The sequence below is a fragment of the Lepidochelys olivacea genome (genome assembly GCF_965140295.1).
Source record: "Lepidochelys olivacea isolate rLepOli2 genome assembly, chromosome: 14".
NCBI classification, from domain to species: domain Eukaryota; kingdom Metazoa; phylum Chordata; order Testudines; family Cheloniidae; genus Lepidochelys; species Lepidochelys olivacea.
The window spans coordinates 38,065,528-38,183,821 of NC_140424.1; the positions used below are offsets into that span (position 1 = coordinate 38,065,528).

The following is a 118,294-nucleotide window of genomic DNA, read 5'->3' on the forward strand; positions in this document are numbered from 1 at the left end:
ACTCTGTGTCAGGGGTGGCCAAACGTACTGAGCCTCTGAGCCACATACGATAATCTTCAGAAGGTCAAGGACTGGGCGCATAAGCGCTGACTCCGTGGGTGCTTCAGGACTGGACCACCCATGGAAAAAAATTAGTGGGTGCTTAGCACCCACCGGCAGCCAGCTCCCCCGTTCCTCTCCCTGCTGATCAACTCCTCCCCCTCCCTCCCAGTGCCTCCCGCCTGCCGCGATCAGCTGTTCCGCAGCATACAGGAGGCGCTGGGGGGTGGGGAGGAGCGGGGACAGGGTGTGCTCAGGGGAGGGGGCAGAACTGGGAGGGACGTGGCAGGGCGGGGTGAGGGTTTGAGAGAAGAGGTGGGATTAGGGTGGGGCCCAGGGCAGAGTGGGGGCAGGGGTGGGGCGTTGGCGGAAGGGGTCGGGTGGGGGTGGGGCCTGGAATGGAACGGGGGTTTGAACACCCCCGGGGCCCGGAAGAAGCCAGTACCTGTGGCTGGGTGTGCCTGCCAAGGCTTGGGACTTCAGCCCTGCAGGGCTTACCTGCCGTGGCTCCTGCCCTGTGGAGGGGTGGTGGGGTTAGGGGCTTCTGCCCTGTGAGAAGTGCCTGCTGGGGCTTGGGGCTGAAGCACCGACAATGCCCACCATGGGGCAGAAGCCACAAGGCCCCCCTCCCTGTTGTACAGAAGCCCCTAGCCCCACCACCCTGCCGCAGGGCAGAAACCCCGAGCTCCGCTCCCAGCCTGATAGACGGAGAAGGGGTGGGTGTGGCGGGCTCCACGAGCCACACTTTAACTGTAAAAGAGCCATATGGGGCTTGTGAACCACGGTTTGGCCACCCCTGCTGTATGTGAAAGAGAACTCCTACAAATTCTGTATATTACAAACTACAGTACAATTAAGACAAGTTAAAATACAATACAATGAAGAAATGTTATGCAATTCTCTGAGTCAGAAGAAGACTTGAGAAAAAATAATTTCATCTTAAAAGTTTCATTATGAAATGGAAATTGTACAGAAATCATTTTTATACTATTAGAATGTCTTCTTTTTTTGGCATAGTAATGAGGAAATGCAAGATACAAATGAAAGATATAATTCTGCTTCTTTTGTCTATAGTGAATTGCACATAGTGAAACAAAGCTGAATGCGGTTTCTTGGTATGGAAAACAATCCAAACGTACATCTAGGGATTAAAAAAACCCAAAACTATTTTAACCTTTTTTTGGTTTTTGATTAACTGTAAATTACCTTCCACATCATGTACACCGGTTTCTGTTTGTTTTTCAGTTATCTCTGTTTCTATCACAATTGTAGCAAAATGACAATAAATATTAGTTGAAATGTCACCATAAATTGATAGGATGACATCTAACATATCTGATCTTTTCCTTCCAATAGATTCTCTGCGCTGTAAATTGAAAGACTTTGAAGGTAAGTTTATGGGTTATATGGGGCAAGTGAACTATCTGATATAAATAGTCCATGCAATAAGGTAAGTCAAGAAAACAACATTTATTATCATGTATATGTAGTCCCCTCGCCTCCGAGGTGTGGCTTACGTCTCTTCCCTTTTTTCTCTCTCTGGTGCTTGCAATGGCCAATATTAAGAGTTTACATATACACAGGCATAGGTTCTGACTTTAATTTTTCCCCAGGGGTGCTCCCACCACCTCCCCCCGGTTCCGGTCCAAGGCCCCACCCCCACTCTGCCTCTTCCCCTGAGGCCTTGCCCTCGCTCTGTCTCTTCCCTCCTCTCTGCCCCCTCCGCCGAGGCCCCCGCCCTCGCTCCATCTCTTCCCTCATCCCCATTCCCTCTGTTGAGGCCCCCCCTCGCTCTGCCTCTTCCTGCCCCCGCTCCAATCCAGGCCCCTGCCGCTCACTGCTCTCCCCCCTCCCCCACGTGCATCCTCCAGCCACCAAACAGCTGTGGCAGGTGGGTGCTGAGCACCCATTGAGTCAGCACCTATGTACGCAGGGGTACTGTCCCCTGAGAAAATTAGTACAATTACTGCGAGCTGGCAAGGAATGTAAAGCCTAGTACACAGGGGACAACAAGGCAAACAAAACAAACTTAGCAACGTCATAATACACCCAAAATAAGAGCATAACTGAGGTAGGGACATTATTGGGAACAGGAAAATTAGGATGTGGAGAAGGAAGGGGTTAAGTTTAACTAATACTTAATAAACATTGATAAACAACCCTTTTCCTTGCCTCTGAGCACTCACAAAGTCCTCCAAACCCCAACTCCCACCCTGGCACCTTCCCAACACTGCAGGCTGAGGTCGGGTGTCCCAAGATGGAGTGTTGCAGCACTGTAGTATCGGCCAGCTTAAATAAAAGTTCCCTTAGTTTATCTTCACCCCTGGGTGGGGCAGGGTCCTCTCCGGATGCCAACCAGGCTCAGGTATTCTCTCAGTCTGGAATTCTCCCGGAGTCTCAGCTGTCTCTCTGGAACTGACGCTGGGTCAGATCTCTCTCTGCTGGATGCCGGTCACTGCAGTGCTGGAAATGCCTGGTCCATGCAGCTAGATCTCACAGAGAACCAAGGACTCCATCGGGGGGACTGGGAGTTTAGCAGGGGCTCTCTGAGCTGCGCTGTCTCTCCCCCAGCTTCCTTCCGAACTCAAAGCCGAAATGGTCCTAAACTCTGTGTGTAAACTTAAATCAGGCTGTCCTCGGGATGGGGGCTGTGCGGCACTGGTGACACTGGGCCAGCAGACTGCATGTCCAGATCAGCCCCTGCAGATGGGGACCATATTTCCCAAAGATGCTCATCCAAGGCCCCCTCCCCACGCAGGGCTGGCCTGAACCACTCACCCAAACCCTGCCCCCCACCCCCAGACAGGGCTAGAGTCGCTGCTCGCCCGAAGCCTGCCTGCCCCCCACCCCAGCCCTGCATGGGGCTGGCATCACCACTCCCCCCTTGTTCCTTCACACCCCACCTTTTTGACAAAACAGAGCGTTTGTCCTGTTTGCTCTTGCCAACTGAGCAAATGGGACAAGTTCACACTCCTGTCAAAAAAGTTGGGACGGCCAGGACAGGGCTTAAAAAAGGGACTGTCCTGGCCAAAACAGGACATATGGTCACCCCATGCAGATGCCTTGCTACTGGCCTCAACATGGGTTTCAGTCCCTATTGCCCACACTTCTGACTCCACGAATGCTGGGAAGTGTGGTCAGAGGGATTTGGCAGCCATTACATTTGCAAACCTTTCAGTAAAGCCCCCTAGAAGCTCAGTCTGTAGCCCCAGGAGTGGTTTATCTGAACGATCAGATAGAAGAGACTTTACCCAGGATAGATAAGGAGGGTCCTCACACTCTGATTGGAAAGAATGGCACATAGGCCACAGATTTATTGACTGTATCAATGCTAATAAATGCAGTGAAATCAAAGAATAATTCTTATAGCAAGGAGTTGACAGTGGCCAATTTTCCAACCATAGACTGCTTCTTGCTCCAGCTGATAAGCAGCAAATTCTAAATTCTTCTGACAGTGGCCAGTGCCAGGTGCCCCAGAGGGAATGAACAGAACAGGTGATCATCAAGTGATCCATCCCCTGTCGCTCATTCCCAGCTTCTGGTCACCTCTGATTCTCCAGAAACTCACTTGGCCACACAGCCTACCATAGTTTGAGCTGCAGGCAAAGGTCATAAACCAGAAAACACTCCCAGGGAGGCCAAAAGTAGCACCGGCTAGATTCCATCAATCTCTGCTGTGGGGTTTCACTGTCCTAATACACCACAATTACCAAACTAGGAGACAAAGACCACCACTCTCCCTCTGAGGCCCTCTATCACCCATTTAATTGCCAATTGGCTATCAAATTTTCACTAAAAGAACATCCTCTGAACAGTAGAAGTTGAAGGCTTCAGTAAATAGTATAACAAAACCTATTTATATAGAAAAAACACCCCAAACTTGTGGGGTTGGTCCATGTCTGTGATGACACGGTGGGTGAAGTAATATCTTTTATTGGACCAACCCATCTTGTGAGAGCAACGCTGCAACCCGTTATTAGAATGAGACTTTGTACAAGTGGTCTTTATGGTCTTGATTTCAGGGAAAAGATCAAAAAAGTCTATTTTAGTATGTTTTTAATTTTAATAAATTGTAATTGGGCTTCCACAGAAAGATCAACTTGTGTCTGTCCTTATTTCATAGGAACAACATGCAACAGGAATGGACATACTGGATTAGATGTGTGCCCATCTAGTTCAATATCTTGTCTTTAATAGGAGAAAGATTTTCAATCTTTCTGTCTCACATTGTTTTTAATAATTTTAGCATAATTATATGAAATAACAGTAGGAATATCACCAAAAATACGACAATATGGAATCTCGTATTTCATTCTCTTCTTCCTCTAGATAAACTACGATTTCAAGTGGAGAAAGAGAAAGGTAAATTTCATTTACCTAAATGTGTCTCTAAAATGAAGAAAAAATAATAAAAGCTTATCTTTGTATCTCTGGTAGAAGAGGTGTTTTTAAGTAAACCAAAAGTGAATGTTTTCCTCATAGAGAGGAAACATTACAGAGAAAAATTAGAGATATCAAACATTCTGATTGCAGCTGGTTAAATCAATCAAATAAGCACAACTTGCAAACCCTTCTCAAGATATTTTACTGTATTAGTCAAAATTTGAGTTTTTGATGAAAAAACATCACTATAAAATCAAAAGCTGAAAAATTTCAAAGAGTTTTACATCGGACGGTATATTTAGGCTGCTGCTGCTCGGATGCGCTTTCGGAAACTGCTTATTACACGTTTGCTAACAGAGCTTTCTTTCCATAGCTGTGTACCTAAGGAAAGACAGGCTGTAACTTTAGGTTTCATTGAAGAGCCTTTTTGTTTATAAGCCAGGACATCACTGGAGTGAATATGATATAAACGTTTATAACTTTAAAATTACCAGAGCAACTTTCCTCAAACTCAACTCAGGGCTGAGAATTCCTGAAGGCATCAGGGCACCTAGAGGTTAAGCATTGCAATGAATCTGGCCATTACCTGTGTCAGTGGTAACCCCCATTTTCAGCATAGGGAATATCATTGGAACCAGTAATACCTGTAAAACCTGAATGCACTTTTTAAATGTGCGCACTGTATCTTGGCAACTGGAAATCTTAGAAGGTGAAATTGATCTCTGTGGAGAGGGGTCACCTCACAGACCCACGCACTGCTTGAAGCATGCTTAAACCTTCGTTTGATTTAAGCGATGCATAATATTGATGGCCCACTGCAAAAGAGTGAATGTATCTTTTAACCACTTATCAAGTAAATCAGAGGTTAGGTAATGTAACTAATTAAAAATGGCAGGAGACACAGTGCTAGAAGAAAGGGAGTACTTGTGGCACCTTAGAGACTAACAACTTGAAGTGAGCTGTAGCTCACGAAAGCTTATGCTCAAATAAATCTAGTCTCTAAGGTGCCACAAGTACTCCTTTTCTTTTTGCGAATACAGACTAGCACAGCTACTACAGTGCTAGAGTGTCTTTCTTTCCAGCATTATTCATTTCAGGTCTTGTTTTCTGTTTGTTTCAGAAAAATATCTTGCAGGATTTGGTAAGTTCCATTTTCCTCTATTACTATGAAAAAGCAGCCACTCCATAGTTAAGACTGAATATTCCTGACCATTGTAAGCCCTTTTCTAATATACCAAGTGAAGGGTATTTTAGCTTTATCTCTTAGGATACGTAATCTTTGGGCAGAGGAAATATGAGTGTATTTGAGGTTATTGAGAGAAGGCATTTTTGAGATAAAGTACTCAGAAAAACAGGTAGTCACCATAGTCACCATTTACCACTTCCCTGGTGGTCTAGTGGTTAGGATTCGATTCCCGGTCAGGGAAACAAGCTTTTCATCAACATATATTGAACAAAGGGAAACTGGTCTAGAGCCTCAGAGCAGAGGTAAGGCATGTTCCCACAGTGGACAGTTTATACAAATAGAGCTGTGCAAATCCATTGTTGTTGTTAAAGGGGAGGGATAGCTCAGTGGTTTGAGCATTGGCCTGCTAAACCCAGCGTTGTGAGTTCAATCCTTGGGGGGCCATTTAGGGATCTGGGGGCAAAAATTGGGGATTGGTCCTGCTTTGAGCAGCAGGTTGGTCGAGATGACCTCCTGAGGTCCCTTCCAACCCTGATGTTCTATGATTCTAGAGTTCAAAACCACAGTATTCTTGTAAGGCTTGTAGCATTCTGATTTGGGTTTAACAAATATTTTTTCCTGGCCATAAAAGTGGTACCAAGTTGTATTATATTAAGACTGCATGTATTTGGACAAGTCTTCAGCTGTTTTTGTACCTTTGTTTCAGTGCTCAGAAAAGCCAGAAGATTTGCAGGTAACTGAAATTGACATGTTACCAATGTCAAAATACCTTTCTTTCAAAGACCTGTGCTCCCTTTTCTTCTCAAAATTAACAGGATAAAAAAGTATTGGCTCTCAAGAGAGATGTAAGAGGTGATCATATAAAAATGCAAGTAACCGTTTACCCCTTTTAGACCTGAGCGGTCAGCCGCATTTGGGGTCCTGCAGGTTGTTTGTTAGGAGGAAAAATTGATGTTGGAGTCAGCTATGTCTTTGGTGCAATCCTGTTTATTTACAAAGACTGTAGAAAGCCATGAATCCCTGAATACAGGAAGAATCAAAGAAGAGGAAATAGTTTCGTTTTGCACAGTCCCAAGCCTCTTTCAGCTAACATTCAGTCCACAAAAGTTTTGCTCTAGGCTTTTTCCCTGGGCCAAACTCCCAATGTCTATTCAGGATGTGTCCCTCACTTTCTGCTTCTTATTTGTGTCTGTTTCTGCTTTGTTCTTCCTGCCTTTCTCTCACACATACACCTCCACTGAAACAATACCCACTGAAACCCCTCTGCCCACATACGCCTCACATGTGCCTTTCTCTTGGGCCATATTATTTGCTTGTGTTATTGGTGGAAAACACTATTGTTTCAGCTACGTGGTTACATAAAGGAGCTCAATTCCTTTCCCCATTGATACTGAATGAAAGGCAGCTGTTAGACCCACCAATTTTTATGGGTTTAGCCCAACCCATAACATTATAAACAGGACAAAGAGCTCAGAGGAACGGAAATATGAGTCAGCAGTGTAGCACTTTTGCAAAACAACCAAACATCATGCTGGGATGTATTAGCAGGAGTGTTGTAAGCAAGGCACGAGAAGTCATTCTTCCGCTCTACTCCACGCTGATTAGGCCTCAACTGAAGTATTGTGTACAGTTTTAGGTGCCACATTTCAGGAAAGAGGTGGACAAATTGGAGTAAGTCCAGAGAAGAGCAACAAAAATGATTAAGGGTCTAGAAAACATGACCTATGAGGGAAGATGGAAAAAATTGGATTTGTTTAGTCTGGAGAAGAGGAGACTGAGGTGGGACATAACAGTTTTCAAGTACATAAAAGGTTGTTACAAAGGGGAAGGAGGTAAATTGTTCTCGTTAACATCTGAAGATGGGACAAGAAGCAATGGGCTTAAATTGCAGCAAGGGAGGTTAAGCTGGACGTTAGGAAAAACTTCCTAACTGTCAGGGTGGTTAAGCACTGGAATAAATTGCCTAGGAAGGCTGTGGAATCTCCATTATTGGAGGCTTTTAAAAGCAGGTTAGACAAACATCTGCCAGAGGTGGTCTAGATAATATTCTTCTTAGCCTTCCCATTAGTGCAGGGGACTGGATTAGATGACCTATTGAGTTCCCTTCCAGTCCTACTCTTCTATGATTCTATGAAATCTGATGCATTGAGAGATCTGTGCTGTAGCCCCTAATTTATTCCATTGGAGTAGAGTGAGGCCTCAGAAGGGAACATGTATCTAAGTGCCTTGCTTCCATGTGGAGAATCATGCTTAAATCCATGACTTGTTAGACATAATTATTATCCGCACACATTCACTCCCAAAACACAAGCCAATCCAAATTTGGATGGGAGATCTCCTGTATCTGAAGTGTCCTGCCCCTGTGGTTCAAATATTGTCCCACCTCAGAACAAGACCATCTTGAAAGAATTGTTTTCTTATTTGGCTATGAATGTTTAGCCATCTTAACATGTAGCTTAGCACTCAAACAGTAGTTCATCTAGCCAGGATGGGCAGGGATGGTGTCCCTAGCCTCTGTTTGCCAGAAGGTGGAAATGGGCAACAGGGGATGGATCACTTGATGATTACCTGTTCTGTTCATTCCCTGGCCTTGGCCACTGTCGGAAGACAGGATACTGGGCTAGATGGGCCTTTGGTCTGACCCAATATGGCCGTTCTTATGTTCTTAGTGTCAGTGCAACTAAAACACCCATGATTTAGGTGCTTTACTAAATGCTCCTCTAAGAGCTACTGCAAATATCTACAACCACCGTTCTCAACGTCTTTGATGTAAATAACATACAAAATGAGACAACTCCATATTTTATATGGGATGGAGGTAAATCTGGGCCTTAAATGTTATCTGTAAGTTATTTTCTTCCTATCATAGCTGGAGATAACTTTATTAGTCTGGAAAAGGGAAGGGTGAGGGAAGAATAGGCTTTTCGAGGAGATGGTTATTACACCCCGTTTTGTAGGTCCTGATATGGATAACTGAGACGTTTGAGCAATGCTGCTGTGAGCCAAGGACAGAGAGATCTGATTGCAGGGATTCTGTACGATTGCTTGGATTCTCTGAATTTCCTTTAGTGATGGTCACAGAGAAACAAGGCAGGTGATTTCTGGCTTTTAGGGCTAGATTTTCAAGAGTTCATCACATTGGCTCTGGAGCTCCTTTAAAAATTTGGCCAGCTCATTCTAGCAGGTTTCTCATCCACACCTAGGACAGGAGGGTCATTATATCCTCCTATTCCCTCTTCCACTTAACACCAGGGATATCACTTTCACCTCTCTCGTTACCCTCAACCCTCTCTACGTGCACAGTATTAGCCATCCAAAAGAGGTAGGTCTGTCACCCCAGCTGAATGTACCCAAATACCCCTCTTTCTCCAACTACCAGTTCTACCACAATCCCTGTAATAGAAATCTAAAGATAAAACAAAACACAACATAACCAATTCCCTCCACACTGAACGAGTAGCCCCCCTTCCATCAAAGGAGCAAATAACATTCCAAATGCTCACTCCATAAATGAATAAATGCCAAACACTCCTGTCTTCTCACCATGCCCGCACCAAATACCCCACCCGCAAATAACTCCCTCCCAGAAATAGCTAATGAAAATATGCCTGATCATGTTTCCACTCGCTGTCTTTAGGAGGTGGCTGGAGGAGATGGAGGAGAAGATAGCCCATCCTGTAGGGGATAAATGGATTTAAAGACCTCTTTCTCTAGATCCAGGACAATGAAACATTATTTATGAACTTCTGGTGCACAGATGCCAACTTTCAGCTTTCCCCAGGGGTGCTCCACACTGCTTGGCCCCACCCCTTCCCCCAAGGCCCCACCCTCGCTCTGCCTCTTCCCACCCCTGCTCCACCCCACCCCACCTCTTCCCAGCCCCACTCCACCCCCTCTCCCGAGCATGCCCTGCCCTCGCTCCACTTCTTCCTGTTCCCGTGGCTGCTCTTCTTCCTCCCCCCAGCGCCTCCTGCATGCCACCACACAGCTGATTGGTGGTGGGCAGGAGGTTCTGGAGGGGATGGGGGAAGAGCTGATTGATGGGGCCTGCCAAACAGCTGATCGGCAGGTGGCCAATGGGTGCCGAGCACCCACTATTTTTTCCCAGGGGTGCTCAAGCCCCGGAGCACCCATAGAGTCGGCACCTTTGGGCTAGTGGAAGGAATCATGATGACATTCAAACCAATAACAATATGCTTATAAACCTGATCATTTAACTTGTAATTTTTCTACACAAAGATACTGAAACTCTACTACTTTTATGGTAAAATGAACATGGGCTCGATAGACTGCGATGGCTTCCCAGATGTTATTAACTTAAAGGAATAACAGATTTAAAATGACTAGGTGTGAATATGTAAATATTATTAAATATGTTTTTGGATTATCTCCACCAAAAGGAAAACTCTCTCTTTCTTCCTTCCAGTGAATGTGACTCTGGATCAAGAAACAGCACATCCTGAACTCTGGGTGTCAAAGAACCTCAAAAGTGTGAAATGTGCAGACATAACGGGGGAACAACCTAAAGATCTGGACATTGCTGATTCTTATCGCTGTGTCCTGGGCTCTGAGAGATTTAACTCTGGGAGACATTATTGGGAAGTGGAGCTTAAGAACAAGACTATGTGGCACTTGGGGGTTTCTTCTGAATCAGAAAACAGGGAGAGGTACAAAAGTATAGCACCTGAAGATGGATACTGGGCCATAAGGTTGTGGAATGGAGAATACAAAGCCCTCTCCACTCCTCAGACAACAATCACCGTGGAAACAAAACCCACGAGGGTTGGGATTTTTCTGGACTATGAGGCAGGAGAGCTCTCATTTTACAATTTATCTGATGACTCCCATATCTACACTTTCAGATATAGCTTCCCTGGGACACTCCGGCCTTTCTTCAGTCCAGGTATACATGGATCTAAAGAGGATGCTCCCCTGACCATCTGCCCAGTTATAGACTGGCAATGAAGGACACATTGTCATTCACAACTACCATTACAATTTTCTAGCTATGTTAGATGCACACAGGAAACATTTTTGGTAAAATGTCTGATGATGGGGAAACATCTAGTCGAGCTGGTTGAAAATTGAGAGACAAAATGTTTTTTCTTTGGAAAATACCATGTCATCGATATCTGAACTTTCCATGGGAGTGTGTCGATTTCAACAAAACTTAGTTTAGAAAAAAAATTAAACACAGCATTTCATTAATGTTAAAATGCCCCTTTTGATACTTACAGAACAAAACATTTTGATTTTTTTTTCAAAATGACCTTTGTTTAACATTTTATTGTATATAATACGATAAAAGGAATAAAGGCAATATTGAAACAAAATCTTTTATTTCAATAGATTTCTACTAATCTTGCCAGGTCCCAGTCAACCCAGAGATTCTCTTTCTGGATCAGGGCTCTGCACACGGGACAGCACAAAGGGTCATAGTCCCCTTTTGTCCATGTGTCACAGTGCTGAGAGATGCAGCCACGGCAGAAGCTGCGCCCAAAGTCTACGCTCACTAACTCCGTGAAATAGTTTCTGCAGATGGGACATTTGGTTTCCTCTTGGAGTCCCTGTTCAGAAGCCCCTGAAGCCATGGCAGTGAGGAGCTGGGCTTCCATTCTCTCTGCCTTCTGCTCCAAATCAGAAGTGATTTTGCTGATAATGAAAGGTCCCTGCCTGATCTGCTATCAGCTGCTCTCCAGCACAGGAGCAGAAGGTGCAGAAAAAGGAGGGGGTGGGAGAAGGAATAGAGGAAAGATAAGAAAATAAGGAAGTTTGACCTACATGGGGCGAGGGGGAGAAGGAATGCGAGGGGAAGGGGGTAGAGAAATAAAAAGGGAATGGAAAGAAAAGGCGGGGGGAGGATAAAGTGGGCGATGAATATGAAAAGAAACAAATTTAGGCTGCTCTTCATCTGAAACGAGTGTGTCTCAGACACATACAGATTTGCACTGAAATAACCAACGGGGGGAATTAAACCCATATAGTTGTGTCAGTGACAGTCGTGTGCGTCGATCCGGCCTGGCTGTGCTGCGTTAGATGCTGAACAGTCTAACATCCCCATCCCAGGGACTGCCAGACTTACAATCACTTCCTGGCTTAATATCAGAGGCATCCTGTGACCTGGGAACAAGTTGTGTCCTACTTGCTGTGGGCTGATTCTGTCAGTATTTTCTCTCGTCTTCACACGGAACATGAAGATTTCTGTACAGGGCAACCCTTGAACCGAAGAGTGATTTTTTTGTGTAAGTTTTATGACTTCTCTGAGTCAACAGTTCACATCCACGCCCGTTTCCAGACTCCAGTAAAGCTTCAGAAAAATGGATTTCAGTTTTAAATTGTTCAAAACGACAAGCAGAAAGGGCAAAAGCACGATTTGTGGCCCACACAGAGAAAATGTAACTAACACCACACACAGCTGTTTCAAGGGAGTCAGTGTGTTTTGCCATGACTAAGATGGAGCAGAGATGGTGACACAGCAGAGAGGAGAATGTGTTTGTTTTGGGGATGATTATTCATCTACTAATCTGACCCCATGGCTGCCCCGGGAACAAGCTTGAATTCCACAGAGATGGGCAAATCTTCCCAGTTTTAAGTGCTGACAGGGACATGTTTGCTCCAGGAGAGATGTCCTGTGCTAATAAGCGCAGTAGCATGTGATCTTATCATGAGAGATTATATCCTAATGCCAAGACACAAGGGAAAAGAAATAACTTTGCCCACACATCCTTGATTCTGGCACTGCCTAACTGAAACTGCTTGACTTTTCAGCCTTAAGAACTACCTTTTAATGTAACAGGTCGAGGGTAATGTTAATATAAAGCCCTCCTGTTTTTTCTGTTCTTCTATATAATTAGCTAATCTGTAGCTATAATCCCCTCTGTTCTTGGCTTTTTTCTCTCCAGTATTCAAATATGGCTGCACAATCTCTCGCTATTCTCCCTTTTAGTCACATACTGAATTTTAATATAAAACCCCTACAGCTGTTGATAAAGTTTTCTGTTTAGGGATTACTAATATATTGTGTGCACAAATATCGCTTATTTTTCCTCTAAATGCCCACTATCAATATCAAACCTTTCAGATTTTGCTTTTTCCCCTGTCTCAAGATAGCCAATTTGTGTAATCTTCTCAGAGTTTTCCTCATATTCTCTTAATTATCAAATGCTGATATAAACTTGCCTCAACAGTCACTGGCCCTATAGCCCCTCTCCCCCGAGTCACTGCAGCCCCAAACCCCTCTCCCACCCATCACCTCTGTCCCCAAATTCCCTTTCGCTCTCAACAAGCAATCGTGTGTCTAATTTATTTTATTTCTAAAAAGTAGCTTGATGACACTTCCCCAAAATAACTCCCCCAATAACAACTAGGTGGGTGAAACAAGACAATCACTACGCTCTCGAACGAACTCACACAAGAAAATGCAAAAAGACAAAAGAGGTGAACACTTTTCACAAGGTGATCACTCCATATCTGACCTCTCAGTCCTCATCCTCAAAGCAAACCTGCCCAACACTTTCAAAAGACAAGCCTGGGAGCTTAAATTCATAACTGCTAGACACCTAAAATCAAGGACTGAACAGACACACTGGATTTATGGCTTATTAGGCCAACCTGTAACCCGCTACCCCTCTCTTTTTGTCCTATGCCTGCAGAGGTGGTAATGGTCTGCCTTGAATGGTCACTTACAATATGTGCTAACTGCTTTTGCTAAACAACCTGCTCCACCTTGCACTGTGCTGCGATGCTCGGAGTACCTTTCCCAGCCCTGCAGAAGAGCTCTGTGTGGCTCGAAAGCTTGTCTCTTTCATCAAGGGAAGTCGGTCCAATAAAACGTATTATCTCCCCTGCCTTGTCCCCCAAGAGAGACAGAGTTTAGTCCTCGATTGGATACAAGCTACCACTGGCTGAAGGTTGGGTTGAACAGTGACAACTGCACGTGCCCTTGAGCTATTCAACTTCATGAGAAATGGTACACTCAAAAGCCTGTTGGCTGCCTTTTCTGGGCATGCTCAGTGGAATCCGTTTAACTCATGAGTGTTAGGTCAGTGACTAACTTGAGACCTAGCTCTCTTGTCAACATCAGTTTTAAAGGGACAGTAGATGCCACCCATTAGCTGTGATACATGTGCAGTGCTAGCATGGGTGCTGACTTTCATTTTTCTGATTGGGTGCTTCCACCCTCACTCTGCCCCAAGGCCCCGCCCCCAACACCCCACCCTCACTCCGCCTCTTCCCACCCCGCTGCGCCCCAGCTCTGCCCCCTCCCTGAGCATCTCCTCCCCGCCGCTAAATACACCCACTGTTTTTTCCTCCTGGGTGCTCCAGCCCCGGAGATCCCTGTGCCCAGATCAGAGCCATGGTTTGACCCTGTGACCCACAACATCCAGGTACACACACCCCGCCACACTATTGCAACGATCTTTGCACAAAACAGCCCTTGTGAGGTATCATTTAAAAACAAAGCACTAGCTGCTCAACCATACCATGGTGAAATGTACGTAGCAACACTATATGTAAACTTACAAGTTCCCCCATATGATGTTACTAGAACATGTTCAAGACCAGACAGCCTTGCCTTGGTAAAGGTGTGACATAGGTTTGTCCTAAACAAAGGAATGTGTGTTTACCTCAATTTACCTATAAACGGGACTATCCAGACATCTGAGGAAAGAGATTGCAGGGAACAGAACAATTTGAATTTTAGCTAATACCAGCAGGGGGAAAACCCAGCATGGAGCTTCCATCATCACACGACCCCATGTTGCCTTCCTCACATAAACTTTACTTGGAGGAGTAACATTCAGGAGAATATATTGCAAACGTTTACTGGTGTATAAAGACGGAGGAGCTGAACCTCAAGTGATAAGCGACTGAATCAACTGATTGGATATAATATTACTGTACTTATAGAAGTATATAGAGTGAGGTCTTTTCTGAAAGCTAATGACACACTGGTGATTAATAGCATTATGAATGGTCCTTATTAACACTATATGAGGAAATATGGACACCTAATGATATTATGCTTTAAAGTCTGTGGCCAGACAGGGAGAAACATGTAGGAGAGAAGGCAACTATCTACCTGGCTGCAATGAAAGGTGAAATGCAAGTAGGGTGACCAGACAGCAAGTGTGAAAAATCAGGACGGGGTGGGGGGTAATAGGTGCCTATATAAGACAAAGCCCCAAATATCAGGACTGTCCCTATAAAATCAGGACATCTGGTCACCCTAAACGCAAGGTTTAACCAAAAACAATGGAAGCCCCATTTACACAGAAATCAGTAGGGGGTTGGGAAGTCCACAGAAAGGGAAGTAGAGCATGAGGTCATCCTGCCTCTTGAAGCAAGGTCATTGAAATTTGGAAAACATAAGCAAGGACAGAAGCCGTCTTTGGGATCCCTCATTAGATAGACACAAAGGAACAGCACTCTTGCGAGCTGAGAAAGTTGGGCCCTTCAACCAAAGGGGCGGGGGTTGAAGTCTCTGGGAACTGAATATAGGTAAGAAATCAAAAGGCAAAGGTCTTTCACCCAGAAGGACAAGGGAAGCCAGCCCCTTGGGCTTCTGCGGAAGATCCTGATGGAGAGAAAGTCAGCTCTGGCTAGCAAGAAGGAAGATTGCTGAGAGAAACCATCTTTAATAAAGCCTGTACCTCACTAGATTCAGTTTTCAACTTTTAGATGCAAATTTTCACTTTCATTTGCTTGTAACCATCTCTATTTTTATTCCTTTTAGTCAGCATCACTTAACCTATGACCTTTTGTTAATAAATCTGTTTGACATTGGGCATTGCAGAGCACACAGTTTGGGGAAAATTTGGGACTGGGAGTGTGTTGGGGTCACGCTGCTGGTGGTAACCCAGGCTAGTAGAGAGCAGGGAGTGTGACTGCTGTGTTGCTGGGGTCAGAGTGGCTGGACCAGGGTGGGAGTTATACACAGACACTCAAACTGTGACCTGCATGCTTGTTGCTGACTGTGACCATCCCAGGCAGGGAGTTACAGTAGCAAAGCATTGTGAGGCTCTCAGAGTTACAGGGTTAGAAGTGATGCAGCCTCGAACCCTGTAACAGATCCCCAAATCTGGGCAAAAAAACATTGGTGGAACCGCTCAACTTTGCAAAAAGAAGCTGTGGTCAGGGGGCTGTATCTCAGGAACCCCATATTCAAGTGACCCCAATTTTATTTCACTAACCCTACCCCATGATCCCATGAGGTACACCAAATATCAGAGCAATCCGAGTAACCATGCAAGTTTTAGAGCACTTAGAAGAGACAAGCATTAAACAGAAAGCTACAGAGTTAAACAACAACAGAGGCTGGCAGCCCGCTACAATTTCTCTGCTGTGTGGAGTCTCTCATGTCCAATATGATGTGAACTCTGCTTGAAACATTTGCCACACAGAGGATGTTTAGGAGGTCTCTATCTTGTATGGATTTGCAGAAGCCTGTTATGATCATAGCCCCAAGTGAAGAGTCACCCACATTCAGGTCCTCTTTGCTGTGTGGGTTTTCTGATGTTTAATAAGATGTGAGCTCCGCTGGAAACTTTTCCCACAGTCCAGACACTTATAGGGCCTCTCTCCTGTGTGGGTCCTCTGATGCGTAATAAGGTTTGAGTTGACACTAAAACTTTTGCCACAGTCAAAGCATTTATACGGCTTCTCTCCTGTGTGGGTTCTCTGATGTACAATAAGGTGGGAACTCCGACTGAAGGTTTTCCCACAGTCCAAGCATTTAAAAGGTTTCTCTCCCGTATGGATTCTCTGATGCACAATAAGCTGTGAGCTCTGAACGAATGTTTCCCCACAGTCAGGGCACTTACAGGGCTCCTCTCCTGTGTGAATTCCCTGGTGTCTAATAAGGTGTGACTTCTGAGTGAAATTTTTCCCACAGATGAGGCACTTATGGGGTTTCTCTCCTAAATGGAGACTCTGATGTCTAATAAGGTGCGAGCTCTGAATAAAACTTTTCCCGCAGACAAGGCATTTATAGGGTCTCTCTCCCGTGTGGAGTCTTTGATGTGAAATAAGATCGGAGCTCTGAACGAAACTTTTCCCGCAGTCCAAGCATTTATAGGGTCTCTCTCCCGTGTGGTGTCGCCGGTGTGTAAGAAGGTTTGAGCTCAGGCTGAAACTTTTTCCACAGTCCAAGCATTTATAGGGTCGCTCTCCCGTGTGGGTTCTCTGGTGGGTAAGAAGGTTTGAGCTCAGACTGAAGCTTTTCCCACAGTCCGAGCACTTGAAGGGTCTTTCCCCCATGAGCGTTCTCTGATGTCTAGGAAGATGTGAGCTGTCATTAAAACTTTTCCCAAACTCAGTGGATGTGTTTTTTCTCTCTCCCATTTGGATTCCTTGCTGGGCTGTAGTCTCCTTGAGATTCCCACAGCCACTCCCACAATAAATAGATTTATCCACCTTTTTCCTAGCTGCCTCTCTTACGACTCTGGAAGAAATTTCCCTTCAGTTCTTCTTGATAACGTCCCGCGCAGTTACACTTGCTGAGGATTTTCTACTGAGGATTCTCGACCTTCATTTTCACTCACTGTCCCATCACCTTCTGGGAGAGAGAGAGAGAAAGAGAGAGAGAGAAATAGAATCCAGAGAGCAGTCATTCCCTGGGCTGGAAAGAAAAGAGTATAGCAAAGAGCGGAAACACAATATAATAACTGTTTAGGAGACTGAGGAATTAGATTCTGCCTCCCCATCCCATCCAAACACTCAAGGGGAAACAAAGTCAGGGCGGGAACTCCTGCCAGCTGTCAGTTAGGACAGGTGAGAAGCTAGGAGTATATGATGTATGCAGTGCAGTGTAGCCGTGTCGGTCCCAGGGTATTAGAGAAACAAGGTGGGTGAGGTAACATCTTTTATTGGACCAACTTCCGCTGGGGAGAGAGACAAGTTCATGAGTGCATGATGACACCTTCTGGTTCAACCCTGGTTGGATGGAGGTGAAGCAGAACTGCGGGAGTCTGTTCACAAATAGAGCTGGGTTGAATTTTTTGGCCAGAGTTTATTTGCTGAAGAACATAGTTTCAGTCGACCTGAAACTATTTGTGAATTTGATTGAACTCCCCAAATAGTTTGTCCCCCCCGCACCTCTCAAAAGTGTGGAGGGGCCAAGGCACTTTTCACAAAATGGCCAGAAGAGAAGAGAGTGATGCCTCCTTTATAACCTTTACCCCGGCGGCTAAGGCACTTGCTTGGGATGTGGAGAAGGGATTTGAATGTGGGTCTCCCAACATTGCAGGAGTACTAAAATCTTTGGCTAATAATGTTAAAAATTCGGGCCTTATTTCTAATCAGAATTTGTCTGGCTTTAATTTCCAGCCATTAGTTCTTGTTATGCCTTTCTCTGCTAGATGAAAGAAATTTTAAGTACCTGATATTTTCTCCCTGTAATCAAGTCAATAATTCATGGCAATAGTTCTGCAAAACGGAGGGAATCATCTATAATTCAATAATTAGAGGTGGCAAAACATCAGTGAATACTGAGATTTTTTTTATCAGGATTGATAAGTGAGTGAGAAAATTAGGGAAATCTATGAAAATGTGTATATCTTCACTAATTAAACAAAAAAGCCAGCAAAATCTGATAGGTTTTTATATTAATAATGCATATGTAGATGAAAACAATAAGCAATATTTACACAGAGATTAATAATGTATAAATACAGAGAAACGGATCAAAATCAGATAGGATTTTATATCCAAATTCAAGAAGAGCAAAAAGCTGAAGGATGGTCCAGCAATGTTTGATTATTGGAGAGAAAAGTGGCCAGAGAAGATAATTATAAAGAGAAGCATCAGAATTGGAGGGTTTTTTTTCTATATTACCCTCAAAAACTACATTAGGAAAATGTTATTAAGGTTGCAAAGTCCAACACTCACAGCTAGGCTGTACCAGAATCAAGGGTATCTGGGGAATATCAATTTTGTCCAGCGCATTATACTGTAATACAATCTCTAATGCTAGAATCACATACTGCACTATTCGTTAACACAGGACCCTGCCTCCTTGTAGCTGGGATGTATTTGCTGCAGGAAACATCCCTGTCAGCAGCTGAATAGTGAAGAGATTTCTGTGGAATTCAAATGGGGGGGGGGACCCCAGGGCTGGGAGGGCAGATGGGTGGGAAGTAATGGGTTTGGTTTTTAAAGGAAGAATAACCACCCTTCCACAAACACACCCTCCCCATTCCCCTCACTGCTTTTCCTTCATTTCTGCCTCCTTATTCACCCCCTTCCCTTTCTGACAATCCAGAAACACAAAGGGGAAAACCCAGTGGGTGGGGCCCGTTCCTGGTCTCCCCTTCCCTGTTTCCCCTCCTGAATCCCCCAGTTTGCCCCCCTGCCCCCGGAGCAGATTCCCCAGAAAGGGGTGCTGCAAAGGAGAGATCAACTCCCAGGCAACTTCACACAGCTGCCAGATCCGAGTCTCCTGGGGCCCTTTGTGCCGTCACTTTCCTGCCCATCCCTCCATCACCTGGAGTCTCCGGCTCAGGAGCTGGTGTTGGCAGAGCCTGGGGATGCCCCCGGGGCCCAGGGGATAGTTCCAAAAAAATCCCCACCTGGGCTGGGCACAGAAGGAGCTTTAATGAAGGTCTCTCCCCTGCACAGACCCGGCTGGGGAGCAGCAGATGCTGGTTCCTCCCCAGATGACAAGGGAGGAGACAGCAGCTCCTGACCCAGGAAGATAAACAGAGCCAGAGCAAACACAGCTTCCCCCTCCCGGCCCCAGCGAGAACCAGAGCCCTCTGGATACAGCAGCTAATGAAACTCTCTGCCCCCCTCACCTAGCACAGCCCTGGCCCAGGAAAGATCTGGGGCCAGAGCCCTTCTCTCTCTGCCCTTGAACTCTAGAAACCTGCAGAGGAAATAGCAGACAGATCAGTGCCACTGAGAAACGCCTCGGGGCTACGGGCAGCCTCCCTAGGGCCAGGATCCAGGGCTTAATTTGTAATTGTAACCCTTCTGCCCGTCAGAGTTGGCAGCAACAAGGGCCGGGTTCAATATCTAGGGGTTCCATTCCAATAACACAATGCAAACCGGCTCGAGCCCCCACCCAGTGACCTGGGACAAATATATACCACCCCCGCTGGGCGCCTCCAAGAGGCGCCCAGCGGGGGTGGTATATATTTGTCCCAGGTCACTGGGTGGGGGCTCGAGCCGGTTTGCATTGTGTTATTGGAATGGAACCCCTAGATATTGAACCCGGCCCTTGTTGCTGCCAACTCTGACGGGCAGAAGGGTTACATTTTTGGGGGCTCGTCCGGGATGAGAGATGTGAAAGGGCTTTTCAAGAAATCATTACTTGCCTAACTCATGCTCCAGTCCTAGTTTTTGCTGACCCAAGCAAACCATTTATCCTGCATACTGATGCCAGTTTGGAGGGTCTGGGAGCAGTCCTGTACCAGGAAGTGGAAGGCAAATGTAAACCGGTAGCCTTTGCCAGCCGAGGATTGTCTGATAGTGAAACTCGCTATCCCACCCACAAGCTGGAGTTTTTGGCCTTGAAATGGGCCATCACTGAGAAATTTCGAGACTACTTGTATGGTGCTCAGTTCCAGGTGTGGACAGACAACAATCCACTGACTTATGTGTTAACAAGTGCTAAGCTGGATGCTACAGGGCAGAGATGGGTGGCCGCCTTGGCTAGCTATGAGTTCAGCATTCAGTACCGATCAGGGAGAAGCAATGTAGATGCAGATGCATTGTCCAGGCGTCCGCAGGCTCCAGAAGTTGCTGTGATACCCACAGATGGAGTGAGAGCTATTTGCAGTGTGAGTCGCCGAGAGCCAGAGGCCCGTGAAGACTTTCAGGGATGTGTTGCAGAAGCTTTGGGCCTGCCCCCTGAATGCATGCCTTCTGCTTCGGTGAACTATATTGCATTAGACCAATCTCCTTTGCCCATGCTCAATGCGGCTGACTGGCAAGAAGCCCAGCGGCAAGATATTGACATTCGTGATACACTACTTGCCAAAAGGGAGGGGCGAAGCCCAACTGCGGTTGTCCCACCTAACCCGGAGGGTAAACTACTATTGAGAGAATGGACCAAACTAAAACTGATTCAGGGAGTGCTACACCGAATGACCACTGACCCTTTACAAAAACAACGAGCACAACTAGTACTGCCAAAAAAGTACAGAGCCCTGGCCATGAGGGCCCTGCATGATGACTTTGGGCATTTAGGGATGGAGAGGACCCTGGAACTTATTCGTAGTAGGTTCTATTGGCCCCGAATGGCTGAAGATGTTCGCAGGAAATGTGAGACTTGCGCTCGATGTGTTCAAAGGAAAACTCTGCCCACGAGGGCTGCATATCTCAAGAACATCACCAGCAACAAACCTTTGGAGTTGGTATGCATTGATTTCTTGTCTGTAGAGGTAGACAAGAGGAATGTTGGAAACATTCTAGTAGTGACTGACCATTTTACACGGTATGCACAAGCATATCCCACACGTGATCAGAGGGCCACCACCGTTGCTCGAGTATTGTGGGACAAATATTTCTCAGTCTATGGATTCCCGGCTCGGATACACTCTGATCAGGGGCGGGATTTTGAGAGTCACCTTCTGAAGGAGGTGCTGAAGATAGCAGGAATTAAAAAGTCTAGGACAACGCCTTATCACCCCCAAGGTGATCCTCAGCCAGAGAGGTTCAATCGAACCCTATTAGATATGTTGGGAACTTTGCGACCAGAGCAGAAGGCAACCTGGAGCCAGCATGTCGCATTTCTGGTGCATGCCTACAATGCCACAAAGAACGATGCTACGGGAGTCACCCCATATCTCTTGATGTTTGGGCGAGAACCAAGATTACCCATAGACTTGTGCTTTGGTGTATCAGAGGATGGAGATAGCTATGAAACTCATCAGCAATATGTATCCCGACTAAGAGAAAAGCTGCGGGATGCTTATCGCTTAGCTACCGCTGCGGCTCGGAAGAACGCAGACCGCAACAAACATCGATATGATGCTAGAGTGCGTTCGCAGGAGCTCCAGCCGGGGGACAGAGTCTTGCTGCGAAATTTGGGTATTGCTGGCAAACACAAGATAGCTGACAGATGGAAGGCAATACCTTACCTGGTGATGGAAAAGCTGGGAGATCTGCCGGTCTACAAGATCAAACCTGAAGACGGTCCAGGGCAAATAAAGACGGTGCATAGAAACCTTTTGCTCCCTGTGGGGGAATTGGTAAGCACCCCTTGTGAGATGGGCCACGGCAGGGCCGCCGGGCAGAACAGAGGTGCTAGACCAAAGCCGCCATCCAACACAGACAGTGGGCCCCCTGCAGCTAACTTACCCCTATTCTGCACATCTGAGAGTGAGTCTGAGGAGGAAGACACAACCCTGGTGTATCCTGGGATGGAGACAAGATTTCAGTCTCGATCAGCTGAACCAAACGAGAGTTTTCCCTCTTCCGCCCTAAACCCAATGGCGGAACTATTCAGGCCCCTTTCTGATACCCCGGTGCTGCTGATGAGACCCCCCTGTGATGACACACACAGGTTATTGGACAATGGGGACAGACAGGTAGAGGATGTCCTGGGCACCTTGGACCCTCCAGCGTTAGAACTAGGAGTGCAGGGGCCTACGCCAGTAGCCGAGGGACCCTCCAGGGAAGCCTCTCCATCCGTCACTCAAGAGGATGTTCCCCTTACTTCGGCAACAGAGAGTCTCAATAGACGAGACAGGGTGATAAGACCAGTGAAACGGTTAACTTATGATGCACCTGGGGTGACTAGTGAGGAGCCAATACATTTAGCACACAGGCTTGTGGAAGCTAAAGTGGGCTTCCTGAGGCCCTTTGGAGGAAACCAATGAGTTGGTATAAAGGGAGTGTGATTTGTCGGGACGACAAAGTCTTGGCTCGGGGGAGGATGTAAGCAGTGTCAGGATGAGCTCCACCCTGACATCTGGTGGTGAGGTGTGGCAAGTTGTGGAAAAGAACTTCAGGGGCAGATCTCATTTGCATAGGCACACCCACCACGCCTAGAATGAGACCATAGCTGCCCAAATGGTCACTTTGGCCGCTGTGGGATCCCCAGTGTCTCTGTTATTGGGGCAGGAAGAATAAATTGTTATTACCCTGATTATGGGAACTGTGCTTGGAACTGTACATGGCCTTTTGTTACGATGGAGGGATTCACCATCATCTAAGTAGCACTCGCTAGGCAAGGGTCATGGGTTCCAAAACTGTGTGAATGGAGAGAGGCTGGGGACAAGTATTAATACTTGGTGGCATGGGCCCCTTGGTGAGGGCCTTACATGCTGATTGTACTTCCTCCTCTCTCCACTCACACAGTTTTGGAACCCATGACCCTTGCCTAGCGAGTGCTACTTAGATGATGGTGAATCCCTCCATCGTAACAAAAGGCCATGTACAGTTCCAAGCACAGTTCCCATAATCAGGGTAATAACAATTTATTCTTCCTGCCCCAATAACAGAGACACTGGGGATCCCACAGCGGCCAAAGTGACCATTTGGGCAGCTATGGTCTCATTCTAGGCGTGGTGGGTGTGCCTATGCAAATGAGATCTGCCCCTGAAGTTCTTTTCCACAACTTGCCACACCTCACCACCAGATGTCAGGGTGGAGCTCATCCTGACACTGCTTACATAATGAAAGAGGGACTGGGGGACTCAAGCAATTTTTTTACATTCATAACTGATGCAACAAGCATAGAGGTGCCGGGGCTCAGCCCTGGTACAAATTAAGCACTGCCTGGGCCAGGCCCCCATTGCCCTGTGTTCCCTTTGATTTTGGAGACCCTCAGGAACAATCCTCAGTCCCCATAGAAATCCCCCTTGTCCGCTCTCCCTGGGATATTGAAGTCATCCCCTTTCAATCCCACATTGAGGTGGATGCTTCAATGCATAATGCGGCTGCACCCAGGGCTGTGCACAAGGGGGGGCAAGCAGGGACATGGGATCCCCCAATCTGTGGGGGCACAGAACTCCTCTGGGGCCGGCGTAGGGAGATCCAGCTCCTCTGGCTGCTGCGGGGAGCGAACTCCACCGGCCCCAGGGCTGCGTGCATCAGGGAGAACCAGCCCCTCCGGCTGCAGGGGGTGGGTGTGGAGAGCCCGCTCCCCCGGTCACAGGGGACACAGAAAGTGCCCCTCCTGAGGGTGCAACCCCCCCCACACCTAAACAGACATCTGCTGCTCAGTGACCATGTTCCCCTCTGTTCAGACGCATTCAGATTCCATGTCTCTCTCCCAGCACAGTGCAGGGCCAAGGCACAATCAAGGAATGTTCCTCTGACAAACTAATCAAACATGATGCATCCTGATTTCACCCCCATTCCCGAACCTGACCTGATCTCCCAGCTAGAACAAGGGGAAGAGCTGATGGTCCCCGATCTCCAGCGCGCTGAGGAAAGCTAGGAAAGGCACTCGCACAGGCGAAGTACCAATGAAATTGGTAGAGAAACCCTCTGATTAGTGCCAGATGCCTCCAGAAATGTTATGAGAGGGATTCCCCAGTTCCACCTCATCTCTCCAGGTCAGGGTTGTAACTAGCAGGTGTCATATCTTCATGGCAGATGTCACACACAGTTTCACACCCATCCTGGCCAACAGCTGGTATGAACTCCCTCCCTGCCTTTGCTTCCCCTCTGCTGTCTGGATGGGACATGAAGACAGACTCCAATTTCTCCACCCAACAGTTCTGGTGTTTTTCTCTCTTTTCTGTTCCTCTCTTTGTCCTCTCTCCCCAGCACAGACAATGAGTCCTGTCTGGATTCTCACTCCCTATCCCAACAGGTGATGAGACAGGCAGTGAGAACAAAGAAGAGATTCCCCAGCAGAATTTTAAAATATTGTGTGCAGAATTTGTAATTTTTTGGCGCAGAATTCTCTCCGGAGTACCTCACATTTGTTTCTATTTGAATCTCTATCCTTAAGAAGCTTTTTTTTAAAAAAACTATCAGACTCCAGTGCTGCATGCGACATTGGGATGGTGGTGTATGGTGCAACTGGTAAACCAGCGTACGCTGTTCCCCTGGGAACAATAGAACTGGGACGCCTGTGGATATCCAGTGATTAAGGGCTGGATACCACTGGGGGGCACTTTGAAGGGAAGCAGGAGCTGGGGTACATCTATTGTCACCTGGAGGGCAAAGGCAGGCCTGGTGTAGCCCAGGGGAGAGAGGTATGGTGGCTGAGAGGCTGGTTGTGTTAAGGTGCTAACTCCCAACTGGCAAAGGCAAGACTCCCTAATGCTGGTGACAGCAAGGTAACACCCGGCCCTGAGTAGCATCACAGCACCTATGTCTGATTGTGAATGCACAGCTGGGAAGGAAGGCAAGTTCCTAAGCTCTTTCCTTATGGGAGCAAGTGAGTTAGACAGGTGCCTTGCTCCACCTAGCCAGAAGAGAGGAGTGTGTGGCGGGGATTCCTCCTTTAAACATTCAGCCCAGGAGTGCAAGCAGTCACCCTGCTGTGGGAAGCCCAGCTTCAATTCCTGCACTGCAGAAAGGATTTGATCAGGATCCCCCACAGCTCTTAGGAAAGTGCTCTCACCACTAGGCCATGGGATCTTTTGGTTGGGACTCCCTCCATGTGTCCTCCCGTGGCACTTTGGATGAGTCTTTAAAGAAGGAGACAGGGACCCTCCCAGCCAGGTGCCCTCTGGACTACAAAGTTATTCTCTCTCTCTGGCCCAGTGAAAGGCCCCGCCTGGGCTGGGCACAGCTAATGAGTCAATTCCCCTCCTCTCCAAAACCCCAACCCTGAAGGGATCAAGTGAGGTCAAACCCAGATTAAGGCACTGGCAATCTAGGCATGAGTCTAGGGCCCAATCTGTGTGTGTATGTGGAGAGGGGTGGGGTCAGGAGGCTGTCCCACAGTGCAGCGGTGAGGAGGAGCGGTGCTGGCTGCCCCACTGCTCACTCAGGTGTGACCTAGGCACTCCCCCCATGAAACAGGTGGGGCACCAGGGTGACACTGGGTGAATGGCACCGAGACCCCACCACGCACCAGGAGTCTCCCCACATATGCCCCATCTCCCCCTCCCTGGAATCCTCTCCTGTCTGTCCTCTCATGAGTCTATTGGCTTCTTTGCATGATGCCCCCTTAATGCTGAGAGAAGCTGCCTCTGTATGGAGCCCCTGATGACAAGTGCCTGGGGCAGGGGGGGCTGCAGGGTGGTGGGTTTATCGCTAGGACCCAGGAGCAGCTGGGAGGCGGCTCTGGGGGGAGCGATCACTGGGATCAGTCCAGGTGTAGTGTAGGATTCTGCTCTGCATAGGAATGTGCTACTTATGGTGTACTGAGCATGCTCAGTTATCAGAGCAGACTCCTACACTACAGGCCTAGTGCCCCCCTTCCTCTACTGCCAGGGCAGACTGACTCTGAGCCTGCCCTTCCCCCTCAGATCCTTCCCTTTTTCGGTGGGACCCTCCACCAGCCCAGGCCCCCTCCACCTCCCGCCCGCAGTCACCGCTGCTGCCCCACGCTAAAATCTAAAGGTTCATTCATAAAGGGAAAAACATATAGATGAGAGCTAGAACTGGTTAAATGAAATACATACAGTGATGGCAAAGTTCTTGGTTCAGGCTTGTAGCATAGAATAAACTGCAGGTTCAAATCAAGTCTCTGGAGGACATCCACAGCTGGGATGGGTCATTCAGTCCTTTGTATAGAGCTTCAGTTTGTAGCAAAGTCCCTCCAGAGGTTATGAAGCAGGATTGAAGACAAGATGGAGGCGAGGCATCAGCCTTTTATAGTCTCTTGCCATGTGGTCTTTGCTTTCTTTGTCCCAAGGACACTCTATCCAGCCCGTGGCATAGCCCGTGGCATGAGTTCTGTCCATAGGCAGGTCCCTGCATACCTTGCTGAGTCACAAGATGTATCTGCCTTCTCTCAATGGGTCGATTGTATAGCTGATGGTCCTTAATGGGCCATCAAGCAGGCTAGGCAGAGTTGACACCAACTGGTTTGGGGTGTTTCCCGGAAGCATAGCACAAGTTTGAAATACAGACAGTATAGAGTCAGTATTCATAACTTTAACTACAAAAATGATACACATATACAGATAGCATAATGAAAATCCGCCAATCATAACCTCTCCATAGACCCCTTACGTGACAACCTTTATACAATAGTGGCTGCAAATATATAACAGTGGTTGCAACAGTGATCTATCCAGTTACAGATTATGTCAGTAACATCACAGGAGGGGACACGGCATCAGTGAGGCTGATATTGGAATACTGCATCTGGTTTTGGTGTCCTCATTTGAAAAAGATGTTGTGAAATTGGAGATGGGACAGCAAAGAGCCACCAAATGTTCTGAGGGCTGGAGAAAACATGCCTTCTAGTGAGCTATTGAAAGAGCTCAACCTGTTTAGCTTATCAAAAGAAGATTGAAAGGTGACTTCATTGAAGTGTTGAAGTGCCTTAATGGAGAGAAAATATCGGGTATTAAAGGGATCATTAATCTAGCAGAGAAAGGCATAACAAGACCCAATGGCTGGAAGGTGAAAAGAGACAAATTCATATTACAAATAAGGCACAAATATTCAACAGCAAGGATGATTCACCACAGGAACAAGCTACCAAGGAAAGTGGTGGATTCTCCATCGCTTGATGTCATTTATTGAAGACTAGATGCCTTTCTGGAATGTGTTTGCCCAAAAAGTAGCTATTGTGTCATACTGGAGGCCTGTGATACGCAGGGGGTCAGATTAGATGCTCTAATGTTCTCTTCTGGCCATAAAGTCTGCTCATTTCTGAAAAACTGAGTGTAGCATGGGGAGCAGCGTGTGATGTTTTACTGTCTAGCCGGCTTGCTTCCTAGAACGAACACTCATTGGCTGGGGTGATCCACAGGGAGCAGCTCAAACCTCCAAAGTGTCTGTCCAGCGGCAGGACATTAGCACAGCAAGGGAGGGGAGTGGCAGTGAGATCACAAAGGCCTTTTGCAGGACCTCAGACTATTGATCAAAGGTGGTGGGGAGGTGGTGACCTCACAGAGAGATGCTGACATCAGCCAGGCAGGACAGGGGCGAGGGGCCAGGGAAACCTCAGAGACCCCTGTGGCTTTGCTTCAGCAAGTCTCCTTCTCCAGGTCTCTCTTTGAGGACTGAGAGAGTATTAGGGTTCACGTACGTGAGCACCAGGAGGAACCTCTTTCGAGTTTTCTCCTTTCCTTTTACTGATTTTACTAGAAAACAGACGTCCCTGTTTAGAAGGTAAGAGCCTCCTCGAGGTTTGAAACCTGTTCAGTCTGATCCATCTGGTGACAGTTAAATTCTAGGCGTGGAAAACACGAGCTTAAGGAGGCAGAATTTAATTCCGCACCTAGAATTTTGTCCCTTAGAATCACTGGGGACATTAGGGTTTGTCCTTTTTGTTTCACCTTTTGCTCCCTCCCTCCCTCCTTTCTCTTCTTCTCTTGCTTCTTTTGTCCTTTCTCCTGTTCCCCTCCCAACACCAGGAGGTGTGTATGTGTGTGTGGATAGGAGTAGTGCATAATATGAGGTGTCCTACCACGTTTACTCAGATCAGATTATGACATAATAGAATAGCTGAAATATTCTATTTTATCTGGTTTCAGAGGAGCAGCCGTGTTAGTCTGTATTTGCAAAAACAAAAGGAGTACTTGTGGCACCTTGTGGTGTTCTGTTATTTTCTTTGTTGGGCCTGTCCTGTAGTAGCCACTAGCCGTCACCTTCAGCCCCCAACTAAAACCTCTCCAACGCATCATCAAGGATCTACAACCTATCCTGAAGGACGACCCATCATTCTCACAGATCTTGGGAGACAGGTCAGTCCTTGCTTACAGACAGCCCCCCAACCTGAAGCAAATATTCACCAGCAACCACACACCACACAACAGAACCACTAACCCAGGAACCTATCCTTGCAACAAAGCCCGTTGCCAACTGTGTCCACATATCTATTCAGGGAACAACATCATAGGGCCTAATCACATCAGCCACACTATCAGAGGCTCGTTCACCTGCACATCCACCAATGTGATATATGCCATCATGTGCCAGCAATGCCCCTCTGCCATGTACATTGGTCAAACTGGACAGTCTCTACGTAAAAGAATACATGGACACAAATGAGATGTTAAGAATTATAACATTCATAAACCCGTTGGAGAACACTTCAATCTCTTTGGTCACTCGATTACAGACCTAAAAGTTGCAACCAGAATGACAAATGTGTGTGTTTCTTTCCCACGCCTGATCATCCATGAGGCCAAAGTCTTGTGGATCTGGGACTGGCACCAGGACAGCAGGCTCCTGGGCTACAAGAACACAGCCAAGGTGGGGGAGGTAAGGACACTCTGCCAGGGCATGACACAGCTCTGGAAGTGCAGGTGGCTGCCTCCTGGAGCCACTAGATGGAGATGCCATTCTAGTCTAGGATTTGGAGCCTGATTCTGGGCAATCTGCTGAAGCCTCACATCTAGTTGGCTTTAGGTCTTTGGAAAATTCTTCTTGGAGGGGCAGAGAAGATTCTTCCTCCGGATGGCAGTGCTGGCCATCCACGACCCCCTGCTGCGTGTCAGCCAGGCTGGGCTGCTCCTCACCTACTCCCTCCTGAGGGAAGCCCAGCAGCTGATGGTGGACAAGGTAAGCAGCTGCATTAGACTCAGGAGATTGGGGTGGGGCCCAGGCCTCATTCCCATCCTATGGCCATTCACTGGCCTGGCAGCAAGGAGACTGGTGGGGAATGAGAGTGAGAGCAGGTGCTACTGGGTAGGGAGATGAATTCACCTCCATGACCAGGAGGGAACCAGCTTGTCCCCTGAGCAGCTCCAACCCAGCTCTTTAGCGAGGCTAATTAATGATAAGCTTTGCCTCATCACGGACTTATGTTCTTGGGAAGGGCAGCAGAGTCCTCTAAGTGCCCTCTGCGAGCCTCTCCTGTCACCCGAGCCACCACCCAGAGTTGCTCCCATCACTGGCAATCTGGGAGGCCAAGGACTGACGGGTGATGGCGACTGACCAGGAAGGGCTGAGGCACATGGGCGGGGGAAGCTTGTCCTGCTGCTGGCAGGGCTGGACCCGCTCTAGAGAGAATGGGAGGATTCAGTCAGCAGGGGCTGCTGACTTGCCCTGTTCACCAGGGCTGCCATCCTGCGGCTTCAGCAAGGCTAATTAATGACAAGCTTTGCCTCATCACGGACTTATGTTCTTGGGAAGGGCAGCAGAGTCCTCTAAGTGCCCTTTGCGAGCCTCTCCTGTCACCCGAGCCACCACCCAGAGTTGCTCCCATCACTGGCAGCCTGGGAGGCCAAGGACTGACGGGTGATGGCGACTGACCAGGAAGGGCTGAGGCACATGGGCGGGGGAAGCTTGTCCTGCTGCTGGCAGGGCTGGACCCGCTCTAGAGAGAATGGGAGGATTCAGTCAGCAGGGGCTGCTGACCTGCCCTGTTCACCAGGGCTGCCATCCTGCGGCTTCAGCATTAGTGGCTGGGATGACTTGGGGAAAGGTCTCAACCGCCCCACATCCCACTTCACTGCTGCCAGAATCCCTCCTGCCCCCCCTTCTAGAGCCCCCTCCCTGCCCAACCTGGGTGGGGGCGGAGCAGTGGGGCCTGAGAACTTGAGCTGTGGATTGGAGGGGGAACAGCTGTCGGGGGCACTGAGGGGGAGGTGGCAGGAGCTCACCCTGCAAGGAGGGGGGTTGGCACTGGAGGTCACTAGAAAGGATAACAAGACTCCATTCTGGGGGCCAGGAGGGGGAATCCATCCCTCAGAGGTGGGTGGGTGCTGGGTGGAAATGCTGCTGGTTCCAGGTGCCCTGATTCCGCAGGGGCGTCTGAGTCTCTGACAGGTCCTCGTTCCCTTGCAGCAGGAGGACGTCACAGCCAATGTGATGCACCAGCTCCTCATCATCCGGCACTTGCGCCAGATGCCCAAGGCACTGCAGGGGCTCTGCCTCTGAGGCCACCAGCAACTCCCACTCCCTGCTGCTCTGGCTCCCTGTAAATGGGGAGCTAATGGAAGGGGAAATGGAGGCCCCTGGTACTCAGAGAAACTCTCTCCCCTCTCTGTAGAGCTGGGTCCTTCCCTCTGTCCCCCAGGTTTCCTTCTTCTGGGGCAGGAGCTCTTTCCCTCACACCCATTCCCCTCCCCCCCTTTCCTTGGTCTGACCGCATCCCATTCCCCTGTGCCCAGGCAGAGCTCTCCCTGCCCCATATGATGCAGAAAGGCCATTGTGTTAGGGCCACTGCCCCAGCCACACTGAAGCTCGGAAAGCTCCACTTTTGAGGAAGTGGGAGTGGGACAGAGGCTCAGGGCTAGCTTCACCTCCTGCCCTTTATTCTCCCCTTGGCCCTTCTATGGGGTCTCTGGGTGTGAAATGAAGAGGAGCCTCCTTCCCAGCTCTCTTCCAGGCCCTGGGATCTGGCACAGCCTCCCAGAGGGGTGCATCCTGTAGCTGAGCCACATCAGGGAGCAGTGGGGACAGGGCACCTCGTCCCATCCAAGCAAGCAACGCTGGCTCTCAAAGAGGCTTAGATGGAAGACCCCGCTCCCTCATGGAGAAAAGAGCCATTTACTCCTTGGGGCTGTGGGTCTCTTGGGGGAGAAATGGCATCCCTGATGCATAGCCTGGCTGGGAGCTTCCCCCGTCCCTGGCTCCCAGCTCTGGGACAGAGATGTCTCCATCACCGTACCACCCTGGTTTTGTTCCTAGGAAGGGGCTCCCCAGAGACGTCCTCAAACCTGGGCTCCTGAGAGCATTTCTGGCAGGAGGCTCCAGCCCCTCGGGCATGAAGCGAGCATCAGGTCATCTCATTCACATGGCATCTCCGGTCTCCAGCTCCACTTCCCACAGCAGGGCAAACGAACCCATCATCTCCCAGAATCCCAACTCTTTGACTTCCTTCCACTCAGCAGTAGGGTTTCTCCAGCCCCCTCACCACACCTGTCAGCCTCTGAATGATGAAGGGCCTGAATGTCAAAGTCACCAGAACAAGCAAACTCCAGTTCCAGGCAGTGGGGCCTCTGTGTACTCAGCCCCTCTGGAAACCAGGTCTGAAATGGGGAGCAAGGACCCCAGCCGAGTAACAGTAGGAGTGGGCAGAGCAGGCCTGTAACAGGGTACTTTCCCCTGGGCTGCACAGCCTGGGGCCTAGCCAAGCTGATTACAGAATGAGCCCTAACTGAGAGGCACCATGTACCTCCCCGTAAAGAGCCAGACTTCAGTGGTGACACAGCCCAGCTGGGGTATCTACAGGAATGAGAACGAGGTAGTTCAGAGCAGCAAGGAAACTAGAGAAAAGAGGCAGGAAGTGCCCAGGGAAACCTGCAGCAAAGAGAAAGGAGCAGACCTAGCTGTTGGGTACAGGGCCCTGGGCTGCTACTAATGTCAGGGTGAGACTGGGTTCCCCTACTGGCCCCAAAGTAGGGGGTGTACACACACCCGGAGAGGTTACCAAGCCTTGCAAGGAGGCTGCAGGCTGAGCAAGAGCCCCAGCGATAGACTTCTAGTGATGGACTTCTAGCCCCAGTGATGGACTTCTTTCTGTGGAAAGACCTCTTTGGACTTCTAGTGTGAGACAAGCTGGGCCCCAGACGGGTGGACAAAAGGTGGTGACCTGGCTGGAGGGCTGAGTTACCAGGCAGAGAAACTGCCATGGTGCTGGAGCGACCATGGACGGGGGACGCTAGCCCAGCGAGAGGGCTGTGATGCCATGCCTGGCCGCCGGGGGGGCACGTAATGGTGAGTAGATTTATTTATGATTGGCATAGTCAGGAGGATTGAATTCTGCCTGTGATCCATGAGGACTGATGGAAGGAAGTCTTTGTTGCTGAAGGAAGGTCTGTCCTCCCAAGCGGGTGTATTGAGGGACCGAGCCGGTCACTGGATTTCCCTTTTGAGTTCCAGGGACTGGTTAAGCAGCCAAAGCAGCTCTAGGGGTTTCTCCAGCAGCTCCTAGAAACCCAACAGGAGCAGAAGGAAGTGCAGGCGGAGCTATAGACGCAGCAGCAGCAATGCCTGTGAGAGATCTTGCAAAGGGAACGCCCATGGACAAAAAGAGCAGACCCGGAGAGCATGCCTGGGCTGTGCGGAGAAGGTTAGCCCAGGAGAGCAGGGCATGAGCAAGTGTACACGCGTGGCCTAATGCCAAGATGGGGACAAGAGTTCTTTGTTTTGGGTGCAGAGAAGCAGGCCATATCAAAAGACCCGGCCTGCTTAGGAAATTGCTGAGTGGCAAAAGGAGGGGCCAGGGCCCCAAGAAGTTAGAAAGAAAGGAGAAGGTTCCTCTGATAGAAACCCACATGAGGCAGGCAACGTGGAAGTGGCAGGGATGGCCATGGACTTTGCAGACCCTCCACCAATACACCTTGTCGGGTGCTGCAGGTTGGTGAAGGACGAAATGCTTGGCCCAGAGATGAAGCAGACTGAAGGAGGGACAAACACAAGGGTGGAGCAGTTCATGGTGGGCGCTCCGACCCTGATGGAAAAGGTTTTGGTGTGTGCAGTGGCATAGCAAAAAGGCTGCAGAAGAAGCTAAAGGCTTCAGAAGAGGCTCTGCAAGCAGCTGTTAATGGGAATGAGTGGCTGCAGGAAGAGCATTGGGATACTGCAAAAGAGAAGGATGGCCTCTGAGTTCTGGTGAGCGAACTGGCAGTGGAGTGGGAGACACTGTGGGTGCAGGCTGTACAAGCGCGCAGCTGGTGACAGCAACGAGATGACGAGGGATGAAGCTTGGACAAGAATAGAACTTGCCCCTCGTGTGGGCCAGTTTCTAAGGAGGAGCGTATATGACAGGGGGGCTTGGCCTGTGGGCAATAAAGCCTGGAGCTAGGCCAAATGGATTACAGAGTGAGCTCCACCTGAGAGGAAAGACAGGGAAAACCACAGCAAAGGTACAGGAGCAGGCCTAACTGTTCGGTACAGGGCCTTGGGGCGGGACCTAGAATCCAGGGTAGGACTGGTTCTCCCATGGTCTCTAAGGAAGGGGACGTACAAGGCCATAGAAAGGGCTACCAAGGCCAGCAAGGGCAGGCTGAGCCAAAGTCAGGCTGAGGAAGAGCCCCCAAAGGGACGGAGGACCTTGTTTTGGTTAAAGACATTTTTGGACTTTTCGTTTGGGATGAGGGCGACCCAGGAAGGAGTGAACTAAAAGATAGTCACCTGGCTGAAGGGCTGAGTTCCCAGGCAAAATACTGCCAGAGTGCCCTAGCGACTCTCGGCAGGGGTGCAAGCCCCACAAGAAAGCTGTGACACCAGGCCTTGCCAGGAAGGGGTACCTATCAGTGAGTGAACTCTGTTACAAGCCTGCTTCCGTTATGGAAACAGTGTGATATTGGAGAGTGGTGGGGATGGCCTATGGGAGGGGATGGCTGGAGTGGTCATACAGAAGGGGCAGCAGGGTCCAGTGATGAGAGCAAGGAACAGGTTATACTGCAGCCCTGCCACTGAGTGGTAACGTGATCCTGGCCAGGTCACTCTCCCACCTGGTACCTCACTTTCCCTGTCTTTGAAATGGGGATCATCCTGTCCCACATTAAGAAAATGTTTGATCCTCTGCTCTTGCTTCCCAAATCCCTGCCCCCCTTGCCCCTCACAGGCCTCTTCCCTGTTCCTCAAACTTCCATGCCCATGTTAGTGCCTGGGTCACCCTGCAACTGCAAGGTCTCATGTACAGTCTCCCACTAGCAAACTGAACCCCCACCCCCCGCCCCGATCCAGAATAGGAATCGCAGTTCCTATGCGCTGCCCTGAATGAAGTGTAGCCCATGGGCATGGGGAAGGCCAACACTCACATCCAGGTAGATTGTCAACCTACTCCTCTGTCCCAGGAGCAGGAAGGCCTCTGGTTCTTGCTCTCTTGGTAGCTGGAGCTGCTAAGTTGGGGGTGTGGTGGGCCATTGGGCCACATGTGGTCAGGGCAGTCAGTGCAGAGCAGTGTTTAACCGGTTACCAATCCATGATAGGACCTTATGATGTACCTGTATGGCACAATAATTCTTCATTGAATCAGCTGATTCAATTGCTTAGTCTTTGGGGTTCAGACCCCCTGTTCTCCCCCTGAGGTGACAGAACCCTGATTGTCACATCTGCCTTTCAGGCTCTGTCCCAGCCTCTCACACAGATATATCCTGCAGCCAGCCCAGCTCAGGGAGCAGTGGGGACAGGTCATATCATCCTGCGAAACTAAGCAACATGGGTCCCGTTGAGGCTCAGATGGAAGATCCAATGCACCTCCTGGAGGTAAGAACTGTTCACTCGTCCTGCCATTTGGGGCTCTTGCAACAAACAGGGGCCTCCTGAAACATATCCTGGTTGGGAGCTTTCCCAGATCCCAGCCTTAGTAGAGAGACCTATTTCTCATCATGATATCCTCATTTTATTCTCAAAGGATGTGTCCAAGATCCTGGAGCCTGTTTCCTGCTGCAAGAGATTTGAGTGGGGAAAGACCACTCACTGTCACGACCCACGGGTCTTCAACCTGGGTCTGCAGGGTTCATGGGAGCAGCCACCCTCCAACCCTCCACCTGGAAGCCTGCTGAAAATTGCTTACCTAGGACCCATGAAGTTCAGCCCCAGTTTGAGGACCGTGTGCTACCTGTTTCTGCTGCCACTCCCCTGGCTTGGTTTCCTGGCATCTGATTTGTGGTTGTGATCGCAAGTTTGCCTTTTGCTGCTGATCTTCCAGTATCCTGACCCAGCTGACTCTCAACTCCTGTCATGTGAGTGTGAACTCTGGCTCTGACCAGTAGACCTGGCTGCCCTTGACCCAGCCGTGACATTGACTTTTGTACAATTTCTCCAATGCTCTTTTCTGCTCTCCAGCAAGATACACCAGTCCCTTGGCTCCCAAAGTCCTAGTTGCCTGCTATTCAAGGGCTGAGGGGTGGTGCTTGTATTACCCCCACCCCCACCTCAGCTACTTTTCCGATGGGAATCTCCCTAGAGCAGAGGAGAAATCTGCCCTTCTCCTAGGATCAGTCCTAGCTGTAATTCCACCCACCCTGGCCGCAGCTCAACTACTTTGTTTACCTGGGGTCAGGGACCACTTTTGAAGCCCTTAGCATGGGGGTGGAGGTGGGAGCAGAGTCTGAAGCTCCAGCAGTTTCCACCAGAGAACACCACCCTCTCTTTCTATGGTCTGGCTAGGCTCACCATCCATCTTGGAGCTGAACACCAGATGGGAGCTGAGAGATTGTCCTTGATGGGCCATGTTCTTGTGTGTGATGGAGCTGTGGGCCAGAGAGGGCCAGGAGAAGATGCACCACGCCTGGCCAGGACCGGGCTAAACAGCCTGTAATGCTAGGTGAGTCAAACCACGGCCACAATAGAGACACCCTGGGCATCCATGGGGACTGAATCTGGGCCCTTCACTACCAAGAGCACAACTCATTCCAACTTGAGTCATGACCAAGGTGACCCCTGCCAGTCCCTCTGAGGTGGGTCAGTATTATCCCTGTTAGCTGGGGCATAGGGATAGAAAGCAACTGGCTACAAGGTCACACACAACGTCACTGACAGAGGCAGGAAGGAAGTGTGGTACTGATACCAGTCCAGCTCCAACCACTAGACTCCACCCACTTCCAAAGTCAGAGAACCCAGGAACCCTGACTCTGACAGCTAGGCCTTAAATGACAAGACCAACCTCCCTCCCACTCAGGAAGCCATAGACGGGACCATCTGCTGAGCTCCCCTGTGCAATGCCACTGCCAGAGACCATTGCGAGTGGGTGTCAAGTGACTGAGAAGGGAACTTCTTGAGAGCCTCCTAGAGACTCGCAGGTGTTTCACTGTGACCCTCTGGGAGCCGTGGAAAGAGTGCTGCATTGAAGAGACTCTCCTGCTCTAACAAAGGATTTCTGTTCTCCTAGACAGTCAGCCGGTGAGGCCAGTTTGTAGAATGTGGAAGAGCCCTTTGGCAATGGGTTGGAGGATTCACAATGTAGGTGGCAGCAGCTGCAGTGCCTGGGGTCCCCATGGGCCAAGCCTCCACTCCTGACACTCCAGGCTAATCTCCCACTGCTCTCAGTGGGGCTTGGCTTTAGCTACTGGGCCTGCGTGCCTAGACAGAGGACTCAGGTACTTCCATCCGGCTGCTCAATGGCAGATGCAGCCACCCAAAGAAGTGAAAAGAAAAGGAGGACTTGTGGCACCTTAGAAACTAACCAATTTATTTGAGCATAAGCTTTCATGAGCTACAGCTCACTTCATTGGATGCAAGCTGTAGCTCACAAAAGCTTGTGCTCAAATAAATTGGTTAGTCTCTAAGGTGCTACAAGTCCTCCTTTTCTTTTTGCGAATACAGACTAACACGGCTGTTACTCGGAAACCAAAGAAGTGAAGAAGAATGGAAGTGAAAGAGCAAAGCTGGACCATCTGCTGAGCTCCTTTCTGTCCCCGCATTGATCCTGGGGCTTCTAGGCAGGATCCCTACATAGCGCTGGGAGAAGCTGCCCCAGCCCAGGGCTCTGGGGCAGGGGTGCTGCAGATCGGTGGGTTGATCGCTAGGACCCAGGAGCGGCTGGGGGGCGGCTCTGGGGGGAGGATCGCGGGGCTCAGCCCGGCCCAGGAAGTGACTCGCAGCCGCTGCGGGGACTCTGGCTCCCGGCGAGATCCCCGCGCCCCGGCGGCTGGTGCTGGGAGCCCGGAGCCCGGGCTGCAGCCGGGAGAGGGGAACCTCCAGCCGGGCCCTGCCCGCTGCTCCCCGGGAGCCTCTCCCAGGGCAGAGCCCCCAGCCCGGCCAGGGCCCCTTCCCGGCCCGGCCCCTGCCCCGGGGGGCCCCGCTCGGAGGGAAGGTAAGAGAGACCCGCCCCCCCCGGCACCCCCGGGCTGCAGGGGGCGGGTTTGGCCCCGGGCTGCTCCCCGCGGAGCCGGCTGCGATTCCCTGCCCCGGGCCCGGGAAAGCCGCCGCCAGCCCCCGGTGTGCGCGGGGCGGGGGCTGGGACAGTGACGGGGGGCAGACGGGGAGCTGAAGGGGGGCGGGGGTGTAGCTAAGGGGGGATTACAGTGGCAGCACACCAGCAATCTTCACCCTCTTCTGGAATTATACTGCTTCTTTTCAAATACCGGGGGGGACAGGGATGTGGGGGGGGGGGCAGGAGGGGATGGGGGCGGGGGTGCGCTGAAGGGAGGATGGGTCCATGTCGGGCAATCAGGGGAAATTTATGGGGCGGATGGGAACAGGGCTGCAATAGAGGGAAACTGAGTGGGGGGCACTGCGAAGGAAAAGGGGGATGTGGGGAGGGGGAGAGATACAAGGGCAACTCCCCCACCCCAATGGGGCAAGAGAGGGGGAGGGCCTGCCCCACCCAGCAGCCTGGGGTAAATCTTTTACCACAAATAGTCAATGATGCTTTGGTGGTAGGTGGAGGCTTCTGCCCGAGGGTTCAGAAGCTACTAACCAAATATCCAGACGCCCCCTGCCCCCCCCCCACACCCTGTGCTCCCAATTTATTTTATTTTATTATTTTCAGACACAGTCATGATTTGGGGGTCCGTCTCCTGAGTGCATGGATTAAATGAGGTTCGGGGCTGCCCGGGGCCCTGGTCTGATTTCCAGGCAGAATTCAGATCTCAGCCACACCGGAGTCAGACCGGAGTCACTGCTGGCTCTGGCAGGGGGTGAGTGCGGATGGGCCGATGGGATCAGCCTCTGCCTGCCTGTCCCTGGGGGCTGCAGGGGCAGGACAGGGAGGCTCAGTCATTAGCTGCTGCCACCAGAGGGCTCCGATTATTGATTGATCAGGGAGAGGAGGCAGCTGGTGTGTGTCTCTCTCTGCTCCTGGTATTAGAGCCCTTGAATTGAGGTCCCTGGGTCAGACACTGCTGCCTCCTCTACCTGAGAGCCCAGAGTGTGAAACTGCTGCTCCCCAGCTGGTCTGTGCCAGGGAGAGGCCTTCCTTAACCCCCACTCCTCCCTCTGTGCCCCGCCTGGGTGGGCACTTTCTCCAGTGGCTGGAACCAGCCCCTGGGGCAGCCCCGGGCTCTGCCCACGCCAGCCCCTGAGCGGGAGCCTGCAGGTGATGGAGAGACCTGCGGGAAAGGTCTGGGGCCCGGGCAGGAAGGTGACTCTGCACAAAGGGCCCAGAGCTGCTGCCGTCAGTGACACAGACCTAGCTGTTGTAGTAGCAGATCTGTCTACTGGAGAGCAAACACCCATGAAAGTGGGGCAGAAACCAGTTCTCCCAGGCAGCGGGAAAGGGAGAGTGGAGAGACTGTAAGGGGCAGCAGGAGCAAGAAGAGAGGTTCCAAGCCTCATTCTCTGCATCACCCCTGGGCAGACTGACTTGGCTGGGAAGAAGAGTAGGAACTGACAGAGGAAAAGCCAGGTCCTCCCCCGGCCAAATCCTTGTGGCCAGTGTCGGGGGGGATCCCCCCAAATGGTTCCTTTGATTCTGCTCTTTTTCAGAATTTGTGTTAGAGACTCTGTCTGGGGGGGTTGGGTTAAAAGTGTCTCGGGAGGCTCAGTGCTGCGAGGAGGGGCTGGGGCTGTGTTGTAATAAAGTGCCTGAGGTTTTTCCCCGTGTGGCAGAGCCCAGAGCTTGTCTCTGCAGGGAGGGAGCCTGGGGGGAGTCAGGGTGTGAAATGGACTCAAGCCCCTTCTGAAACTTCCCCCCATCACCCCTCTCACCCTGACAGGCTGAGGAATCACATCCACGTTTCGCTCCAAATTGTCCCGTCTTCCAGGGGACAGGGAAGGGAAATGGCTGTGATGGAGCCAGCTCAGGTAGGGGATTTTCAGGGAGCTGCAGGGGGGGGTTGCTGTAGAGGGGGAGGGGCAGGAAACACGCAGGGGGAGACAGGGCGGGGACAGGGTGTGATAAACCTGCTGGGGTTCAACTTGGAGCCTGATTTTCTGAACAGCCCATTGGCCGGGTGGGGGAAGAAGAAACATTCCCCCCATTTCTGAACCAGGAAACACCCTCCTGGGCAGGGCTGGGAAAACTGACCAGACTCCCAGTGCTGGAGCCTGACCCCACTGGCCAGAGGCTGCTGTGAAATACGAAGGGAAGCTGTTGGGATTCCTGTCCCTGTCCCCGGCTCAGAGCTCTGCTTCCCATATCAGCCTGTGGCTGGCAGACATGTGGGAAATGAGAAGACCCTGCCCTGCTCCATCTGCTGGGGGGGACAAGGAGCTCTCACCTTCTTCCCATGCCTTAACGCCTCCTGGCTGCTCTGAGCAGGGTGGGGGTGGGATTCTGCTACTCTGTCACCCCCAGAGCTTCTGTTTGTTTATCCTTCCTCCCCTGTGACTAGTGGGATTGTGGCTGGGGCAGCAGGCACTGAATGGGGGAGACTTGTTGTTTCAGATGTTGGTGGCCTTCGAGGAGGTGGCTATGTATTTCACCGAGGGGCAGGCGGCTCTGCTGGACCCCAGTCAGAGAGCCCTCTACAGAGAAGTCATGCAGGAGAATTATGAGACGGTGACCTCACTGGGTAAGGGATTCCTGTGCCCTCGGTTATTGGAAGCCGTGGGGTCTGCGTGTCTGAATCTGGTCAGGTTCTTCCTTCCTCAGCTGGATTAGGGGGGACTAGGTCCTAGAGTCCACAGCTGCAGCATGAGAGAGACTCATCTCCATATCCCCGCCGGTGGGATTGGGGAATCAGAAACGTAAGAACATAACAGTTCTCATACTGGGTCAGACTACAGTCCTGTCTCTGACAATGGCTGGTACCAGAGGTTCATAGGGAGTGTTCAGAACAGGGCAATTATGGAGTGACCTGCACCTGTCTTCCACTCCTGGCTTCTGTTAGCTACATGTTTGCCATCACTCCAAGCATGGGGTTACATCCCTGACCATCTTGGCTAATAACTCTAGCTGGACCTATTCTCCGTGAAGTTTTCCAGTTCTTTTTTGAACCCAGTTATACTTCTGGCCATCACAACATCCATCGACAATGAGTTCCACAGGTTAACTGTGCATTGTGTGGAAAAAAAAAGCTTCCTCTTGTGTGTATTTTAATCAGGTGGCCCCTTGTTTTGTATTGTATGAAAGGATAAATAACACTTCTCTATTCTGTTTTTGCACACTGCTCATGATTATATAGACTTCTGTCAGATCCCCCCTTAGTCATCTTTTTTTGAAACTAAAGAGCCCTAATCTGTTTAGTCTCCCCTCATATGGAAGACATTCCATACCCTTGATTATCTTTGTTGCCCTTCTCTGAACCTTTTCCAGTTCCACTATACCTTTTTTCAGGTGGGGCGACCAGAACTGGGCACAACATTCCAGGTGTGGGTGCAGTATGGATTTATATAGGAGCATTATGATATTTTCTATCCCTTTTCTAATAGTTCCTAACATACTGTTAACTGTTGCTGCACATTGAGCAGAAGTTTTCAGAGAACTATCCACAGTGACCCCAAGATTTCTTTCTTGATTGGTAACAGCTAATTTAGAACATACCACTGGAAAAAATAATCCTAACTATTCATATTCAATGTGCACTACTTGGCACTTATGAACCTTGAATTTCATCAGCCATTTTGGTGCCCAATCTCCTGGTTCAGTGAGATCCTTCTGTAACTCCTCACAGTCTGCTTTAGACTCATCTGTCTTGAACAATTTTGTATCGTTTGCAAATTTTGCCACTTCAATGTTCATCCCTTTCCCCAGATCATTAATGAATATGTTGAATAACAGAGGTCCCAGTACAGATTCTTTGGGGGCTCCGCTATTCACCTCGCTCCATTGTGAAAACTGACCATTTATTCGCAAAAAGAAAAGGAGTACTTGTGGCACCTTAGAGACTAACCAATTTATTTGAGCATAAGCTTTTGTGAGCTACAGCTCACTTAGAATCATAGAGTATCAGGGTTGGAAGGGACCTCAGGACGTCATCTAGTCCAACCCCCTGCTCAAAGCAGGACCAATCCCCAATTAAATCATCCCAGCCAGGGCTTTGTCAAGCCTGACCTTAAAAACTTCTAAGGAAGGAGATTCTACCACCTCCCTAGGTAACGCATTCCAGTGTTTCACCACCCTCCTAGTGAAAAAGTTTTTCCTAATATCCAACCTAAACCTCCCCCACTGCAACTTGAGACCATTACTCCTTGTCCTGTCCTCTTCTACCACTGGGAATAGTCTAGAACCATCCTCTCTGGAATCACCTCTCAGGTAGTTGAAAGCAGCTATCAAATCCCCCCTCATTCTTCTCTTCTGCAGACTAAACAATCCCAGTTCCCTCAGCCTCTCCTCATAAGTCATGTGTTCCAGACCCCTCATCATTTTTGTTGCCCTTCGTTGGACTCTTTCCAATTTATCCACATCCTTCTTGTAGTGTGGGGCCCAAAACTGGACACAGTACTCCAGATGAGGCCTCACCAATGTCGAATAGAGGGGGACGATCATGTCCCTCGAGCTGCTCGCTATGCCCCTACTTATACATCCCAAAATGCCATTGGCCTTCTTGGCAACAAGGGCACACTGCTGACTCATATCCAGCTTCTCGTCCACTGTCACCCCTAGGTCCTTTTCCGCAGAACTGCTGCCTAGCCATTTGGTCCCTAGTCTGTAGCTGTGCATTGGGTTCTTCCGTCCTAAGTGCAGAACCCTGCACTTATCCTTATTGAACCTCATCAGATTTCTTTTGGCCCAACCCTCCAATTTGTCTAGGTCCCTCTGTATCCTATCCCTGCCCTCCAGCGTATCTACCACTCCTCCCAGTTTAGTATCATCTGCAAATTTGCTGAGAGTGCAATCCACACCATCCTCCAGATCATTTATGAAGATATTGAACAAAACCGGCCCCAGGACCGACCCCTGGGGCACTCCACTTGACACCGGCTGCCAACTAGACATGGAGCCATTGATCACTACCCGTTAAGCCCGACAATCTAGCCAACTTTCTACCCACCTTATAGTGCATTCATCCAGCCCATACTTCTTTGTAGTTTCCTCAGGAAGTCAGTGGTGTCTCGAAGGTAGCTGGGAGTGCTGGTAGCGTAGGGCCTGAGGAGAGAGTCTACATAGCCAGACAATCCTGCTGTCAGGGTGCCAATGCCTGAGATGATGGGGCGCCCAGGATTTCCAGGTTTATGGATCTTGGGTAGTAGATAGAATATCCCAGGTCGGGGTTCCAGGGGTGTGTCTGTGCGGATTTGATCTTGAGCTTTTTCAGGAAGTTTCTTGAGCAAATGCTGTAGTTGCTTTTGGTAACTCTCAGTGGGATCATAGGGTAATGGCTTGTAGAAAGTGGTGTTGGAGAGCTGCCAAGCAGCCTCTTGTTCATATTCCGACCTATTCATGATGACAACAGCACCTCCTTTGTCAGCCTTTTTGATTATGATGTCAGAGTTGTTTCTGAGGCTGTGGATGGCATTGTGTTCTGTATGGCTGAGGTTATGGGGCAAGTGATGCTGCTTTTCCACAATTTCAGCCCGTGCACGTCGGGCTGAGACAAATTTATCTGAGCATAAGCTTTCGTGGGCTACAGCCCACTTCATTGGATGCATGCAGTGGAACAAAATTGCTGTTAATTTTTGCGGCTTTAGCAAGTTGTTTCTCAAATTCTTACTTGGCCTGCCTTATTTTACTTTTAGAATTAACTTGCCAGAGTTTGCGCTCCTTCCTATTATCCTTACCAGGAGTCCCAAAGTTTAAAGGATGCTTTTTTGCCTCCAATGGCCTCTGTTACTCTGCTGTTTAGCCATGGCAGCATTCTTTTGGTCCTCCCACTGTCTTTTTTGATTTGGGGTAGACACTTAGTCTGAGCCTCTATTATGGTAATTTTAAGTAGTCTCCATGTTGGTTGCAGGCATTTTACCCTGGTGACTGCTCTTTTTAATTTCTGTCTAACTAGCATCCTCATTCTTGTGTAATTTCCCTTGTTAAAGTTGAATGTCACTATGGGGGGTCTGCATGCTTGTTGACTCTCAAAGAATTCTAATAGATTGGTAAGGCATGATTTCCCTTCACAAAAGTTGTATTGATTCTTCCCCAATATATTGTGTTCATCTGTGGGTCTGATAATTCTGTTCTTTATTATAGTTTCGATCAGTTTGCCCAGAACTGAAGTTAGACTTTTCGGTGTTTTCCGCCCTACAAGGATATCAAATTTAATACATTACAGGTCATTTTTACTGAATGGTTCAGCTATAGTTACCTCTTCGACCAGTCCTGTCCTCCACTTAGGATTAAATCAAGAATTGCCTTTCCACTGCTGGTTTCAAGGATTAGCTTCTCCAAGAAGCAGTAATTTATGGTGTCTAGAAATTTTATCTCTGAATCATGCCCTGCGGTGACATTTACCCCATCGATATGAGGGTAAATGACATCACCCGTTATTTTTGCATTTTCTACTGCTGTAGCCACTCTGACCTTCCTTAGCATATCACAGTCACTGTCACTATCCTGGTCATGTGGTCAGTAGCATATTCCTACTGCTATACTCTTAATATTCAAGCATGGAATTTCTATCCATAATTTACAGTTTGATTCATTTTAGATTTTCACCCAATTTGACTCTGTTTTTTTTATTTATCATATAATAGCACCACTGCCCCACCAGCGTGACCTACTCTATCATGGCTATATATTCTGTACCTTGGTATTACTGTGTCCCATTGATTATCCTCATTCCACCGAGTTTCTGCAACGCCTGTTATATCAATTACCTCATTTAATCCATGCACTCAAGTTCAGCCATCTTAGTATTTGTCGACTTCTAGCATTTGTATATAAGCACTTGTACATTTTCTCAATATGCTTGCCTTCATGTGTTACGTTTCAATGGGACACTGTTCCTCTCTAGCTCCTACCTGTACTTTACCAACTCCTTCCCTAGCCTCGAAACGAGGATATAGAGCTACCTCTTTAATAAATTCATCCCTAAGGGATGTCTTCACCTGATCCAAGGCTCTCCCCCTGCCCTTAGTTTAAAAACCACTCTACAAACTTTTTAATTTTACATGCCAGCAGTCTGGTTTCATTTTGGTTTAGTGGGAGCCCATCCCTCCTATAGAGTTGCTTCCTTCCCCCAAAAGTTCTCCAGTTCCTAATAAACCTAAATATCTCCTTCCTACGCCATCATCTCGTCCATGCATTGAGACCCTACAGTTCTGCCTGTCTTCCAGGCCTTGTGCGTGTAACTGGAAGCATTTCAGAGAATGCTTCTATGGAGGTCCTGGACTTCAATCTCTTACCTAGCAGACTAACTTTGGCCTCCAGGAATGCTGTCCTACCTTTCTATGTGTCATTAATACCTGCATGTACCATGACCATCAGTTCCTCCCCAGCATTACTTGTAAGGCTATCTAGATATCTTGTGAGAGCTACTACCTTTGCATCCAGTGGGCAATGCACCATGTGGTTCTCCTGGTTGTCACAAACACAACTATCTATATTTCTAATATTCAAATCCCCCATTACTATTACCTGTCTCTTCCTAATAACTGGGGTCACCCATCAAGCGGTATCCTCAGTGGCAGAGGACATCATGACATCATCTGGAAGGTAGGTCCCAACTATGGTCCCCTCTGTTCCAGTGTGATGCTTTCGAGCCCCAAGACTTTCATCTGCCTCAACAGCACAGGGACTGTTGGACAGGAGGTGGGACCACTCTACTATGGCACTAAAAGTCTCCTCTTTGTACCTCTCTGTCTCCCTTTGCTCCTCCAGTTAAGGCGTTCTGGCCTCCACACCCTGTACTTTGTCTCTAAGGGCAGTGAGTTGCTTGCATCGCGCACACACATATGCCATATGCGCCAGCTGCCCGTGAGGCAGGTGAATAACATGTTGCACGCTAATGACTGTGCTAATTCATCCCATCTCTCCAGCTTTCAAGGGGGCGGAAGCTGTGTATTGTCCTGCCTGTATTATTGCTCACTCAACACAGAATCCTTGTTCTCCTCCCTTCCTGGGACTAGCTCCATCCATGGGGAGGGCTCTGGGCTCTGCAGATTTGGAAATAGGCAGCGGTTTAACTCCAGAGCTGTGTGTGCATCAGCAAGTCCCCCCAGAGCGTACAGATCCTGGGAACTCCTAGTGGGAGTCAATTCCCCCCACCTCCCCACATGTCTGCCTCTCCCAAGGTGGCTCAATGACTATGTCCCTGTCTGTTCAGATTCCACATCCCCCCCTCCAGCACAGCACAGGGCCAGGTTACAATCAGGGAATGCCCTTTGAGACAGATACTCTACCAATGCTCCATGCATCCTGATCTGGTCTGATTTCACCCCCTGAGCAGGATTCCCCATTCCCAAACCTGACCTGATCGCCCGGCTGGAACGAGGGGAAGAGCCGTGGGTCCCGGATCTCCAGGCCGACAAGGAAAGGGAGAGCCCGAGAGGCACCCGCACAGGTGAGGAGTCAGGGAAACTGAGACAGAAACATCTGGCAAGTGAAGGAAAAAGCTGGGACTCCCAAAATGTGCTGTGAGCGAGAGCCCCCAGTTCTGCCCCGTCTCACCCAGGTCAGGGCTGCAGTCAGCAGGTGTTGTAGCATCAAGGCAGATATCAGTCACGGCTTCCCAGCCATCCTGTTAGCTCTTGGGAATTTCCTCCCTGACTTTATTTACCTGGGAGTGTTTGGTTGGGATGTGGAGGCAGAATCCAACGTCTCCAGCTCCCCAACAGTCACTGTGTTGTGTTTTCCCTCTTTGCTATTCCCCTTTTCGGTCCTTTCTCCCCGGCACAGGCAGTGACTCCTGTCTGGGTTCTCTCTCTCCCAGCAGGTGAGAGGACAGTGAGTGAGAACAAGGAGGAGAATCAGCAGCAGGAAGATCCTGAGCAAATGGAACCCCAGGAGAGGTTTTTGAGAAGAGCTGAAGGGAATTTTTCCCAGGGCTTGGAACAGGGAAAAGCCTGGGGAAATTGGTGCAGGTCAGAGAGGCAGCTGAGAAACTGCTTCATTTCTTGGGCTGATGAATCCATTCAGTATGGGGGAGGATGCAAAGATCCCAAGGAAACCACAGCCCCACAGACATATCACCAGGAAGAAAAACCCTATAAACAACTAAAGAGTAGGAAAAGGTTCAATGTGAGTAGAAAGCTTGTTAAATGTCGGAGAAACCACTCAGGCGAGAAACCCTATAAATGCTTGGACTGTGGGAAAACCTTCAGTAAGAGCTCAGACCTTATTAAGCATGGCAGAATGCACACAGGGGAGCGACCTTATAAATGCCTGGACTGTGGGAAAACCTTCACTCAGAGCTCACACCTTATTACACACCAGAGGCTGCACACAGGAGAGAGACCGTATAAATGCCTGGAGTGCGGGAAAGAATTCAACGTGAGATCAAACCTTATTAAACATCAGCAAAACCACAAGGGAGGGAAACCCCATATTTGTTTGGATTGCGGGAAATGTTTCAATCACAGCTCCTACCTTATTACGCATCAGAGACTGCACACGGGAGAGAGACCCTATAAGTGTCTTGAGTGTGGGAAAAGTTTCAATCAGAGCTCTAGTCTTATCACGCATCTGAGAACCCACACGGGAGATAAACCCTATCAGTGCCTCGACTGTGGGAAAAGCTTCAATGTGAGATCACAACTTATTATTCATCAGAGAATTCACACGGGAGAGCGACCTCATAAATGCTTGGACTGTGGCAAAAGCTTCAGTCACAGCTCACACCTTACTAAACATCGGCGAATTCACACAGGAGAGAGACCCTATAAATGTCTTGAGTGTGGGAAAACTTTCAATCAGAGCTCACACCTTATTATGCATCAGAGAACCCACACGGGAGAGAGACATTATAAGTGCATTGAATGTGGGAAAAGTTTTGTTCGGCGATCAGCCCTTATTACGCATCAGAGAATCCATACGGGAGAGAAACCCCATACATGTTTGGTCTGTGGGAAAAGTTTTAGTCAGAGATCAGCCCTTATTAGACATCAGAGAATCCATACGGGAGAGAAACCTCACACGTGCCTCAACTGTGGGAAAAGATTCATTCAGAGATCACACCTTATCACACATCAGACAATCCACATGGGAGAGAAAACCCATAAATGTTTGGACTGTGGGAAAAGCTTCAATAACAGCTCCTACCTCACCAAACATCGGAGAATCCACAAGGGTGAGATACCCTAGAAACACTTCAATGGTGGGGAAAAATTCAGTGGGAGCTCTTACATTTTTATACATTGGAGAATTCCTACGAGAGCAATTTTTGACTTTTAAAAATACTTTTAATAAAATCGGTACATAAAACGCAGTGAAAACAAGAAATGACAGATTTGAGCCTGTAGAAGAGTTGAAAGTCACTGAGCAGACAGTGGATGCGGTTCCAGAGTTCTTAGCCAATTGCTCATTAGGAGCACAATTAAAATTGCCGCCCCCTCCCCCCCCCAACATTAAAATCTCACTTTTCCAACAATGTGCTAAAAGAGCACCCAAGCTCTGAGAAAACCCACACACCTGGTCTTTCTCTACAGTACCAGCACAGACTGTCCGGGATCTTGCTGCAGCAGGGTCCACTCACTGGGCACAGCTAACCTGGCAGAGTGTGACTGATTGATTGCACTTCCTGACGGGTAAAGGGGTGGAGCTAGCTACTACATCACCCAGCAGCAGCCAGAGCTCGTTGGAAGCTCAATACGTTCCACTCCTGCAGCTGCATTTGGTCCTGCTTCTTGCTTTCTGCTTCTCACCAGTCTGCTCTTGGGCCCAGCTGCCTGCTTCAGTTCCTTTTCTTCTCCATCTTTGCAACCCCTGGCTCAGCTTCCTGACCATACTTCCGGCGTACCCACTCTGGCTTTCAGCTTTTTATCCCTGGTTTCACCCTTGGCTCTGAGAAATGTATGGAACAGATATGTGTTTGAATGATTAATAGCTACTTGTTCCTTCTGGCCCTCAGAAAAATAGAAAAGTCCGCCTCTGTTTATCGCAAAATAGGATCCACCTAAGAAGTAAAGACCGCAAGAAAATGGTTCATATTATATGACACATCTTGTCTAAGAACCCATAGATCAGCCAAGGTTGGGATTTCCTCTCCCCAAGAATAGAAACTAAAATGTCTAAATGAGAGTACTGTTAATCAGCTAGGCAAGAATATCTCATAATTTGCTCATGTATAAACCTCTTTCTCCCTCCCAGCCTAGCTAAAAAGAACTCCAAGTTACCAAGCAAGGGTCACACCCTGCTTGCCTATGCAAAATGTTTTCACCCCAAAGAATAAACTATACATTGTTTTCCTTGTAAATCAAATATGCTGTGAATCATCTCTTTCCCCCCCAAATTAAAATTTGCACCTTTGTCAGCGTTGTGATTCTGAATCAGATCTACATCCTTCCGTATGTGGAAAATGTCTCTTGTTCTGTTGTACGTCCTAAATAAGGTGAAATGCTTATGTACAATCAAAGAATGTATGGAGTATGTCCTCTAAATTTAGAAGAGTATAAAGGTTTTGTTGGTTTTCATTGTAAATGTTGCTCTCTAAGAATTGTCTGGCACAAGGAAGAAGAAATATAAAAAGATATAAACCATGGTATAACTTTGGGATATTAAGAGAAATTGCTTAGAAGGGGCTGTCCCAATCCATAGGAGGGGTTAATGATGAAATACAATCCTTGAAATGAATCAAATGTATAAAGCCTCTGATTAAAAAAAAGTATTGAAGTAAATTGTGATATACTGACGCCACCAACTGGATACCAATGGAGGCAGCAAAGAAAAACCCTAAGCACTCATTTGACCTGAGTCCAGTAGGAATGTGTGTGTGGCCCTTTCCTATGAGCCCTGAAACTAGGCTATATAAACTGAAGTCACCATGTGCTAAAGAGAGTTGGCTGAACCCAACAAGAAAGTGAAAAATTCCTAAGTATGACTCACTCCCGGACAAGACGTGTGGAAAGAACTCTTCCCCCAGCCCAGGGTTATATGGATAAGAAGTGGTGAGATTGAATTTCAAGGATTGCATTTCCCCTTCTGTTCTTTCATATAAATTACTGAGAGTTATCCTGCTGAGCCTGTGCTCTCTAGTGAGATGTCAAGTAATCATATTTTAACTTCTTTGTTAAGCCCAAGCAAATTGGCCTAAACGATTGAAAAGAATTGTGTTTAGCAATTGTTTTTAATACTCTAAACTTGTCTCTTTCGGACTAGTCCAGTCAAACTGTACTAACCACACTCTTCAAAGTGCCTTGCAGACAAGTGCACCCTGGGAAGTGTGATAAATGTGTTAGGAATTTAGAATTGACGGTCACAAGTCAATGTAATCAGAAATCTTGGTACTTTGTTACTTGATATAACTGCTGAGCCTCAATGCTAGCAAGACTGTTGTGTGTGTTGTATACACCTAGCACTTTGGTTGTTTCTGCACTTTGGTGGTGAACTGCTGATTGTATATTGATGTGACTCTGGGTGAATTAATAAATGGTTGTTTGGTTGAGGATAAGCATGTGTCCTGATGTGAGAAACACAGTTCAACTTAAAAATGGACCTGAAAAGAACCCATCATTAAAACTAGTAAGCTAATGTTCCCTGGACTGAATACAAGGGATTCTGTTGGATTCTATTATATATAGGCCGAGTTTGTTAGGTTTCAGCTTTGAAATCTATCCGGCACCCTGGCAAATTCATACATTGACTCCTTTTCATGCTTACAGCTCTGCTCTTGACTATGACCCCACGTGCCCTGTGGTCCTGATTCTTGTCTCCAGCTTGATTCCACTCTCCCCTCCAGGTGCCTGGTCATCCTCATGGTTCTGACCTTTAGACACAACCACCCACAACCTGATTGTGATCCTGCCAGTTTGAGCCACCCAAGAGAGAAAACCGGAGACCTGATTGGCTGAGAAATTGGCCTCCAGCAAGGCCTTCCTCTTCTTCTCAGAGGTAATGGATACCTTTCAGAGGCTGCCACCCCAGACTGAGGCCTCACTACCCAGAGCCCAGGTCACTCGGGAACTAAAGATTCTGCTGCTGGCCAAGTTAGACAGCGACCACAGGGAATTTCACGGCTTCCTGAATCAGGGCGGGCTCCTGTTCATGCTACGACCCTGTTCATTTCCCAGTGACTAGGCCCAAGTGGGGTTCATAATCAGCCTATTAGTGAGGGAAGCCCTAGTCTGGGTGTTTCCACCCACTAGAACTTCCAGCTCCTTGCCGGGGCATCTTGAGGAATTCAGCTGAGACGTGGTGGCTGTCTTCAATGACCCAAATTGCACCCATTCTGCTGAGAACACACTTCAGGACTTATGCCAGGGGAATAGCCCAGTTACCAGGTTCGCTGCAGAATTCCAACCCTTAGCAGCTGGCACTAGATGGAACGAAGCAGCAGAACATTCCTATTTCCCATGCCAGATAGAGCCCCCAATCAACCCAGAGGCTGTGGCCAAGCTGTGCATCATTGTCGATCACCTGGCTGAATGCCGACTAGGAAATCCAGTTTTCAACCCGCACTGGCTGACCAGCTTCAACCCTGTTATACTGCCACAGTAAGGAACCAGTAGACCTATGCCTACACTGCGGGGAACTTGGGCACTTCATCCCGAGGTATCCCAATATGATTAATGTTCTGCCCTGATCAAGAAAGCCCCCTTCTGTCAACCAGTACCCTAGCCATGATCAGTCAGCAAGCCACCGCTGTCCAACTTCCTTTTACTTACAACATCCTGCCATGTCTGAGCCGAGGATTCCAGGAAACTCAGGGGCCTCTGACGTATTTTTGGACATAAATTTTGCTTGAACGAACAACATTCCCACACCCAGAGAGTGTCCAAGCATCAGTCCTGGGGGGCCAGCCTCAGGGACTGCCCGAGAAGCAGTGGTCCCGGGAGCGGCCGGAGCAGTGGCCCAGGGGCAGCCCCAGAAGCCAGCGGGAGAATGGTCGCTGGGGGCTTTAGAGCAGTGGGCCACTCAGGCCCATCAGCCCCCACCACTGGAGCACCCCCCCCCCAGAGTAGCGGGGCCCCAGAAGCAGAGATTTAGTCATCATGGGTATTTATAGTAAAAGTCACGGACAGGTCACAGGCTTCTGTGAATTCCTGTTTATTGCCCGTGACCTATCTGTGACTTTTACTAAAACTACCCGTGATTAAATATTACTCAAAGGAGATGCTCTCACCATTGGGCCAGGGGATCATCCAACGTCGGGCTCCCTCAATCTCTCCTGCTAAACCTGGGACACGTTGGGTGTCATTACAGAGTCCTTGGGAAAGGGGACAGGGCTCACCCCGTCAGGTGCCCCAACCCCTGGGCTGCTGAGTCAGTCTCTTCCTCTGGCCCAGTGTACATCTTCAGATGCTCTGGGCACAGAGTGGGCTTTGCTAAGGGTCTCTCCCCAGCACAGACCCTGCTTGGGGAGCAGCAGCTGTGCAGTTCAGGCTCCCAGATCCCGATGGAGGAGGCAGCAGCTTATGACTTAGGCTGGAAAACAAAGAGAGATGGAGAGGGGCCTCCTCTCTCTGAGCAGGGCCCAGACCCCTCTGGCCACAACAGTTACTGAATCAACTCCCCCCCAGCCCTTCTCTGCCAGACTCCTAACCCTGGAGGGATCCAGTGGAGCCAGGGCTGACCACAAAGTGGGTGCCAGTCAGTGAGTGGCGCTGAAACCCCTGCTCCCCCAGGAAAAATTTTGACCCTGGAGCCAATCCTAAATGGGCAGAGCACCAAGACGACCTGAACCAGGCCGGCCGGAGCTTTGCCGCTGACATCCAGGCTCTGGATGGGGACCAGCACTCAGTGCCCACATGGGGGAGCCAGCTGGGCAAGGGGTAGTTGGGATTCCTGGGGGTGGGGGGCAGACATGAGGGGGGTTTGCCTAGAGACCCAGGGATGGGTGAATCCGGGCCTACAAATCACTGAATGAACCTGTTGCCGTGGCACTGGCAGCTCCCTGACCTGAGAGCCGGGGGAGCAGAGCTGGTAGCTCCAGCCCAGGGCTGGTAGCCGCGGATGGGGGTGTGGAGACAAGAGACCGTCTCTGGCAAAGGGCTCCGTGTACCAGTTTTGTACTCGAGGGACTCACACGCTGAGTCGGACGGTGTCACCGAGAAACGTGTCCCGGGCAGCCTCTCTAGGACCAGGACCCGAGCCCATCACCCCTGTGTCCATGCAGACATGGGGGGCTCTCTGGAACAACCCCCAGCCCCCATGGAAAGCCCCCTTCTCCCCGCTCCCCGGGATCTCCCGGCTTCTTTCTGTCCCCCCAGTGATCCTGTGGCTTCTGGGCAGGACGCCTACATAGGGCTGGGAGAAGCTGCAGGAGCCCTGGGGAAGTGGGGTCCCCAGGGGGCAGGGTCTGGGGCAGGGGCCTGCAGATCGGTGGGTTGATCGCTAGGACCCAGGAGCGGCTGGGGGGCGGCTCTGGGGGGAGGATCGCGGGGCTCAGGCCCGGCCCAGGAAGTGACTCGCAGCCGCTGCGGGGACTCTGGCTCCCGGCGAGATCCCCGCGCCCCGGCGGCTGGTGCTGGGAGCCCGGAGCCCGGGCTGCAGCCGGGAGAGGGGAACCTCCAGCCGGGCCCTGCCCGCTGCTCCCCGGGAGCCTCTCCCAGGGCAGAGCCCCCAGCCCGGCCAGGGCCCCTTCCCGGCCCGGCCCCTGCCCCGGGGGGCCCCGCTCGGAGGGAAGGTAAGAGAGACCCGCCCCCCCCGGCACCCCCGGGCTGCAGGGGGCGGGTTTGGACCCGGGCTGCGCCCCGCGGAGCCGGCTGCGATTCCCTGCCCCGGGCCCGGGAAAGCTGCCGCAGCCCCCGGTGTGCGCGGGGCGGGGGTGCAGATAAGGTGGTATTGAGGGGGAGCAGGGATGTGTGAGGGGCAGGATGGGATGGGGGCGGGGGTGCGCTGAAGGGGGATGGGGCGATGCAGGAGAATCTGGGGAGACTTATGGGGCGGATGGGAACAGGGCTGCAACAGAAGGAAACTCTGAGTGTGGGGGGGTCACTGCGAGGGAAACGGGGGATGTGGGGAGGGGAGGCTGGGGGGAGACTGAGAGCAAGAGCAGACTGGCTGGGGAAGGGAGCGGTCGGGGAGAAGGAGAGGGAGAGATACAAGGGCAGCTCACCCACCCCATGGGGCAGGAGAGGGGGAGGGGCTGCCCCACCCAGCAGCTAGAGGGGAAATCTTTTACTGCAAATAGTCCATGATGTTTTGGGGGTCGGTGGAGGCTTCTTCCCAAAGGTTCAGAAGCACCAAGGCAAATATCCAGCCCACCCCACCCCACAGACACACACCCTGCTCCCGATGTGTTATTGTCAGATACACCCATACTGGTGTGGGGTCTGTCTCCTGAGTGTTCGGGGCTCCCCAGCGCCCTGTTCTGATTTCCCTGCAGGATTCAGATCTCGCCCACACCGGTGTCAGACCGGATTCACTGCTGGCTCTGGCAGGGGATGAGTGTGGATGGACCAATGGGATCAGCCTCTGCCTGCCTGTCACTGTCCCTACCCTGTGTTGTGATAAAGTGACTGAGGGTTTTCCCAGCGTGGCAGAGCCCAGAGCGTCTGTCCGCAGGGAGAGAGCCTGGGGGGAATTGGGGTGTGACGTGAACTCAAGCCCTTTCTGTAACCTCCCCTCTCGCCCTGACAGGCTGAGGAATCACGTCCACGTTTTGCTCCAGATTTTGCTCCAGATCGTCCAGGGGACAGGGAAGAGAAATGGCTGTGATGGAGCCAGCTCAGGTAGGGGATTTTCAGGGAGCTGCGGGGGGGGGGGGGGGGTTGCTGTAGAGGGGGAGGGGCAGGAAACACGCAGGGTGAGGCACGGGGCGGCCAGCGTGTGACAAACCTGCTGGGAAATGATTTTCTGAACAGGCCCATGGTCAGGGGGGAACGTTCCTTCATTTCTGAACCAGGAAACACCCCCCTGGGCAGGGCTGGGGAAACTGACCAGACTCCCAGTTCTGGACCCTGACCCTACTGGCCAAAGGGTGCTGTGAAATACAAAGGGAAGCTGTCAGGATTCCTGTCCCTGGCTCAGAGCTCTGCTTCCCGTATCTCCCTATGGCTGGCAAGCGAGTGGGAAATGAGAAGAGCCTGCCCTGTTCCATCTGCTGGGGAGACAAGGAGCTCTTGCCTTCTCCCACCACCTGAAGCCTCCTGGCTGCTCTGAGCAGGGTTGGGGTGGGATTCTGCTATTCTGGCTTTCCCAGAGCTTCCATTTTATTGACCTTTCTCCCCCATGAATTGTGGCTGGAGCAGCAGGTGCTGAGTTGGGGACTCTTGTTTCAGATGCCGGTGACCTTTGAGGAGGTGGCTGTGTATTTCACTGCGGGGCAGGGGGCTCTGCTGGATCCTGCTCAGAGAGCTCTCTACAGGGATGTCATGCAGGAGAACTACGAGACGGTGACCTCACTGGGTAAGGGATTCCTGTCCCCTAAGTTATTAGAAGCTGTGGGATCTGCATGTCTGACTCTAGGTTCTTCCCTGGTCAGTTGGATTCGGGGGGGAGGGTCGTGTAGTCCCCAGCTCCAGTGTGAGATAGACTTTCATCTCCATACTCCCTCCAGTGGGATGGGGGTATCAGAAATGTAAGAACATAACAGTTGCCTCAGTGTTCCCTATATTTTTTTCCCACTCCTGAGTGGAATGAATTTTGTTATGTGCACCAATATGGAGGGGATGTGTGACACATCACCTTCATGTTGGTGCACATACAAAATTCATGTGGTGGGGATAGGGCCAAGGGGTTTGGAGTGTGGAAGGGGGCTTAGGCCTGGGGCAGAAGGTTGAGGTGCAAAGCTGTGAGGGCTCTGGCTGCGGGGGTGGGCTCTGGGGTGGGGCTGGGGATGAGGGGTTTAGGGCTGGGACAGAGGATTGGGATGCGAGGGGGTGAGGGCTCTGGCTGGGGGTGCAGACTCTGGGGTGAGACCAGGAATTCTGGAGTCACCCACACCTGTCTTCCATTCCCAATTTCCGTTAGCCAGATGTTCGCCATCACTCCAAGCATGGGGTTGCGTTCCTGACCATCTTGGCTAATAGCCCTAGCTGGACCTATTCTCCGTGAGGTTTTCCAGTTCTTTTTTGAACCCAGTTATACTTTTTTGGCCATCAGAACATACATCGACAATGAGTTCCACAGGCTAACTCTGCGTTGTGTGAAAAAATACTTCCTCTTGTGTGTATTAATCTGGTACCAAGGCTGAAGTGCAGACTACAATCAGTAGCTCTGCAATTTCATATTTTAGTTCCTTGAGAACTCTTGGGCGAATACCTCCTGAGCCTGGTTCCTTATTACTGTTTAATTTATCAGTTTGGTCTAAAACATCTTCTATTGAAACATCAATGTGGGACAAATATGGGCTTCAAAGAAAAGAATAGCTCTGATGTGAGTGTCTCCCTACACCGTCTGCAGTGAAGACCAATGCAAAAAATTCATTTACCTCCCCTACAGTGGCTTTGTTTTCCCAGAGTCTTTGTCATCTAGTGGCCCCACTTCCTGTTTGGTAGGCTTCCTCCTTCATGTGACCTTAAAAACAAAATTACTGTTAATTTTTGTATCTTCAGCAAGTTGTTTCTTGAATTCTTTCTTGGCCTGCCATATTGTTCTTTTAGAATTAACTTGCCCAAGTTTCCTATTATCCCCACCAGGATTCCCAAATTTGGAAGGATGTTTTTTTGCCTCTAATGGCCTCTGTTTCTCTGCTATTTAGCCATGGTGGCAGTTTTTTGGTCCTCCTACTGTGTTTTTAAGTAATCTCCATGTTGCTTGCAGGCATTTTACCCTGGGGACTGCTCTTTTTAATTTTTGCCTGTCTAGCATCCTCATTCTCTTGTCGTTTCCCTTGTTAAAGTTAAATGTTACTGTGGTGGGTCCACATGCTTGTTGACTCTCTGAAAGAATTCTAATAGATTGGTGAGGCATGATTTCCTTTTACAAAAGCTGTGTTGACTCTTCCCCAACATATTGTGTTCATCTCTGTGTCTGATCATTCTTTCTTTTACCATAGTTTCAACCAATTTGCCCGTACTGATGTTAGACTTTTTGGTGTATTCCCTCCTACAAGGATATTAAATTTAATTATATTACAGGTCACTTTTACTGAGCAGTTCAGCTACAATTACCACTTGGACCAGATCCTGTCCTCCACTTAGGACTAAATCAAGAATTGCCTCTCCTCTGGTGCACTCGAGATCTAGCTGCTCCAAGAAGCAATAATTTATGGCAGTGGTTCTCAAATGTTTTTTTCATGGACCATTTGAATGTTGCTGAGGATCTCGGCAGACACTTAATGATCTTTCCGAATGTTGATTGTAAAGCTATTGTAAAGCGCTTTGGATAAAAGCACTATATAAAAAAACCCTTACTAATTAACTGTTCCTCATACATGCATATTATCTGCACAGATAGCTCAGCTTTAAGATGCTAAACAAATCTGTGAGTCAACTAGAAATAGTCATGCTCTCATCGCAAATATTAATGCAATATTTTCTGATACTGGAAAGGAGAGTAAAAGGCATTTGCTCAGGCTTATGCAATTTCTCTGAAATGTCCACTCTAAATTTGATTAATACTTCACACACATAGAACATTAAAAATAAGTAACAACGTGACACAAAGAGCAAAACAAAATCACAAACCAGTAACAACACTGAAAATATGAAGTGAAGTAAAATATCAAGTGGTTGATGAGGGGGAGTTTAAATGATTGTTTAGGACCCACGCTGTGCAAATGCAACAGAGCCCTGTAGAAACAGGCAAAGTTCTTCTGGTTTCACATTGTGGGTGTCACCAACTCAAAAACTCACAGTGGACTCGTTGAGTTTTTATAGGTCCTGGAGCACATTAACACATGGCTTGGAGTTTGCAGACAGATTCCTGCTTCAAAGAGCTTGCAAATAAGGTCTTTATCCTACAAAACACCTAGCAGCACCCCCACCAAACCTAGTGCTGCTTGCTACTTAAGAGTCAATGGGAATACTCTTAGGCTTAGAGCAGTGGTTCCCAAACTTTAACAACCCACAAACCTCTTTTACTAAAATGTCAAGTCTCGAAAACCCCCTCCTAAAAATGAATATTTCCAGAGATTTTCTCCCTTACCTGAGCATAAATTAGAAAAGCAGTGATCTTGGAAATATAAAATTTGGTTTTATTACATGCTTATTACACACTATTATTATTATTTATCATTACTGTATTTTTATTACATTATGAAAATGGAAACATTCTTCCACGATCTCACTTTTGTAGGTCGTATCACTTTGATTAAGCCTGTTATAAGACAAGGCTCCTAGGTTTCATCAAGGAGTATCAGATGTGAGGCAGCATGAAGGGATTTAAGCAGCCAACTCAAGGAGTTCCTCTTACACAAGCATTCAGGTCTTGAGCAGTCCAGGCAAACCATGCACATTACAACAAACCTTAAACTTGTTCTTCATAAGAATTTTAAAACAATACTAGCAGCCTATTTAATTTTAAAAACAGTTAAAAAAAATCTACCTCCCTTTCCATTTCTTATAAGGAGTCTTGAAGTTTACATCTCAGTGTGATGGATGTGCTTGCTTTGATCTGCTTAGCTCTTGGAAGCCCCCGAAGCTCCAGGCTGCTGGCCCCATGGTGCCCGGGGTCCCTAGGGACAGCTCTGTCCGCCATTAAGGAATTTTTCCCAGAGAACGCCCTGTAACATTGTGCAACCCCCCAGGGGTTCGCAAATCCCAGTTTGGGAAACAATGTCTCAGAGGGAACTGTCCGTGGACCACCTGAATGGAGCTCACAGTTTGAGAACCTCTGATTTATGGTGTCTAGAAATGTTGTCTCTGAATCATCCTGAGGTGACATTTATCCTGTCAATAGGAGGATGGATGAACTCACCCATTATTTTTACATTTTCTTCTGCCTCTCTGACCTCCCTTAGCATATCACAGTCACGGTCACCATCCTGGTCAGGTGGTCAGTAGCATATTCCTACTGCTATACTCCTATTTTTCAAGCTTGGAATTTCTATCCATCATTTACAGTTGGATTCATTTTAGATATTCACCCTATTTGACTCTGGGTTTTTTATTTATCATATAATAGCACCACTGCCCCACCAGTGTGACCTACTCTATTGTTCCTATATATTTTGTACCCTTGTATTACTGTGTCCCATTGATTATCCTCATTCCACCGTGTTTCCGCAACGCCTGTTATATCAATAACCTCCTTTAACCCAGGCACTCTAGTTCAGCCATCCTAGTATTTGTAGACTTCTAGCATTTGTTTGTAAGCATTCATATGTATTTGTGTGTAAGCATTTGTACATTTTCTCAATATGCTTGCCGTCATGTGTTATGTTTCAATAGGACATTTTTTTGCATAACTGTTCCTCTCTAGCTCCTATCTGTACTTTATCAACTCCTTCCCTAGCCTCAGTACTAGGGTATAGAGTCACTTTTTTAATAAATTCATTCTTAAGAGATGCTTCTGCCTGAACCGTTTCCTCCTCCGCACTTGGCCGCTTTTCCCCAGCCCTTAGTTTGAAAAACCCTCTACAACCATTTTAATTTCACATGCCAGCAGTGTGGTTTGATTTTGGTTTAGTGGGAGCCCATCCGTCTTATAGAGTCTCTTCCTTCCCCGGTTTTTAATAAAGCTAAATCCCTCCTTCCTATGCCATCATCTCATCCATGCATTGACACCCTGCATTTCTGCCTGTCTTCCTGGCCTTGCGCGTGGAACCAGAAGCATTTCAGACAATAAATTTTAATCTCTTACCTATCAGACTAACTTTGGCCCCCAGGAACCTTATCCTAACTTTCCTTTGTGTCATTGATACCTACGTACCATGACCATTGGCTCCTCCCCAGCACTGCTTGTAAGTCTATCTAGATGTGTTGTCCCCCAGGGGGCACAGATTCTGGGAACTCCTAGTGAGACCATGTCGGTTCCCACTATCTCCCTACATGTCTGCCGCTCCCAAGGGGGCTCAGTGACCCTGTCCCTCATCTGTTTACATTCCACATCATCACCCCTTCCAGCACAAATCGGGGTCAGGTTAAACTCAGGGAATGCCCTTTATGACAGATACTCCACCAAGACTCCATGCGCCCTGAACTTGCCTGATTTCACCCCCTCTGCAGGATTCCCCATTCCCAAACCTGAGCTGATCGCCCGGCTGGAAGGAGGGGAGGAGCCTTGGGTCCCGGATCTCCAGGCTGCCAAGGAAAGGGAGAGCCCAAGAGGCACCCGCACAGGTGAGGGGGCAGGGAAACCGTGACAGAAACATCTGGCGAGTGAAGGAAAAACTGGGACTCCCAAAATGTGCGGTGAGTGAGAGCCCTCAGTTCTGGTGTCATATCATCCCAGCAAATGTCAGTCACAGCTTCCCATTCATCCTGTTAGCTCTCGGGAATTTCCTCCCTGACTTTATTTACCTGGGAGTGTTTGGTTGGGATGTGGAGGCAGAATCCAATGTCTCCATCTCCCCAGCAGTCACTGTGTGGTGTTTTCCCTCTTTGCTATTCCCCTTTCGGTCCTTTCTCCCCGGCACAGGCAGTGACTCCTGTCTGGGTTCTCTCTCTCCCAGCAGGTGAGAGGACAGTGAGTGAGAACAAGGAGGAGAATCAGCAGCAGGAAGGTCCTGGGCAAGTGGAACTGCAGGAGAGGTTTTTGAGAAGAGCTGAAGGGAATTTTTCCCAGGGCTTGGAACAGGGAAATGCCTGGGAAGTTCGACACAGCTCAGAGATGCAGCTGGGAAATTATCCGAGGAGGAAACTGGATGAATCCATTCAATATGGGGCAGCATGCAAAGATCCCAAGGAAACCACAGCCCCACAGACATATCACAAGGAAGAGAAACCCTATACGCTTCTTGAGAGTAGGGAAAGATTCAATGTGAGTAGAAACCTTGTTACACTTCAGAGAAACCACTCAGGTGAGAAACCGTATAAATGCTTGAACTGTGGGAAAACCTTCAGTAAGAGCTCAGGCCTTATTAAACATGGCAGAATGCACATGAGGGAGCGACCTTATAAATGCCTGGACTGTGGGAAAGCCTTCATTCAGAGCTCAGACCTTATTACGCACCAGAGGGTGCACACAGGAGAGAGACCTTACAAATGTCTCGAGTGTGGGAAAAGATTCAACGTGAGATCAAACCTTAGTAAACATCAGCAAAATCATGTGGGAGGGAAACCCCATATTTGTTTGGATTGTGGGAAATGTTTCAATCACAGCTCCTACCTTATTACGCATCAGAGACTGCACACGGGAGAGAGACCCTATAAATGCCTTGCGTGTGGGAAAAGCTTCAGTCACAGTGCACACCTTATTAAACATCGCCGAATTCACACAGGAGAGAGACCGTATAAATGTCTTGAATGCAGGAAAAGTTTCAATCAGAGCTCACACCTTATTATACATCAGAGAACGCACACGGGACAAAAACCCCATACATGTTTGGACTGTGGGAAAAGTTTTAGTCAGAGATCGGCCCTTCTTAGACACCAGAGAATCCATACAGGAGAGAAACCCTATATGTGTTTGGACTGTGGGAAAAGTTTTAGTCAGAGATCAGCCCTTCTTAGACATCAGAAAATCCATACGGGAGAGAAACCCCATACATGTTTGGACTGTGGGAAAAGATTCATTCAGAAATCACACCTTATTATGCATCAGACAATTCACATGGGAGAGAAAACCCATAAATGTTTGGACTGTGGGAAAAGCTTCAGTAACAACTCATACCTCACTAAACATCGGAGAATCCACAAGAGTGAAATACCCTAGAAATACGCCAGTGGTGAGAAAAGATTCAGTGGGAACTCACGCATCAGAGAATTCCCACAAGAAGGAGAGATTTTTGACTTTTAAAAAGAACTTTAATAAAATCGGTACACGAAACACAGTGAAAACAAGAAAAGAAAAAAATGATGGATTTGAACCCTTAAAAGAGTTGATAGTCACTGAGCAGACAGTGGATGCGGTTCCAGGATTCCTAGCTAATTGCTTGTTAGGAGTACAATTAAAATTCCCCCCTGCTATCATGAAAATCTCACTTCTCCAACGATGTGCTAAAAGAGCATCCAAACTCTGAAAAATCCTAAACACCTGGTCTTTCCCTACAGTAGCTGTGACTGTCTGTGATCCCAGTGCAGCAGGGTCCACCTCCCAGCAGCTCACTGGGCATCTGGTAGGGTGTGCCTGGTTGATTGTACTTCCTGATTGGTGAAGGGGTGGAGCTAGCTACTACATGACCCAGCACCAGCCGGAGCTTGCTGGAGGCTCAATGCGTCCCATGTCTGTAGCTGCATTTGGTCCTGCTTCTTGCTTTCTGCTTCTACTTCTCCCCACTCCGCTCCTGTGTTCAGTTGCCTGCTTCAGTTAGAATCATAGAAAAATAGGGTTGGAAGAGACCTCGGGAGGTCATCCAGTCCAACCCCCTGCTCAAAGGAGGACCAATTCCAACTAAATCATCCCAGCCAGGGCTTTGTCAAGCCAGACTTTAAAAACCTCTAAGGATGGAGATTTCACCACCTCCCTAGATAACGCATTCCAGTGCTTCACCACCCTCCTAGTAAAATAGTGTTTTCTAATATCCAACTTGAGACCATTGCTCCTTGTTCTGTCATCTGCCATCACTGAGAACAGCCAAGCTCCATCCTTTTTGGAACCTTCCTTTAGGTACTTAAAGGTACCTAAAGGAATGGGCTATCACCAGCAGGAGAGTGAATTTGTGTGGGGGGGTGGAGGGTGAGAAAACCTGGATTTGTGCTGAAAATGGCCCACCTGATGATCACTTTAGATAAGCTATTACCAGCAGGACAGTGTGGTGGGAGTAGGTATTGTTTCATATTCTCTGTGTATATATAAAACCTGCTGCAGTTTCCACGATATGCATCTGAGGAAGTGAGCTGTAGCTCACGAAAGCTTATGCTCTAATAAATTGGTTAGTCTCTAAGGTGCCACAAGTACTCCTTTTCTTTGTACTTAAAGGTGTTACGTTGCACTCCATATTCTTTATGGAAAAATGAATATGGCATAACTGGAATATGCTTTATGCAAAATGTGTGATGTGACATACCATTGGAAAGGTTATAATCTGCTGCATGTGTTCATCCTGTTTGTAGGCATGTATCATTTCTATATCTGAAGTTAGAAATATGAAGTAGAAATCTAAGGTCCTGTTGTAGTTATGCTAAGTGAGGGCCATTAATGGTACTTCAGGAACTTGATGACTTTTAAGCAAGAAACAATGGGCTGTGAATGGATTTGTTTCCCTGTAAGTCTGTGGGACCTGTGAGGAGGAGGGGTGATGTGAAGACATGTGTCTGTGTCATCTGATGCTGGAATTCCATCTTGGATTTGATATTTTTCCACAAGGCTGGGGGGAATGTTTAAACAAGAACACAAAGGATTCCTGCCTTCGGCCAAATCTATATAAGGGTGTGAAGCAAGACATAGAGAGGGTCATGAGGAGACCCCTGCTTACCACCCAAGATGTCTGCTGGAACTAACGGAGACTGAACAGGGGGAAGGATTGGGCCCAGACTAGAAATGAGTCTAGTCTGAGAAAGCAGCTTACTGGAACATCTTTGAGGGTGAGATATTACATGTAACCAGTTTCTTAGTGTATTAAGCTTAGCCTGGTTTGTTTGTTTCATTTTGCTTAGTAACGTGCTTTGTTCTGTCTGTTATCTTTTTTGACCACTTAAATCCTACCTTTTATACTTAATAAAATCACTTTTGTTTATTAATAAACCCAGTGTAAGTAATTGTTACCTGGGGAGCAAACAGTCTATGCATATCTCTCTTTACCTTGAGAAAGAGGGTGAATAATGGAAACTTATACTGTATAAAACTTTATACAGTTTAAGATGGATTTTTCTGGGGTTCAGGTCCCATTGGGGCTGTACACTGGGGTGCTGAGGTAAGTCCCTTTAACTGAGTCACCCCAAAGAGGAGCTGATTTCAGTGTCTGTTTTCTGCAGAGGGGTGTGGCCCTATCTCTGTGTCTGTGCTGGAGGAGGCCTGGAGAGTCTGGCTCAGCAAGGCACTGGCATGGGGTGCCCATGCTGGCAGAAGGGTTAGGCTCAGTGGTATCTTAGTGCATCAAGTGACAGTCCCAAGGGGGTCCCAATGAGAGAACCCATCACAAAGGGCAGCTATCAAATCCCCCCTCACTCTTCTCTTCTGCAGACCAAATAAACCCGGTTCCCTCAGCTTCTCCCCGTAAGTCATGTGCCCCAGTCGCCTAATCATTTCTGTTGCCCTCTGCTGGCTTTCTCCAATTTGTACACATCCTTTTTTTGTGTGTGTGTGTGTGGGGGCAAACCTGGACCCAGTACTCCAGATGTGGCCTCACCAGTGCCGAATAGAGGGGAATAATCAATTCCCTCGATCTGCTGGCAGTGCTCCTACTAATGCAGCCCACTATGCTGTTAGCCTTCTTGGCAACAAGGGCACACTGCTGACTCATATCCAGCTTCTCATCCACTTTAATCCCCAGGTCCTTTTCTGCAGAACTGCTGCTTAGCCAGTTGTTCCCTAGCCTTTAGCAGTGCGTGGGATTCTTCCGTCCTAAGTGCAGGACTCTGCACTTGTCCTTGTTGAACCTCCAAATTGTCTAGTTCCTGTCCTTCTCCATTGCAACCCCTGCCTCTGCTTCCTGATCATGCTTCCAGCTCACCCATTGACTCTGGCTTTCAGCTTTCACCCTTGGCTCTGTGATGGATGTAGGGAACAGATATGCCTCTGAATGATTAATAGCTACTTGTTCCTTCTGGCCCTCAGAAAAATAGAAAAGTCCGCCTCTGTTTATCGCAAAATAGGATCCACCTAAGAAGTAAAGACCGCAAGAAAATGGTTCATATTATGTGAGACACCTTGTCTAAGAATCCATAGATCCACCACAGTCGGGAGTTCCTCTCCCCAGAAATAGAAACTGAAATGTCTAAATGAGACTATTGTTAATCTCCTAGACAAGAATATCTCATAATTTGCTTCTGTATAAACCTCTTTCTCCCTCCCAACCTAGCTAAAAGGAACTCCAATTTACCAAGCAAGTGTCACACCCTGCTTGTTTATGCAAAGTGTTTTCACCCGAAAGTATAAACTATACATCATTTTCCTAAATCAAATAGACTGTGAATCATCTCTTTCCCCCCAAATTAAAATCCGCACCTTTGTTAGTGTGTGATTGTGAATCAGATCTATATCCTTCCGTATGTGGAAAATGTCTCTTGTTCTGTTGTACGTCCTAAATAAGGTGAAATGCTTATGTACAATCAAAGAATGTATGGAGTATGTCCTCTAAATTTAGAAGGTTATAAAGGTTTTGTTGGTTTTCACTGTAAATGTTGCACTCTAGGAATTGTCCGGCACAAAGAAGAAGAAATGTAAAAAAAATATAAACCATGGTATAACTTTGGGACATTGAGAGAAATTGCTTAAAAGGGGGTGTCCCAATCGATAGGAGGGGCTAATGATGAAATACAATTCTTGAAATGAATCAGCTGTATAAAGCTGCTGATAAAAAAGGATTGAGGAAATTTGTGATACACCAATGCCATCTCCTGGATACCCATAGAAGCATTAAAGAAAAAACCTAAGCACTCATTTGACCTGAGCGCAGGTGGAATAAGTTTTGTGTGGCCCATTTCCCAGTGGTGCTGGAACAATTTTTAGCGTGGGTGTGCTGAGCTGTACCCTCCTTACCCCTGTCTGTACCCCTCACCGCCCCAGGCTGGGGCCACAGCTGGGGTAGCTGTAGAGCCCCCCGGGCAGCAGTGGGACCCCGGGCAGCTGTGGAACCCCAGAGTTTGGTGGTAGATCCCCCAGGGCCGGTGGCCTGGACCCCAGGAGTTGGCGGAGCCCATGAGGTCAGGGGGTGGCCCCTACTTCCCATGCTTATGCCTTTTCCTAGGGGAGTGCAGAGCCGGTGCTCAGGGTGGGGGCAGCAGGCAGAGCTGTAAGTATGGAAAGGAGTCAACATATGAATTTGCCAGGATGATAGTTAGATTTCAAAGCTGAAACCTAACAATCAAGCAGCCCGGCTAGCTCAGTCGGTAGAGCATGAGACTCTTAATCTCAGGGTCGTGGGTTCGAGCCCCACGTTGGGCGAAGCAAGTAAATTTTTCAAAAAAAGGTAGTGGAAGGTATTTTAACCATTTCTTCTTTCCTGGAAATAAATGTATGTCTCTAAAAATGGCTGTTTCAATCCTCTTCCTATTTTTGGGGGGAGGGATAGCTCAGTGGTTTGAGCAGTGGCCTGCTAAACCCAGGGTTGTGAGCTCAATACTTGAGGGGGCCATTTAGGGATCTGGGGCAAAAATTGGGGATTGGTCCTGCTCTGAGCAGGGGGTTGGACTAGATGACCTCCTGAGGTCCCTTCCAACCCTGATAGTCTATGATTCTATGAGTCCCTGGGGGGCAGACATGAGGGGGGTTTGCCTAGAGACCCAGGGATGGGTGAATCCGGGCCTACAAATCACTGAATGAACCTGTTGCCGTGGCACTGGCAGCTCCCTGACCTGAGAGCCGGGGGAGCAGAGCTGGTAGCTCCAGCCCAGGGCTGGTAGCCGCGGATGGGGGTGTGGAGACAAGAGACCGTCTCTGGCAAAGGGCTCCGTGTACCAGTTTTGTACTCGAGGGACTCACACGCTGAGTCGGACGGTGTCACCGAGAAACGTGTCCCGGGCAGCCTCTCTAGGACCAGGACCCGAGCCCATCACCCCTGTGTCCATGCAGACATGGGGGGCTCTCTGGAACAACCCCCAGCCCCCATGGAAAGCCCCCTTCTCCCCGCTCCCCGGGATCTCCCGGCTTCTTTCTGTCCCCCCAGTGATCCTGTGGCTTCTGGGCAGGACGCCTACATAGGGCTGGGAGAAGCTGCCCGTGCCCAGGCTGGTGGGGTCCCCAGGGGGCAGGGTCTGGGGCAGGGGCCTGCAGCGCGGTGGGTTGATCGCTAGGACCCAGGAGCGGCTGGGGGGCGGCTCTGGGGGGAGGATCGCGGGGCTCGGGCCCGGCCGCAGGAAGTGACTCGCAGCCGCTGCGGGGACTCTGGCTCCCGGCGAGATCCCCGCGCCCCGGCGGCTGGTGCTGGGAGCCCGGAGCCCGGGCTGCAGCCGGGAGAGGGGAACCTCCAGCCGGGCCCTGCCCGCTGCTCCCCGGGAGCCTCTCCCAGGGCAGAGCCCCCAGCCCGGCCAGGGCCCCTTCCCGGCCCGGCCCCTGCCCCGGGGGGCCCCGCTCGGGGGGAAGGTAAGAGACTCAGGGCTCAGAAGCTACAAGACAAATATCCAGATCCCGCTCCCCCCGGCTACCAGTGTATTATTTTCAGACACACCCATGCTGGTGGAGTCTGTGACTCCAGAGTGTTGGGGGCTGCCCGGGGCCCTGGTCTGATTTCTGGGCAGGATGCAGATCTCAGCCACACCGGAGTCAGACCGGAGTCACTGCTGGCTCTGGCAGGGGGTGGGTGCGGATGGGCCGATGGGATCAGCCTCTGCCTGCCTGTCCCCTGGGGTCTGCAGGGGCAGGACAGGGAGGTTCAGGCACTCGCTGCTGACACCAGAGGGCTCCGGTTCTGGCTAAGGGAGAGGAGGAGGCTGGTGCGTGTCTCTCTGCATCTGATATTAGAGCCCTTGAATTGAGGTCTTTGGGTCAGACACTGCTGCCTCCTCTACCTGAGAGCCCAGAGTGTGAAACTGCTGCTCCCCAGCTGGGGCTGTGCCAGGGACAGACCTTCATTAATCCCCCCTCTGTGCCCAGCACTGCTAGGGACTTTCACCGTGCCTGGAACTAGTCCCCACGGCAGCCCCACGCTCTGCCCACACCAGCCCCTGAGCCGGTGCCTGCAGGTGATGGGGAGCCCTGGGGGACAGGGCTGGGGCCCGGCAGGAAAGTGACTCTGCACAAAGGGCCCCTTTCAGGGACCTGCTGGTGAGTTTGTACCGAAGGGGGAGGGGGCTCCCTGTGTGTCTGCAGGTCCCAGAGGTGCTGCCCTCAGTGACGCAGCCAGTTAGTAGTTGCAGCAACCAAATCTCTACTGGAGAGCAAACACCCATGTACTGGGCCAGTAGCCAGTTTTCCCACACAGTGGGGAGGGGAGAGAGGAGTCGAGACTGAATAAGTCAGTAGGAACAAGGAGGGAGGGTCCCAAATCTGCCCAGATCCATTCCCTGCATCACTCTGTGGAGACAAGGTCGGTGAGGTAATATCATATATTGGAGCAACTTCTGTGAGTGAGAGAGAGAAGCTTTCAAACCACACAGCTCTTCTGCAGGGCTGGGAAAGGTTCTCGGCGCGTCACAGCTAAATACAAGGTGGAACAGATTGTTTACCGTAAGTAGGTAACACATAGTCTGAGGCAGGGTAGTCAGTCGGCGGACCGCACGCCTAATCCAGACCACGGGACACTTTTGAACAGACCCTGAAATCTTATTATTATCTTTATTATTACTAGCATTCTTTGGGGTTTTTTTTTATTATTTTCTCTGCAGTCCAGACCTCAACTGTACCATGACCAAGAAATTTTGGACCTTGACGGAGGGTAGTCAATTATTTTTTGTCTAAGGGACCCTTCAAGGTGAAGTGTCCTGTTAACAACTCTGCAGTCACAGGACAAAAAAGGGGGGAGTTAGTGGGTTGCGGATTCTTGTAATCAGCCAATAATCCAGTGTTTTTATGAAGACTGTGATTTTTAGTGTCTGATGGAGTTACGAATTTAAGCTCCCAGGTGTCTTTTGAAGATGTTGTGGAGGTTTCCGTTGAGGATGAGGGCTGAGAGGTCAGATATGGAGTGATCGCTCTGTGACAAGTTTTCACCCACTGGTGTTTTTGTCTTTTATCACTTTTTAGTGTGAGTTCGTTCGAGAGTAGTGATTGGTTTCACCCACATAGTTGTTATCGGAGCATTTATGCACTGGATGAGGTGCACCCCATGTTGTGATAGGCTGTGTAGGACCCATGGATCTTGAAAGCTGTGTTACGGGGAGATGTTGATCACTGTAGCGGCGGAGATATGGCTGCAGGTTTTGCGTCTGTTGGTTTGGCAGGGTCTGGTGCTGCTTTGAATTGCTGCGATTGACTTCCCAGGGACTGTGGTAAGGAGGAAAGAGAGGAAAAACCAGTTTGTGTGTCTGCTGAGTTACCACTCTGCTGGGGGGACCCACTGCCTTGAAGGTAAAATCATTGAATCCATCAAAGTAACTCCTCTGCTTCTGATTTTTTTTTTGCGTGTTTGACTCAGAGACTCTGTACAGTCGATGGCTTGACTGTCCTTTGGTTCATTATGAAATGTATGCAAGAGATCAAATAACCAAGACCAGTCAGGTTGGTTGCTCTAAGCCAATGACAATATAGTACAGGGGAAAAAAGGGTTCCATACGATACCAGTCTCCGGGAAGTCGTCACCTGCAGCATTGGTACGTTCACCTTCTACACAGGGTGTGCAAAGTGACAACCCTAATGCCATCCCTTTATACGTGTGTACACTGTACGTCAGGGGTTCTCAGCCTTTTCCTTTCTGAGCCCACACCCCATGTAAAAAACTCCACAGCCCACCTGTGCCACAAAAAGCCAGTGCCGGTGTTAGTGGGTAGCAAGCCAGGCAATTCCCTGGAGTCCCACACCAGAGGGGCCCCTGCAAAGTTAAGCCGTTCAGGCTTTGGCTTCAGCGCTGGGTGGCGGGCCTCGGGGGCCCCAGGTTTCGGCACCATGTGGCACAGCTTTGGTTTTCTGCCCTGGGCCCCAGCGAGTCCCTGCTTGTCGGCCCCCCTAAAACCTACTTGCGGACCTCGGGTTGAGAACTGCTGCTGTACGTCATCTGAAATGAGATTGAACCAATCCGCTTTTTACCTTGTTTTTCTGGTGCCACGGTGGACCCTTTGTCTCATGATTTCCAAGTACCACAGGGCGTGAAGGCATCTCCTAGGTTTGTAGGTAAAACCATTATATGTCTTGTCCTCATCCCTTGAGACATTCTAGTTTAGACCTGAGAGAATGACTTCCTACCTGTTGCTACTTGCTCAAAGGTCCTGCTCCTGACAGTTTTCCAAGTACTTCAGCTAATGCAAAGTTTTCTGGGCTACTTAGATTCATAGATACTAAGGTCAGAAGGGACCATTATGATCATCTAGTCCGACCTTCTGCACAATTCAGGCCACAGAATCTCACCCACCCACTCCTGCAATAAACCTCTCACCTATGTCTGAGCTATTTAAGTCCTCAAATTATGGTTTAAAGACTTCAAGGTGCAGAGAATCCTCCAGCAAGTGACCCGTGCCCCATGCTACAGAGGAAGGCGAAAAACCCCCAGGGCCTCTTCCAATCTGCCCTGGAGGAAAATTCCTTCTCGACCCCAAATATGGCTGAACCCTAAGCATGGGATCAGCTGAACCCTAAGCATGTGGACAAGATTCATCAGCCAGATACCCAGGAAAGAATTCTCTGTAGTAACTCAGATCCCACCCCATCTAACATCCCATCACAGGCCATTGGGTCTATTTACCGTGAATATTTAAAGATCAATTGATTGCCAAAATCATGTTATCCCATCATACCATCTCCTCCATAAACTTAGCGAGTTTAATCTTGACATGGGTGAACAGAACTATGGGGAGGGTGTAATAGATTCAGTGAAGATACCTTCCGGGCCTTTATTGAAATTATTCCTAGCATATATATATTGGCTAACAAAATCCACATTGCACTTCAAATTGTCCCGTATTCCTATGGGAGAGGAGAGGGAAATGGCTGTGATGGAGCCAGCTCAGGTAGGGGATTTTCAGGGAGCTGCAGGGGGGTTGTTGTGGAGGGGGAGGGGGAGGAAATACACAGGGGGAGCCAGGGAGGGGACAGGGGACAAGTTTAACTTGGAGCCTGATTTTCTGAACAGGCCCATTGGCGGGTGGGGGGAGGGGGGAACATTCCCCCCATTTCTGAACCAGGAAACACCCCCCTGGGCAGGGCTGGGGAAAGTGACCAGACTCCCAGTGCTGGAGCCTGACCCCACTGGCCAGAGGCTGCTGTGAAATACAAAGGGAAGCTGTCGGGATTCCTGTCCCTGTCCCCGGCTCAGAGCTCTGCTTCCCGTATCAGCCTGTGGCTGGCAGGCATGTTGGAAATGATAAGACCCTGCCCTGCTCTGTGTGCTGGGGGGGACAAGCAGCTCTCACCTTCTCCCACCCCCTGAAGCCTCCTGGCTCCTCTGAGCAGGGTGCGGGGAGGATTCTGCTTTTCTGGGCCTCCTCCCCCTGACTAGTGGGATTGCGGCTGGGGCAGCAGGTGCTGAGTGGGGAACTCTTGTTGTTTCAGATGCCGGTGACCTTCGAGGAGGTGGCTGTGTATTTCACTGAGGGGCAGGGGGCTCTGCTGGACCCTGCTCAGAGAGCCCTCTACAGGGACGTCATGCAGGAGAACTACGAGACGGTGACCTCGCTGGGTAAGGAATTCCCGTCCCCTCGGTTATTAGAAGTCGTGGGGTCTGCGTGTCTGACTCTGGTCAGGTTCTCCCCTGGTCAGTTAGATTTGAAGGGAGTGGGTTGCATAGTCCACACATCCAGTCTGAAAGAGACTTCCATCTCCATACCCCCTGCAGTCGAGTCAGGGAGTCATAAATATAAGGGACATGCTAATTCATCGCCATTCCTCCCGCTTTCAAGGGAGCAGAAGCAGTGCACCCTATTCCCTTGCACCCTGTTCCCTTACACCCTGTTCCCTTTTCGTCCTAGGACTTGCTCCATCCATGTGGAGGACTCTGGAGGTTGAGAAATTGGCAGGGATTTAACACCAGAGCTGTTGCCGTGTTAGCAAGTCCCCACGCCATGCCTCCCCCCGGGCCCCACAGAAGCTGAATGTTCCTACTGGGTTTCTGACAAATCTCTCCTACCCTGGGGACTCAGTGACCCTGTTCCCATCTGTTCAGATTCCACATCCTCCTGCAGGGCATGGGGCCAGCTTAAAATCAGGGAATGTTCTTTGTGATGGCTCCTCTACAATTGCTCCATGCACCCTGATTTTGTCTGATTTCATTCACTGAGCAGGATTACCCATTCCCAAACCTGAGCTGATCGCCCGGCTGGAACGAGGGGAAGAGCCGTGGGTCCCAGATCTCCAGGCCGCTGAGGAAAGGGAGAGCCAGAGAGGCACCCGCACAGGTGAGGAGTCAGAGAAACTGACACAGAAACTATCTGATGAATGAAGGAAAAAGCTGGGACTCCCAAAATGTCCTGTGAGCGAGAGCCCCCAGTTCTGCCCCGTCTCAACCAGGTCAGGGCTGCAGTCAGCAGGTGTTGTAGCATCAAGGCAAATATCTGTCACGGCTTCCCACCCACCCTGTTAGCTGTCGGGAATTTCCTCCCTGACTTTCCTTCCCTGGGAGTGTTTGGGTGGGATGTGGAGGCAGAATCCAATGTCTCCATCTCCCCAGCAGTCACTGTGTGGTGTTTCCCAATGCTGAGGAGAAAGGGGAACAGCGGTGACTCTTGTCTGGATTCTCTCTCTCCCAGCAGGCAATGAGACAGTGAGTGAGAACGAAGAGGAGAATTGTCAATCTGAAGGTCCTGAGCAAATGGAACCCCTGGGAACCATTATGAAAACAGCTGATGGGAATATTTCCCAATCCTTGGAACAGGGGGAAGCCTGGGGAAATTGGCACAGGTTAGAGAGGCAGCTGGGAAACCACCCAAGGAAGAAAGGGGATGAATCCATTGAATGTGGGGGAGGATGCACAGATCCTAAGGAAACCACAAACCAGCCGACAGATCCCGAGGAGGAGAAACTCTATAAATGCCTCGAGTGTGGGAAAAGCTTCAGTGTGAGAACCAACCTTATTACTCATCAGAGAAACCACACAGGAGAGAAGCCCTATAAATGCTGGGAGTGCGGGAAAAGCTTCCATCAGAGTTCAAGCCTCACTAAACATCGGAGAATCCACACGGGAGAGAGACCCTATGAATGCCTCGACTGCAGGAAAAGATTCAGTGTGAGAACGAACCTTATTACCCATCAGAGACTGCACACAGGAGAAAAACCCTATAAATGCTTAGATTGCGGGAAAAGCTTTAGTCAGAGCTCAAGCCTTACCAATCATCGGAGAATCCACACAGGAGAGACACCCTATAAATGCCTCGACTGTGGGAAAAGTTTCAAGGTGAAAACCAACCTGATTACACATCAGAGAAACCACACGGGAGAGAAGCCCTATACATGTTCGGACTGTGGGAAAAGCTTCAGCCAGAGCTCAAGCCTCACGAAACACTGGAGAATCCACACGGGCGAGAGACCCCATAAATGCCCAGTGTGTGGGAAAAGTTTTAGCGAGAGCTCAACACTTATTAAGCATGGGAGAGTCCATACGCGGGACAGACCCTATGAATAACTCCAGCGTGGGAAGAGATTGAACGAAAGATAAGCCATTGTTATGCATCAGGGAACCCACACAGGAGAGAAACCCCATAAATGCTTGGACTGTGGGGAAAGCTTTAGTTGCTCCTGAAACCTTACGAAACATCGGCGAATGCACAAGGGTGGGAGACCCTAGAAATAACTGTGGGAAAAGATTCAGAGCTCACACATGATTACGCATCGGAGAATTCATGAGAGAGAGAGAGACCTTCAATATGGGGGAAGCTTCAACTGGTGCTCCTACAGTAGCAGGCATCATCAAGAGTCCTGTGGGAGCATTTTGAAAGCTGAAGACATATAAGTGTCGAACATCAGAGACTCCTCCACACAGCAGGGAAATTCTCTCGGGGCCCCGACTGGGGATAGCCGTAGTGACCAACTCATTTCCTCTTTCCCACACACATCAGGGGTGAGGATCCAGCAGCAGCCGAGCAGCAGCTAGTCAGTGACCCTCTGGCTCTGCCTGGTCTAAGCAAACCCCAGGCAGAGGAGGAGAAGCCCCCATCAGCCCCTCCTCCCTCGTGCAGCCCTGGCTGCTGAGCTAATGGGCCACAGAGAGAAAGGGAGAGAGAGAAACTCCTCCAGCCTCTCCCTCTGCCTGGCTGAAGCTCCCCCCTCTCCCTTCCCCGCCCAGCCAGGATCCCCCTGCCATGGAGATGAGGAGAAGGACACTTGGGCCAGACCCTACCTTCACTCTACACACCTGTCCCCATCCCCCATCTTCCACAAGCCCCTGGGCTGGGCTCCCCCACTTACCTGGGGCTGTTCCCTGCAGAGGGAGTGTCCCTGGGGGCTGGTAACTCCTCCCCTCTCTGAGTCCCCCAGGGTGTTGGGCTCTGGGGGATCAACCATTAAGGGACCAGGGCAATGGGTTATGGGGAGGAAACTGGGGATTGAATGGTTGGGGCTGGTGGAGCTGGGAAGCAGGGGGAGCTGGGTGCTGGGGCTATCGAGTGTTTGGGGATCGTGGGATAAGAGGCGAGGGAGAGCACAGGGGTAGAGAGGTGCTGCCTCTCATCACCCCCTTTGCCCCTTCTCCCTGCCCCCTCTGCATTCAGGCAGCACCACTGAGAGGGGCTGATTCCCACAGGGCCCTTTGTGGGAGGCCTGGAGATCCCACCTCTGCCTCCGCAGCATCAACCTGTGAGTGTCCGTCTGTGGTAGGAAAAACAGTCAGGATTAGCCAGCTCATCTCCTCTGACTCTCCACCACTTTTCCTAGTCTAGACTGACCTTGAGCATCTTATTTATTCGGATCACCCCATTAGCAGAGTGATTGTTACAGTCACGAGTTCTCCCTTTGGGGATAAATGGTCTCATTCCCAGATTCTCACAAAATGCTCCATTGTGGGTTTCCCCACACCCCCATTTTCTCCCTTCTATACCAGAATTACATTTATTTTACAAAAGCTGGAGCAGGGACAGTAAAAGGTGGTGTTTTAGCTACTATGTTCTTTGAGAGCGATGGGGTGAGTCCGAGGGATTCCCTCCTTCCCCGGTCACTGTCATGCTCCATCTTTGACACAGCAGCCTCTGTCCAAGCCTTGGAGAGTTTTATCCTCTCCCTATTCTACCCCTCCGCCTTCCGAAGTGTCACTTGCCACAGTGTCCTTTGCTCTCCAGGAATGGCCCATTGATTGCTTTCATCCTAAATCAGACTCCTGAGAGCAAGAGAAAAACATGTTGCAGACCTGGAGGGGGAATTCAAATGAAGGCCAAAGCGCAGCGGGAGGTTTCTGATCTTCAGTCCCTGTTTCCATCTATTGGTAAAGTGGCTTCTGGGATTTCCCAGCTAAATCCAGATCATTTGCCCATGAGAAGGTTCCCCCCTCCCCCTCCTTTCTTTTGTTAGGTAATGCAAAAACTTTTGTAAGTTACACAGCCAAATAAGGAGGTGCTGAATGAAGCAGGTTTAGCCAGATGAGAAGAAAATGGGTCAATTTATTTTCCTTATTTTGAATTTGAAGATTCTCTTGATATGTGCCATCATGTGCCAGCAATGCCCCTCTGCCATGTACATTGGTCAAACTGGACAGTCTCTACGTAAAAGAATAAATGGACACAAATCAGACGTCAAGAATTATAACATTCAAAAACCAGTCAGAGAACACTTCAATCTCTCTGGTCACTCGATCACAGACCTAAAAGTGGCAATTCTTCAGCAAAAAACCTCCAAAAACAGACTCCACCGAGAGACTGCTGAATTGGAATTAATTTGCAAACTGGATACAATTAACTTAGGCTTGAATAGAGACTGGGAGTGGATGGGTCATTACACAAAATAAAACTATTTCCCCATGTTTATTCCCCCCCACCCCCCACTGTTCCTCAGACATTCTTGTCAACTGCTGGAAATGGCCCACCTTGATTATCACTACAAAAGGTTTCCCCCCCCTCCCCCACCGCTCTCCTGCTGGTAATAGCTCACCTTAAGTGATCACTCTGGTTACAGTGTGTATGGGAACACCCATTGTTTCATGTTCTCTGTGTATATAAATCTCCCCACTGTATTTTCCACTGAATGTAGCCGATGAAGTGAGCTGTAGCTCACAAAAGCTTATGCTCAAATAAATTTGTTAGTCTCTTAGGTGCCACAAGTCCTCCTTTTCTTTCTGGGATTTCACTTTATGAACGCGTGAAAGTGTTTTATAGCCCACCCTGGATTGTGAGTTTTTCTGTCCTTGGTGAAGGCTGTTTGGTCACGTACTTTTGTATTAGTTGACTTTGACAGGATGTAGCTCTGCTATATTGGAGACTTCACAAACAATTGATCATTTGCCAGAATAGTCCTTACGTACTTTTTTCACCCTTTTCTACCCTTCCCTCTAAAGATTTCCGGGTGGTTTGAACATTGAAAATGATCAATAGTGATCAGCACACACACTGAGTGCAAGATTTACACTCCAGGGGGATATGAGATGCAGTCAGGAGCGGGGGAGGATGGGGCTGGAAAACTGCAGGGTTTGCTCTGCAGAGCCAGACAGATGAGGCTGAGAACTGTGAACTCACTGCACTGGGGCCAGAAAGAGACAGGAATTTTCCTGCGAGTCCCTGAATTCTAAATGACAGTGAGTGATGCCCCTAGAAGAATGATTCAGGGCGGGGGCACCATCTCCTCTTTGCGGAGAGGAGGAATCTGGACAGAGGCGAGAAGGAAGCCAGCGAAGTGAACTGGCCTCACCAACCCTGAAGCCAGGCAAACCTTTGTCACCAAGAGGCAGAAGTGCATCCTGACAGCCCAGTTAGTCACTCCCACAATGTCTACTGCTGTTTCCTCTGTGCGGACAACAGAGACTGTCTGTGCTCCACTCACCCCACACTGCATCCATCTTCTAACCCGAGCTCCCTGGGTTTCCTGCTCCTTTGTGACTGGGTCCCAGCATCTCTCATGAATTGTCTGCACTTTTCCACTGGTTTTAACTTGTTCCTCTTTCCCTGGTGCCTGCAGATGCTGGGAGAATCCATGTGCTGGCCTGGGGCAGAAATGCATATTTGTGAGGTGGGTGCTAGGTGGGGAGAGGGGATGGTTAACTTGTATTTCTTGCTGGCTAAGAATAAAGGAGAATTTAGCTTCTCAAACTCCCAGTGGCCCTTGTCTTGAATAATGGGAAAAATGATCCCAGCAGCTGTCTCTCTGAGTTGTTATTTCTCCAGCCTTCACCACTGCAGACTGCAGACCAGAGCTGCCAACTCCTTGGGTTTTCAGACCCTTCTGTGGGGAAAATCCATCATCCACAGGGGAAACCCCCTCTGGCTGTCCTGATCCATTCACTTTTCTCCTGTGGAAGGAGGGTCAATGAGCCTGGGGAAGGATCTTTTTCTTTTAACCTGAATTGAACCGTTGTGGAGAGGAGCAATAATCTGTGCTGTGAAGGACTTTGAGATCTATGGATGCAAAGCGCTCTCTAAGAGCGAGGTATGGTTTTGATTTATTTTCCCCCAAGCCATGTCAGGCCCTTCATTCAGATCAATGGCCTTTGTGTGTTCGGAGGTGATGCAATAACTTCCGAATGCTGCATCTGATCAAATCATGCGTTTCAGGCGATGTTGGAGGCAGCCAGCAGGAGATAGCTGGTGATATTTTGGTGAACATCGGAAAACTGCAAGCAGAAATGGGGCCCTTCTGGTATCTGGGCACTATCCAGATACCCTCTGCTTCAACCAGGTCTGTAATTGTCCATATACCAAGACCTGGGTTGTGGCAGCCACTGAGGGCTGGACGGACAAAGGGATTTCCGTGATGCGATGCCTAACTTTTAGGCACCTAGAAAATCAGTGGAACAACATTAGGATCCAGAAAGCCTGAGTTGATCACATAAGAACAGCCAGACTGGGTCAGACCAAAGGTTCATCTTGCCCAGTATCCTGTCTTCTGACAGTGGCCAAGGCCAGGTGCCTCAGACGGAATGAACAGAACAGGCAATCATCAAGTGATCCAACCCTTGTCGCCCATTCCCAGCTTCTGGCAAAACCGAGTCTAGGGACACCATCCCTGCCCAGCCTGGCTAATAGCCATTGATGGACCTATCGTCCAGCAACTTACCTAGTTCTTTCTTGAACCCTGTTATAGCTTTGGCCTTCACAACATCCTCTGGCAAGGAGTTCCACGGGTTGACTGTGCATTGTGTAAAGAGCAAGCCTGCTTATACGATGCATGAAGAGAGACAAGCACCTAGGAATGGGATCCAAAAAGCCAGCACTTTAGGCCAGGAGCCACCTAAGCTAGCCAACAGGAGATGCTGAGGAGAGGGATGTGTCTAATCACCACCTCTCTCATGGAGATACCAGCCCAGATTGAGGTTGTGAATTATGAATGCACAGCTGGGAACCCCTCTCCTGGAGTCAGATACCTAAACTCTATTCTTGTGAATAGCTATGCACAAAACAGCTGGAGGAGGGAAGTGAGTCCTTCCTAAAACTTCTCACCCTGGAGTTAGAGCAGTCACCCTGATGGGGGAGATGCAGGGTCTGTTTTCCTCTCTGCCTGATGGGAAGAAAGCTGTGAGAGATCCCTGTTGAAATCCCATGAGGACAATGCTCTAACCACTGGGCCATGGGATAGTCTGATGTGGGGCTCCCTCAATCTCTCCTGTTGAACCTGGTCGACTTTGGATTAGTCATTAAACAGTCATTGGAAAGGGAATTGGACCCACCCAGGCAGGTGCCCTAAACACTAGCGTGCAGGGTCATTCTCATGCTCTCTGGCCAAGTGAAAGTCCCCTACTCGGCTGGGCACAGAGGGGGCTTTAAGGAAGGTCTCCCCACAGCACAAACCCCGCTGGGGGAGCAGCAGCTGCTCAGTTCAGGCTTCCAGATCACGGCTGGGGGGAGATTGCAGCTTCTGACAGAGGAAGAGAAACAGAAGCAGCTCGAACACAGCTTCCTCTCTCTGATGGGGAGGATATATGGAACAGAAATGCCTTGAAGGATTAATAACAGGATTCCTTCTGGCCCTCGGAAATTAGAATAGCAATCCCACCTCTGTTTATCCCAAAATAGGATCCACCTATGAAGACAGAAAGAAAATGGTTCACATTATGTGACACTGAGTTTTGTCTACACTGCAATTAGGATTCCGTGAGGTGTGTGGGTCCCAGAGCTCGGATCTGAGCCGGAAGCCTACACTGGAGTGAAACAGCCCCAGTCAGCGGGCATGGGCCAGCAGTGGGTTTTAAATGCAGTGTAGACATACCCTTTGTCTAAGGACCCACAGATCAGCCAAGGTTGGGCCTTTGCCGCCCCATGAATAGAAATTCAAATGGCTAGAAGAGAGTATTATTAATCACTTTGGCAAGAATCTCTCAGGATTTGCATATAGATAAAACCTCTTTCTCCCTCCCAACCTAGCTAAATAGAACCAAGTGACCAAGTCAGGGTGCCCCCCTGCTTTCTTACCCAAAGTGTCCCATTGCATGCTGGGAGTGGATCAAGAGGCGAGTGGGGAAATCTGTAAATTAAGCAAACTAGAAAGGTAGCTGTAAGATTGAAGGTCAAATGGGGCAAATTACCTGTTACCCCCAAGAAATCCCAGCCCCATGTTTTCACCCCAAATTATAAACTACACATTGTTTTCCTGGTAAATCAAGTATACTAGGGATAAACTGCCTCATTTCACCCAGATTGGAATCTTCACATTTGTCTGCCATGTGAGTCAAATCTACCGCCTTCTATATGTGAATAATGTCTCTTGCTCTGAGTCCTAAATCAGGGGAAATCCTTATGTATAATCAATATATATGTATATGGATGTATATCTCCTCCAAATTTAGAAGGTCGTAAGGGTTTTGTGGGTTTTCATTGTAAATAATTGTTGCACTCGTAGAAGTAATAGGAATCATCTGGCATAAGGAAGGAGGAATGTTAAAAGATATAAACCAGGTTATAATTTTTAAATATTAAGAGAAATTGCTTAAGGGGGGGTGTGTTTCAATTAGTAGTAGGGGCTAATAATTAAATACAGTCCTTAAAATGAATCAAATTTAAAAATCTTCCAATAAGAAGAGGATTAAAGAAATGTGTTATACATCAGCTCCATCTACTTGGTACCAGTGGAAGGAGCAGAGAAACTAAACTGAAATCTGCCCGCTCCCTTGGCATGTGCCAATAGGAATAAGAGGGTGGCCTCCTCCAATGAGCCCTGAAACTAGGGCATATAAACTGAGATCACCATGTGCTAAAGAGAGTTGACTGAACCCAGCACAAGGTGCTGCAGAATCCTTTAAGTGCAATGGATGCCTGGACCAGCCAGGTAGAAAGAATTCTCCCCCATCCCACGGTTAACAGGGTGAGAAGAAGTGGTGAGAATTCATTTCAAGGGTTGTATTTCCCCTTTTATATAAATAATGGTAGATTATCTTGCTGAGTCTGCACTCTCTGAAGTGAGACTTCAAGTAACCGTCTTTTAGAATTTTAACTCCTTTATAAGCCCAAGCAAATTGGCCTAAGAGAGAGTGAAAAAAATTGCTTTTAAGCAATTGCTTTTAACAGTCTAAACTTGTCTCTTTTGGACCAATGCAGTCAAACTGTACTAACCATGCTCCTCAAAGTGCCTTTAAGACAAGTGCACCCTTGGAAGTGTGATAAATGTGTTAGGTACTAAAGAACTGAAAACTGATGGTAATAAGTAACTGGAATAAGAATTCCCTAACAACCCCTACCTTTCCCCCACTATCCCCCCAAAAGATGATGTATCAGAAGCCTAATCTACCTGGAGTCAGTTTGTAATGTTCTCATGGAAGACCAAATGTCTTCATAATTGGATCCTGTGCCTCTGTGGGTGCATGTTGGTTTTTCAGCGAATGGGGTGTTGGTTAGCTCAGTTAGGCAGCCAACGAATGAGGGAGAATCGCAGATTTCCGGTTTTGTCAAATGACTCTTTTTGGCCACCAGTAGTTGTAGCCGTGTTGGTCCCAGGATGTTAGAGAGACAAGGCAGGTGAGATAATCTCTTTTCTTGGCCCAACATCTGTTGGTGAGAGAGACACGCTTTCGAGCCACACACAGTTCTCCTTCAGGTCTCGGAGTACCTTTCCCATTAGAATGAACCAATTTATTTTACTTTTTTGGTGCTTTAATTGTAAAGACGCATCTTGCTCTGAGCCACCTTACAACTTCTAGCCTAGTGGTTAGAGCGCTTGCTGGGGATGAGGGAGACCCATGTTGAAGTCTCCTCCTAGGCAAAGGGGGAGAAGGGATTTTAACAGGGGTCTCCCTCATCCCAGGTGAATGCTATGCCCTCCCACTTTTTATCTGCTTTAAGGGCGAGCAACAGAGGAGAGGGGGCGGAGAGGAGTGAGTGGGGGGCGAGCCTTGGGGGAAGAGGCGGAGCGAGTGTGGGGCCTTGGGGGAAGAGGCAGAGCAAGGGCAAGGCCTTGGGGGGGAAAAGGTGTGGCAGGGATGGAGCTGTGGGGGGAAGGGGCAGAGCAGGGGTGTGGTCATGGTTTGGGCACCAGTGGCCCTCCAACTTCTAGGGAGCTTCCAGCACTCCTGCTCTCACCGATGTAACCCGCCCGCTACACCGACTTAATAACTCCACCTCTGTGAGAGGCGTAGCGCTTAGGTCAACACAGGATCAGCATAGACACTGCGTTGCTTACATTGACTGTTGCCGCCTTTCAGAAAGCATCCCACAATGCCCCACACTGGCAGTTGGATCGGTGCAAGTGCTCCTGGTGAGGACGCGCAACGCCAACACAGGGAGCATACTGTGGACATGTAAAACCGAATCAGTTACTGCGGCGGCTGTACATCGATGTAACGTAGGTTGCCTTAATTTTGTGGCATAGAATTGCCCTGAGTGTTTTCAGAGTAGCAGCCGTGTGAGTCTGTGTAGGAGGACTTGTGGCACCTAAGAGACTAACAAATTTATTTGAGCATAAGCTTTCGTGAGCTACAGCTCACTTCATCGGCTACATTCAGTGGAAAATACAGTGGGGAGATTTATATACACAGAGAACATGAAACAGTGGCTGTTACCATACACACTGTAACCAGAGTGATCACTTAAGGTGAGCTATTACCAGCAGGAGAGCGGTGGGGGAGAGGGGGGGAAACCTTTTGTAGTGATAATCAAGGTGGGCCATTTCCAGCAGTTGACAAGAATGTCTGAGGAACAGTGGGAGGTGGGGGGAAGAATAAACATGGGGAAATAGTTTTATTTTGTGTAATGACCCATCCACTCCCAGTCTCTATTCAAGCCTAAGTTAATTGTATCCAGTTTGCAAATTAATTCCAATTTAGCAGTCTCTCGGTGGAGTCTGTTTTTGAAGGTTTTTTGCTGAAGAATTGCCACTTTTAGGTCTGTAATCGAGTGACCAGAGAGATTGAAGTGTTCTCTGACTGGTTTTTGAATGTTATAATTCTTGACGTCTGATTTGTGTCCATTTATTCTTTTACGTAGAGACTGTCCAGTTTGACCAATGTATATGGCAGAGGGACATTGTCCTTTTTGAATCTAGCCCTTGGGCCTTTTCCTCACTGCTAAAGGTGATTCCTTTTGTTTTGTTTTACATTGGGGGTAACTAAGATGTGGGAGCTTTTCTGAAGTAAAAACAGCCTGGACAGGGCACTTCAGTTTGTAGCAGTGAGGAAAAGGGTTGAGAAAATGGTGTCTCTGAAATGACACATGCCTGTGCCAAAGTACAGAATTTGGTGTTGACAACTTGTTTGATATGAGCAACAGAGATGGGCGGGGGGGGGGGGGCAGTCTGTATGAGGAACAATGCTAGATATTTCACCAATAATTTGTGTTTACAAGAGATTCATAAGTATTCCAAATCCTGTTCTCAATGCTTTACATTATTTTTTGTGGGCATTAGAAGTCTGTTCACTCTAGAAACTGTACGGCCTGATCGACAGTGGAAAGAGACTAAGAAAGAAATCCCACCATCTTCTTGGGGAGCATGGATCAGCGTACGCATCTCAGTCTGCATTAGTACCCAGCCCGGGCCGGGGAAGCTAATGATCCAACTAGCGGACCAAATTCAATGACGAATCCTGCTCACGTGCCACCCATGGCCATAGGTATCAAAGGCCAGGGCAGGCTAAGCCTCCCCTAACCCAGGCCGTGGCCCCACCATGTTCCACCCTGAGGCCCCGCCTTCCTCCCCCTCTTCCCTGAAGCTGGTGGGGGCTCAGTGTCAGCCGGCAACCTGGAGCTCAGGCCCGCCAGCAGCCAGGGGCTGGAGCCATCCTGGGTGCCTCGGTTCGGCCTAGGGGTCAGGCCAGTGGCCCGGGGTGGTGCGGGGCCCAGCCAGTGGCTCGGGTGGCTGGGATAGATGGGGCGGGGCTCCTCTGACCACAGAGGGGAGGCCTCAGGGCTCTGGCCATTGTGGGGGAGATGTGGGTGGAAGGGGAGGGGCCTGTGGGTTAGCCTCCCCGAAGGGGGGGTTCACTTATCACCAGTGCACGAGGCACGTTGTGTGTATGCTAAGAAGAAGACCGCCTTCATGCCAGGTTTTACGTACAATAGCCCTGAGGTTTAACTCAACAGAATGCTTCTCCAAATTGGAAAAATACCTTTCTTTTTTGTGTGCCCAAATTTAACAGAGATTCCCGAATGGGAGCAAAATATGACAGGCCGTGGTCCCCCTCCATTACAGCTTCCTAGCCCTGCACTGACTAGAGCAGGGCTTCTCAAGCTATCTGATGTGGGGGACCGGCAATTTTTTTTTCCAATGTGCGCACAGACTGGCAGCTGAGGGCTCGCGGACCGGCACCGATCTGCGGACCACCACTTTGAGTAGCACTGGATTAGAGGATGGGGAAAGGCAGAGGCAGCCAATTGCAACAGAGCAGCAAAAGAGACCAGCTAAGATGTCAGGAATTGCTCTGCACAGCAAATTGTACCTGCAGCAGTTTGTAAGGTTGCACTGGCCCAGAGAGGGGCAGTGGGGATGCCCTGGAGGTGAGGTGGATGTGAGGAGTTAGTCTAGCCCTACAAATAACTGGACCAACTTGGTGGCACAGCACTGACAATCCATGACCTGGCTTAGGGGAGCAGACCTTTGTAGCCCAGAGAACTGGCTTTAGCATTTATTTTATTCAGCAGTAACACAAGGAACCTCCAGGCCTGTATCCTATAAGTAGGGCCCTACCAAATTCACAGCCGTGAAAAACGCGTCACGGACCATGAAACCTGGTCTTTTGTGTACTTTTACCCTATACTATACAGAGTTCATGGGGGAGACCAGTGTTTCTCAAACTGGGGGTCCCGATCCAAAAGGGGGTCATGGGGAGCAGTTGCAAGGTTATTGTAGGGGGCTCCTGGTATTGCCACCCTTACTTCTGCACTGCCTTCAGAGCTGGGCGGCTGGAGAGTGGCTGCTGGCTCTGAAGGCAGCACCCCACCAAAAACAGCACAGAAGTAAGGGTGGCAATGCCATGACCCCCCTTAAATAACCTTGTGACCCCTCCACAATCCAATTTCACAGGTGAAATTTCAGATTTAAATAGCTGAAATCATGAAATTTACAATTTTGTTAATCCTGTGACTGTGAAATTGACCTAAATAGACCATGAATTTGGTAGGGCCCTACCTGTAAGACACTGGCTTCAGCAGTTAGCATAAGGCTTGAAGCCTATGACCTTTGGCACAGATAAATGGCCCAATGGCCCCCCCCTCAGTTTTGGGGAGCTGGGAAGAGAGAGTTTAAGGGGGAAGTTTGTCCATGACAACACCAGCCAACCACAGGAACATGAGCTAACGCCAGCTTTGGGATAGCTTAGGATGGGAACATCCGCAGATATCTGACCATGGCAACGGATTGACGTATGGGATAATAAGCTGAGATCATTAATATACTAACCTATAGGAGAAGGGCACCCCAACGTTAGTAGGGTGAGGAAATCGACATAAGAAAGAGGCGAGAAACCCCCACTCAATATGCATCAGACACAGTAGCATCAGCATAACACATTATAAACGTACCCCACCCCGCATGCGGGAGGATAGGGAGCCGTAGCCCTCGGGAGGTGCCAGGTTGATGGCCGTGGGTGACAATGAGGAAGGTGATGGTGATGATGAAGAGGATGGCTAACATTTCAGGTTGTTCTGCAAGGGACGGTGTGAGTATGTGGATGGACAGATGGACAGTCTGTGTTATCTCTGTCTGCCTTACTGTGTTGGAATGTTTGTGACTTATCTAAATGTACAATGTTAATAGACTGGTACAAAGACAGAAGGGTTCCTATAGTGTGAGTGTTGCGACCGTGCACATCGGGATTCCCAACTGATCGAACAGTAATTTTAATACTACTGGGCCTGATCTGGGGACAAGAACCTATCAAACCTCAAAGTGATAACTTCAGTATCATTAATATAGGATTCATCAATCGGGCTAAACCTTGTAGTAGCCAGGGAGCATGATATGGAGACAAGATGCCAGCGCTGACCAACTGCTCCCTGGTCCAATCTTTCACCAGAGAGAATCACACATGGAGTCAGCGTCACTGGGAAATGTGTCTGATGTGGGCTGCCTCTCTAGGACCAAGACCCTATCACGCCTGGGTACTCCTTATTGGGAGTCTCTGAAACAATCCACAATCTTCATAGAAATCCCCCTTCTCTCCCCTCCCCAGGATCGTGGCCTTTCTGTCCTCCTATTGATCCTGTGGCTTCTAGGCAGGACGCCTGCATAGCGCTGGGAGAAGCTGCCCGCGCCCAGGAGAGGTGGGGCCCCCACGGGGCAGGGTCTGGGGCAGGGGCCTGCAGCGCGGTGGGTTGATCGCTAGGACCCAGGAGCGGCTGGGGGGCGGCTCTGGGGGGAGGATCGCGGGGCTCAGGCCCGGCCGCAGGAAGTGACTCGCAGCCGCTGCGGGGACTCTGGCTCCCGGCGAGATCCCCGAGCCCCGGCGGCTGGTGCTGGGAGCCCGGAGCCCGGGCTGCAGCCGGGAGAGGGGAACCTCCAGCCGGGCCCTGCCCGCTGCTCCCCGGGAGCCTCTCCCAGGGCAGAGCCCCCAGCCCGGCCAGGGCCCCTTCCCGGCCCGGCCCCTGCCCCGGGGGGCCCCGCTCGGAGGGAAGGTAAGAGAGACCCGCCCCCCCCGGGCTGCAGGGGGCGGGTTTGGCCCCGGGCTGCTCCCCGCGGAGCCGGCTGCGATTCCCTGCCCCGGGCCCGGGCAAGCTGCCGCCAGCTCCCGGTGTGTACCGGGGGCACAGAACGGGGGTAGGAGACGGGAGGGGGCAGGGGGGGTGTCACTGGGGGAGAGCTTGGGAGGGGGCATAGAGCGGCTACATGAGCCAGCTTACAGCGGTGCAGCTGCGTCGGTACAGCTGTAAGCTCACTCTTGTACAGGCTTGGCCAGAGTCAGGGGTTCTCATTCTGAGCAAAGAGTGTGATGAACCTGAAATCCCAGGGAAATGCCATGGTGGGGCTTTGAACCTTTGGAAGGCCTGCTCCTGCCCGAGCTCCTATGGCAGAGCGGGGGTGGTCTCTGAGAAGCTATTACCCTGCATCTGGTTTCTTTTATTGTATTGAATATGTTTGGGGTTTTTCCTGTAGTGCTTTTACCATCAGAATGAAATAAACCTAGGAAGAACTGTGTGGAAAATTATCCCTGGGGGAATTAGTCGGTACCATGTCAGAGCCGAGGAGTAAAGCAGGCCTCCTTACACACTCAGGGAACAGCCTAGAAATACCCCGGTCAGAAGGGAGAGAGACCTGGACTCAATTCACAAGAGTCGATAGCTGGGGCGCTGCCCAGTGGGTGCCCTTGATGGATCACCGAGTGTAAATACAGGAGCGGTTGCCCTGAACTGTGACGGCTCTGTTGCTGGGAGGATTTAGAAGTGTTGGTGGGTTTAGCTTGCAAGGAGAGGCCAGGTCTGTGTTGTAAGGCCTGGTCTACAGTTAACAATCAGATCCAGCTACTGCATAACTCAGGGCTAGGAAGAGTTTTAAGCCCTGAGCCAGCTAGTTTGATCTGAGCATAAGAATGGCCCTACTGGGTCAGACCAAAGGTCCATCTAGCCCTGTCAAGGTTCCTCCCCCACTCTGAACTCTAGGGTACAGATGTGGGGACCTGCATGAAAAACCTCCAAAGCTTATCTTTACCAGCTTAGGTCAAAACTTCCCCAAGGTACAAAATATTCCACCCTTTGTCCTTGGATTGGCCGCTACCACCACCAAACAAATACTGGTTACTGGGGAAGAGCTGTTTGGACGCGTCTTTCCCCCCAAAATACTTCCCAAAACCTTGCACCCCACTTCCTGGACAAGGTTTGGTAAAAAGCCTCACCAATTTGCCTAGGTGACTACAGACCCAGGCCCTTGGATCTTAAGAACAATGAACAATCCTCCCAACACTTGCATCCCCTCTTTCCTGGGAAATGTTGGATAAAAAGCCTCACCAATTTGCATAGGTGACCACAGACCCAAACCCTTGGATCTGAGAACAATGAAAAAGCATTCAGTTTTCTTACAAGAAGACTTTTAATAAAAATAGAAGTAAATAGAAATAAAGAAATCCCCCCTGTAAAATCAGGATGGTAGATATCTTACAGGGTAATTAGATTCAAAAACATAGAGAACCCCTCTAGGCAAAAACCTTAAGTTACAAAAAAGATACACAGACAGAAATAGTTATTCTATTCAGCACAATTCTTTTCTCAGCCATTTAAAGAAATCATAATCTAACACATACTTAGCTAGATTACTTACTAAAAGTTCTAAGACTCCATTCCTGGTCTATCCCCGGCAGAAACCAGTATATAGACAGGTTTCAGAGTAACAGCCGTGTTAGTCTGTATTCACAAAAAGAAAAGGAGTACTTGTGGCACCTTAGAGACTAACCAATTTATTAGAGCATAAGCTTTCGTGAGCCCCTTTATTTCTCTCCCTCCTCCCAGCTTTTGAAAGTATCTTGTCTCCTCATTGGTCATTTTGGTCAGGTGCCAGCGAGGTTACCTTTAGCTTCTTAACCCTTTACATGTGAGAGGAGCTTTCCCCTGGCCAGGACGGATTTCAAAGGGGTTTACCCTTCCCTTTATATTTATGACAAGCCCAGTGTCCTGTCTCCCGACAGTGGCCAATGCCAGGTGCCCCAGAGGGAATGAACAGGACAGGTAATCATCCAGTTATCCATCCCCTGTTGCTCATTCCCAGCTTCTGGCAAACAGAGGCTAGGGACACCATCCCTACCAGCCTGGCTAATAGCCACTGATGGACCTGTCCTCCATGAACTTATCTAGTTCTTTTTTGAACCCTGTTATGGTCTTGGCCTCCATAACATCCTCTGGCAAAGAGTTCCACAGGGTGACTGTGCGTTGTGTGAAGAAATACTTCCTTTTGTTTGTTTTAAACCTGACCTACATTATAGACGCAGCTTAATAGATGGGTTAATTCTTCCATTGAACGAGCTACAGTCAATTGGAGAGGTGGTTTATCCACACAGATGCACAAACCCCTTTCATTGCTGAAGGCACTCTCCACATTACAGAGTCTGCCTGTAGCGCGGACTGCCTGTAGCAGTCTGCCTGTAGCGCGGACATAACCTGAGTATATTCCCACCGTGGCAAAGTCTAGAGTATCTGTCTGCAGGGAGAGAGGCTGGGGGGAACCGGGATGCAAAATGAACTCAAGTCCAGACTGAGCAGCTGGTGCTCTCCCAGTGGGATCTGTTCTGGGGAGAGACCTTCATTAATCCCCTTCTGTGCCCAGCCCAGATGGGGACTTTCTCCGGTGGCTGGAACCAGCCCCGGTGGGAGCCCCGAGCTCTGCCCTCACCAAATCCTGAGCTGGAGCCTCCAGGGAGAGAGCCAGGGGGAATCAGGGTGTGAAATAGACTCAGGCCCCTTCTGAAACCTCCCCATTGCCCCTCTCATCGCGACAGGCTGAAGAATCACGTCCACGTTTCACTCCAGATCGTCCCGTCTTCCAGGGGACAGGGAAGAGAAATGGCTGTTGGATTGTCATACTCTGGACCTTGCAGAGCTTTCTCTTTATTGACTTTCTCCCCTCCCCCCCACCCCCACCCCCACTGAACAGTGGGATTGTGGCTGGGGCAGCAGGTGCTGAGTGGGGGACTCTTGTTGTTTCAGATGCCGGTGACCTTCGAGGAGGTGGCTGTGTATTTCACCCAGGGGCAGGGGGCTCTGCTGGACCCTGCTCAGAGAGCCCTCTACAGGGACGTCATGCAGGAGAACTACGAGATGGTGACCTCGCTGGGTAAGGGATTCCTGTGCCCTTAATTATTACAAGCTGGGAGGTCTGTGTGTATGAAACTGGTCAGTTCTTCCCTGCTCAGTTAGATTAGAGGCAAATGGATCCCAGAGTCCATAGATCTAGTGTGAGAGAGACTTTCATCTCCATGCCACCTTCAATGGGATCTGGGAATCAGAAACCTAATGGACACGCTAATTCATCCCCATCCATCCAGCTTTTAAAGGGGAAGAAGCCCCGTATTGTCTTGTGTGTATTATTTCTCACTTGTTTGTGCAGTTGGTGTGGCCCTGTTGATCCCATGATAGACAGACACAAGGTGGGGAAGGCAGTACCTTTGATTGGACCAAATTTGGTTGGTAAAAGAGAGAAGATTTTGAAGCTTGTTTTTTTATTGTTTTGGATCATTTAATGATCACCTGCTCTGTTCATTCCCTCTGAAGCAGCTGGCATTGGCCACTGTTGGAAGACAGGATACTGGGCTAGATGGACCATTGGTCTGACCCAGTATGGCCGTTCTTATGTTCACCCACAGGAGTTGGCCCAAGAAAAGATATTACGTCACCCACCTTGTGTCTCTTATTTTACACTCTCTATCCTTGTGATCCTCCATTCCTACAGCCCTGTGGAGGGCTCTGGAACTTATGGAGGTTTAGAACTAGGTAGGGGTTTAACACCAGAGCTGTGTCTGCATCAGCAAGTCCCCCAGAGTGCACAGATCCTGGAAACCCCCAGCGATGCTGTGACAGCTCCTTCCCCGACAGACATCTGCCTCTCCCTGGGGGCTCAGAGGCCATGTCCCAATTTGTTAACATTCCACATCTGCGTAATTACATCGACCATGTTCCTGTCCTTTTGGATTCCACAATCCCCCAGCTCAGCACGGGGCAGGTTAAACTCAGGGAATGTTCTTTGTGACAAATACTCTCTCAATACTCCATGCACCTTCATCTTCCTGATTTCCCTCCGCCTCCCCCCCCGAGCAGGATTTCCCATTCCCAAACCTGACCTGATCGCCCGGCTTGAACAAGGGGAAGAGCCGTGGGTCCCGGATCTCCAGGCTCCGGAGGAATCGGAGGTCCCAAGAGGAATTTGTGAAACTGACACACAAACCATCTGGCGAGTGAATGAAAAAGCTGAGACTCCCAAAGGTGGGCTGCTACCGATCTCCTCGAGGTGTGTCTCACCCCACCCAGTCAGGCTGTAGCCAGCTGGTATGGTATCATCATGGCAGATATCACCATGGCTTCCCACCCATCCTTTAGCTGTATGAAGTTTCCTCCTCAACTTTTCTTCCCTAAGAGGGTTTGGATAGGAGATGGAGGCAGAATCCAATTTCTCCGTCTCCCCTACAGTTTCTGTGTAGTGTTTTCCCCACTTTGCTGCTCCCTGTTCTGTCCTTTCTCCCTGGCACAGGGAATGACTCCTGCCCGGACTCTCTCTCTCTCCCAACAGGTGATGAGATGATGATGAGTGAGAACAAGAAGAAGAATCCACAACAGGAAGATCCCAAGCAAGTGGAACTGCAGGGGAACTTTCTGAGAGGAGCGGAAGGGAATTTTTCCCAATCCTTGGAACAGGGAAAAGCTTGGAGAAGTCGGCAGAGGTCAGAGAGGCAGCGGGGAAACCACCCAATGAAGAAAGAGGATAAATCCATTGAATGTGGGGTAGGATGCAAAAATCCCAAGGAAACCACAGCCTCACAGACAAATCCCAAGGAAGAGACACCGTATAAATGTCTCAACTGTGGGAAAAACTTCAGTCAGAAATCGAACCTTATCACTCATCAGAGAATCCACACAGGCGAAAAAACCCATAAGTGCTTGGACTGTGGGGAAAGCTTCAACCAGAGATCATCCCTCATTATACATCAGAGAAAACACACAGGTGAGAGACCGTATAAATGCGATGAGTGTGGGAAAAGTTTTACCAAGAGCTCATCCCTAATGAAACATGGGAGAATCCACACAGGAGAGAGACCTTATAAATGCCTAGAGTGTGGGAAAAGATTCAGTTTGTTATCAGCCCTGACTACACATCAGAGAACCCACACTGGAGAGAAACCCCATAAATGCTTGGACTGTGGGAAAACCTTCAGTGACAGCTCACAGCTTATTAAACATGGGAGAGTCCACACGGGAGAGAGACCTTATAAATGCCTGGACTGTGGGAAAAGCTTCAGTCAGAGCTCACACCTTATTACGCATCAGAGAGTGCACACAGGAGAGAGACCCTATAAGTGTCTCAACTGTGGGAACAGTTTTGCTCAGAGATCCATCCTTCTCAGACATCAGAGAATCCACACTGGAGATAAACCTCACAAATGCCTCGACTGTGGGAAAAGTTTCTCCCACAGATCAACCCTTAGTTCACATGAGAAAATCCACACAGGAGAGAAACCCCACAAGTGCTTCGACTGTGGGAAAAGCTTCATTCAGCGATCGGCCCTTACTACACACCAGAAAATCCACAGAGGAGAGAAACTCTATAAATGCTTGGACTGTGGGAAAAGTTTCACTCAGCGATCAAACCTGATTTCACATGAGATGATCCACAAAGGAGAGAAACCCCATAAATGCTTGGAGTGCAGGAAAGGCTTCCGTCACAGCTCAGACCTTCTTAAACATCAGAGAATCCACACAGGAGAGAAAATCTACAAATGCCTCGACTGTGGGAAAAGTTTCACTCACAGATCAACCCTTACGAGACATCAGAAAATCCATACTGGAGATAAACCCCACAAACGCCTCGACTGTGGGGGAAAGTTTCCTGAGGGTTATATGAGACGATGCAGAAGAGAGAAGACACCCATAAAGGCTTGGACTGTGGGAAAAGCTTCAAGAACAGCTCAAAGCTTGCTAAACATCGGAGACTCCACACAAGAGATAGCTCTTAGGAATAAGAAAAGGAGTACTTGTGGCACCTTAGAGACTAACCAATTTATTTGAGCATGAGCTTTCGTGAGCTACAGCTGCAAATAAATTGGTTAGTCTCTAAGGTGCCACAAGTCCTCCTTTTCTTTTTGCGAATACAGACTAACACGGCTGTTGCTCTTAGGAATACCTTCACTTCAGGAAAAAATTCAGTCAGAGCTCACCCATTATCATATATTGAAGAGTCCTCACAAGAGGGAGACTTTGAATGTGGGGGACGCTTCATCTGGTGCTCTGGGGAATATAAAGCACCAGCAAACCCACTCAGGGTAGAGACCTCTCAGGGTCTGTCTGCACAGCAAAGAAAAACCTGCAGCTGACCCATGACAGCCGACTCAGGCTCGTGGGGCTGGGGCTGCAGGGCTGGTTCATTCCTACGTGAACTTCGGGGCATGGGCTGGAGCCTGGGCTCTGCGACCCTCCCACCTCGCAGGTCCTAGAGAGAAGGCTCCAGAATAAGCCTGGAAATCTATATAGCAATGAAAGAGCCCCATGAGCCCAAGTGGGCTGGCACAGTCCAGCCGCAGCAGATGCCTAGTTGCTGTGTAGACAGACCCTGATTTGCTTCCTTTAGCATGGAAAATGCTCCAAGTGGAGTTAACACCATGCTGGACATCAGAGACTCCTCCACACATGGGGGAAATTCTCTCAGGGCCCTGACTGGGGCTGGCCATGGTGACAAACCCATTTCCTTGTTCCCACACGCATCCGGGGTGTTTGGCTCCCAAGGTTCCAGCTGTCCATCGCTGGGGTGAGGATCCAGCAGCAGCCGAGCAGCAGCTGGTCAGTGACCCTCTGGCTCTGCCTGGTCTAAGCAAACCCCAAGCAGAGGAGGAGAAGCCCCCATCAGCCCCTCCTCCCTCTTGCAGCCCTGGTTGCTGAGCTGGTGGGGGAAGGGAGAGAGAGAAACTCCAGCCAGGCAGAGGGAGCAGCTGGAGAAGTTCCCCCTTCTCCCTTCCCCTCCCAGACAGGATCCCCCTGCCATGGAGATGAGGAGAAGGACATTTGGACCAGGCCCCACCTTCACTCTACACACCTGTCCCCATCCCCCATCTTCCACCAGCCCGTGGGCTGGGCTCCCCAGTTGACCTGGAACTGTTCCCTGCAGGGAGAGTGTCCCTGGGGGCTGGTAACTCCAGAGTCACCCCAACTCGCCCCCCAAACCTGAGTCTCCCCAAAACCGGCTGCCCTGTAGTGTCAGATCCTCCTGAACGTAGCACTCACAGAACTTTAGTAACTTTGCTGCTCTCTTAAAGAGACAGCGCAGAGCCCCACCCTGTTAGGTTAGCTGACGACTTGCACTTCACTGTGATCTGCAGCACTGAGATGGTTTGTTTTAAAACTAAAAATAAGTTTATTCCCATTGACCATAGGGTTAAGGGATGTCTGGTAAGAGTGAAAGGGCCAGGGAGGTTACAAACAAAATGTGCTTTCTAGTGACTACATTTATCTTCAGTGAGGCCGTGCCTTGGTCTCAGCAGGTGTCTTGCCTACATTCAGTGACTGGGGACTTTCGACCTCCTTGGCTGGAAAGTTCCACTTTTCTCAGATGTACAGGAGCTCGGCCCACTGGTAGTCCCATTGGCCCAGTAATGGATGCCAAGCTGGCTTTGCGTCCTGGTTATATCTAAGGTTCACATTTTATCATGGCTATTTTTAGTAAAACTCATGGACAGGTCACGGGCAATAAACAAAAAATCACGGAAACCTGTCTGTGACTTTTACTAAAAGTAATGGGGGGAGGCTTACGGGGTGACGACTGAAGCTCGAGGGGTTTTTTTGGGGAGGGGGGGGATGATGAGAGCCCAATCCTCCCTGCTGCGGAGTGGCTGACAGCTCCAAGTGCCCCACTGCAGCTGAGAGCCCCAGGGGACCCTCCGCCTCTGAAATGGAAAATCTCGTAGAGGTCTCTGAATGTCATGGAATCTGTAACTTCCATGAAATAATCTTATCCGTCCTTATTGCTTCCAAAGGTCAATGACTTCACTTCAGGAGGCAGGAAGTTTTTCTGCAGTTGCGGCTTCCATCTCCCATGAGAGTGGGAAGTGGCATCTTCCACACTGGTTTGCCTGCTGGCTTTGTCTGCCCTTCATGTAAATGTCATATCATTGTCCTCGCTCCATTTACATTGCAGACACATGCAAGCAGGGGGAAGAACCACATTCCTTTGCCTGGGGGAGAGGGGTGATGTAAGCCTTGCCTGACAACACATTTTAAAAAGAAAAGGAGGACTTGTGGCACCTTAGAGACTAACCAATTTATTTGAGCATGAGCTTTCGTGAGCTACAGCTCACTTCATCGGATGCATGAAAGCTTATGCTCAAATAAATTGGTTAGTCTCTAAGGTGCTACAAGTCCTCCTTTTCTTTTTGCGAAGACAGACTAACACGGCTGTTACTCTGAAACACATTTTAAGAACATCTTGCAGCAGGTATTTCTAATGCTTCATGTATTGCCAGTAGGTATATCAGGCCAGAATCTAGCTGATCAGTGAGTTGTTAGTTTCCAGTGACAACTTTTAGGTACTGATCATGGTCCCAGTGAGTTGGGCTGGTCAAGGCAGCTGAAACTCACTGCCAGCTCCCAGGGAGCCTCTGGCATTGGGATGCTCGCAGGGTCGGAGAGGTGCACTGGTTCTTGGGGAGCTGCAAATCAGGGATTTCTGTGGGTATCCAGGGATAGGGGCTGGGGACCCCAGGGGCAGACTTTGAAGGGACTCAGGGGCTGGGAGCTGTTGTTACCCTGCAGGGCAAAGGGCACAAACGAGTCCCTCGCACCAGAGGCTGGTGGAAGCCAGGTGAATCCCAGCCCTGGGTGCTCTGAGCAGCCTCCCAGCACCTCTCTGCCTGCGAATGCACCACTGGGAACCCCTCTGCTGGAGTGTTGGGGCCCAGATGCTTGTGCTTTTGTGAGAATAATGTCAAATGCCACCCAGAAACACCAGCAGAAGGGAGCATGGGGTGATTCCTCCTGGAAACTCTTAGCCCAGGAGTCAGAGCAGCCAACCTGATGTAGGAGACCCAGGTTCAGGGGATACCCACAGCTCTCAGGGCAGTGCTCTCACCATGGGGTCTCCCAATGTCAGGCTTCCCCCATTTCCTGTTTTACTTTGGATTTCATTGCAGAGTCCTTGGGAAAGGGGACGGGGCCCTCCCAGACGGTGCCCCAACCCCCAGACTGCAGAGTCAGTCTTTCGCTCTGGTCTGGCCTAGTGAATGTCCCACCCTGGCTGGGCACAGAGGGGCCTTTGATGAAGATCTCTTCCCAGCACAGACCCTGTTGGGGGAGCAGCAGCTGCTCAGTCCAAGCTCCCAGATCCCAATGGAGCTTGTGACCCAGGACAAAAAACAGACAGATTGAGAGCAGCCTCCTCTGTCTCTCTTTCCCACCTCTGGATACAACAGCTACTGAATCAACTCCCCCCACTCCCCTCCCCTCCAGACTCCCAACCCTGGAGGGATCCAGTGCAGTCAGGGCTGGATTAAGGGACAGGCCATATAGGCAGGTACCTAAAACCCTATTCCTGTGTGTGTTGGGGGTCGCACAGGAGCCTGCTCCTTGGGGAGAAGGAGCAGTGCTGGCTGCCCCACTGCGCACTCTGGAATATCCCAGGCCAGCCCCCATTTCAGAAGAGGGGGCACCAGGGCAAACTCGAGTGAGTGCTGTCGGCACCTGGGGGGGGGGCAGGGTCGAAATGGAGTGAGTTGTGCTGTGATCCCCATGCACCAGGGCAGAAGTAAGCAGAGCACCAGTCCCTGAACCAGACCTGCTGGAGTTTGCTGGTGATGTGCAGGTGTGTGAGAGGGAGCTGCGGTCAGTGCCCACATGGGGGAGCCAGCCGGGAGAGGAGCAGAAGGGATCCCTGGTTGGAGGTGGGGGGGGGGGGCAGACCTGAGAAGGTTGGGCCTAGAACCTAGGGATGGGTTAATCCAGCCCTACAAATAACTCCAGGAACCTGATGGCAAAGCTCTGAAACCTCCATGACCCGAGCTGGTATCTCTGGCCCAGGGCTGGTAGCCAGTGAGCCTGGTGTGGAGAGAAGAGACCAGCTCTGATCAGCTGCTCCCTGTGCCAGTCTGTTACCAGAGTGGATCATAGACAGAGTCAGTGTCATTGAGAAACATTTCGCCTGCAGCTCTAGGTCTGGACTGCATCTGAAGAAGTGGTGTTTTACCCACGAAAGCTTATGCCCAAATAAATCTGTTAGTCTCTAAGGTACCACCAGACTTCTTCTTAGCTCTGGACTGTCTCTCTAGGACCAGGACCCCGATCACCCCTGTGTTCCTGTAGATCAGTGGTTCCCAAACTTGGCTTGTGGCTTGTTCTGGGTAAGCCCCTGGTGGGCCGTGAGACACTTTGTTCTGCAGGTACGGCCACTTGCAGTTCCCAGTGGCCGTGGTTCCCCGTTCCCGGCCAATGGGAGCTGCGGGAAGCGGCGCGGGCTTGGGGACTCTCTGGAACAATGCCCAGTCCCCACGGAGCCCCCGGGATCTGGGTCTCCTGTCTGTCCTCCCACAGCCTCATTGGCCTCTGTGCACGATGCCTCCTTGATGCGGAGAGAAGCTGCGGGAGCCAAGGGGAGGTGAGGCCCGCAAGAGGCAGGGTCTGTGGCGGGGGGGCTGCAGGGCAATGGAATCCGCTTGTCGCTAGGACCCAGGAGGAGCTGCCTGCGAGCCAGCAAGTGAATCGGATTCGGATTTCGTTGCCGTTGCGGGGACTCTGGCTCCCGGCGAGATCCCCGCGCCCCGGCGGCTGGTGCTGGGAGCCCGGAGCCCGGGCTGCAGCCGGGAGAGGGGAACCTCCAGCCGGGCCCTGCCCGCTGCTCCCCGGGAGCCTCTCCCAGGGCAGAGCCCCCAGCCCGGCCAGGGCCCCTTCCCGGCCCGGCCCCTGCCCCGGGGGGCCCCGCTCGGAGGGAAGGTAAGAGAGACCCGCCCCCCCCCGTCACCCCCGGGCTGCTCCCCGCGGAGCCGGCTGCGATTCCCTGCCCCGGGCCCGGGAAAGCTGCCGCCAGCCCCCGGTGTGTGCGGGACCGGGGGAGCCAGGGGCTGGGACAGACACACGTGGGAGGGAGCCGGGAGGGGGCTGAAGAGGGACTGGAGGTGGGAGGACAGGAGGGGATTTATAGGTGGGAAGGGAGGTGTGAGGGGGTAGGGGGCAGAGGGGGCGCTGCGTGGAGAATGAGGCAAGGCAGGAATTATGACGTGATTGGAATAACAGAGACTTGGTGGGATAACTCACATGACTGGAGCACTGTCATGGATGGTTATAAACTGTTCAGGAAGGACAGGCAGGGCAGAAAAGGTGGGGGAGTAGCACTGTATGTAAGGGAGCAGTATGACTGCTCAGAGCTCCGGTACGAAACTGCAGAAAAACCTGAGTGTCTCTGGATGAAGTTTAGAAGTGTGAGCAACAAGGGTGATGTCGTGGTGGGAGTCTGCTATAGACCACCGGACCAGGGGGATGAGGTGGATGAGGCTTTCTTCCGGCAACTCGCAGAAGCTACTAGATCACACGCCCTGGTTCTCATGGGTGACTTTAATTTTCCTCATATCTGCTGGGAGAGCAATGCAGCGGTGCATAGACAATCCAGGAAGTTTTTGGAAAGCATAGGGGACAATTTCCTGGTGCAAGGGCTAGACGAGCCAACTGGGGGGAGCTTTTCTTGACCTGCTGCTCACAAACAGGGAAGAATTAGTGGGGGAAGCAAAAGTGGATGGGAATCTGGGAGGCAGTGACCATGAGTTGGTTGAGTTCAGGATCCTGACACAGGGAAGAAAGGTAAGCAGCAGGATACGGACCCTGGACTTCAGGAAAGCAGACTTCGACTCCCTCAGGGAACGGATGGGTAGGATCCCCTGGGGGACTAACATGAAGGGGAAAGGAGTCCAGGAGAGCTGGCTGTATTTCAAGGAATCCCTGTTGAGGTTACAGGGACAAACCATCCTGATGAGTCGAAAGAATAGTAAATATGGCAGGCGACCAGCTTGGCTTAACGGTGAAATCCTAGCGGATCTTGAACATAAAAAAGAAGCTTACAAGAAGTGGAAGGTTGGACATATGACCAGGGAAGAGTATAAAAATATTGCTCGGGCATGTAGGAATGAAATCAGGAGGGCCAAATCGCACCTGGAGCTGCAGCTAGCAAGAGATGTCAAGAGTCACAAGAAGGGTTTCTTCAGGTATGTTGGCAACAAGAAGAAAGCCAAGGAAAGTGTGGGCCCCTTAATGAATGAGGGAGGCAACCTAGTGACAGAGGATTTGGAAAAAGCTAATGTGCTCAATGCTTTTTTTGCCTCTGTCTTCACGAACAAGGTCAGCTCCCAGACTGCTGCACTGGGCATCACAACATGGGGAATAGATGGCCAGCCCTCTGTGGAGAAAGGTGGTTAGGGACTATTTAGAAAAGCTGGACGTGCACAAATCCATGGGGCCGGACGAGTTGCATCCGAGAGTGCTAAAGGAATTGGCGGCTGTGATTGCAGAGCCATTGGCCATTATCTTTGAAAACTCGTGGCGAACAGGGGAAGTCCCAGATGACTGGAAAAAGGCTAATGTAGTGCCAATCTTTAAAAAAGGGAAGAAGGAGGATCCTGGGAACTACAGGCCAGTCAGTCTCACCTCAGTCCCCGGAAAAATCATGGAGCAGGTCCTCAAGGAATCAATCCTGAAGCACTTACTTGAGAGGAAAGTGATCAGGAACAGTCAGCATGGATTCACCAAGGGAAGGTCATGCCTGACTAATCTAATCGCCTTTTATGATGAGATTACTGGTTCTGTGGATGAAGGGAAAGCAGTGGATGTATTGTTTCTTGACTTTAGCAAAGTTTTTGACACGGTCTCCCCCAGTATTCTTGTCAGCAAGTTAAAGAAGTATGGGCTGGATGAATGCACTATAAGGTGGGTAGAAAGTTGGCTAGATTGTTGGGCTCAACGGGTAGTGATCAATGGCTCCATGTCTAGCTGGCAGCCGGTGTCAAGTGGAGTACCCCAAGGGTCGGTCCTGGGGCCGGTTTTGTTCAATATCTTCATAAATGATCTGGAGGATGGTGCGGATTATACTCTCAGAAAATTTGCGGATGATACTAAACTGGGAGGAGTGGTAGATACGCTGGAGGGCAGGGATAGGATACAGAGGGACTTAGACAAATTGGAGGATTGAGCCAAAAGAAATCTGATGAGGTTCAATAAGGATAAGTGCAGGGTCCTGCACTTCGGACGGAAGAACCCAATGCACCGCTACAGACTAGGGACCGAATGGCTAGGCAGCAGTTCTGCGGAAAAGGACCTAGGGGTGACAGTGGACGAGAAGCTGGATATGAGTCAGCAGTGTGCCCTTGTTGCCAAGAAGGCCAATGGCATTTTGGGATGTATAAGCAGGGGCATAGCGAGCAGCTCGAGGGACGTGATCGTTCCCCTCTATTCGACATTGGTGAGGCCTCATTTGGAGTACTGTGTCCAGTTTTGGGCCCCACACTACAAGAAGGATGTGGAGAAATTGGAGAGAGTCCAGCGAAGGGCAACAAAAATGATTAGGGGTCTGGAACACATGAGTTATGAGGAGAGGCTGAGGGAACTGGGATTGTTTAGTCTATGGAAGAGAAGAATGAGGGGGGATTTGATAGCTGCTTTCAACTACCTGAGAGGTGGTTCCAGAGAGGATGGTTCTAGACTATTCTCAGTGGTAGAAGAGGACAGGACAAGGAGTAATGGTCTCAAGTTGCAGTGGGGGAGGTTTAGGTTGGATATTAGGAAAAACTTTTTCACTAGGAGGGTGGTGAAACACTGGAATGCGTTACCTAGGGAGGTGGTAGAATCTCCTTCCTTAGAAGTTTTTAAGGTCAGGCTTGACAAAGCCCTGGCTGGGATGATTTAATTGGGGATTGGTCCTGCTTTGAGCAGGGGGTTGGACTAGATGACCTCCTGAGGTCCCTTCCAACCCTGATATTCTATGATTCTATGGTTCTATGATCACTGTACAGGGGAAAATTGTGGAGCCCACAGGACACAGGGCTGGAATAGAGGGAAATCTGGGTGGTGGGAACTAGTGAAGGAAAAGGGGGTGATGTTGGGGGAGGGGACTGGGGAGGCCGGAAGGGGAATGGGAGAGCAAGAGGAGGCTGGCTGGGGAAGGGAGAGAGAGGCCAGTGAAAAGGGAGAGCGGTGGTGAGAGGGACAACGGCAGCTTCCCCATGCCATGGATTCAGATCTCAGCCACACCAGTGTCAGACCCCGTCACTGCTGGCTCTGGCAGGGGGTGAGTCCAGTTGGGCCGATGAGATCAGCTGTCCCTGGGGGCTGCCGGGGGAGTCCAGGGCAGCTCATTCATCAGGTGTGGTCACCAAACTAGAGGGCTCTGGCTATTGCTAAGGGAGAGGAGGAGGCTGGTATGTCTCTGTCTGCTCCTGATATTAGAGCCCTGGAGTTGAGCTTCCTGGGGCAGATGCTGCTGCCTCCTCCATTGTGATCTGGGAGTCCAGACTGAGCAGCTGCTGCTCCCCCAGTGGGGTCAGTTCTGGGGAGAGACCTTCATTAATCCCCCTCTGTGCCCAGCCCAGGAGGGGACTTTCTCCGGTGGCTGGAACCAGCCCCAGGGGGAGCCCTGAGCTCTGCCCTCACCAAATCCTGAGCTGGAGCCTGCAGGACCAGTCTGTCTGCAGGGAGAGAGCCAGGGGGGAATCGGGGTGTGAAATGGACTCAAGCCCCTTCTGAAACCTCCCCCCGTCGTCGCCCCTCTTGCCCTGACAGGCTGAAGAATCACGTCCAAGTTTCGCTCCAGATCCTCCCGTCTTCCAGGGGACAGGGAAGGGAAATGGCTGTGATGGAGCCAGCTCAGGTAGGGGATTTTCAGGGAGCTGCAGGGGGGGTTGCTGTAGAGGAGGAGGGGCAGGAAAGACACAGGGTGAGGCAGGGAGGGTTGAGGGTGTGATAAACCTGCTGGGAAATGTTCAACCTGGGCCTGATTTTCTGAACAGGCCCATGGTCAGGGGGGAACATTCCCCCATTTCTGAAACAGGAAACGCCCCTGGGCAGGGCTGGGAAAAGTGACCAGACTCCCAGTGCTGGAGCCTGACCCCACTGGCCAGAGGCTGCTGTGAAATACAAAGGGAAGCTGTCGGGATTCCTGTCCCTGTCCCCGGCTCAGAGCTCTGCTTCCCGTATCAGCCTGTGGCTGGCAGGCGAGTGGGAAATGAGAAGACCCTGCCCTGCTCCGTGTGCTGGGGAGACAAGGAGCTCTCGCCTTCTCCCACCCTCTGAAGCCTCCTGGCTGCTCTGAGCAGGCTGGGGTGGGATTCTACTACTCTGGTCTTCCCAGAGCTTCCATTTCTTTATCCTTCCTCCTGTGTGACTCCTGGGATTGTGGCTGGGACAGCAGGTTCTGAGTGGGGGACTCTTGTTGTTTCAGATGCCGGTGACCTTCGAGGAGGTGGCTGTGTATTTCACCCAGGGGCAGGGGGCTCTGCTGGACCCCGCTCAGAGAGCCCTCTACTGGGACGTCATGCAGGAGAACTACGAGATGGTGACCTCACTGGGTAAGGGATTCCTGTGCCCTTAATTATTACAAGCTGGGAGGTCTGCATGTATGAAACTGGTCAGTTCTTCCCTGCTCAGTTAGATTAGAGGCAAATGGATCCCAGAGTCCATAGATCTAGTGTAAGAGAGACTTTCATCTCCATGCCACCTCCAATGGGATCGGGGAATCATAAACCTAATGGACATGCTAATTCACCCCATCCATCCAGTTTTCAAAGGGGCAGAAGCAGGGTATGGTCCTGTGTGTATTATTTCTCACTTGTTTGTACTGTTGGTATGGGCCTGTTGGTCCCATGATAGACAGACACAAAGTGGGGAAGGCAGTACCTTTGAATGGACCAAATTTGGCTGATGAAAGAGAGAAGCTTTTGAAGCTTGTTTTTCATTGTTTTGGATCATTTAATGATCATCTGTTCTGTTCATTCCCTCTGAAGCAGCTGGCATTGGCCACTGTTGGTAGACAGGATACTGGGCAAGATGGACCTTTGGACCTTATGTTCACCCACAGGAGTTGGCCCAAGAAAAGATACTTTGGGTTTGGAGTGTTGAGGAGTGTTATGTCACCCACCTTGTGTCTCTTATTTTACACTCACCATCCCCTATGATCCCCCATAGCTGGAACTGGCTGCAGCCAGAGGGCTCTGGAGGTTTAGAACTAGACAGGGGTTTAATATCATAACTGTGTCTGAATCAGCAAGTCCCCCAGAGTGCACAGATCCTGGAAACCCCCAGCGATGCTGTGACAGCTCCTTCCCCGACAGACATCTGCCTCTCCCTGGGGGCTCAGAGGCCATGTCCCAGTTTGTTAACATTCCACATCTGCGTAATTACATTGACCATGTTCCCGTCCTTTTGGATTCCACAATCCCCCAGCTCAGCACGGGGCAGGTTAATATTCAGGGATGTTCTTTGTGACAAATACTCTCTCAATACTCGAAATACACCCTCATCTTCCTGATTTCCCTCCCTGAGCAGGATTTCCCATTCTCAAACCTGACATGATCGCCCGGCTGGAACAAGGGGAAGAGCCATGGTTCCTGGATATTCAGACCTCTGAGGAATCGGAGATCCCAAGAGGCAGCCGCACAGGTGAGGAATTGGTGAAACTGACACACAAACCATCTGGCAAGTGAATGAAAAAGCTGGGACTCCCGAAGGTGGGCTGTTAGCCAGCTCCTGGGGTGAGTTTCACCTCACCCAGTCAGGCTGTAGCCAGCCAGTATGGTATCATCACGGCAGAGATCACCGATGGCTTCCCACCCATCCTTTAGCTGTATGGAGTGTCCTCCCTGACTTTTCTTCCCTGGCAGTGTGTAGATGGGTTGTGGAGGCAGAATCCAATTTCTCCGTCTCCCCTACAGTTACTGTGTAGTATTTTTCCCTCTGTGCTCTTCCCCGTTCTGTCCTTTCTCCCCGCCACAGGGAATGACTCCTATCTGGATTCTTTCTCTCCCCTAGCAGTTGATGAGATGATGATGAGTGAGAACAAGGGGAAGAATCCACAACAGGAAGATCCCGAAAAAGTGGAACTGCAGGGGAACTTTCTGAGAGGAGCTGAAGGGAATTTTTCCCAAACTTTGGAACAGGGAGAAGCTTGGAGGAGCCAGCAGAGATCAGAGAGGCAGCGGGGAAACCACCCAGTGAAGAAAGAGGATGAATCGGTTGAATATGGGGTAGGATGCAAGGACCCCAGGAAAAACACAGCCCCGCAGACAAATCCCAAGGAAGAGAAACCCTATAAGTGTGTCAACTGTGGGAAAAGCTTCAATCAGAAATCGAACCTTATCACTCATCAGAGAATCCACACAGGAGAGAGACCTTATAAATGCCTGGACTGTGGGAAAAGCTTCAGTCAGAGCTCACACCTTATTACGCATCAGAGAGTGCACACAGGAGAGAGACCCTATAAGTGTCTCAACTGTGGGAACAGTTTCGCTCAGAGATCCATCCTTCTCAGACATCAGAGAATCCACACTGGAGATAAACCTCACAAATGCCTCGACTGTGGGAAAAGTTTCACCCACAGATCAACCCTTAGTTCACATGAGAAAATCCACACAGGAGAGAAACCCCACACGTGCTTGGACTGTGGGAAAAGCTTCATTTGGAGATCTGCCCTTGCTACACACCAGAAAATCCACAGAGGAGAGAAACTCTATGAATCCTTGGACTGTGGGGAAAGTTTCACTCAGCGATCAAACCTGATTTCACATGAGATGATCCACAAAGGAGAGAAACCCCATAAATGCTTGGATTGTGGGAAAAGCTTCCGTGACAGCTCAGACCTTCTTAAACATCAGAGAATCCACACGGGAGAGAGAATCTACAAATGCCTCGACTGTGAGAAAAGTTTCACTCAGAGATCAACTCTTACCAGACATCAAAAAACCCATACTGGAGATAAACCCCACAAATGCCTCGACTGTGGGAAAAGTTTCATTCAGAGATCAGCCCTTACTACACACCAGAAAATCCACTCAGGAGAGAAACTCTATAAATGCTTGGACTGTGGGGAAAGTTTCACTCAGCGATCAAACCTGATTTCACATGAAATGATCCACAAAAGAGAGAAACCCCATAAATGGTTGGATTGTGGAAAAAGTTTCATTCAGAGTTCAAACCTGATTTCACGTGACATGAGTCACAAAAGAGAGAAACTCCATAAATGCTTGGATTGTGGGAAAAGCTTCCGTGACAGCTCAGACCTTCTTAAACATCAGAGAATCCACACAGGAGAGAGAATCTACAAATGCCTCGACTGTGGGAAAAGTTTCACTCAGAGATCAACTCTTACGAGACATCACAAAATCCATACTGGAGATAAACCCCACAAATGCCTTGACTGTGGGAAAAGTTTCTCTCAGAGGTCAACCCATATCAGACATCAGAAAATCCATACTGAAGACAAACCTCACAAATGCCTCAACTACAGGGAAAAGTTTGATGTGGAGATCAAACCTGATTTCACGTGAGATGATCCACAAAAGAGAGGAAACCCGAAAAGGCTTGGACTGCAGGAAAAGCTTCAAGAACAGCTCAACGCTCACTGAAACATCAGCGGCTCCACACGGGGGAAAGCTCTTAGAAATACCTTGACTGTGGGAAAGATTCAGTCAGAGCTCACCCATCATCATATATTGAAGAGTCCCCACAAGAGGGAGACTTTGAATGTGGGGGAAGCTTCATCTGGTGCTCTGGGGAATATAAAGCACCAGCAAACCCACTCAGGGTAGAGACCTCTCAGGGTCTGTCTGCACAGCAAAGAAAAACCTGCAGCTGACCCATGACAGCCGACTCAGGCTCGTGGGGCTGGGGCTGCAGGGCTGGTTCATTCCTACGTGAACTTCGGGGCATGGGCTGGAGCCTGGGCTCTGGGACCCTCCCACCTCGCAGGTCCTAGAGAGAAGGCTCCAGAATAAGCCTGGAAATCTATATAGCAATGAAAGAGCCCCGTGAGCCCAAGTCAGCTGGTATGGACCAACCACAGCAGGTGCCTAGTTGCTGTGTAGACAGACCCTGATTTGCTTCCTTTAGCATGGAAAATGCTCCAAGTGGAGTTAACACCATGCTGGACATCAGAGACTCCTCCACACATGGGGGAAATTCTCTCAGGGCCCTGACTGGGGCTGGCCATGGTGACAAACCCATTTCCTCGTTCCCACACACATCCGGGTTTGGCTCCCAAGGATCCAGCTGCCCATCGCTGGGGTGAGGATCCAGCAGCAGCCGAGCAGCAGCTGGCCAGTGACCCTCTGGGTCTGCCTGGTCTAAGCAAACCCCAAGCAGAGGAGGAGAAGCCCCCATCAGCCCCTCCTCCCTGCCGCAGCCCTGGTTGCTGAGCTGATGAGCCACAAGTGGGGGAAGGGAGAGAAAGAAACTCCTCCAGCCTCTCCCTCTGCCTGGCTGAAGTTCCCCCCTCTCCCTTCCCCTCCCAGACAGGATCCCGCTGTCGTGGTGATGAGGAGAAGGACATTTGGGCCAGACCCCACCTTCACTCTACACACCTGTCCCCATCCCCCATCTTCTACCAGCCCCTGGACTGGGCTCCTCCACTTACCTGGAGCTGTTCCCTGCAGGAGGAGTGTCCCTGGGGGCTGGTAACTCCTCCCTCCCCAAATCCCCTAGGGCGCTGGGTTCTGGGGGATCAACCATTAAGGGACCAGGCCGGTGGGTTGTGGGGAGGACACTGGGGGCTGAATGGTTGGGGCTGGTGGAGGTGGTAAGCAGGGAAACCTGTTCGCTGGGGTATCGAGTGTTTGGGGATGATGGGATAAGAGGCGAGGGAGAGCACAGGGGTAGAGAGGTGCTGCCTCTCCTCACTCACCCCCTCTGCCCCTTCTCCCTGCCCCCGCTGCATTCAGACAGCACCACGGAGAGGGGCTGATTCCCACTGGGCCTTTTGTAGGGGGAGAAGTGGTGGGGATTAGCTAGCACATGTCCTCTGCCCCTCCCCCACTCTTCCTAGTCAAACTGACCCTGAGCATCTTATTGATCCTGAGCCCCCATTAGCAAAGTGATTGTCCGAGTCACTGAGTTCTCCTGCGGGGATCCCTTGTCCCCTTCCGAGATGGTCTCACTTTGCTCCGGGTGGTGTGTGGAAGGCAGGGGCCCGGCTCCTTGGGGCTAGCATTCCCTGTGACAGACTGAACTTTGGGGTGAGCATCTGTTTGATCAGATAGAAAAGAGAACTTCTAATGAGGGTAGGCCCTAGTTCAACCTTTCTGATTTTGGTTTTGCACGTGACCATGTGACTCCATCATTCCTCTTGTTTCTGTTTAGATCTCTTGTGTCTCTTCCAATAAATTTCCTTTTGTTTTGCTGTCAGCAAATTCCAGTGCTGTGTGATACCGGTGCAGTGGTCTCCAGTCAAACTGGTCTAGTGATGTGATGCTGTGGGGTTCAACCCAGACCAGTGTCTCCGCCTGCCCTGTAATCCTGGGTGTGTCTCTCTGGTGTGCAGCCGTGGTTCAGAGCCTTCACACCAGCAGCCCGCGCACAGCACCGGCACCTCTCACTGGCTTCCACCAGCTTTGGTTCCTCTTTTCAGAGTCACCCCAACTTGGCCCCCAAACCTGAGTCTCCCCAAAGCCATCTGCCCCGTAGTGTCAGATCCCCCTGAGCATAGCACTCACAGTAACTTTGCAGCTCTCTTAAAAAGACAGCGCACGGCCCCACCTTTAAGTTGGTTAGCTGAGGACTCACATGGGACTGAGATGGTTTGGGTTTGTGTGTGTGTGTGGGGGGGGGTTTGAGAAAACCTGGATTTGTGCAGGAAATGGCCCAACTTGATTATCATGCACATTGTGTAAAGAGTTGTCACTTTGGATGGGCTATCACCAGCAGGAGAGTGAATTTGTGTGGTGGGGTGGAGGGTGAGAAAACCTGGATTTGTGCTGGAAATGGCCCAACCTGATGATCACTTTAGATAAGCTATTACCAGCAGGAGAGTGGGGTGGGAGGAGGTATTGTTTCATATTCTCTGTGTGTATATAAAGTCTGCTGCAGTTTCCACGGTATGCATCCGATGAAGTGAGCTGTAGCTCACGAAAGCTCATGCTCAAATAAATTGGTTAGTCTCTATGGTGCCACAAGTACTCCTTTTCTTTTTGCGAATACAGACTAACACGGCTGTTACTCTGAAACCTGTCATTGTAAGGAGAGTGATCACTTTAGATAAGCTATTACCAGCAGGAGAGTGGGATGGGAGGAGGTATTTTTTCATGCTTTGTGTGTATATAAAAAGATCTTCTACACTTTCCACAGTATGCATCCGATGAAGTGAGCTGTAGCTCACGAAAGCTCATGCTCAAATAAATTGGTTAGTCTCTAAGGTGCCACAAGTACTCCTTTTCTTTTTGCGAATACAGATTAACACGGCTGTTACTCTGAAACCTGTTGTAAAACTAAAACTGAATTTATTCCCATGGAACCTAGGATTAAGGGATGTCTAATAAGAGTGAAAGCAAAACAAAAGGTTACAGACAAAACATGCTTTGAAACATACATTTAACTGCAGTAAGTTACCGTCTTGGTCGAAGCAGGTGTCTTGCCTAGATTCAGTGTCTGAGGACTTTCAGCCCCCTTGGCTGGAAGGTTCCACTTTTCTCAGACATACAGGCCCTGTGGTATCTGCTCAGTGATGGATGCCAAGCTGGCTTTGCCTCCTGGTTATAGTTTCTAAAGTTCAATGACCTCGCTTCAGGAGGCGGGAAGTTTTTTTGCAGCTGCTGCTTCCATCTCCCATTGAGAGTGGGAAGGGGCATCTTCCACTGTGCTTCGCCTGCTGGCTTTGTGTGCCCTTGGTTTAAATGTCATTTCATTGTCCTCACTCCATTTACATTGGAGACAGGTTCCACCAAGTGGAAGAACCACATTCCTTTGTTTAGGGCGAGGGTGACATAAGCCTTGCCCGACAAACACATTTTCAAAACAGTTTCCAGCCTGTGTTTCTAATTCTTTGTGTATGGCCCATATGTATCTCATGCAAGCATATGACTGATCAGTGAGTTATTAGTTTCCAATGACACCTTTTTAGACACAGAGTATGGCACCAGTGAGTTGGGTTTGTCAAGCCAGCTGAAACTGACTTCCAGCTCCCAGGGAGCCCCTGGCCGTCTGGCATTGGGATGCTCTCAGGGTCAGAGCGGTACACTAGTCCTTGGGGAACAGCTCACTGGGGATTTTCGTAGGTATCCAGTGATAGGTGGCACAGTGCCCACTCAAGATTGCCCGCGGCCTGGCCCCCATTTTGGGAGAGGGGGCATCAGGCCAAATCTGATTGCTGTTGACACCTGGTGGGGGTCAGGGCCAAATTGGAGTGAGTTGTGCTGCAACCACCATGCACCAGGGCACAAGTGGGCAAAGCACCAGTCCCTGAACCAGACCAGCTGGAGTTTGCTGGTGATGTGCAGGTGTGTGAGAGGGAGCTGCAGTCAGTGCCCACATGGGGGAGCCAGTTGGGAGAAGGGCAAAGGCAATCCCTGGTGGGTGGGGACGGGTGGGGGGCACACAAGGGGGTTTGGCCTAGAACCAGGGATGGGTTAATTCAGCCCTACAAACGCTTCCAGGAACCTGGTGACAAAGCACTGACAGCTCCATGAGCCAAGTGAGGGGAGCAGAGCTTGTGGCTGCAGCCCAGGGCTGGTAGCTAGTGAGTCTGGGGTGCAGACAAGACACCAGCTCTGACCAACTGCTCACTGTGCCCGTCTGTTACCAGAGCAAATCACACACAGAGTGTCCCCCGTGTGTCCCTGGGTACTGGGACTCTCTAGAGCAATCCCAAGTCTGCACAGAAACCCCCCTTTTCCGCGATCTGGGCGCCTCCTGTCTGTCCTCCCACGGGTACTTTGGCCTCTGTGCACGATGCCCCCTTAATGCGGGGAGAAGCTGCCCGCGCCCAGGCTGGTGGGGTCCCCAGGGGGCAGGGTCTGGGGCAGGGGCCTGCAGCGCGGTGCGTTGATCGCTAGGACCCAGGAGCGGCTGGGGGGCGGCTCTGGGGGGAGGATCGCGGGGCTCGGGCCCGGCCCCAGGAAGTGACTCGCAGCCGCTGCGGGGACTCTGGCTCCCGGCGAGATCCCCGCGCCCCGGCGGCTGGTGCTGGGAGCCCGGAGCCCGGGCTGCAGCCGGGAGAGGGGAACCTCCAGCCGGGCCCTGCCCGCTGCTCCCCGGGAGCCTCTCCCAGGGCAGAGCCCCCAGCCCGGCCAGGGCCCCTTCCCGGCCCGGCCCCTGCCCCGGGGGGCCCCGCTCGGAGGGAAGGTAAGAGAGACCCGCCCCCCCCGGCACCCCCGGGCTGCAGGGGGCGGGTTTGGCCCCGGGCTGCTCCCCGCGGAGCCGGCTGCGATTCCCTGCCCCGGGCCCGGGAAAGCTGCCGCAGCCCCCGGTGTGCGCGGGGCGGGGGGAGCCCGGCCGGGCGGGGCTGGGGCTGGGACAGACACACGGGGGGTGCCGCCGTCCGCTGCCCCCACCATCTGCTGCTTTGCAGCTGGTGCAGGGGCTCGTGTGAAGGGTGCCGCTCACTCACCTCTCCTGCATGGGAGGCCAAGGGGTCTCTGCTGGCCGTAGGGGGAAGGGGGGCAAAGGAGTCAAATGTGGGGGAGAGAATCCGTGCAGGGGCAAACTGATGTGCAGGAGGGTCAAAGCGCTGGAGGTAGGGGAAGGAGATGGGGAAATCAGAGACCGGGGTAGGAACCAGGGTTAAGAATGTGGCTAAGGCCCGGCCAGACAGTATCAGTGGGGAAACCCCAGGGTGTAGAGGGGTTAAAAGCGACAGCCATGGGGATGAGCAATCTGCAGTGGTTGCAGAAAAGGATGTTGAGGTATAAAGGGGCTCCCCTCCCCCTTGGGGGATGCTACACCTCAGCACCCGCTCCCAGGGCTGGGTTCTCACACAGTTGCATCCCAGAGGCATGGAGCTGCTCAAGGAGACCTGATTCTGCACATTTCACATACCCCCTCCCCTCCCAAAGTTTTAGTGTTTAAAATAATCCCGGATCAGTCGCTAGCTCTGCATAATGCCTCATAGGTGCAGGAAGGTGCCTGGTCTGCCTAGGGATCCATGAATGGGAACCCTTCTGCTGGCGTCTAAGTGGGCTGGGATGTAGGAGACCCAGGTTCAATGCTCCCCTCAAGCAGAGGGGGAAAGGAGGTTTGAACAGGGGTCTCCCACATCCCAGGTGAGCGCTGAAAGATAGAAGGGGAGTACCAGAACCACTACCTCTGGCTGTTTCAGGTGGTATTTGGCTCCTGCCTAGCTCAAGGAACAGTTGAGGGGCTTGAGCCACCTGACTCCAGGAGCTGGGCTCCCATCCGTGGAGCGCTAGGCAGGGCTAGGTGCCTTCCTGCCACTGAGAGTTAGGCGCCGAAGTCTGTGAGAGCCGAGGCAGGTCTTAGGTCAGCATCTCCCATGGGCAGGCTGAGGTGGCTCCTCGACTTTGTGGATCTCATTCTCCGGCACCTGCCTCTCCGCAGGGTCAGTATAGGGAGCCTAGACACCTAACTCAGCTTTGTGGATCACAGGATTGTTCCTGTGACTTGCTAGGGGCCTAAAAGATAGTCCTTGCAACGCTCAGCATCCCGATGGCGCCATCCCATTGTGAGTCCAGCCCCCCCCCCCCCCCCCCGGCCTTTTCCTCACTGCTAAAAAGTGTTATTTTAGTTTTTATTGTTTAGGGTTTGTTTGTTTTTTACCATGGGGTAACTAAAGTACAGGATTATTTTGAGGTAAAAATACAGTCAGGAGAGAGCGCTTGAGTTTTAGCAGTGAGGAAAAGGGCTGAGAAAATGTCTCTGAAATAAGATCAGAACGCAGGGAGATCCCTTGTATTTTCTCTGTTCCCTCCTGGACCACAGTGCACTTTGTTTACACCCACCCGCGTGTGCCGAAGTACAGCAGTGCAAATGCTGTGTCGGAAACTTGTTCAGGGCGCGTGTGACGAAGGGGGATAAGTCGGTAAAAGGGACAGTGGTAGATTTTCTGCCTAATAGCTTGCACTTAAAAGGTGTTTGTAAGTATTTTAAATACTGTTTATAGGGTTTGGCGGCATACTCAGTGTTTTGTATGCATTCAGTGTTTGTTTACTATTGAAACCGTGCAGCCTGATCTACACATGGGCTGCACCTGAACCCTGCATTTGAGGAGTCTAGCCCCCAGCCCTCTCCCTGCTGCCCGAGGCCTTCCCCTCTTTGCCTGCCGGAGCCCTGAGCCCCCTACTGCAGCTGGAGGAGCCCTGGCCTGCCCACCCCAGCCTCGCTGAGTCATGGGCTGCCAGCTGGCCCGAATCCCAGCCTGCCGTCTGGCCCAAGCACCAGCCTGCCCGCCTCAGCTGCCCCAAGCTTCAGCCCACCAGCCGGCCCGAGCCCCAGCATGCCTGCCTCAGCCAGCCTGAGTTCTGGGCCACCGGGCACAGCACCGCAAAGCCCCTGCTGGCTTTGGGGAAGAACCAGAGCAAGGGCGAGAGGAGGAGCAATGTGGGTGGGGCTACGGGGGAAGAGCGGGACATAGGACCAGGGCCTTGGGGCGACGCATGGGCAGGGCCACAGCCTAGCTGGGGAGGTTTAGCCTCCCCAGGCCTATTCTACCCGCTGCCCAACGATCTACAGTGGAAAGAGACTAATAAAGAAATAACACCACCTTCGTTCAGGGATTTACATACAAAGCCCTGAGGTTTAGCTCTGTACAATGCTTTTCTGGATTACTGAGACAGCTTTCTTCGTGCCCAAATTTAAAATTGTGATTTCACAGTGGTAGCAAATTGTGGCAGGCATGCCCCCCTCCATCACAAGTTCCTACCTCTGGACCAGAGGCTGGGGAAAGGAAGCAGACTTCCTTTCCCGTCCATCATTCTTTGCTGTTCTGGGACCAGGAGATGCAGAAAAGTAGAGGATGAGGAAAGGTGAGAGAGAGCCGATTGTGAGGGGAATACACCCCCCCTCCATCCCAGCTTGCGACCCCTCCACCAGAGCTTGGGGAAAGGCAGAGGCAGCAAAATGGTGAAAGGGCAGCAAAAGAGAACAGCTAGGTGTCAGTAGCTGCTACCCAGTAGCAAATTGTACCGGCCAGGAAAGGGGCGGCAGAGATCCCTGCAGGAGTGGACATGAGGGCCCCTTGATCGGTTATTCTTAGGAGCTGATGAACCCACCAAGCCTGGTGGCCTAGCACAGCTCCATGACCCGAGTTAGGGAAGCTCAGGCCCAGGGCTGGTAGCCAGCGAGTGTGGTGTGGAGACAAGAGACCGTCCCTGGCCAACAGCTCCCTGTGCCAATTACTTCCCCGAGTGAATCACACCGGGAGTCAGTGTCACTGAGAAAGATGTCCCCTGCAGCTCCAGCCTCTGGGTAGCCTCTCTAGGACCCCATCTCCCCCCCGTCTCTGTATTGTGGACTCTCTGGAATCATCCTGAGTCTTGATAGAAATCCCCCTTCTCCTGCCTCCCAGGGACTGGTACGTCTCCTTTCTGTCCTCCCATTGACGTGGTGGCTGCTTTGTACGATGACCCCTTAATGCTGAGAGAAGCTGCCTGCGCCCAGGGGACATGGGGTCCCTGAGGGGCAGGGTGGCGACAATGCAATAGGTTTATCGCTGGGACCTAGAAAAAGCTGGTGTGGGAGTGACCACCGGGTCCCGGCATCAGAATCTGTGCAGTAAGGGCTTGTCTACACTGCAAAATTAGGGCGACTTAATTTAGGTTGACATACAGTCACCCTTGTAGTTGAGTGGGCTGTTGGGGTCCACACTGCCCTCCTTCTGCTGGTGGAGCGCATCCTCACCAGGAGCATTTGCACCAACTGATGTGGGACACTGACATCTGGATGTGGAGCACTGACAGCTGCACAGGGCTCACAGCTGGAGCCCCCCCCCCCCCGCCTCTGGGGTGAGAGCCCAAGCTGTGAGCCCAGGGCTCAATTTCACAGCAGAGAGCCTACCAGGAATGAAATTGACATCCTGGCTCAGAGCAGCAGAGGGCTCACAGCTCGAGCTGTAGGCTCTCTGCTGTGAAATTGAGCCCAGTGGGTGGTGGGGTGGCTCACAGCTTCTGCTGTCACCCTGAGGTGAGGGGTGGTGGCTCCAGGTGTGAGCCTGTCGCCTGGCTGACAGTTGGGTGGGGAGGTGCTAGCTGTGAGCCCAGCCCCTGGCTGAATTTCACAGCAGGGAGCCTACCAGCTGTGAAATTGACATTCTTGTCAATTTCATGGCTCCAGCTGTGAGCTGTGGCTGCAGAGGGGAGAGAATAGCAGGCCTGAAACTGACAAGCAGCAGCATGGTGGTGGAGACACTGACATAATTAGGTCGAGGTTCTCTGTAGTGTAGACCAGGCTTTTTTGTTGCTGACCGCTGTGGGATCCACGCTTCTTGCAAGATCCAGAGCCCCAGCAGCTGCTGCTGGCAACCCCAGAGTCCTGGCTGCAGATGGGAGAGGTTAATATAGAGAGAGTAACATTCCTGCTATTCCCCAAGAGACTTATCAGTCCAGACACCCCAGCCTGCCCAAGACATCGCTTAAGGGGAAACCTGACCTCTGCTCCCAGGGATGGCACCACTTGGAGGGAAGGTAAGAGAGACCCTCCCATCTGTCCCCCCAGGGAGCGGTGCCCCCCCGCCGTCACACCCAGGCTGCAGCAGGAGGGTTTGGCCCCAGACTGCTCCCAGCATAGTGGGCTGCGATTCCCTGCCCTGTGCCCAGGAAAGCTGCCGCCAGCTCCGTGTGTGCGCTGGGGTCTGAGACAACCACACGTGGGGGGACAAAGGGGGGTGGGAGCCCCAAGATGTGTGAAGAGGGTGTGTGCAAGAGGGGATTTACAGATGAACAGGGATGTGTGATGAGTGCAGAGGCTGAAGGGCGATGCAGGGGGCAGGGGCAGGGGGGGCACTGCATGGAGGATGAAACAACGCAGGGGGATCACTGTATGGGGGAGAATTGTGGAGCCCACAGGACACAGGGCTGGAATAGAGGGAAATCTGGGTGGTGGGAACTAGTGAAGGAAAAGGGATGCGGGGAGAGGGGACTGGGGAGGCCGGAGGGGGAATGGGAGAGCAATTGGAGGCTGGCTGGGGAAGGGAGAGACAGAGGCAGTGAAAAGGAAGAGAGGTGGTGAGAGAGACAATGGCAGCTTCCCTGTGCTATGGATTCAGATCTCACCCACACCGGTGTCAGACCAGACTCATGGCTGGCTTTGGCAGGGGGTGAGTGCGGATGGGCCAGTGAGATCAGCCTCTACCTGCCTGTCCCTGGGGGCTGCAGGGGGAGTCCGGGGCAGCTCGTTCATTAGGTGTTGCCATCAGACTAGAGGGCTCTGGTTATTGCTGAGGGAGAAGAGGAGGCTGGTATCTGGAGAAGTTGCTCTCTCTTGCCCCAGAGTGCAGGACAAGAGGCAATGGGATCAAACTACAGCATAAGCGATTTACAATAAATCTCGGGAAAAATCTCAGGAGGACAATGGAACAGATACCTCGGGGGGTCGTGGAAGCTCCTTCACTGGAGGATTTCCAAAGGAGGCTGGATAGCCCTCTGCCTTGGGTGGCTTAGACACAACAAATCCTGCATCTTGGCATGGGTTAGAGTAGATGATCCTTGTGGTTCCCCTGACCCTATGGGTCTGTGATTCTAATCCGTATTGAATTAAGTGTAAGCATTTTGGGAGTCCCTTGTATTGACAATGCTACTGCTTGTGGGCTGCTGTGCGGTTGTATGGGTATCCTTTGGGGGGAAGACGGGACTGATGCCATCTCTGGGAGATATTAGGGATTTCAAAGGCCTTTTGGGAACAGTATGAGTGCGATGGATTTCCTTGGGCCACGTCTGCACTTACAAACTGGGAGCTGCACAGGTGTGCCGCTCTGAGACCGCTCGTGTGGCCACGTTACGCCGACAGGAGAGAGCTCTCCCGTCTACACAATAAAACCGGCTCAGTGAGCGGCAGTCGCTGTGTCGGGGGGAGAGCTTTCTTCACCCCCCTGAGCGACAGAAGTTTTGCCTGCATAAGTGCTCGTGTAGACATGGCCTAGGGAAGACTTGGTCTCCACGCATGAGAGGCGATCGCTGGGACGGGGCCCAGCGGGTGCCCTGGCTGGACCACTGAGCAGAAATACAGGAGCAGTTGCCATGAACTGTGCCCAGCTCTGATGCTGGGGGGGTTTGGAAGTGTTGGTGGGTGGAGCGTGCTGGGAGGGGCCAGGTCTGTGTTGTAAGGCCTGGGCTACAGTGAGCAATCAGATCCATCTACTGCTTCACTCAGGGCAAGGCAAAGTTTTGAGCCCCGAGCGCCATAGTTAAGTTGACCTGAGCCCCATTGTGGACGCAGCTTGACAGACGGGAGAATTCTTCCCCCGAACGAGCTACTGCGGATTGGAGAGGTGGGATTATCTGATGGACAAACCTCTGCCGCTGCTGTAGGAGCGTCCACGCTACGGGGCTGTAACCGTGTTCCTGCCGCACAGTAGCTGTGCTGCTGTAGCCCTGGTAGTGTGGACGTAGCCTGAGGGTATTCCCCAGCCTGGCAGAGTCTAGAGCAGTCGTTTCACAACAGCCTCCTGGGCAAAGAGGGGGGAGGGGGCAAAGCAGTGCCCAACGGATCCAGGGGAGGGCTTCAGTCCCCGTCCCCAGCTTCAGCTGCGGGGCTCCAGGGGAGGACTTAATCCCCCTCACCCCATTCAGCCTTGGGGCTCTGGCTCCAGGCCCTCTACCCCAGCTTCAGCTGTGGGGCTCTGGGCTTCAGCCGCCCCACACCCCCCAGTTCCAGCCAGGGGGCTCTGGCTCTGGGCTTCGGCTCAGGGTGGTGTGGCTTCATCAGGGCCGACCTTACTGGCAGCCGTGGTCAAGAGGCAAGCAGCAGGGTGAGAGGCTGCAGAAGGGAATTTGGGGGGAAGCAGTGGGGCCCAGGGGGTGATGGGGAGCCCAGGGGGCAGTGGAGGGCTGAGAGAGGCAGTGGTGGTCAGGGGAGATCCGTGTGGGGCAGAGGGAGGCAGTGGAGGCCAGAGGGTATGGGGTTGGGGGGCACGCCAGGGGAGGCAGCGAGGGCCAGGAGCACCAAAATACAACTGTATGTTAGCAAGACACAAGAAGTTATTCTTCCACTCTATTCTGCACTGATTAAGTCTCAACTGGAGTATTGTGTCCAGTTCTGGGTGCCACATTTCAGGAAAGATGTGGACATATTGGAGAAAGTCCAGAGAAGAACAACAAAAATTACTAAAGGTGTAGAAAATATGACCTGTGAGGGAAGATTGAAAAAATTGGGTTTGTTTAGTCTGGAAATGAGAAGACTGAGAGGGGACATAACAGTTTTCAAGTATATAAAAGTTGATTAGAAACAGGAGGGAGAAAAATTGTTGTTCTTAACTGACAAGAAGCAATGGGTTTAAATTGCAGCAAGGGAGGTTTAGGTTGGACATTAGGAAAAACTTCCTAACTGTCAGGGTGGTGAAGCCCTGGAATAAATTGCCTAGGGAGGTTGTGGAATCTCCATCATTGGAGACTTTTAAGAGCAGGTTAGACAAACACCTGTCAGGGATGTTCTAGATAATACTCAGTCCTGTCATGAGGGCAGGGGACTGGACTAGATGACCTCTCAGGGTCCCTTCCAGTCCTATGATTATTTTTTCTAGTTAATGTGGGGCGGGGCGGAGGGGTGGAGAAGAACCCTACATAAATAAATTACAAGGATTTGGACAGGGATATGTGCATATTTATTAGGGCTGTCAAGTTATTAAAAAAAATTGCAATTAATTGCACTGTTAAACAAAACTAGAATACCATTTATTTAAATATTTTTGGGTATTTTCTACATTTTCAAATATAGTAATTTCAATTACAACAATACAAAGCGTACAGTGCTCTATATTTATTTTTATTACAAATATTTGCACTGTAAAATACAAAAGAAATAGTATTTTTCAGATCTAGTACAAGTACTGTACAGCAATCTCTTTATCATGAAAGTTGAACTTACAAATGTAGAATTAAGTACCAAAAAAATGCATTCAAAAACAAAACAATGTAAAACTTTAGAGCCTACAAGTCCACTCAGTCCTACTTCTTGTTCAGCCAAATCACTCGAACAAGTTTGTTTAGATTTGCAGGAGATAATACTGCCCAGTTCTTGTTTACAATGTCACCTGACAGTGAGAACAGGTGTTCACATGGCACTGGTGTAGCCGGCATCACAAGATATTTACATGCCAGATGCACTAAAGATTCATATGTCCCTTCGTGCTTCAACCATCATTCCAGAAGACATGTGTCAATGCTGATGACGGGTTCTGCTCCATAACAATAGAAAGCAGTGCTGACAGATGCACGTTCTTTTTCATCATCTGAGTCAGATGCCACCAGCAGAAGGCTGATTTCCTTTTTTGGTGGTTCGGGTTGTGTAGTTTCCACGTGGGAGTGTTGCTCTTTTAAGATTTATGAAAACATGCGCCACACCTCATCCCTCTCAGACTTTGGAAGGCACTTCAGATTCTTAAACCTTGGGTCGAGTGCTGTAGCTATCTTTAGAGATCTCATATTGGTACCTTCTTTGCGTTTTGTCAAATCTGCAGCAAAAGTGTTCTTAAAATGAACAACATGTGCTGAGTCATCATCTGAGACTGCTATAACATGGAATATATGGCAGAATGCGGATAAAATAGGGTCAGATACATACAATTCTCCCCCAAGGAGTTCAGTCACAAATTTCATTAACGTATGTTTTTTTTTTTTTTAAATGAGCGTCATCAGCATGGAAGCATGTCCTCTGGAATGGTGGCCGAAGCATGAGGGGCATACAAATGTTTAGCATATCTGGCACATAAATACCTTGCAATACCAGCTACAAAACTGCCATGTGAACATCTGTTCTCACTTTCAGGTGACATTGTAAATAAGAAGAGGGCAGCATTATCTCCCATAAATGTAAACAAACTGGTTTATCTTAGCGATTGGCTGAACAAAAAGTAGGACTGAGTGGACTTGTAGGCTCTAAAGTTTTGCATTGTTTTGTTTTTGAGTGCAATTATTTAACAAACAAAAAAACCCTACATTTGTAAGGTGTACTTTCACGATAGAGAGATTTCACTACAGTACTTGTATGAGGTGAATTGAAAGATACGGTTACTTTTCTTGATCATTTTTACAGTGCAAATATTTGTAATAAAAATATAAAGTGAGCATTGTACACTTTGTATTCTGTGTTGTAATTAATATAGTTGAAAATGTAGAAAAACATCCAAAAATATTTCATAAATTTAAATTGGTATTCTATTGGATATATAGAACAAATGGATATAAACTGGACACCAGGAAGTTTAGACTAGAAATTAGACGAAGGTTTCTAACCATCAGAGGAGTGAAGTTTTGGAATAGCCTTCCAAGGGAAGCAGTGGGGGCAAAAGATCTATCTGGCTTTAAGATTAAACTCGATAAGTTTATGGAGGAGATGGTATGATAGGATAACATGGTTTTGGTAATTAAATATTCATGGTAAATAGGCCCAATGGCCTGTGATGGGATATTAGATGGGGTGGGATCCGAGTTACCAGGGAAAGAATTTTCTGTAGTATCTGGCTGATGAATCTTGCCCATATGCTCAGGGTTTAGCTGATCGCCATATTTGGGGTCAGGAAGGAATTTTCCTTCAGGGCAGATTGGAAGAGGCCCTGGAGGTTTTTCGCCTTCCTCTGTAGCATGGGGCACGGGTCACTTGCTGGAGGATTCTCTGCTCCTTGAAGTCTTTAAACTACGATTTGAGGACTTCAATAGCACAGATATAGGCATGAGGTTTTTTGCAGGAGTGGTGGGTGAAATTCTGTGGCCTGCGTTGTGCAGGAGGTCAGACTAGATGATCATAATGGTCCCTTCTGACCTAAATATCTATGAATCTATTGTTTAACAGTGCAATTAACTGATTAGTCACAATTAATTTTTTTTAATTGCA

General features: G+C 50.1%; 7 protein-coding genes across 17 annotated transcripts in view; 6 read left to right on the forward strand and 1 right to left on the reverse strand.

The window, feature by feature from the left end:
* The window catches only part of LOC311530916 (butyrophilin subfamily 1 member A1-like), a 26,351-nt gene extending 15,599 nt beyond the window's left edge, over nucleotides 1–10,752 (forward strand). Inside the window, exons 5-9 of the mRNA XM_084647956.1 lie at nucleotides 1,396–1,428; nucleotides 4,369–4,401; nucleotides 5,543–5,563; nucleotides 6,315–6,341; nucleotides 10,035–10,752. Coding sequence (XP_084504082.1) covers nucleotides 1,396–1,428; nucleotides 4,369–4,401; nucleotides 5,543–5,563; nucleotides 6,315–6,341; nucleotides 10,035–10,573 — 653 coding nt within the window. The 3' untranslated portion in view covers nucleotides 10,574–10,752. The remainder of the gene's footprint in view (nucleotides 1–1,395; nucleotides 1,429–4,368; nucleotides 4,402–5,542; nucleotides 5,564–6,314; nucleotides 6,342–10,034) is intronic.
* A 3,157-nt stretch (nucleotides 10,753–13,909) lies between these two features.
* On the reverse strand, nucleotides 13,910–19,263 carry LOC311530917 (uncharacterized protein). Of its 4 annotated transcripts, none has more exons than XM_084647959.1 (2): nucleotides 19,177–19,263; nucleotides 13,910–17,228 (listed from the first exon to the last, which is right to left on the reverse strand). In XM_084647959.1, the coding sequence occupies exon 2, from the start codon at nucleotides 16,949–16,951 to the stop codon at nucleotides 16,094–16,096; it is 858 nt and encodes a 285-aa protein (XP_084504085.1). In that variant the 5' UTR covers nucleotides 16,952–17,228; nucleotides 19,177–19,263; the 3' UTR covers nucleotides 13,910–16,093. The 4 variants fall into 4 exon arrangements, with proteins under 4 accessions (XP_084504085.1, XP_084504084.1, XP_084504083.1 ...); XM_084647958.1 differs by having other exon boundaries at nucleotides 13,910–17,165; nucleotides 19,092–19,257; XM_084647957.1 differs by having other exon boundaries at nucleotides 19,092–19,257.
* Nucleotides 19,264–38,079: 18,816 nt separating this feature from the next.
* Nucleotides 38,080–49,921, forward strand: LOC311530896 (uncharacterized protein). Its single transcript, XM_084647919.1, has 5 exons — nucleotides 38,080–38,178; nucleotides 39,196–39,283; nucleotides 39,867–39,993; nucleotides 45,745–45,858; nucleotides 46,228–49,921. The coding sequence occupies exons 2-5, from the start codon at nucleotides 39,260–39,262 to the stop codon at nucleotides 47,595–47,597; spliced, it is 1,635 nt and encodes a 544-aa protein (XP_084504045.1). The 5' UTR covers nucleotides 38,080–38,178; nucleotides 39,196–39,259; the 3' UTR covers nucleotides 47,598–49,921.
* A 311-nt stretch (nucleotides 49,922–50,232) lies between these two features.
* LOC311530864 (uncharacterized protein) lies at nucleotides 50,233–63,122 on the forward strand. 3 transcript variants are annotated; one of them, XM_084647845.1, is made up of 5 exons: nucleotides 50,233–50,342; nucleotides 54,033–54,124; nucleotides 54,674–54,800; nucleotides 59,504–59,617; nucleotides 59,953–63,122. In XM_084647845.1, exons 2-5 carry the CDS (start codon nucleotides 54,101–54,103, stop codon nucleotides 61,149–61,151), a joined length of 1,464 nt encoding a protein of 487 aa, XP_084503971.1. In that variant the 5' UTR covers nucleotides 50,233–50,342; nucleotides 54,033–54,100; the 3' UTR covers nucleotides 61,152–63,122. The 3 variants fall into 3 exon arrangements, with proteins under 3 accessions (XP_084503971.1, XP_084503970.1, XP_084503972.1); XM_084647844.1 differs by having other exon boundaries at nucleotides 50,240–50,342; nucleotides 59,950–63,122; XM_084647846.1 differs by lacking the exons at nucleotides 50,233–50,342; nucleotides 54,033–54,124; nucleotides 54,674–54,800 and having other exon boundaries at nucleotides 59,611–59,689.
* A 3,267-nt stretch (nucleotides 63,123–66,389) lies between these two features.
* On the forward strand, nucleotides 66,390–75,353 carry LOC311530899 (zinc finger protein 620-like). 3 transcript variants are annotated; one of them, XM_084647922.1, is made up of 4 exons: nucleotides 66,390–66,620; nucleotides 70,677–70,803; nucleotides 71,405–71,518; nucleotides 71,870–75,353. In XM_084647922.1, the coding sequence occupies exons 2-4, from the start codon at nucleotides 70,677–70,679 to the stop codon at nucleotides 72,739–72,741; spliced, it is 1,113 nt and encodes a 370-aa protein (XP_084504048.1). In that variant the 5' UTR covers nucleotides 66,390–66,620; the 3' UTR covers nucleotides 72,742–75,353. The 3 variants fall into 3 exon arrangements, with proteins under 3 accessions (XP_084504048.1, XP_084504050.1, XP_084504049.1); XM_084647924.1 differs by having other exon boundaries at nucleotides 71,873–75,353; XM_084647923.1 differs by lacking the exon at nucleotides 66,390–66,620 and adding an exon at nucleotides 67,969–69,302.
* Nucleotides 75,354–88,295: 12,942 nt separating this feature from the next.
* On the forward strand, nucleotides 88,296–93,063 carry LOC311530837 (uncharacterized protein). Of its 3 annotated transcripts, XM_084647782.1 has the most exons (3): nucleotides 88,296–88,427; nucleotides 89,408–89,572; nucleotides 89,877–93,063. In XM_084647782.1, the coding sequence occupies exons 1-3, from the start codon at nucleotides 88,301–88,303 to the stop codon at nucleotides 91,367–91,369; spliced, it is 1,785 nt and encodes a 594-aa protein (XP_084503908.1). In that variant the 5' UTR covers nucleotides 88,296–88,300; the 3' UTR covers nucleotides 91,370–93,063. The 3 variants fall into 3 exon arrangements, with proteins under 3 accessions (XP_084503908.1, XP_084503909.1, XP_084503910.1); XM_084647783.1 differs by lacking the exon at nucleotides 89,408–89,572; XM_084647784.1 differs by lacking the exon at nucleotides 88,296–88,427 and having other exon boundaries at nucleotides 89,418–89,597.
* A 103-nt stretch (nucleotides 93,064–93,166) lies between these two features.
* On the forward strand, nucleotides 93,167–106,622 carry LOC311530827 (uncharacterized protein). Of its 2 annotated transcripts, none has more exons than XM_084647772.1 (5): nucleotides 93,167–93,447; nucleotides 100,100–100,187; nucleotides 100,758–100,884; nucleotides 101,861–101,974; nucleotides 102,347–106,622. In XM_084647772.1, exons 1-5 carry the CDS (start codon nucleotides 93,332–93,334, stop codon nucleotides 103,855–103,857), a joined length of 1,956 nt encoding a protein of 651 aa, XP_084503898.1. In that variant the 5' UTR covers nucleotides 93,167–93,331; the 3' UTR covers nucleotides 103,858–106,622. The 2 variants fall into 2 exon arrangements, with proteins under 2 accessions (XP_084503898.1, XP_084503897.1); XM_084647771.1 differs by having other exon boundaries at nucleotides 102,344–106,621.
* Nucleotides 106,623–118,294: the final 11,672 nt, after the last annotated feature.

Coding starts and splice junctions, on each gene's coding strand:
- LOC311530827 (XM_084647771.1), top strand. CDS start 93,332: ATGACTTCACTTCAGGAGGCAGGAAGTTTTTCTGCAGTTGCGGCTTCC. Junction 93,448..100,099: donor TGGCTTTGTCTGCCCTTCAT/GTAAATGTCATA, acceptor TTGCCCTGACAG/GCTGAAGAATCACGTCCAAG. Junction 101,975..102,343: donor CCCAAGAGGCAGCCGCACAG/GTGAGGAATTGG, acceptor TCTCTCCCCTAG/CAGTTGATGAGATGATGATG.
- LOC311530917 (XM_084647959.1), bottom strand. CDS start 16,951: ATGGGAGAGAGAAAAAACACATCCACTGAGTTTGGGAAAAGTTTTAAT.
- LOC311530837 (XM_084647782.1), top strand. CDS start 88,301: ATGCCGGTGACCTTCGAGGAGGTGGCTGTGTATTTCACCCAGGGGCAG. Junction 88,428..89,407: donor CGAGATGGTGACCTCGCTGG/GTAAGGGATTCC, acceptor CCCCCCGAGCAG/GATTTCCCATTCCCAAACCT. Junction 89,573..89,876: donor AAAAGCTGAGACTCCCAAAG/GTGGGCTGCTAC, acceptor CTCTCCCAACAG/GTGATGAGATGATGATGAGT.
- LOC311530896 (XM_084647919.1), top strand. CDS start 39,260: ATGGCTGTGATGGAGCCAGCTCAG. Junction 39,284..39,866: donor CTGTGATGGAGCCAGCTCAG/GTAGGGGATTTT, acceptor TTGTTGTTTCAG/ATGTTGGTGGCCTTCGAGGA. Junction 39,994..45,744: donor TGAGACGGTGACCTCACTGG/GTAAGGGATTCC, acceptor CCCCCTGAGCAG/GATTCCCCATTCCCAAACCT.
- LOC311530899 (XM_084647922.1), top strand. CDS start 70,677: ATGCCGGTGACCTTCGAGGAGGTGGCTGTGTATTTCACTGAGGGGCAG. Junction 70,804..71,404: donor CGAGACGGTGACCTCGCTGG/GTAAGGAATTCC, acceptor TTCACTGAGCAG/GATTACCCATTCCCAAACCT. Junction 71,519..71,869: donor CCAGAGAGGCACCCGCACAG/GTGAGGAGTCAG, acceptor TCTCTCTCCCAG/CAGGCAATGAGACAGTGAGT.
- LOC311530864 (XM_084647844.1), top strand. CDS start 54,101: ATGGCTGTGATGGAGCCAGCTCAG. Junction 54,801..59,503: donor CGAGACGGTGACCTCACTGG/GTAAGGGATTCC, acceptor CCCCCTCTGCAG/GATTCCCCATTCCCAAACCT. Junction 59,618..59,949: donor CCCAAGAGGCACCCGCACAG/GTGAGGGGGCAG, acceptor TCTCTCTCCCAG/CAGGTGAGAGGACAGTGAGT.